We start from the raw sequence: 144179 nt of genomic DNA on the forward strand, positions 1-144179 counted from the left end.
AACTATGTTAGACTACTGACTGTTAGAATATTGACTGTATTAATGTACTGATTCTGTTAGAGAAATGACTTTGTTAAGGTACTGACTCTGTTACGGTACTGAAAGTGTTAAGATAGTGACTGTGTTAGGGTACTTACTTAGTTATTTTGGCCTTAACTATCGAAAGGCAGCTGCAGTGACTCTGACAGTGAATCAACTTGTTTATGTGAATTTAGTGACCGTCATTCATGACCTTTTAGACAGTGACGCCTGAGACAGCGACTGTTTGGACCAGAACTGTTGGAACAGTGATTGTTGGAGCAGTGTCTCCTTAGGTAGTGGCTGCTGGTCAATGAATGTTTGAGCAGTGACCTTTCTGGCAGCGACTGATAGGCATTAACTATAAGGGCAGTGACTATTGGGGCAGTGACTGTTAGAACACTGGCCGTTAGGATATTGACATTTTATGAAGCGTCTTGTTCAGATACTGAATCATATTAGTGACTGGAAGGACAGTGACAGTCTTGGGAGAAGCAGTGACTGTAAGTAGTGACCGTTGGGACAGTGATTCAAGAAGCAGTCAGACTGGGTAGACAGTGTCTGACAGCGGTGACTGTGTCAGAACCGTGAGTCTTCTGATGTAGTGAAAGGTATGGTCGGTTGGATGTCTTGGTGGTTGGTTTTAGGCTCATTAAATACCGTGGTCATTAAGGCCGTCGGCGTTAAGTTATAGTCACCAATCGAAGAATCAGAAATACCTTCTTAAGGTGTTCAAGATCATTCAGAGGCTATCAACACTGATTGCCCTTGATGAAGGGTTCAGTGGTTTCCTTCATGTAGGTAACATGCTGAGCCAGTGACTATACGGAAGTAAGTCTGTGAGAATACTTTTGGATGTTGAAAACTCCAGTCACAGACAAATGTCCACATCGAGGTGGGTCCATAACTGAAATATCGTCAGTGTTAAAGAGAGGTGAAAGTAAGGGCAAAGGAGGAAAAAGCCTTTGAAGGACTTTGGAGAAGGTGGAAAATTTGCCTTTTATAAAGGGTCAGGCCGTATTAGTTAGAGAAGACATGAGAGAGGGTAAAGAGCTCCAAAACTTCGCTGTGTAGGGAAGGAAACAGACGTCATAACGATCTACCGATGGGTTTCCGATGACTCTACTGTAATCATAATAGGCAACAATACGCCGAGTATTACGTGGTCCTGCTAACGGCGGGGGCTCACGAGCAGCCAACTTTCGAGAGTAGAAACCAAAGTAATATCTATAGAAGAGAGAAAGTGAACCAACACTGCAGTGCACAGCATGTGAGTCAATGTTCGAGGTCAGCTGGAAAGTTGGATTGCTTTGGACTCGACTCATTTTCGTAAGTCTGTAAAGCTAAAACCTGCTCAGATATGAGAGATGCAATACATACAAGGACGAATCAATCCTTTGTGTAATCATAGCAACTTTTCAGAAGAGAATAAGTTTCTGCATCTGAACAGGACTCCCAGTTTCTTGAAGGCAGACTAATCTGCTGGATAAGTTAGATGTTACGTTGATACCAAATATGTTCATTGTGTTGAGGGATGGGAACGTTGTAAGGGGTTTTAGAATAAGAGATGAGCAGAGAGTGGGCTTTAGAGGTTTAAGAAAATTTATCCCAATGGGAAAGCCTGTTCAAATCTGAGTATATACAGGAGGGTGTAACGAGACGACGTGACACACATCGAACAACAGAGGATGGGGTGGATGTGGAAGAAGTGGAGGAATGCAACAATGAGTTGTCATCGTGTGAGTTTGGTTATCTGACAAAGAAATCTTGATGTTAAGCAGGAAGAGTGTAGGAAACGAGATAGAACCCTGAGGGACACCGCAGTTGGTAGGGAAAGAGGGAGAAGTTGGTCCATCAACATTTCGGAGATATATGGGCCAGAGAGGAACCTAGATATGAGTGAGAGAAGCTGAAGCGAGTGAGCTTGAAGATAAGATGTCAATGCCATACTCTGTCAAGATTTTTGATATACCAAGGGTTACAACACAGGATTGTCTAGTCTCTCGCGGACGATGACCAAACATTAGCAAGATGAGAACGGATATCTCCCGTGGATTTCGCATTGCGAAAACCTTACTAACGATCAGAGGAAAAGAAGACAGACTCACTGTCTGCAAGAAACTGGGAGTTTAGGAGAGACGGAGACTCTGGAAGTAGAAGTCAAAATAACAGGACTGTCTCTGGAAGGGCTTCAGTGATCACACCTCTTTACGGTAAACTGTGTCAGAAGCATTTTTCCGAGAAGATCTGAAATTTTGGTTTTCAAACGAAGACAGAACGACGAACAAGCACACACACAAATTCAGAGGCAAACCTCTTCAAGACAAGAGGATGGAGGTCATGTGATCCAAATGCTGTGCTCATATCCAAAGACAGAAGTGCTTTTCTAACTGCATGAAAGAGGGAATATCCAGAGAGTGAGAGAGTGTTTGTAAGGTCTGATTCCTGTCCACGTCATACACAGAGTACATACACAAACGTGTTCATACGTTAGTTTTTACCTCAGATTATGGCCCGTAAATTTTCATGATTTTTATTTCAATCCGCTTACTGGAACATTGTAAATTTGTAGCAAAGACCCAGCGATCTGCTTCTTATAGAAATGTCATGTGTTAGGAGTCTTGCCGGCTTTGTCTGGCTGTTTACCGTCTTCGTTTAAACGTTAATTTTAAGGGTTGAATTGATTTGGCGATTTGCTCTGTTTACCCAGTGTACTGGTGTTATATGGAAGAAGGAAATTCGAATATGAACTGTCGAGTCATTCTTCAATAGATCTTTGTACACAAAGATGAGACTGCTGGAGTGTAATGGAAGAGAGGTCTGGGTAAGGATGTTTAGGTGCGGAGGACAAATCTAGAGGTCTAAGGGAAGGTGTAGAGTCTTAGGAGACAAGTTCTGTGGACGGTGTAGTTATCTTGGGAAGGATTTAGTGGTCTGGGGGAGGGGTGAAAATCCTAGGAGATGGTGTAGAGATTTAGGATCAGTGTAAGAGTGGGATGTAAAGGCCTAGGGGAAGGGAGCAAAGATCTGGGGAAATAGTGTAGATGTCTGGGGAAAAAGTAAAGGTCTACAGAAGGATGTAGAGATATGGTCGACGGATGTAGGTGTCTGTGGAGGGGTTACAGGTGTGGGAGAGAAATGAGAGGTTTGGGAGAGGGATGAGAGGTTTGTAGAAGGGATTTAGAGCTCTGGGAGAGGGATGTGAGGACTATAGGAGGGATTTAGAGGTCTGAGAGAGGAATGAGAGGTGTGTGGGGGGAATTTAGAGGTCTGAGAGAGGACTGAGAAGTCTCTGGGAGGGTTTCAAGGTCTGATGGAAGGGTATAGCTATATGGGGATGGTGGTAAGGACTGGGGTAGGGTGTAGATACCTTGGGGAAGGTGTAGAGGACTAGAAGAGAGTGTAGAGATATAGTGGAGGGTATAAAGGTTCTAGAGGAAGTTGGACTGGTTTAGAAGAAGGTGTAGAGCTCTTGGGAAGGGTGTAGAGACCATAGGAAGGGTGTAGAGTTTTGGAAGATGTGAGTGGGAAGTAGTGATAACAGGCAAAAAAAATAGTCCATGGCAAGCTTATCCGTTGGAGGACAGTCGAAGTATCCTTCGGTTATAACCTCATGTTGGTAGCATTGGGTTAGTTAAACGGATGGCACAAAAAGTCACAAAGTCTTTTTACAACTTAGAGAAATACAGTAATTTAACTAATGATGAAATTAATATCTGTAAGGGTTTAGTGTATGCCAGTTTGTCAAAACCAGTGGAACCTAATTGCCGTAAAAGAACTATAGGAGGTATCAACACCTTAAAAAAGACAATGATATACATATTACTAAAGCGGATAAGGCTAACACTGTTGTGATTGTGGACAAAAGTAACTATTTATCTAAAATGAATGATCTTATATATATATATATATATATATATATATATATATATATATATATATATATATATATATATATATTTTTTTTTGCTTTGTCGCTGTCTCCCGCGTTTGCGAGGTAGCGCAAGGAAACAGACGAAAGAAATGGCCCAACCCACCCCCATACACATGTATATACATACGTCCACACACGCAAATATACATACCTACACAGCTTTCCATGGTTTACCCCAGACGCTTCACATGCCCTGATTCAATCCACTGACAGCACGTCAACCCCGGTATACCACATCGCTCCAATTCACTCTATTCCTTGCCCTCCTTTCACCCTCCTGCATGTTCAGGCCCCGATCACACAAAATCTTTTTCACTCCATCTTTCCACCTCCAATTTGGTCTCCCTCTTCTCCTCGTTCCCTCCACCTCCGACACATATATCCTCTTGGTCAATCTTTCCTCACTCATTCTCTCCATGTGCCCAAACCATTTCAAAACACCCTCTTCTGCTCTCTCAATCACGCTCTTTTTATTTCCACACATCTCTCTTACCCTTACGTTACTTACTCGATCAAACCACCTCACACCACACATTGTCCTCAAACATCTCATTTCCAGCACATCCATCCTCCTGCGCACAACTCTATCCATAGCCCACGCCTCGCAACCATACAACATTGTTGGAACCACTATTCCTTCAAACATACCCATTTTTGCTTTCCGAGATAATGTTCTCGACTTCCAAACATTCTTCAAGGCTCCCAGAATTTTCGCCCCCTCCCCCATCCTATGATCCACTTCCGCTTCCATGGTTCCATCCGCTGCCAGATCCACTCCCAGATATCTAAAACACTTTACTTCCAGTTTTTCTCCATTCAAACTCACCTCCCAATTGACTTGACCCTCAACCCTACTGTACCTAATAATCTTGCTCTTATTCGCATTTACTCTTAACTTTCTTCTTTCACACACTTTACCAAACTCAGTCACCAGCTTCTGCAGTTTCTCACATGAATCAGCCACCAGCGCTGTATCATCAGCGAATAACAACTGACTCACTTCCCAAGCTCTCTCATCCCCAACAGACTTCATACTTGCCCCTCTTTCCAAAACTCTTGCATTCACCTCCCTAACAACCCCATCCATAAACAAATTAAACAACCATGGAGACATCACACACCCCTGCCGCAAACCTACATTCACTGAGAACCAATCACTTTCCTCTCTTCCTACACGTACACATGCCTTACATCCTCGATAAAAACTTTTCACTGCTTCTAACAACTTGCCTCCCACAGCATATATTCTTAATACCTTCCACAGAGCATCTCTATCAACTCTATCATATGCCTTCTCCAGATCCATAAATGCTACATACAAATCCATTTGCTTTTCTAAGTATTTCTCACATACATTCTTCAAAGCAAACACCTGATCCACACATCCTCTACCACTTCTGAAACCACACTGCTCTTCCCCAATCTGATGCTCTGTACATGCCTTCACCCTCTCAATCAATACCCTCCCATATAATTTACCAGGAATACTCAACAAACTTATACCTCTGTAATTTGAGCACTCACTCTTATCCCCTTTGCCTTTGTACAATATATATATATATATATATATATATATATATATATATATATATATATATATGATCACACTTGTCCGTGATGATAGTATGACGGTGTAATCTTACTTCAATAGGAGTTCATACAATTATATAGGGGATTCTTACTAAGTTTAGAATATGTTGTGTTATAATTTTTTTTTTTTTGTTTTTTTTTGTTTTGTTTTTTTTAATTTTCCAAAAGAAGGAACAGAGAAGGGGGCCAGGTGAGGATATTCCCTCAGAGGCCCAGTCCTCTGTTCTTAACGTTACCTTGCTAACGCGGGAAATGGCGAATAGTTTGAAAGAAGAAAAGATATATATATATATATACATATATATTCGAACAAAGTGCATATGAATGCGCACCTTCATAGAACATACAAACCTCCAACAGCCAGGTTCGAACCCGGGACCCCTGTGCAACAGGCCCAACCCACCTACATTCGCATATATAAACATAAACGTCCACCACACGCACATATACATACCTATACAGTTCAACGTATACATATATATACATACACGGACATATACATATATACACATGTATATAATTCATATTTGCTGCCTTTATTCATTCACATCGCCACCCCGCCACACATGAAATGATAACCCCCTTCTTCCGCACGCGCGCGAGGTAGCGAAAGGAAAAGACAACAAAGGCCACAGTTTTTCGCACGCAGTCTTTAGCTGTCATGTATAATGCACCGAAACCACAGCTCTCTTTCCACATCAAGGTCCCGCAAAACTTCCCATGGTTTACCCCAGACGCTTCACATGCCTTGTTTCAATCCATTGATAGCACGTCGACCCCGGTATACCACATCGTTCCAATTCATTCTACTCTTTGCACGCCTTAAACCCTCCTGCATGTGCAGGCCCCGATCGCTCAAAATCTTTTTCACTCCATCCTTCCACCTCCAATTTGGTCTCCCACGTCTCCTTATTCCCTCCACCTCTGACACGTATATCCTCTTTGTCAATTTTTCCTCACTCATTCTCTCCATGTGACAAAATCATTTCAATACACCGTCTTCTGCTATCTCAACCACACTCTTTTTATTACCACACATCTCGCTTACCCTTTCATTCCTTACTCGATCAAACCACCTCACACCACATATTGTCCTCAAATAACCTCATTTCCAACACATCCACACTCCTCCGCACAACCCTATCTATAGCTCACGTCTCGCAGCTATATAACATTGTTGGAACCACTCTCCTTCAAACACACTCATTTTTGCTTTCCGAGATAATGTGCTCGCTTTCCACACATTTTTCAACGCTCCCAGAACGTTCGCCCCCTCTCCTAACCTGTGATTCACTTCTGCTTCCATGGTTCCATCCGCTGCCAAATCCACTCCCAGATATCTAAAACACTTTACTTCAATTTTTCTCCATTCAAACTTACCTCCCAATTGACTTGTTCCTCAACCCTACTGTACCTAATAACCTTGCTCTTATTCACATTTACTCTCAGCTTTCTCCTTTCACACACTTTACCAAACTCAGTCACCAGCTCCTGCAGTTTCTCACCCGAATCAGCCACCAGCGCTGTATCATCAGCGAACAACAACTGACTCACTTCCCAAGCTCTCTCATGCACAACAGACTGCATATATGTATATATATATATATATATATATATATATATATATATATATATATATGGAAAAAGGTGAGAACAATGGAAGTAAGGGGAGTGGGGGAGGAATGGGATGTATTTAGGGAATCAGTGATGGATTGCGCAAAAGATGCTTGTGGCATGAGAAGAGTGGGAGGTGGGTTGATTAGAAAGGGTAGTGAGTGGTGAGATGAAGAAGTAAGAGTATTAGTGAAAGAGAAGAGAGAGGCATTTGGACGATTTTTGCAGGGAAAAATGCAATTGAGTGGGAGATGTATAAAAGAAAGAGACAGGAGGTCAAGAGAAAGGTGCAAGAGGTGAAAAAAAAGGGCAAATGAGAGTTGGGGTGAGAGAGTATCATTGAATTCTAGGGAGAATAAAAAGATGTTCTGGAAGGAGGTAAATAAAGTGCGTAAGACAAGGGAGCAAATGGGAACTTCAGTGAAGGGCGCAAATGGGGAGGTGATAACAAGTAGTGGTGATGTGAGAAGGAGATGGAGTGAGTATTTTGAAGGTTTGTTGAATGTGTTTGATGATAGAGTGGCAGATATAGGGTGTTTTGGTCGAGGTGGTGTGCAAAGTGAGAGGGTTAGGGAAAATGATTTGGTAAACAGAGAAGAGGTAGTGAAAGCTTTGTGGAAGATGAAAGCCGGCAAGGCAGCAGGTTTGGATGGTATTGCAGTGGAATTCATTGAAAAAGGGGGTGACTGTATTGTTGACTGGTTGGTAAGGTTATTTAATGTATGTATGACTCATGGTGAGGTGCCTGAGGATTGGCGGAATGTGTGCATAGTGCCATTGTACAAAGGCAAAGGGGATAAGAGTGAGTGCTCAAATTACAGAGGTATAAGTTTGTTGAGTATTCCTGGTAAATTATATGGGAGGGTATTGATTGAGAGGGTGAAGGCATGTACAGAGCATCAGATTGGGGAAGAGCAGTGTGGTTTCAGAAGTGGTAGAGGATGTGTGGATCAGGTGTTTGCTTTGAAGAATGTATGTGAGAAATACTTAGAAAAGCAAATGGATTTGTATGTAGCATTTATGGATCTGGAGAAGGCATATGATAGAGTTGATAGAGATGCTCTGTGGAAGGTATTAAGAATATATGGTGTGGGAGGAAAGTTGTTAGAAGCAGTGAAAAGTTTTTATCGAGGATGTAAGGCATGTGTACATGTAGGAAGAGAGGAAAGTGATTGGTTCTCAGTGAATGTAGGTTTGCGGCAGGGGTGTGTGATGTCTCCATGGTTGTTTAATTTGTTTATGGATGGGGTTGTTAGGGAGGTAAATGCAAGAGTTTTGGAAAGAGGGGCAAGTATGAAGTCTGTTGGGGATGAGAGAGCTTGGGAAGTGAGTCAGTTGTTGTTCGCTGATGATACAGCGCTGGTGGCTGATTCATGTGAGAAACTGCAGAAGCTGGTGACTGAGTTTGGTAAAGTGTGTGGAAGAAGAAAGTTAAGAGTAAATGTGAATAAGAGCAAGGTTATTAGGTACAGTAGGGTTGAGGGTCAAGTCAATTGGGAGGTGAGTTTGAATGGAGAAAAACTGGAGGAAGTGAAGTGTTTTAGATATCTTGGAGTGGATCTGGCAGCGGATGGAACCATGTAAGCGGAAGTGGATCATAGGGTGGGGGAGGGGGAGAAAATTCTGGGAGCCTTGAAGAATGTGTGGAAGTCGAGAACATTATCTCGGAAAGCAAAAATGGGTATGTTTGAAGGAATAGTGGTTCCAACAATGTTGTATGGTTGCGAGGCGTGGGCTATGGATAGAGTTGTGCGCAGGAGGATGGATGTGCTGGAAATGAGATGTTTGAGGACAATGTGTGGTGTGAGGTGGTTTGATCGAGTGAGTAACGTAAGGGTAAGAGAGATGTGTGGAAATAAAAAGAGCGTGGTTGAGAGAGCAGAAGAGGGTGTTTTGAAGTGGTTTGGGCACAAGGAGAGGATGAGTGAGGAAAGATTGACCAAGAGGATATATGTGTCGGAGGTGGAGGGAACAAGGAGAAGAGGGAGACCAAATTGGAGGTGGAAAGATGGAGTGAAAAAGATTTTGTGTGATCGGGGCCTGAACATGCAGGAGGGTGAAAGGAGGGCAAGGAATAGAGTGAATTGGAGCGATGTGGTATACCGGGGTTGACGTGCTGTCAGTGGATTGAATCAAGGCATGTGAAGCGTCTGGGGTAAGCCATGGAAAGCTGTGTAGGTATGTATATTTGCGTGTGTGGACGTATGTATATACATGTGTATGGGGGGGGTTGGGCCATTTCTTTCGTCTGTTTCCTTGCGCTACCTCGCAAACGCGGGAGACAGCGACAAAGTATAAAAAAAAAAAATATATATATGATCACACTTGTCCGTGATGATAGTATGAAAGTGTAATCTTACTTCAGTAGGAGTTCATACAATTATATCAAACATGTAATTTTTCTATACATGTGGCACAACATATTACGTGGAGACAATCCACCTCATCAGATGCCAGAACTTAACAAAGTTATTTGAATCTCAACATCACACTTGATTCCCTCCGTACAACACCAATCTTTATAGACCAAGCTCTGTCTGCTTTGTCTGGCAGTAACCGTTGTAAGGGAGTGATCAAAGGGGGTGGGGGGGTCACGTGGCGGGGTTGACCTGGGTAGTTGGTGTGTCTTGTTTTTGTTTTCGAGTTTTGTCAATTCTCTCATAATGATTTAGCTAATGCTAGGATGAGGTTTAAAATTTCCTGGGGACAAATTAAAGTTCTTAGTGTTAGCAATAACGACAGATTCATTGACGTTGAGTGTGGCATAATCAGCAGAGGGGTGTACAATAACGGGATTTTCAAGATCTATGGTGTGATCATTTTCATGGCAGTGTTTAGCGACCGCATTTTTGTGGTCGTCCTTCCGCAGTGAATGTCGGTGCCAATAACATGTCTCTCCGTTACATTTTTACCTGTCTGGGCTACATTTATATATTTACATGCCTTGCATTTGACGGCGTAAACACTCCTAATTGTTGCATGATTTGGTCTATTTTTCATTAAGGTCTTGCTGATGGTGTATTGTACTGGAAAGTATCATTACAAACACTGTTTCTTAGAACATGTCTTAGATTAGATAAGTTGGGAGAATAGGGCAACACTAAACATTTAGACTTATCCTTATTTGTCACATCTTTGTTACAAGAAGCATGAAATGTGTTCCTAGCTTTCCAGTAAGCTTTGTTCACAAACCAATTAGGAGAATATAACTCCCTAAGGATACGTCTTATATGACTACATTCGTCTACCATACCTACGGGATAACATATTCATAGTGCTCTTAAAAACACAGACATAACTACAGACATTTTCACAGAAGGATCATTGGTACTGAAAAATAATGAATATAACTGAGAGTTGGTAGGCTTCCTGTAGATTTTAAAGGACAAATGATCGATCCTCTATTTATAAACACATCCAGAAAGGGCAGTTTGCCTTCTTTTTCCCATTCCATCTTGAATATGATAGCGGGATGGATGTTATTTACTTCATGAAAGAAAACCTCACAATCTTGGGAGGATGGTCACAAGGACCACGTATCTAAACCAGACTTTTGGATGATTATTGGTTGAAGTTAAAATCTGTCTCAAAATATTCCATGAATAAATTACTAAGAATCGGATTACGAGGGTGTCCCGTGGCAAGACCAAATTTCTCTCTATAAAGATTACCTCCATTATCTTGGAAAACATTATAACTAACACAAAGCTCAGCTAAGTCAATGAAATTTTTTTTGGAGCAAGGGCAAGTCAAGGTTGGGATCGGGTAATTTCCTCGTTAGAGATGTGATGGTTTCATTAATGGGTACTTTTCCGCACCTAGGAATACAATCTGTTATTCTTCTTGCAGAATATTTGGTAAAAAATTCGGTAACTATTTCTTTATTCCCTCTAGTAATGGTTGCCATTTTCAATGGGTAAAGGGTTAATAGTATCTTTTGTTTATCCTTTTTCTTGCTTCTCACATAGAGAAAGATTAATCTAATGTTTTTCTTCTCGTTGTAGGAATTTCTTTTTTCAAGTGGAAAGGAATCCACATAGAGGTGTGGCGCAGGGTGTAGAAGCCTGAGGAGAGTGTAGTGGTGTCAGGCAAGGTTGTAGATGTCTGGGTGTAGAGGACTGGGGAAAGTATGTATTTGTCTGGGAATTGGTGCAGAAACCTGAAGGAGGATCTGGATTTCTTTAGGAGCGTGTAAAGGTGTAGGGAGGATGTACAGGTTTTGAAAAGGGTATAGAAGGCTAAGTTTGGTTGTAGAGATCTGAAAAAGATGTGCTGAGGGCTGGGAAGGGTGTAAAGGTCTGGGGGAAGGTGTATAGGTCTGGGGGAGATGGAGAGATGTAGAGGTCTGGAAGAGGATGTAGATGTCTGATGGAGGGAGTAGAGCACTGAGAGAGGATGTAGAGATCTGGGGGGGATTGCCGTGGTTTAGAGGGAGAGTGTAAAATGTTAGGATAAGGAAGAATGTTGTCGTTACTACGAGGTTAACGTGTGTGAGCAGCAGACCCTGAAGTCCTGACATCCTCCGACCAGACCAGACCAGCCGTGTTGTTGACTTCAGTGGCAAGTAAGGATTGTGTGCCCGTGAGGGTGGAGGGGCCACCCACACCTCCCCTTCAGCATTCACTGACCTAAATTACAGAACTAACCTCCCGCCCACCCACCCAACCGCCCACTCACCCACCCAGCCGCTTGCCAGCCCACCTACCCACCACCACCACCACCCCGGCTGGCTCTTACCTCGGCCGTCCAAGTAATTTCGATATATTCCACTGTGAAAATAACTCTATTACGTAGTCAGCGGTTAGGTCCACCGGGTGCCCCCCCTAAACACATTTTTCAACCTTTGTCGTACACAGGAGGGTTCCCCAAATTAACCGACCCCCCCACTGGATTCGCCCTCCGTCACGCCGCGTTGGGCGAAATTGCTTGCCCGAGGCCCCAGGCCTTACGTTACCATTGTTTTCCCTCTTGTACACATGGTACCCCAGGCCTGGCCCAGTTACTGCTGCATCTAGCCTGACCTAACTGATGCTCCCAGCCTGGCCTAACTGATGCTCCCAGTCTGGCCTAACTAACGCTCCCAGCCTGGCCTAACTGATGTTCCCCAAGTCTAACCTGACTGATGCCCCTAACCTAACATAACTGATGTCCCTAACCTGACCTAACTGATGCCCATAGCCTGACCTAACTGATGCTCCCAACCTGGCTTAATTAATGCTCCCAGCCTGACCTAACTGATGTTCCCCAAGTCTAACCTAACTGATGCCCCTAATCTGACCTAACTGATGCCCTCAGCCTGACCTAACTCCCAGCCTGGTCTAACTAATGCTCCCAGCCTGACCTAACTGATGCTCCCAGCCTGACCCAACTGGTGCTCCCAACCTGGCTTAACTCTAATGCTCCCAGCCTGACCTAGCTGATGTTCCCCAAGTCTAACCTGACTGATGCCCCTAGTCTGACCAAACTGCTGCCCCAAGCCTGACCTAAATGATTCTCCCAGCCTGGTCTAACTGATGCTCCCAGCCTGACCTAACTGATTCTCCCAGCCTGGTCTAACTGATGCTCCCAGCCTGACCTAATTGATGCTCCCAGCCTGACCTAACTGATGCTCCCAGCCTGACCTAACTGATGCTCCCAGCCTGGTCTAACTGATGCTCCCAGCCTGGTCTAACTGATGCTCCCAGCCTGACCTAACTGATTCTCCCAGCCTGGTCTAACTGATGCTCCCAGCCTGACCTAACTGATGCTCCCAGCCTGGTCTAACTGATGCTCCCAGCCTGGTCTAACTGAAGCTCCCAGCCTGACCTAACTGATGCTCCCAGCCTGGTCTAACTAATGCTCCCAGTCTGACCTAACTGATTCTCCCAGCCTGGTCTAACTAATGCTCCCAGCCTGACCTAACTGATTCTCCCAGCCTGGGCTGACTAATGCTCCCAGCCTGACCTAACTGATGCTCCCAGCCTGACATAACTGATGCTCCCAACCTGGCTTAACTAATGCTCCCAGCCTGACATAACTGATGCTCCTGGCCTGACCTAACTAATGCTCCCAACCTGACATAACTGATACCCCCCCATCCTGACCTTACTGATGCCCCAGCCTGACCTAACTGATGCCCCTAACCTCTCACACAGTTTCCAGACTCAGTCACCAACATCTCACTTGAATCTGCCACTAGTACTGTGTCATCAGCAAACGACGACAGACTCACTTCCCAGGCCCCTTCCTCAAAAACTCTTGCGATCACTTTCCTCACCAAACCATCCATAAACAAACAACCATGGTCACATCACACGCCCATACCGCAGACGAATCTTCACTGGAAACCACTCTCTCTCTCTTCTCTTCTTACTCGTACACACGCTTTACACCATTCATAGAAACTTTTCACTGCGTCTAACAGCTTTCCTCTTACACAAAATATTCTTAGAACCTTCCACAGAAGGTATCTCTACCAACCCTGTCATGTGCTTTCTTCAGATCCATAAACGTCACATACAGATCCTTCTGTTTCTCTAAGTATTTCTCACACACATTCATTAAATCAAACACCTGATCAACACGTCCACTCCCGAAACCACATTGTTTCTCCCCAATCTGATGTTCTGTACATGCCGTCACCCACGCACTCACTTTTCCCATACAACTTACCAGGTAAACTCAATAAACTTATTCTTCTGTAGTTTGAACACTCACCTTTGTCCCCCTTGCTTTTATATAGAGGCACTGTACATGCATTCCGCTAGTCCTTACGCTATTAACCTCCTTTCAAAACATCTTCTCCCTGAGATTTAATGATACTCTCTATCACCAACTCTCATTTACCCCTCTTTTTTTCAACTCCTGCACCTTCCTCTTGACCTTCTTCCACTTTCTCTTAAACATCTCCCAAGCATAACTGTAAGTACCGCCCATATACCTCAATTTCTCTTTCACGAACAGCTCTAAATCATCATCCCACAACTCACTACCTTTCTAATTTGTCCTCCGCCCATCTTACATATGGGCCAGCACTGCTTCCTTAATTACCTTCCAGTCTTCACCCACTCCCCTTTCTTCGTTTACTCTCACCCTTTGACATGCTATACTCATCTATTTTGGCGTTTCTTCACACACGTCACTTTTCCAAGCTCACTCTCACCACTCTCTTCTCACCGATAACGTTTCCTCTTTTCCGAAAATCACTCCTAAACTTCACCCCCATTCTCCACTTCACCCCCCCTCCTCCTCCCCCTTCCACCGTCCACAAAGTAATGGCCATACATCCCGCCAGCTGCCCCTCTCAGCACAATCGCACCCACAAGCCTATCGTCTGCCCGGGTATCAGTTACTATGTAATCCAGTAATGCCCCATAACTGTCTTTCCTACTCACTTGTCCCTTTTCTTATACCAGGTATTCCCATTCACCAGCTCTTGTTCAACACACAACTCTACAAGCTGTCCACCATTTTCATGCACATTACTGAATACCCCATGCCTCTTAGTTGTACCTTCAACTGCCACATTACCCACCTTCGCACTCAAATCCCCCATCACTAATACCCAGTCTCGTGCATCAAAACTGCTAACACTCAGCTGCTTTCAAAACACATGCTTCTTATGATCTTTCTACTCATGACCAGGTGCATGTATGTATATGTGTGTAGGTTTATATGTAAGTGGCATTTATAGATCTGGAGAAAGGACTGATTAAGACGTTTAGTAGAAGGTGTTACGAATACACAGTGTAGGAGGAGAGCTAATGAAAGCAAAGATGAATTTTTATCAAAAGAATAGGGCGTGCGTGCTAGTGGATAGAGCGGAGGGTGAGTGGTTCCAGGTGAAGGTGGGTTTGTGGCAGGGGTGTGTGATGGTACCAGGGCTGTATGATCCGTTTATGGATGGGGTGGTGAGGGAGGTAAATGCAGGAGTCTTGGAGAGAGGGGCAGGTATGCAGTCTGTAGGAATAAGCGGCCTGAAAAGTCAGTCATTTGTTGTTTGCTGACGACGCGTCACAAATGACATATTTGAGTGAGAAATTGCAGCACCATCTGTGTTTGGAAAATTTTGTGAAAGGAGAAAGTTGAGAGCAAATGCGAATAAAAGCAAAGTTTAGCAGAGTAGGTGTGAGTTTGAGTGGAAAAAAACGTGGAGGCGAAGTATTTTAGAATGGAACCATGGAAGCTAAGGCGAGTTATAGAGTAAGTAAGGAGACGATGGTTCTGGGAGCACTGAGGGATATGTGCAAAGGTCACTATTTAGGATGCAAGTGTGGTGGTAAGATGAGTGTATTTGAGAGCGCTGAAGAGGGTATGCTGAGATGGTTTGGACATATGGAGAGAATGAATGAGGAAAGGTTGACAAAGAGGATATATGTGTCAGAGGGTGGAGGGGACAAGGAGAACAGGGAGATCAAATTGGAGGTGGAAGGATGGAGTGAGAAGGATGCTGATTATCCGAGGCCTGAAAATGCAGGAGAATGAAAGGAGTGCATGAGATAGAGTAAGATTAAGTGATGTACATACAAGGGGTGACGGTCTATCAGTGGTCTGAAGTAAGGTATATGAAGGCTCGAACAGCCTATGACTGAGCTATTTCCAGTAGCAGGGAGTTGTTCACTCCTTTGGAGTGATAAGTTCTTTGACGAAACTGTATTCCCAGTGATACAGACTCGCCAAAAGGAAGGCTTCACTTACGATGTAACGTCTAGCGGGAGGGGGAGGTGGGCCTGTAACATATATATATATATATATATATATATATATATATATATATATATATATATATATATATATATATATATATGTATATGTGTGTGTGTGTGTGTATGTGTGTGTGTGTGTGTGTGTGTGTGTGGGTGTGTGTGTGTATTTATCATACTTTGTCGCTGTTTGCGTTAGTGAGGTAGCGCAAGGAAACAGACGAAAGAATGGCCCAACCCACCCACATACACATGTATATACATACACGCCCACACACGCACATATACATACCTATACATTTCAATGTATACATACATATTCATACACAAACAAATAAACATATACACATGTAAATTTTCATACTTACTGCCCTCAGCCATTCCCGTCGCCACCCCGCCACACATGAAATGGCAACGCTCTTCCCCTGCACGCGCACGAGGTAGCGCTAGAAAAAGACAACAAAGGCCACATTCGTTCACACTCAGTCTCTAGCTGTCATGTATAATGCGCCGAAACCACAGCTCCCTTTCCACATCCAGGCCCCACAAAACTTTCCATGGTTTACCCCGAGACGCTTCACATGCCCTGGTTCAATCCATTGACAGCACGTCGACCCTGATATACCACATCGTTCCAATTCACTCTATTCCTTGCACGCCTTTCACCCTCCTGCATGTTAAGGCCCCGATCGCTCAAAATCTTTTTGATTCCATCCTTCCACCTCCAATTTGGTCTCCCACTTCTCGTTCCCTCCACCTCTGACACATGTATCCTCTTTGTCAATCTTTCCTCACTCATTCTCTCCATGTAACCAAACTATTTCAATACACCCTCTTCTGCTTTCTCAACCACACTCTTTTTATTGTCACACATCTCTCTTACTTTTTCATTACTTACTCGATCAAACCACCTGACACCACATATTGTCCTCAAACATCTCATTTCCAATACATCCAGCCTCCTCCGCACAACCCTGTCTATAGCCCACGCCTCGCAGCAATATAACATTGTTGGAACCACTATTCCTTCAAACATACCCATTTTTGCTTTCCGAGATAACATTCTCGACTTTCACACATTCTTCAACGCTCCCAGAACCTCCCCCCCCCCCACCCTGTGACTCACATCCGCTTCCATGGTTCCATCCGCTGTTAATTCCACTCTCAGATATCTGAAACACCTCACTTCCTCCAGTTTTTCTCCATTCAAACTTACCTCCCAATTGACTTGTCCCTCAACCCTACTGTACCTAATAACCTTGCTCTTATTCACATTTACTCTCAGCTTTCTTCTTTCACACACTTTATCAAACTCAGTCACCAGCTTCTGCAGTTTCTCATCCGAATCAGCCACCAGCGCTGTATCATCAGCGAACAACAACTGACTCACTTATCAAGACCTCTCATCCACAACAGACTGTATACTTGCCACTCTCCAAAACTCTTGCATTCACCTCCTAACAACCCCATCCACAAATAAATTAAGCAACCATGGAGACATCACGCACCCCTGCCGCAAACCGACATTCACTAGGAACCAATCACTTTCCTCACTTCCTTCTCGTACATATGCCTTACATCCTCGATAAAAGGTTTCCACTGCTTCTAGCAGCTTACCTCCCACACCATATATTCTTAATACCTTCCACAGAGCATCTCTATCAACTCTGTCATATGCCTTCTCCAGATCCATCGATGCTACAACAAATCCTTTTGCTTTTCTATTTCTCGCATACATTCTTCAAAGCAAACACCTGATCCATACATCCTTTACCACTTCTGAAACTACACTGCTCTTCCCCAATCTGATGCTCTGTACATGTCTTCACCCTCTCAATCAATACCTTCCCATATAATTTCCCTAGGATTTATACCTCTGTAATTTGAACACTCACCTTTATCCCCTTTGCCTTGGTACAATGGCACTATGCAAGCATTCCCCCAGTCCTCAGGTACTTTACCATGAGCCATACATGCACCGAATATCCTCACCAACCAGTCAACAACACAGTCACGCCTGCTTTTAATAAATTCCACTGCAATACCATCCAAACCCGCCGCCTTGCCGGCCTTCATCCTCTGCAAAGCTTCACTACCCCTTCTACTAAACCATTCTCCCTGACCCTCTCACTTCGCACACAACCTCGACCAAAACACCCTATATCTGCCACTCTATCATGTAACATATTCAACAAACCTTCAAAATACTCACTCCATCTCCTTCTCACATCACCACTACTTGTTATTACCTCCCCATTAGCCCCCCTTCACCGATGTTCCAATTTATTCTCTTGTCTTACGCACTTTATTTACCTCCTTCCAAGACATCTTTTTATTCTCCCTGAAATCTAATGACACTCTCTCACCCCAACTTTCATTTACCCGCTTTTTCACCTCTTGCACCTTTCTCTTGACCTCCTGCCTCTTTCTTTTATACATCTCCCAGTCATTTGCACTATTTTCCTGCAAAGATCGAGGAAATGCCTCTCTTTTCTCCTTCACTAGTAATCTTACTTCTTCATCCCACTGCTCACTACCCTTTCTAATCAGCCCACCTCCCACGCTTCTCATGCCACAAGCATGTTTTGCACAAGCCATCACTGCTTCCCTAAATACATCCCATTCCTCCTCAACTCCCCTTACGTCCTTTGCTCTCATCTTCTTCCATTCTGCACTCGGTCTCTCCTGGCCCTTCCTCACACGTGTCTCCTTTCCAAGCTCACTTACTCTCACCACTCTCTTCTCCCAACATTCTCTCTTCTCTTCTGAAAACCTCTGTAAATCTTCACTTTCGCCTCCACTAGAAAATGATCAGACATCCTCCAGTTGCCCCTCTCAGCACATTAACATCCAAAATTCTCTCTTTCACGCGCCTATCAATTAACACGTAATCCAATAACGCTCTCTGGCCATCTCTCCTACTTACATACTTACACTTATGTATATCTCTCTTTTAAACCTGGTATTCCCAATCACCAGTCCTTTTTCAGCACACAGATCTACAAGCTCTTCACCATTTCCATCTACATCACTGAACACCCCATGTACACCAATTATTCCCTCAACTCCCACATTACTCACCTTTGCATTAAAATCACCCATCACTATAACCTGGTCTCATGCATCAAAACTGCTAACACACTCACTCAGCTGCTCCCAGATCACTTGCCTCTCACGATCCTTCTTCTCATGCCCAGGTGCATAGGCACCAATAATCACCCACCTCTCTCCATTCGCTTTCAGTTTTACCCATATCAATCTAGAGTTTGCTTTCTTATATTCTGTCCCGTATTCCCACAACTCCTGTTTCAGGAGTAGCGCTATTCCTTCCCTTGCTCTTGTCCTCCCACCAACCCCTGACTTTACTCCTAAACATTCCCAAACCATTCTCCCCTTTACCCTTGAGCTTCGTTTCACTGAGAGCCAAAACATCCAGGTTTCTTTCCTCAAACATTAGTACCTATCTATCCTTTTTTCTCATCATGGTTACATCCACACACATTTAGACACCCCAGTCTGAGCCTTCGAGGAGGCTATGCGCTCCCCGCATGACTCCTTGGTGTTGTAGTGATGGTAGTGGTAAAGTCATGGTACCGATTTCAACGGGTGTTAGCGGATGTGGTAAAACAATGACCGTTAATGGTGAGTGTTGTAGTGTGATGATGGTGGTGATAGTGATAGGATCGTGGTTATAGTGGTCCCGGTGTTGATAGTAGTAACGGAGATGGTGGTAATGGTGTCGAGTGAAGTGATAAGTAAGATTGAAGATGATGTTCAATGATAATGATGGCTTTGATGGTGATGGAGACGGCTGTGGTTAAGATAATGATGGCGATAGTAACGAAGGTGATGGTGGCTGTTATATCAGTGAGGCTGATGATGATGATGGTGATGATGATTATCCTGATGGTGTTGGTGACTGTGTCTGTGATGGTGAAGGTGGTTTTCGTGATAACTTTAATAGTGATGGTGATTTTGGGTGAAAGTGACGAAGGTGGTAGAAGTGGTTGTGATGATAGTGTTAATGGTGATGATAACGGTGACAATGATGGTGTTGATGGTAGTGGTAGTGAATGGCGATGGTAATGATAACAGTGGAGGTGATAGTGTTGGAGATGTTAGTAACAAAGGTGTTGGTGCTGGTAATGATGACGGTGGAGGTGATAGTGTTGGAGATGTTAGTAACAAAGGTGTTGGTGCTGGTAACGTTACAGTGATGATGATGGTGATGGTTGTGATGATGTTAGTGATGGTTGTGGTGGCAATAGTGATAATGGTGGTGGTGGTGATGGTGGCAATAGTGGTAGTAGTGGTGTGGTGATTGTGGCAAAAGTGGTAATAGTGGTGGTGGTGATAGTAGCAATAGTGGTAGTGGTGGTGGTGGTGACAGTAGTGGTAGTAGTGGTGGTGGTGGCAGTAGTGGTAGTAGTGGTGATAGTAGCAATAGTGGTAGTGGTGGTGGTGGTGATGTTGACAGTAGTGGTAGTAGTGGTGGTGGTGGCAGTAGTGGTAGTGGTGGTGGTGGTGTGTGGCGAAAGTGGCCCTGTGGGGCTGCACAATGGCCCGGAGGGCCGCCTGGTGGGCCAGACAAAGCCTGGGGTCAGAGGGGGGGCCGCGCACCCCCAGGGGTGACCGCCTGGGGCCTCGCCTTACACAGTGATCTTATTTTTATATTCCCGGGACGACGAATTTATTATGTACCCCCCCACCACCCACCACCAGACCTCCCTTATGACCTGCTGCAGCTATCAGACCCTACCACAGCTGCACTCAGCCACATTCCACCACAGCTGTATGAATACAAAACCCACCACAGCTGCACTCAGCCACATTCCACCACAGCTGTATGAATACAAAACCCACCACACCTGCACCCAGCCACATTCCACCACAGCTGTATGAATACAAAACCCATCACAGCTGCACTCAGCCACATTCCACCACAGCTGTATGAATACAAAACCCACCACAGCTGTATGAATACAAAACCCATCACAGCTGCACTCAGCCACATTCCACCACAGCTGTATGAATACAAAACCCACCACACCTGCACCCAGCCACATTCCACCACAGCTGTATGAATACAAAACCCATCACAGCTGCACCCAGCCACATTCCACCAGAGCTGTATGAATACAGAACCCACCACAACTGTATCCAACCAGTTCCCACTACAGCTGTATGAATACAGAACCCACTAAAACTGTATCCAGCCAGTTCTCACCACAGCTGTACCCAGCACAGCACTACCACAGATGTATGTACCAAGCCCAAACCAGCACCAAGAACCTACACCCATCCCAACACCACCACAGCTGTACCCAGCCAGATCCCACCACAGCCGTACCCAGCCAGATCCCACCACAGCCGTACCCAGCCAGATCCCACCACAGCTGTACCCAGCTAGATCCCACCACAGCAGTACCCAGCCAGATCCCACCACAGCTGTACCTAGCTAGATCCCACCACAGCCGTACCCAGCCAGATCCCACCACAGCTGTACCCAGCTAGATCCCACCACAGCTGTACCCAGCCAGATCCCACCACAGCCGTACCCAGCCAGATCCCACCACAGCTGTACCCAGCTAGATCCCACCACAGCTGTACCCAGCTAGATCCCACCACATCCGTACCCAGGCAGATCCCACCACAGCTGTACCCAGCCAGATCCCACCACAGCTGTACCCAGCCAAATCCCACCACAGCTGTACCCAGCCAGATCCAACCACAGCTGTACCCAGCCAGATCCCACCACAGCTGTACCCAGCCAGATCCCACCACAGCTGTACCCAGCCAGATCCCATCACAGCTGTACCCAGCCAGATCCCACCACAGCTGTACCCAGGAGCACCACCACCACAGCTGTACCCAGGAGCACCACCACCACAGCTGTACCCAGGAGCACCATCACCACAGTTGTACCCAGGAGCACCACCACCACAGCTGTACCCAGGAGCACCACCACCACAGCTGTACCCAGGAGTACCACCACCACAGCTGTACCCAGGAGCACCATCACCACAGCTGTACCCAGGAGCACCACCACCACAGCCGTACCCAGGAGCACCACCACCACAGCTGCACTCAACACATATACGAAAAGATACAAAGAAATTGAAACTATTAAACCATCGGGTTGTCTCGAGTCTGTTTATGTTGGTGGTATCTCAGAGCTTCCCAGATTAGTGTGGTGGGATTGATCTGGCCGACAGATGCATCGCGAGGAAAACCCACAAACTGTTCATGTGGCCAAAGAGTCGCAAACAACGTCAGTCATGAACGTGTGGCGAAACATTGATCAGCTCTGTTCTTCCATGTGTCTGTGTGGCACTGGTTCCTCAGGTAAGTAGATCATTCCTTATGTTAAGTAACCTGGTGATAACTAGTATTGTTTCATACACAATAAAACGTTTACTGTTTCTTTTTCTTGTTAACTGAGATAACACTGGCAGCTGAAGCTCTAACTGGGGCCTTATCATTAACGCTCTCTCTCTCTCTCTCTCTCTCTCTCTCTCTCTCTCTCTCTCTCTCTCTCTCTCTCTCTCTCTCTCTCTCTCTCACTCTCTCTCTCTCTCTCTCTCTCTCTCTCTCTCTCTCTCTCTCTCTCTCTCTCTCTCTCTCTCTCTCTCTCTCTCTCTCTCTCACTCTCTCTCTCTCTCTCTCTCTCTCTCTCTCTCTCTCTCTCTATATATATATATATATATATATATATATATATATGTGTGTGTGTGTGTGTGTGTGTCACCTAACTTAAGCCAGTTAACCAATATAACTACCAACACCTAAGGGTGGATGAACGACTAAATTCACTGAGGATCGACTGCCACAACCAGGATTCGAACCTATGCGGTCGATCCTGGGCGGCCCCGTTAACGCGTCAGGGTCAAGAACGCCAACTGCTACATCACGAAGGTCCATTACTGCAAGTGAAATCGGACGGATCTAACCTTATCATGTTAGATCAAGAGCAGCGAGACTCCATGTTGCATACGTGTGTTAGATTAGCTCTTAACTTTCTCATTCAAAGCTAAATATATTTAAGTCGTTTAGTTGGATCTTACACGATTTGTTTCTCACCCCAGGTATCATACTGCTAGCTCGACGCTGTACTTTCTTCATAATTTTTTTCCCCTCAAGTAAGATGACTCAAATTAAGCACAGATATTTAAGACAGGAACGTCCCAGTGAGGAGGATTTTTTTCTAAGTATAGATTCGAATTTTGCTCAACTTTCTGCTATTTCAGCGCACTGATAACTTGGCTTTGGGTTGCCAAAGATCATTACTCCCACGTTTTATCTCATTTGCTTTTGTAACTCAACAGAATTCACCCTGTATTTTGCCTTCTCGTTTTCACTACCAATGTGTTAAACTTTGCATTTATCTATATTAAAATCTGATTGCCATCTATGAACCCAATCCATCAGTCTGAAGGTCCAGACGTTCAATATCAGTTATAAATATACTTCACCATTCAATATTGCCTGAGAATTTAGGTAATTAAAGATATAGTTTACTATCAATATCATTGATATATATAAGAAAGAGAGCCGGTACCAGATACGATCCCTGAGGCACACCACTTGTTACGTCTAACCATTGATAATGCTGATCATTAATTGATAATTCTTCACAGTCAGTCAATCGATTTCCCAAACACCGATATACACCCCCATCTGTACCGTGTGACTTGACATTTGTTAGTAACCTCTGATGCGGAATTTTATCGAATGCCTCTTGAAAACCTGATTTGATGACATTAGCTGTTTTCCTATCATCATGCATGTTCATTATGTTAGAATGATATCAAGCAGATTTGTCAGACATGTGTGATTTCGGTAAAACCCATACTGAGAATCGTTTGTTAAATGGTGATCCTCTAAAAGGTTCATAACTTTGTCCCTTGTGATGCTTTCCATAAGTTTTCCAACATTAAACCTTAATGGAATTGGTCGATGATTTTTGGGTAATGACTTCCATTCCTTTGGAAGTTACCCTGTAGCAAGTGACCCACGATTTGTGAAAGGCTTCATTTTCTCATTATTTGGTTCTTTCGTTGCATTCGGATAAAGCTTGGTTGGCCCGGCCGTTATATTTCATTTCATTCCCATTATTGCAGATGTATATCTTCATGTTTGGTGTTTATATGATGTAGAATGTTATCATCTCTTAAAAGTGGATCTGGATTCGGGACATGAGATATATCTTCGATGGTTAATGCAGATGCAAAGAAATAATTAAAGATATTTGCCATGGTTTCATTGTCTTGATCTAGTTCACCGTTTTCTGTGAGCATTAGACCAGATGATTATTTAATGATCCTCTTGCCTCTAACGTATCTATGAAACCCTTCAGGGCTTCGTTTACTATTTCTAGCAATATTCACTTCACACTCACGTTTACTTTGACGGATAAGCCTCTTTGCTGCTCTTCATAAAGCTACATAATTTGCTATATCATTTTGGTTATCGGCCATCTTTGAGTACAACTTCCTTACATTAGCACTTTTTCATTTCATCTTTCCACCATTTTGGTTTCGTTTCAGAGAATTATCGTTTATAATCAAATGAACACGTATGTTTCTTCCACTGCTTTGAGAGTTATACTGAAGCTTTTCTAAGCTATGTCCTAATTGCTTTCATTAACGATATTATCCCAGATTTCCTCATCTCGAGCAATGCGAAGATCTTTAAGATTATATCTGAAATCTGGTATCTTTCACGACTTTCTTACTGACTGACATTACATACAACGTTAAGGATTATTGCAAAAGTGATTTGTCGGATCTCTAACACCAAAATTCTTCACCAACCTCAACATTATGAACGAGATCCTCGCTCGTAGCTAGAACTAAATCTAACTTGGTCTCGTCTTGTGTAGGTTTCTCGAGTACTTGTATCAGGGACACTATCGAGCACATTTAGGCAGTCCGAGCCTGGGGCTACTGGTAAAGGATTCTCCCATTCAGATACCAAAATGTTAAAATCCTCCAAAATGATCGATTCTTGTCCATTACGAATTTCTGGTAATTGGTCATAAAGTCCTTCATCTACCTCTGGTGCCTGTGTGGGGACCTATAAACTACTATTGTTTCCTTACGAAACCTAAATGAAGTCAGGATCATCAATAGCTACAAAGTTTTTCCTCACAGAATTGAGATAAACTTTGATAAATAGTAAGACACCAACACCGACTGTATTTCCCATATTTCTCTTGAGTAGAGTGCACTCCAGAATTGCGCGTTCGGCGAGGGAATCTCTATATTTCATATCTAACAAAGATTCGGAAATACCAATCATATTATAATGTTTCCCAGTGCAGTTATCTCTAGCACTGAAAGTACATCACATACACTATGTATATCAACATAAAATTTTGTAATATGTGACCGAGACTTTTTTTTCTAATTTTTACGGACGGAGATGGGTCATCTCCAGATGAGCTGCATTTTTTTAGCAAAACGCATATGTAGACTCACTAAATAGACAATCAAAATGTATAGCTCTCAGTGAATTCAGGTGTAGTCTGTCCTTTGTTGAAATACCAGAAAGCATGTAGAAATACTGCCACAAACTTACGAATTCAACTCGCTCGTAGAAACAAAGGTTCACTGATCTATTATTGAGACTGACGCCTCACTGAGGAAGGTGTTCCTGATGACGATCCTGGGCTGTACTCCTGAAATTATAATGTTATTAACTTTGTTTCGAAAACGTCCAATAAACTTGCGATTATTTTCCAACTGCTCCTCTGGTCATTCCCTCAGTATGTTGTCGGTAACTACAAGACAAATGAAAAGTATTTTTATCGTTAGCACCACCATAGACATCCTCAACATCATCTACCCTGGCAAGTGTAAAGAAAAATGTCTTAAGATGTGAAAGGTTCCTAGTACAGAACTCTGCCAACTGACCTTAGATAATGGTCATTGACCAGCCTTACATTGTGTTTGTTGTCCTCAATATCATCTCAAGCCTGAAGCATATCTTCCCTACCGTTATGAGCAATAAAGACATCTGTTTAAGGGGTTTAGTTTAGCACATCGTCACGCTGTTTGGATGGGACAGTTTTCTAGGTCAAGGAAGAAGGATTACTATGGGATGTCTCCACGCCCACAACGCTGTTTGCCAACTCCCAGAGTCACTCCGTGGTGCATTCAGCATCCCACAGGACATCTGTATTGTGTGTTGTGGGTAAGATCAGTTATCAACAGCTACAATAACCTTTTCCTCCAGGATCCGTCTCTTTAAGCAAAATTTACAAGTTAAAGCCTCGCAAGATTACTGTAGAACTGGACGCCAAATATCCAACAGTACACAGAGCACTGCTGACCTACTGACAGTCCCGCAATAGTACATTTCTGTGTTAAGTGAGATAAGACATATCAAGTCTGAACTGTAGGTCACACACATAATAAGCACTAACCAAAGTTCGTTATGCTTCAGGCAGTTACACTGTGTTTCTTCAGCCCAAGTGACCAGAAGGCGTATTTCTCATTTCATTTTACGTCCTAATTTACTCAGTTTTCAGCAACAAGGTATGAAAAGTAGCGACAAAATCCTTTGAAAGACAAAAATTCCTCATGAAACGATTTAGTGATAACTCACAGACTAAACATGACGATGTTCCTTGAGCTTCTCAGAGTGTCCCGCTTTACCTTAAATCCTCGGAGCGTTGCCTTACTACACGCAGCCCAAAAGTATTTCTTTTACGACACAATCTATGGCACGTTTCACTCCTGCAACATGAAACACTACTGGCTAAAGTTTTGCAAACACACAAAAAAGCTCTGCTTGAGTAGATGCAGTGGTAAGTACCGTAATATCACCACAAATTGAGCATTAAGTCCAGTCTAGAAGACCGTCTTTCAGAAGCTTACTCAGGTATGGCTCCGGACCACAACTGTGCCCAGTTCATCACTACCACAGCTATAGCCAGACCAGCATCATTACAGCTATAACTAGCCTAGCAGTTCCACAGCTGTGCTCACCTTTAACCATCACAGGTGTACACAACCAAGCCACAGCTGTACCCAACACCACCACTGTTGTACCTTCCTATCAGTACTCATCTCAACACTACCATAGATATACCTAGCCCAGCCACAGTCGTGCCCAGCAACACCACCTGTACTCAGCTCAGCACCTCCACAGCTGAGCCGAGCTCATTTCTACCACAGATATAACCAGATCAGCTCCACCACAGATTATAAGCACTCAGTGAGTGTAAAATATGTGATATTCATCTAGATTACTACCAGGATCAAATTTAATGATGCGCAAGATAATATCATTGGTGGCAACACGATAATATCATGACTACCTCGGTTCAGTTAACAAGTAAACAAAGGCTATAGGTTTATCTCCGGATTTTTAAGTAACACTTTTTCAAATAGTTTAATAAGACTTTAAAGTAATTAGGTAATATTAGCTTTTTCGGCCGACCTGCATAGTCCATCTTCACGACACCATCACCTTCACTACAGTATATCTTTACTACACCCTCACCTACAGTACACTACATCTTCACTACACGCTAACTTTCACTACACCCATAACGTCATTCGCCTTGGGTTGAACCTTATGGGTGAGGTCACTGGCCAACCTCATCGAGCCCTCCTATTCATCACATCCTTGATTCAATTGGCTTTTGATCTGACCCTTACAGGCCCTTGACATGATTCATAACGGTCAAAGACCTTCATCCTCAGCGTAAGATGTCATTGACCTGAACCTCATAATGGCTCAAGTCAAACTATGTTAAAAGATGTGCACTTCAATTGATGAGGAATTAATCATTATGATTGTGTGGTGAGACGAGTTGATAGTGTGAGAAGGTGGTAGAGGAAGGAGATGAAAGTGTGAGGAGGTGGTAGTGTGAGTTAAGTTGGTAGTGTGAGTTGCTGGTAACGTGAGGAGGCAGCCATATGAGTTGGTAGTAGTATGAGGATGTGGTAGTATGGTAAAATTATAGTGTGTGTTATTTATAGTGTGTGTTATCAAAATTATAGGATGTGTTAAAGCAACACCGGGTTTGTTGCAGGACAAGGTAGGATGAGGAGGTGTCGTGTGAGAAGGTTAATATTATTATAAGAGGAAGTGTCATGTCGTGTGAATATCAAGCCCTCACAATAGTTCGACCAGTATATACTTCGAGGCATTCAAGTCTTGGAGGCACTCATGTCTTGGAGGCGGTAAAGTCTTAGAGCTAAGATAGTATTGGAGGTAGTAGAATTCTCTGAGGCACTAAAGTCTTGGAGGGATTAAAGTATTAGAGCCACTGAAAGTCTTTGATGCCCTGAAAGTCTCGGAAACACAAAAGTCTTACAAGCACTCAAGTCTTGGAGGCGCTATGATGTTACAAGCACTAAAGTCTTAGAGGCGCTGGAGTTTCACAGGCACTGAAGTCTTGGAAATACTAAGATTCTTGGAGGTAATAAAGTGTTGAAAGCATTGTAGTCTTTGAGGCACTTAAGTCGTGGAGGCTCTTAAGTCTTGGGGTCCTAAAATCTTGTAGGCGCTAAAGTCATGGAGCTACTAAAGTCTTGGAGGACCCTGCGTCTACGTATGTACTCATACTAGCCCAAGCCAGGTACCCATCCAGTGACCAGCCGTGGTGGGAGGATGAACTGCTAGAATTGGCTGTAGGCTGACTGGCCTGACCATAGGAGCTAAACCCTGGGCGGGCCAGTAAGAGAGGGCGAGAGAGAGACTTGCTTATTAATGAATGTGTGCGTGTGTGAGAGAGAGAGAGAGAGAGAGAGAGAGAGAGAGAGAGAGAGAGAGAGAGAGAGAGAGAGAGAGAGAGAGAGTGGATGGAGGAAAGAGTGGAGAAAGAGTGAGTTTACCAAGGCTCGCGGGGCTCGGATGAAATGTTGATGGGCCGTGGTAACAGCGCCACGAATATTAGCAGTTTGAAGGCTACATTATTCACCCTTACACACCCAGACTTGTCTGCCGCCTCTCAAGTGTTTACGGCGGTGGTGTTGGGGCTCCTGGGTTATGCATGGCCGTCGTGGGCTGGACGGCGGGATTATCCTGGCCCGTCGCACTCTGAGACGTCATTACTGAAGACTCGTCCAAGCTACTGTGTGTGATTATTACCTGCGTTACGGAGAGAGTTTACACTTGTGTTGCCCCATCTTGACCTTGTATATATATAACATGTCTTTACTCCTATGTGTACACACACACACACACACACACACACAAACACACACACACACACACACACACACACACACACACACAGCCTAAGCCAGGTATCCATTTATCGACCAGCCCTGAGGGAAGGATGAACATGTGGGGTGGATGTAGGCCGACACCCACCTCCAGGGTTTCATGTGGGCCGTGCGTGAAACATGGTCAACACGGGATGTAGTATAGGTCTTCAGTGAGTTCATTATTCAACACGTATTGGTAGATCGATGTTCTCCAGAACGCGCGAGTTCTTATTATACCTCGGTCAGTAAGGTGAATGTGTGCTGGTGTTCAGATGAACACCTCACAGGATATATCATCATAACGTGTTCGAAATGGTCATTTTTGGTGAAACTGACCATAATTGAACCTGGAGAAACTGGGCACGATATAGCCTGATGAAACTGACTATGATCCAGCTTGGTAAAAGAGACCAATGTCGTTTGGTGAAACTGTGTATTAACTAATCTAGTGAAACTGGCCATGATTAAGCTTCGTGAAACTGGCAATGATTTAGCCTAATGAAACAGACTGTGTTCAAGCTTGATTAATCTAACCATGATCACTCCTGGTAAAATTGCTTATGATCAAGTCTGATGAAAAGGACCATATTCAAAGCATGGTAAAACTGAATATGTTCAAGTCTGATGAAACTGACATGACAAAGCCTGGTGAAACTGACCATGATAAAGCCTGGTGAAACTGACCATGATAAAGCCTGGTGAAACTGACCATGTTCTAATCTGGTGAAAGTGATCATGATAAGCCTGGTGAAACCGACCATGATCAAGCCTTATGAAACTGTGATCAGAACTGATGAAACTATGATCGGGCCTGGTAAAACTGACCATGATAAAACCTAGTAAAACTGTCTTTGATCTATCTTGGTCAAACCGACCATGCTGTATCCTGGTGAAGCTTACAATGATGACGCCTGATGAAAGTGCCCTTGTGTATATGTACACTCAATCAAAAAAGTACCTTAACGATTTTGTGTTTAACAATATAACACAACAGACGATGGCATATGACAAATGATCTAGGGTCTGGCACGGCGTACAACGGTAGCCTTGCTTCTCTGACATGGTGAGATATGGATTACTAGTGACATTCCCAATCATTTATCATAACATATGTTTCTTTTGGATGATATATGAACTATCACGTTACATGCAGATGAAAACGATGGATTGTAATGATAGATTATCCAAGTGTGAGTATATACTGAGAACAATATGAAACGCAGTTGTCAATGTTGGAGACATATATGTGTGTGTGTGTGTGTGTGTGTGTGTGTGTGCTTAACGTGACTGTGTATCAGCACCGTCACGTATTCTTGACTGTCATTCTTTTTATCAAATAAGAAATCGTTGTAGAATATCGGCGACTCATGAAACCAAATGCCAAATGTTGCAGGGTGATTACACAGACATGAAATGAAATGGAAATAAACGAACTGAAATGAATATTTCAGGGAGGGACGTTAAAGTTGTGCATGGTTGCCAGATAATGCAGACTAGATCTACTGTCGTTGCAGTGAATGTATGCAATAGTATGTTGACAGAAAAACCAAGTTCTATCACTTATGAATCACACATTTATTGCATATATGGATATATCTATTTCGTTATTGTAAAGTAGATGATAGTGGGGTATTATCTTTATCATATCAACATTTGGTGTAACCAGCCCGTGTCTACGTCTACGATAGCTCTAGGCTTAGACTGTGACGTTATCATGGTGACTGAAATGACCACGACAGAAGATAACAATATCGCGTCTGATAATTCACTATACTCATACCGAAATGGGTAACAACTCTTTATCTGAGAATCCGCAAATATCGACCGTTTGATATGCATAAGTAAGGGTGTTATGCAGATTCAAATACGTGCATTTTACAGACTGTGAAGCTCATCACGAGTTTGGAGACCTGAATGGTATATTGCGAACAAGAAGGAAAAGAAAAATTTCACAGACTGTTTCAGGATCCGAGGTGGGCAGCAGTTGTATTACATGAATATAACGATATAACGATTAGAATAATTCAGGATATTCGTATGCTGTCTGATACATCCTCATTTCCTTTAATTTCTTCTATACATTTTTTTTAATAATGATGAAGGCTCAAGACATGGACAAAAGTCCACATTGAGGCTGGTCCTTGACTGAAATACAGAGAGAATAATGAAACGGAAAAAGAAAAGACAAAGGAAAGTATTTACGAATCCTTGAGAAAGTGAAAAACGTGTCTATTGAAATGTGCCAGGTCATAGTTGTTGGGAAAGACATAAGAAGGTTGAGAGTTCCAAAGCTTCGACGTGTAGGGAAGGAAGCAGGTATCAAAACCGCCCACCCTAAAGTTGCTGATGACCTATGATGGCACCTCATCCCTTGATGTCCATATCATAGTACCCTTTAAGTGGCAAACATTAAATGGTATGTTGAATATACAAAGTTTTCACAATAATATTTATTTTACATTTTGCAGGTTATCGATATAGATCGGAGCTACCGTAATCATTAAGAAATACGCCTCCCGACCACGCTTACCAACCCTACCCGAGACAACAGGAGTCGTATTGTTCATTTTGACACTCATCGGACTCATCCATAAGGATACTTTTCTGATTGTGTGTACCATGACTTTACTCCTGTTGTACACACACACACACACACACACACACACACACACACACATACACACACTTACACGCACTAGCCTAAGCCAAGTACCCATTTATCGACCAGTCTCAAGAAGAGGATGTGGTTGGGTGTAGGCCAACTGCTGCGCCCAGGATTTTGAACGCTGCCGCACTCCACTGGTGACCTCAAGAAATCTTGGGAAGGCTCCCCTGACATGCGACGCGTTCTATATTTCCATCCACTGTGATGATATCTTCACCGAAGGCGCCTCCCTCTCATTCCTAGCTGGTGCTCCAGCTTCTTAATCAGCCTCGCATGCGGTGCAGTGTCAAAAGCATTCTGGTAGTCTAGATACAGAGACCACACACCCTTCTCTTTTCCAGAACTGAGTTCAGTCTCATAGAAATCTCACAGATTCGTTACACATGACCTCCCTTCCCTGGGACCTTGTTGATTCTGACTTAGGTAATTATTTTTTCTTTAGAAAGTCATCATTTACTTCCTGATTGTCTTTTCCACTACCTTCTAGACCATAATCGTCATCGCAACTTCCCAGTTTCCTTTCTTATAGACATTTGCTCTTTTCCACTTCCTTGGTACATTGTCTTCCTCCAGCGATAACTGAAACAATATTTCAATACTAAATCTCCTGTGTATTATGAACCTTGTGTAAGTCAGGATCTTTTAGTATTTTGTTAATGTCTTTTCCGGATATCTCAGTGCCTTCTACGAGCTCCTCCTCATTCATCTCACTGGGGCTTGCGCTTTCGTCTCTTTCACTGTGAAAACACTTTTGAACTTGACATTCATTTCCTCATGTATCCTTACATCGTTCACTTCCTCACGTATCCGTACATCATTCACTTCCTCACGTAACCTTACGTCGTTCACTTCCTCACGTATCCGTGCATCGTTCACTTTCTCATATATCCTTACGCTCACTTCCTCATGTATCCTTACATCGTTCACTTCCTCACGTATCCGTACATCGTTCACTTCCTCAAGTATCCTTACATCGTTCACTTCCTCGTGTATCCTTACATCGTTCACTTCCTCACGCAATCTTACATCGTTCACTTCCTCATGTATCCTTACATCGTTCACTTCCTCACGCAATCTTACATCGTTCACTTCCTCATGTATCCTTACATCGTTCACTTCCTCATGTAACCTTACATCGTTCACTTTCTCATGCATCTTTATATCGTTCACTTCCTCATGTATCCTTACATCGTTCACTTCCTCACGTAATCTAACATCGTTCACTTCCTCACGTACCCATCCATCGTTCACTTCCTCACATTTCCTTACATCGTTCACTTCCTTACTTTTCCATCGTTCACTTCCTCATGTATCCTTACATCATTCACTTCCTTATGAATCCTTACATCGTTCACTTCCTCTCGTAACCTTACATCGTTCACTTCCTCACGTATCCTTACATCGTTCACTTCCTCATGTATCCTTACATCGTTCATTTCCTCATGTATCCTTACATCGTTCACTTCCTCACGTAATCATACATCGTTCACTTCCTCACGTATCCTTACATTGTTCACTTCCTCATGTAATCTAACATCGTTCACTTCCTCATGTATCCTTACATCGTTCACTTCCTCACATAATCATACATCGTTCACTTCCTCACGTATCCGTACATCGTTCACTTCCTCACGTATCCGTACATCGTTCACTTCCTCAAGTATCTTTACATCGTTCACTTCCTCATGTATCCTTACATCGTTCACTTCCTCACGCAATCTTACATCGTTCACTTCCTCACGTATCTTACATCGTTCACTTCCTCATGTAACCTTACATCGTTCACTTTCTCATGCATCCTTATATCGTTCACTTCCTCATGTAGCCTTACATCGATCACTTCCTCACGTAATCTTTCATCGTTCACTTCCTCATGTAATCTAACATCGTTCACTTCCTCATGCATCCTTACATCGTTCTCTTCCTCACGTATCCTTACATCCTTCACTTCCTCATGCATCCTTACATCGTTCACTTCCTCATGTATCCTTACATCATTCACTTCCTCATGTATCCTTACATCGTTCACTTCCTCATGTATCCTTACATCATTCACTTCCTCATGTATCCTTACATCATTCACTTCCTCATGTATCCTTACATCATTCACTTCCTCATGTAACCTTACATCGTTCACTTCCTCATGTATCCTTACATCATTCACTTCCTCATGTATCCTTACATCGTTCACTTCCTCACGTAATCATACATCGTTCTCCTCACGTATCCTTACATCCTTCACTTCCTCATGTATCCTTACATCCTTCACTTCCTCATGTATCCTTACATCCTTCACTTCCTCATGTATCCTTACATCATCCTCTAAAACTCTTCCCTCGGAATCCCCTGGCCTGATTAGATGCTCTTTAACAGAACAAAAATTTACTCTGGATGAATTTAAGGAAACGCTTTCAATTTTCTGACTTTACCTCATTTTCAGCATATGCTTTCCTTCACTCTTATCTTGTTCTACTCTTTCCTTATTCTCTTGTACCTTGCAAATGACGTATGGCTGGAGCGCCGTCTGCATCATGTTGGCTGGCTGGAGCGCCGTCTGCATCATGTTGGCTGGCTGGAGCGCCGTCTGCATCATGTTGGCTGGCTGGAGCGCCGTCTGCATCATGGTTGCTGCTGCAGCGCCGTCTGCATCATGTTGGCTGGCTGCAGCGCCGTCTGCCTCATGTTGGCTCGCTGGCGCGCTGTCTGGCATACATGCTGGCTGGCTGGAGCGCCGTCAGCATTAAGTTGGCTGGCTGGCTTTGGGAGCCCGTCTGATCATGTTGGCTGGCTGGAGCGCCGTCTGCATCATGTTGGCTGGCTGGAGGCCGTCTGGCCTCATGGTTGGCTGGCTGGGCGCCGTCTGCATCAGTTGCTGGTGGAGCGCCGTCTGCATCATGTTGGCTGGCTGGAGCGCCGTCTGCATCATGTTGGCTGGCTGGAGCGCCGTCTGCATCATGTTGGCTGGCTGGAGCGCCGTCTGCATCATGTTGGCTGGCTGGAGCGCCGTCTGCATTATGTTGGCTGGCTGGAGCGCCGTCTGCATCAACTGGCTGGCTGAAGAGACGTCTATATCTTTACCACAACACATCTCGAAGCTCCCTTGGTTTTCAACACCTCTATTGAACATTTCCTTCCTCTTTCTTGATTCTTCTGTGTATCTGAGGCTGGAGGTACGGACGTACTCATGTTCCTACTCAATGTAAATTTCACAGAACTGTTTACAACAATGTCCAGGTTGCTGGCTGCTGTATTTCATATCCAGGTTTATGTTGCCATAGACAATGGTGAATCTGGTGTAGTTTTCACGATTATATTTCTTCTTTAAGTTGATAGATGATACAAATAAACAAATAAAGGAAGGTATATTGCATTCAGGCAACCACTCGGCTAGAAATATACAGATGAGAGATTACAGTACTTAGGTGGATCATGATAGTAGCTACCTAATGAATCACTAAAACGCTTTAGATCAAGATAAGGCCGGATACTTCTACGTCTTAGATAAGCACATGATTGAGGTATGTTTACTTTGTACAAGAAGTTTCTTCAAGGCAGATTATGTAGTTTGCTCATTATGAATTTGGTGGTTATTAGTGGAGCATTAAGCGATGAAAAATTGCACACTGTTTGAATAGCAGTAATATTGTGGTGGCCACACATTATGTATCTAATAGTAAACTATAAGAGATGAATAATTTCGTTGGTTGTTACGTAATATAGTTGCTGACTTCACATATAATTCGTAAAACTCTGTCTTGTCTCTTCTTATTTCCCTTTCTTTATCATCATATTGCAATTAAGAAAAGAAAGATATGTGGGGGAAGCTAAGCTATATGCTTGCTTGGCTGTGCACTCGTTAATAAATTGTTTATGACATTTACAATATCAGGTATAGGATTCTTTCTGTATGAATGTGTCTGTACCATCACTGGTTGGTAAAAAGTGATTGTGGTGACGGACGTCAATCAATGGAGGTTGGTGAGGGAGGAGGTCTCAGCGCTGGTGCTGGTGCCTACCAGCGTCATGGTGCATACGGTGGGCGAGCGCACCTCTGGCCCTCGACACCCTCGAGAAGATTCTCAGTGAGTCGCTGGTTGGCAGATCGGAGCCTCGAAGCATATGTCGATGTCATGGTAATTATACGAGGTGACCGCAGATGCGACACAGGTCCCCCTCGAGAAACTCACATTGTCACTGGGTCACTAGGTGATATCATCTGATATGTATGCATATATATATATATATATATATATATATATATATATATATATATATATATATATATATATATATATATATATATATATATATATATATATATATATATATATATATATATATATATATATATATATATATATATATATTTTTTTTTTTTTCTTCTTTTTTTTTGCTTTGTCGCTGTCTCCCGCGTTTGCGAGGTAGCGCAAGGAAACAGACGAAAGAAATGGCCCAACCCACCCCCATACACATGTATATACATACGTCCACACACGCAAATATACATACCTACACAGCTTTCCATGGTTTACCCCAGACGCTTCATATGCCCCGATTCAATCCACTAACAGCACGTCAACCCCGGTATACCACATCGCTCCAATTCACTCTATTCCTTGCCGTCCTTTCACCCTCCTGCATGTTCAGGCCCCGATCACACAAAATCTTTTTCACTCCATCTTTCCACCTCCAATTTGGTCTCGATCTTCTCCTCGTTCCCTCCACCTCCGACACATATATCCTCTTGGTCAATCTTTCCTCACTCATTCTCTCCATGTGCCCAAACCATTTCAAAACACCCTCTTCTGCTCTCTCAACCACGCTCTTTTTATTTCCACACATCTCTCTTACCCTTACGTTACTTACCCGATCAAACCACCTCACACCACACATTGTCCTCAAACATCTCATTTCCAGCACATCCATCCTCCTGCGCACAACTCTATCCATAGCCCACGCCTCGCAACCATACAACATTGTTGGAACCACTATTCCTTCAAACATACCCATTTTTGCTTTCCGAGATAATGTTGTCGACTTCCACACATTCTTCAAGGCTCCCAGAATTTTCGCCCCCTCCCCCACCATATGATCCACTTCCGCTTCCATGGTTCCATCCGCTGCCAGATCCACTCCCAGATATCTAAAACACTTCACTTCCTCCAGTTTTATATATATATATATATATATATATATATATATATATATATATATATATATATATATATATATATATATATATATATATATATATATATATATATATGTACATATATATGAGAAGCGTGGGAGGTGGATTGATTAGAAAGGGTAGTGAGTGGTGGGATGAAGAAGCAAGATTATTAGTGAAAGAGAAGAGAGAGGCATTTGGTCGATTTTAGCAGAGAAAAAATGCAAATGAGTGGAAGATGTATTAAAGAAAGAGACAGGATGTCAAGAGAAAGGTGCAAGAGATGAAAAAGAGGGCAAATGAGAGTTGGGGTGAGAGAGTATCATTAAATTTTAGGGAGAATAAAAAGATGTTCTGGAAGGAGGTAAATAAAGTGCGTAAGACAAGGGAGCAAATGGGAACTTCAGTGAAGGGGGCTAATGGGGAGGTGATAACAAGTAGTGGTGATGTGAGAAGGAGATGGAGTGAGTATTTTGAAGGTTTGTTGAATGTGTTTGATGATAGAGTGGCAGATATAGGGTGTTTTGGTCGAGGTGGTGTGCAACGTGAGAGGGTTGGGGAAAATGATTTGGTAAACTGAGAATAGGTAGTAAAAGCTTTACGGAAGATGAAAGCCGGCAAGGTAGCAGGTTTGGATGGTATTGCAGTGGAATTTATTAAAAAAGGGGGTGACTGTATTGTTGACTGGTTGGTAAGGTTATTTAATGTATGCATGATTCATGGTGAGGTGCCCGAGGATTGGCGGAATGCGTGCATAGTGCCATTGTACAAAGGCAAAGGGGATAAGAGTGAGTGCTCAAATTACAGAGGTATAAGTTTGTTGAGTATTCCTGGTAAATTATATGGGAGGGTATTGATTGAGAGGGTGAAGGCATGTGCAGAGCATCAGATTGGGGAAGAGCAGTGTGGTTTCAGAAGTGGTAGAGGATGTGTGGATCAGGTGTTTGCTTTGAAGAATGTATGTGAGAAATACTTAGAGAAGCAAATGGATTTGTATGTAGCATTTATGGATCTGGAGAAGGCGTATGATAGAGTTGATAGAGATGCTCTGTGGAAGGTATTAAGAATATATGGTGTAGGAGGCAAGTTGTTAGAAGCAGTGAAAAGTTTTTATCGAGGATGTAAGGCATGTGCACGTGTAGGAAGAGAGGAAAGTGATTGGTTCTCAGTGAATGTAGGTTTGCGGCAGGGGTGTATGATGTCTCCATGGTTGTTTAATTTGTTTATGGATGGGGTTGTTAGGGAGGTGAATGCAAGAGTTTTGGAAAGAGGGGCAAGTATGAAGTCTGTTGGGGATGAGAGAGCTTGGGAAGTGAGTCAGTTGTTGTTCGCTGATGATACAGCGCTGGTGGCTGATTCATGTGAGAAACTGCAGAAGCTGGTGACTGAGTTTGGTAAAGTGTATGAAAGAAGAAAGTTAAGTGTAAATGTGAATAAGAGCAAGGTAATTAGGTACAGTAGGGTTGAGGGTCAAGTTAATTGGGAGGTAAGTATGAATGAAGAAAAACTGGAGGAAGTAAAGTGTTTTAGATATCTGGGAGTGGATCTGGCAGCGTATGGAACCATGGAAGCGGAAGTGAATCATAGGGTGAGGGAGGGGGCGAAAATCCTGGGAGCCTTGAAGAATGTGTGGAAGTCGAGAACATTATCTCGGAAAGCAAAAATGGGTATGTTTGAAGGAGTAGTGATTCCAACAATGTTGTATGGTTGCGAGGCGTGGGCTATGGATAGAGTTGTGCGCAGGAGGGTGGATGTGCTGGAAATGAGATGTTTGAGGACAATGTGGTGTGAGGTGGTTTGATCGAGTAAGTGATGTAAGGGTAAGAGAGATGTGTGGAAATAAAAAGAGCGTGGTTGAGAGAGCAGAAGAGGGTATTTTGAAATGGTTTGGGCACATGGAGAGAATGAGTGAGGAAAGATTGACCAAGAGGATATATGTATCGTAGGTGGAGGGAACGAGGAGAAGTGGGAGACCAAATTGGAGGCGGAAAGATGGAGTGAAAAAGATTTTGAGTGATCGGGTCCTGAACATGCAGGAGGGTGAAAGGCGGGCAAGGAATAAAGTGAATTGGATCGATGTGGTATACCGGGGTCGACGTGATGTCAATGGATTGAATCAGGGCTTGTGAAGCGTCTTGGGTAAACCATGGAAAGTTGTGTGGGGCCTGGATGTGGAAAGGGAGCTGTGGTTTCGGGCATTATTGCATGACAGGTAGAGACTGAGTGTGAACGAATGGCGCCTTTGTTGTCTTTTCCTAGCGCTACCTCGCACACATGAGGGGGGAGGGGGATGTTATTCCATGTGTGGCGAGGTGGCGATGGGAATGAATAAAGGTAGACAGTGTGAATTGTGTGCATGTGTATATATGAATGTGTCTGTGTGTGTATATGTATGTGTACATTGAGATGTATGGGTATGTTTATTTACATGTGTGGACGTGTATGTATATACATGTGTCTGGGGGTAGGTTGGGCCATTTCTGTCGTCTGTTTCATTGCGCTACCTCGCAAACGCGGGAGACAGCGACAGAGCAAAATGATTATAGATAAATGAAAAATATATATATATATATATATATATATATATATATATATATATATATATATATATATATATATATATATATATATATATATATATATATATATATATATATATACATATATATGTATGTATATATATATATATATATATATATATATATATATATATATATATATATATATATATATATATATATATATATATATAAGTATATATATAAGTATATATATATATATATATATATATATATATATATATATATATATATATATATATATATATATATATATATATATATATATATATATATATATATATATATATATATATATATATATTTATATATAAGTATACGTATGTGAGTAGGAGACATGGTCAAAGGGCATGATTGGATTACGTATCATTTGACAGGCGTGTAAAAGAGAGACTTTTGGATGTTAATGTGCTGAGGGAGGCAGTTGGATGGAATGTGTCATCACTATCTTGTGGAGGCGAAGGTGAAGATATGTAGAGGTTTCCAAAAATGAAAGAGAATGTTGGGGAGAAGTGAGTGGTGAGAGTAAGTGAGACTTGTTTGAGGAAGTATCAGGAGAGATTGGGTGTAGAATGGCAAAAAGCGAGAGCAAATGACGTGAGAGGAGTTTGTGAGGAATGTATTTAGGAAAGGGATGGCTTGTGCAAAAGATGCATGTGGCATGAGATGGTGGGAGGTGGGCAGATTAGAAAGGGTAGTGAGTGGTGGGATGAGGAACTAACATTGCTAGTGAAGGAGAAAAGAGAGGCGTTTGGACGATACTTGTAGAGAAGTAGTAAAAATAACTGGAAGATGCATAAAAAAAGCGGCAGGAGGTCAAGAGAAAGGTGCATGGGTTGAAAAAGAAGGTAAATGAGAGTTGGGTTGAGAGAGTATCATTGAAATTTACCGGAGAATAAAAGATGTTTTGGAGGGAGGTAAATAACGTGCGTAAGGCAAGAGAACAAATGGGAACATAGGGTGAAGGGGGCAAGTGGGGAGGTAATAAGAGCTAGTGATGAAGTGAGGAGATGGAGTGAGCATTTTGAAGACTTGTTGATTGTGTTTGATAACAGTGAAAGATATAGGGTGTTTTGGTCGGGATGGTGTGCGAAGTGAGAGGGTCAGGGAGAATGGTTTGGTAAACAGAGAAGAAGTAGTGAAAGCTTTGCGGAAGATGAAATCAGGCAAGGCAGGCGGGTTTGGATGGTGTTGCAGTGAAATTCATTAAAAAAGAGAGTGACTGTGTTGCTGACTTGTTGACATGGATATTCAATGTATGTATAGACCATGAGGAAAAATATGAGGATTGCCAGAACACATGCAGAGTGCCATCGATCGTACAAAGGCAAAGAGGATAAGCGTGAGTGTTCAAACTACAGAGGTATAGCTTTGTTTAGTATTCCTAGGAAATTATATGGGAGGGTATTGATTGAGAGGGTGAAGGCATGTACAGAGCATCAGAATGAGGAAAAGCAGTGTGGTTTCAGAAGTAGTAAAGGATGTATGGATCAGGTGTTTCCTTTGAAGAATGTATGTGAGAAATACTTAGAAAAAACAGATGGATTTGTATGTAGCATTTTTGAATCTGGAGAAGGCATATGATAGGGTGGATAGAGATGCTTTGTAGAAAGGTTTTAAGAGTGTATGGTGTGGGAGGTAAGTTGCTAGAAGCAGTGAAATGTTTTCACCAATGATGTAAGTCATGTGTACGAGTAGGGAAAAGAGGAAAGTGATTTGGTTACATGTGTTTGACGGTTTGCGGTAGGGGTGTGTGATCTCCCCATGGTTGTTTGATTTGTTTATGTATGGAGTGGTTAGGGAGGCAAATGCAAGAATTTTGGAGAGAGGGGCGAGTGTGCACCCTGTTTGGGATGAGAGGCCCTAGGAAGTGAGTCATTTGTTTTTCGCCGACGATACAGTTCTAGTGGCTGATTCGTGTTAGAAATTGCAGAAGTTGGTGACTGAGTTTGGAACAGTGTGTGAAAGGGGAAAGTTGAGAGTAAATGTATATATGAGCAAGGTTATTAGGCTCAGTAGGGTTGAGGGAAACTTGTTTGGAATGTAAGTTTGAATGGAGAAAAATTGGAGGAAGCGTTTTAGATATCTGGGAGTGGACTTAGCAGCGGATGGAACCATGGAAGCGGAGGTGAGTCAGAGGGTGGAGATGGGGACGAAGGTGCTGGGAGTGATGAAGAATGTGTGGAAGGAGAGAACGTTATCTCGGAGAGCAAAAATGGGTATGTTCGAAGGTTCGAACAATGTTGTAAGGCATTGGCTGCAGATATGGTTGTACGGAGGAGGGGGGATGTGTTGCAAATAAAATGTTTGAGGAGAATATGTGGTGTGAGGTGGTTTGATCAAGCAAGTAATGAACGAGTAGGAGAGATGAGTGGAAATAGGTAGAGTATGGATGAAGGAGCAGTAGAGGGTGTGTTGAAATGGTTTGGACATATAGAGTGAATGAGTGAAGAAAGATTGACAAAAAGGATATATATATGTCAGAAGTGGAAGGAACAAAGAGAAGCGGGAGAACAAATTGGAGGTGGAGGGATGGAGTGAAAAAGATTTTGGGCGATCGGGGCCTGAACACACAGGAGGGTGAGAGGCATACAAGAAATAGAATGAATTGGAACGATGTGGGCTACTGGGGTCGACGTGCTGTCAATGGACTGAACCATGGAGTGTGAAGCGTCTGGGGTAAACCATGGAAAGGTCTGTGAGGCCTGGATGTATGAAGGGAGCTGTGGTTTCGGTGCATTACACATGACAGCTAGAGACTGAGTGTGAACGAATGTGGCCTTTTTTTGTCTGTTTTCCTGGCGCTACCTCGCTGAAGCTAGTGGTAGCAATGCTGCTTCCTGTGGAGCGGGATACCGACAGGCATGGATGAAGGCAGCATGTATGAATATGTACATGTATATATATATTCCAACAATGTTATATGGTTGCGAGGCGTGGGCTATAGATAGGGTTGTGCGGAGGAGGGTGGATTTGTTGGAAATGAGATGTTTGAGGGCAATATATGGTGTGAGGTGGTTTGATCGAGTATGTAATGAAAGGGTAAGAGAGATGTGTGGTAATAAAAAGAGTGTGGTTGAGAGAGCAGAATGTGTATTGAAATGGTTTGGTTACATGGAGAGAATGAGTGAGGAAAGATTGACAAAGAGGATATATGTGTCAGAGATGAAGGGAACGAGGAGAAGTGGGAGACCAAATTGGAGGTGGAAGGATGGAGTGAAAAAGATTTTGAGCGATCGGGTCCTGAACATGCAGGAGGGTGAAAGGCGTGTAAGGAACAGAGTGAACTGGAACGATGTGGTATACCGGGGTCGACGTGCTGTCAGTGGATTGAACCAGGGCATGTGAAGCGTCTGGGGTAAACCATGGAAAGTTTTGTGGGGCCTGGATGTGGAAAGGGAGCTGTGGTTTCGGTGCATTATACATGACAGCTAGAGACTGAGTATGAACGAATGTGGCCTTTGTTGTCTTTTCCTAGCGCTACCTCATGCGCGAGCGGGGGTAGGGGGTTGTCATTTCATGTGTGGCACGGTGGCGACGGGAATGAATAAAGGCAGCAAGTATGAATGATGTACATGTGTATATATGTATATGTCTGTGTAGGTATATATATGTATACGTTGAAATGTATAGGTAAGTATATGCGCGTGTGTGGACGTGTATGTATATACATGTGTATGTGGGTTGGTTGGGCCATTCTTTCGTCTCTTTTTCTTGTGCTACCTCGCTAACGCAGGAGACAGCGACAATGGATAATAGAAAAAAAAAAACGTATATGTATATATATATATATGTATATATATATATATATATATACATATATATATATATATATATATATATATATATATGTATATATATATATATATACTGATGAGTGACTGGAGCTTTTCTCGGGGCTACTGTGGCTTGGGGGAAGCAAGGTGTGTTTCATGTGTTATTGTCGTCGTTTGTTTAGGTCCCCTTGTAAGTTAATGCAGTCCTCCTCGCTTTTCACTTCGCCCATGACCTTTCAGGCATCTGAAAATAAACACATTAATGTAGGAGGCCACACCGTGATGTATGTCATCTACAGGGATCAAGAATGTGTCACGTTATTCTTTACTTCTCCGTTTTCTTCTAGTTTGTCATAACCTTTGTTCTCCTTCCTTTCAACATGTAGCGGTGAATTCTTGCCTCTGTGGAAGGTGCCTGGAACCTATACCGTCTGGCCTCGCACGCCCTTCTTGGCTGCCCTGGGGAATCTCCTCCGCGCTCCCCAGATGACTTTGGGGTAGATGAATTAAAAACTTGGATGTTGCTCTTGAAATATCTAACTTTTCTTATGGAATACTCAAGCGGTTCATCTCCCCAGTGCCCCTAAACAAAACGCGACTCATAGAAAATGAGATCTTTGGTGTGTGGGTGTGTGGGTGTTTGTTGGGGGGGAATGCTGCTGTGGTGGCCACAGTGGTGTGTGATGATGGTATTGTGGAAGCGACGGTATTGTGGTGATAATGGTAGTGTGGTGGCAATAGTGGTGTGGTGGTCATGGTAGTGTGGTGACGATGGTGACGCTCGTAGTGTGGTGATGATGAGAGTGTGGTGATGATGGTAGTGTAGTGACGTTGGTAGTGTGATGACGATGGTAGTGTAGTGATGATGATAGTGTTGTGACGAAGGTAGTGTGGTGACGGTGATGGTGTGGTGATGATGATAGTGTGGTGACGGTGATAGTGTGGTGATGACAGTGTGGTGACGATGGTAGTGTGGTGGTGATGGTAGTGTGGTGACGGTGATGGTGTGGTGATGATGATAGTGTGGTGACGGTGATAGTGTGGTGATGATGAAAGTGTGGTGACGATGGTAGTGTGGTGACGGTGATGGTGTGGTGATGATAAGATTGTGGTGATATGAAAGTGTGGTGATAGTGATGGTGTAGCATCAGTTTAGTGGTGGTGATGTGATGGTGTCCGCATTTTTAATGTGATGAAGATTGCGTGGCAGCATTGCTTTTAACGACTGGAGTACTACGTTACGATCCTTGATCACGACGGTACGATCCTTGATCACGACGGTACGATCCTTGATCACGACGGTGCGTCCCATGAGCACGACGGTACGATCCTTGATCACGACAGCACGATCCTTGTTCACGACAGCACGACCCTTGATCACGACGGTGCGTCACATGAGCACGACGGTACGATCCTTGATCACGAGGGTACGATCCTTGAACACGACAGCAAGATCCTTGATCACGACAGCTAGATCCTTGATCACGATGGTGCGTCCCATGAGCACGACGGTGCGACCCTTGATCTCGAAAATACGACCCATGAGCACGACAGAACGACCATTGAACACGACAGTATCACCTTTGAACACGACAGTACGACTCTTGATCATGATGGTACGACTCATGGGCACGACGGTACGTCCCATGAGCACGACGGTACGATCCTTGAGCACGACGATACGACCCACGACTACGACAGTACGACTCTTGTACCGTCGCGCTTGAGGGTCGTACCATATTACTCCAAGGTTATATCGTCATGACTAAAGGGCTTAGACAGGTATGGTGGTGTGATAGCCTTGTTACTGTTGTTGTTGTTGTTGTTGTTGTTGTGGTGGTGGTGGTGGTGGTGGTGGTGGTGGTGTGGTGTTAGGTTTATTATATGTGGCTCTTGGTTGTGGTAGTGCAGCTGGAGGTGGTGGCGATGATGTGGTGATGGTGATGACGATAGTGGAGGTGATGGTGGTTGGTGGGGGTGGTTGTTAGTGGTGATTGTGGTTGGTTGGGTTGGCTCATTGTGCTGGAGCTGTAGTTTTCGTGGCGATTGCTGTTGTGTTGTCATGGTCTTGTGGTTATATCTGTGTGGTATTGTGGGTGTGGTATTAGTTGTATTTGTGTACTGTGGTTGTGGTACTGGTTGTGTTTGTGTGTTACTGTCGTTGAGGTATTGGCATAATCTGTGTGGTATTGTGGTTGTGGTACTGGTTGTGGTACTGGTTGTGTCTGTGTGGTACTGTGGCTGTGGTATGGATTATGTATGTGTGACACTATGTTTGTGGTACTGGTTGTGTCTGTGTGATATTGTGGTAGTGTTACTGGTTGTGGTAATGGTTAGGATGGTGGTGTTAACGGTAGAATATGTGAATGATGAGTGGATAAGCTGAGGGGACGTTAGTGTTGAAGGTTCCATTTTGGTGGTGGCTCTGTGGTGGTTGGTGATAAACTATTATTCATTATTTATGTTAGCAAAGACCGCACGGGCAACTGAGGCCCTAATCAAGGGGCGAGTATTCAGTCTGTTGGAGATGAGAGTCCCTAGGTTGTGAGTCAGCTGTTCTTCACCGATGATCCAGCTCTAGTGGCTGATTCGAGTGAGAAACTGCAGAAGTTGGTGACTGAGTTTAGAAAAGTGTGAATAGAGAAAGTTGATAGTAAATGTGAATAAAAGGAAGGTTATCAGGTTCAGTAGGGTTGAGGGGCAGGTTAACTGGGATGTAAGTTTGAATGGAGAAAAATTGAAGGAAATGAAGTGTTTTAGATATCTTGGAGTGGACTTAGCAGCTAATGGAACCATGGAAGCTGAAGTGAGTCACAAGCTGGGCGAGTAGGCGAAGGTTCTAGGAGCGATGAAGAATGTGTGGAGAAGAGACTGTTATCTCGGAGAACAAAAATGAGTATGTTAGAAGGAACAGTAGTTCCAAAAATGTTATATGATTGCAAGGCGTGGGCTATAGATAAGGTTGTGCGGAGGAGGGTGGACATGTTGGAAATGAAATGTTTGAGGACAGGTGTGGTGTGAGGTGATTTGATCGAGTAAGTAATGAAAGGGTAAGAGAGATGTGTGGTAATAAAAAGAGTGTGGTTGAGAGAGCAGAAGAAGGTGTGTTGAAATGGTTTGGACATATGGAGAAAATGAGTGAGGAAAGATTGACAAAGACAATATATGTGTCACAGGTGGAGGGCACAAAGAGAAGTGGGAGAGCAAATTGGAGGGGGAAGGAGGGAGAGAAAAGGATTTTGAGTGACTGGGGCCTAAACATACAGGAGGGTGACGGGCGTGCAAGGAGTAGAGTGAATTGGAACGATGTGGTATACCGGGGTCGACGTGCTGTCAAAGGAATGAACCATGGCATGTGAAACGTCTGGGGTAAAACATGGAAAGGTGTGTGGTGCCTTGATGTGGATAGGGAGCTGTGGTTTCGGTACATTACACATGACAGCTAGTGACTGAGCGTGAACGAATATGGCCTTCTTTTTTTTCCTGGCGCTACTTTGCTGAAGCTGGTGGTAGCGATGCTGTTTCCTGTTGGGCGGGGTGGCGTTGTGAATGGATGAAGGCAGCGGGGGGCTGGAAATCCTCCCCTCTCTTTTTTTTTTTTTTTTTTTTTTTTTTTTTTCCAAAAGAAGGAACAGAGAAGAGGTCCAGGTGAGGATATTCCCTCAAAGGCCCAGTCCTCTGTTCTTAACGCTACCCCGCTATCGCGGGAAATAGCGAATGGTATGAAAAAAAAAAAAAAAATATATATATATATATATATATATATATATATATATATATATATATATATATATATATATATATATATATATATATATATATATATATATATATTCTTTCTTTCTTTCAAACTATTCGCCATTTCCCGCATTAGCGAGGTAGCATTAAGAACAGAGGACTGGGCCTTTGAGGGAATACCCTCACCTGGCCGAATTCTCTGTTCCTTCTTTTGGAAAATTAAAAAAAAAACGAGAGGGGAGGATTTCCAGCCCCCCGCTCCCTCCCCTTTTAGTCGCCTTCTACGACACGCAGGGAATACGTGGGAAGTATTCTTTCTCCCCTATCCCCAGGGAATATATATATATATATATATATATATATATATATATATATATATATATATATATATATATATATATATATATATATATATATATATATATATATATATATATATATTTCTATTATTTTGCTTTGTCGCTGTCTCCCGCGTTTGCGAGGTAGCGCAAGGAAACAGACGAAAGAAATGGCCCAACCCACCCCCATACACAATGTATATACATACACGTCCACACACGCAAATATACATACCTATACATCTCAATGTACACATATATATACACACACACACACATACATATATACCCATGCACACAATTCACACTGTCTCGCCTTTATTCATTCCCATCGCCACCTCGCCACACATGGAATACCATCCCCCTCCCGCCTCATGTGTGCGAGGTAGCACTAGGAAAAGACAACAAAGGCCCAATTCGTTCACATTCAGTCTCTAGCTGTCATGCAATAATGCCCGAAACCATAGCTCCCTTTCCACATCCAGGCCCCACACAACTTTCCATGGTTTACCCCAGACGCTTCACATGCCCTGATTCAATCCACTGACAGCACGTCAACCCCGGTATACCACATCGATCCAATTCACTCTATTCCTTGCCCTCCTTTCACCCTCCTGCATGTTCAGGCCCCGATCACACAAGATCTTTTTCACTCCATCTTTCCACCTCCAATTTGGTCTCCCTCTTCTCCTCGTTCCCTCCACCTCCGACACATATATCCTCTTGGTCAATTTTTCCTCATTCATCCTCTCCATGTGCCCAAACCATTTCAAAACACCCTCTTCTGCTCTCTCAACCACGCTCTTTTTATTTTCACACATCTCTCTTACCCTTACATTACTTACTCGATCAAACCACCTCACACCACACATTGTCCTCAAACATCTCATTTCCAGCACATCCACCCTCCTGCGCACAACTCTATCCATAGCCCACGCCTCGCAACCATACAACATTGTTGGAACCACTATTCCTTCAAACATACCCATCTTTGCTTTCCGAGATAATGTTCTCGACTTCCACACATTCTTCAAGGTTCCCAGGATTTTCGTCCCCTCCCTCACCCTATGATTCACTTCCGCTTCCATGGTTCCATCCGCTGCCAGATCCACTCCCAGATATCTAAAACACTTTACTTCCTCCAGATTTTCTCCATTCAAACTTACCTCCCAATGGACTTGACCCTCAACCCTACTGTACCTAATAACCTTGCTCTTATTCACATTTACTCTTAACTTTCTTCTTCCACACACTTTACCAAACTCAGTCACCAGCTTCTGCAGTTTCTCACATGAATCAGCCACCAGCGCTGTATCATCAGCGAACAACAACTGACTCACTTCCCAAGCTCTCTCATTCACAACAGACTTCATACTTGCCCCTCTTTCCAAAACTCTTGCATTCACCTCCCTAACAACCCCATCCATAAACAAATTAAACAACCATGGAGACATCACACACCCCTGCCGCAAACCTACATTCACTGAGAACCAATCACTTTCCTCTCTTCCTACACGTACACATGCCTTACATCCTCGATAAAAACTTTTCACTGCTTCTAACAACTTGCCTCCCACACCATATATTCTTAATACCTTCCACAGAGCATCTCTATCAACTCTATCATATGCCTTCTCCAGATCCATAAATGCTAAATACAAATCCATTTGCTTCTCTAAGTATTTCTCACATACATTCTTCAAAGCAAACACCTGATCCACACATCCTCTACCACTTCTGAAACCACACTGCTCTTCCCCAATCTGATGCTCTGTACATGCCTTCACCCTCTCAATCAATACCCTCCCATATAATTTACCAGGAATACTCAACAAACTTATACCTCTGTAATTTGAGCACTCACTCTTATCCCCTTTGCCTTTGTACAATGGCACTATGCACGCATTCCGCCAATCCTCAGGCACCTCACCATGAGTCATACATACATTAAATAACCTTACCAACCAGTCAACAATACAGTCACCCCCTTTTTTAATAAATTCCACTGCAATACCATCCAAACCTGCTGCCTTGCCGGCTTTCATCTTCCGCAAAGCTTTTACTACACCTTCTCTGTTTACCAAATCATTTTCCCTAACCCTCTCACTTTGCACACCACCTCGACCAAAACACCCTATATCTGCCACTCTATCATCAAACACATTCAACAAACCTTCAAAATACTCACTCCATCTCCTTCTCACATCACCACTACTTGTTATCACCTCCCATTTGCGCCCTTCACTGAAGTTCCCATTTGCTCCCTTGTCTTACGCACTTTATTTACCTCCTTCCAGAACATCTTTTTATTCTCCCTAAAATTTAATGATACTCTCTCACCCCAACTCTCATTTGCCCTCTTTTTCACCTCTTGCACCTTTCTCTTGACCTCCTGTCTCTTTCTTTTATACATCTCCCACTCAATTTCATTTTTTCCCTGCAAAAATCGTCCAAATGCCTCTCTCTTCTCTTTCACTAATAATCTTACTTCTTCATCCCACCACTCACTACCCTTTCTAATCAACCCACCTCCCACTCTTCTCATGCCACAAGCATCTTTTGCGCAATCCATCACTGATTCCCTAAATACATCCCATTCCTCCCCCACTCCCCTTACTTCCATTGTTCTCACCTTTTTCCATTCTGTACTCAGTCTCTCCTGGTACTTCCTCACACAAGTCTCCTTCCCAAGCTCACTTACTCTCACCACCCTCTTCACCCCAACATTCACTCTTCTTTTCTGAAAACCCATACAAATCTTCACCTTAGCCTCCACAAGATAATGATCAGACATCCCTCCAGTTGCACCTCTCAGCACATTAACATCCAAAAGTCTCTCTTTCGCGCGCCTGTCAATTAACACGTAATCCAATAACGCTCTCTGGCCATCTCTCCTACTTACATACGTATACTTATGTATATCTCGCTTTTTAAACCAGGTATTCCCAATCACCAGTCCTTTTTCAGCACATAAATCTACAAGCTCTTCACCATTTCCATTTACAACACTGAACACCCCATGTATACCAATTATTCCCTCAACTGCCACATTACTCACCTTTGCATTCAAATCACCCATCACTATAACCCGGTCTCGTGCATCAAAACCACTAACACACTCATTCAGCTGCTCCCAAAACACTTGCCTCTCATGATCTTTCTTCTCATGCCCAGGTGCATATGCACCAATAATCACCCATCTCTCTCCATCAACTTTCAGTTTTACCCATATTAATCGAGAATTTACTTTCTTACATTCTATCACATACTCCCACAACTCCTGTTTCAGGAGTACTGCTACTCCTTCCCTGCTACTCCTTCCCATGAATACACCACGGTCAGGATCTTTAACCGCTACACCACGTGTGGTTGGTGTTATACTGATATGATGATGGTGGTGGCTCTGTGGTGGTTGGTGTTGGTGATGATGGTGGTGGCTCTGTGGTGGTTGGTGTTGGTGATGATGGTGGTGGCTCTCTGGTGGTTGGTGTTGGTGGTGATGGTGGTGGCTCTGTGGTGGTTGGTGTTGGTGATGATGGTGGTGGCTCTGTGGTGGTTGGTGTTGGTGGTGATGGTGGTGGCTCTGTGGTGGTTGGTGTTGGTGATGATGGTGGTGGCTCTGTGGTGGTTGGTGTTGGTGATGATGGTGGTGGCTCTATGGTGGTTGGTGTTGGTGATGATGGTGGTGGCTCTCTGGTGGTTGGTGTTGGTGGTGATGGTGGTGGCTCTGTGGTGGTTGGTGTTGGTGATGATGGTGGTGGCTCTGTGGTGGTTGGTGTTGGTGATGATGGTGGTGGCTCTGTGGTGGTTGGTGTTGGTGGTGATGGTGGTGGCTCTGTGGTGGTTGGTGTTGGTGATGATGGTGGTGGCTCTGTGGTGGTTGGTGTTGGTGGTGATGGTGGTGGCTCTGTGGTGGTTGGTGTTGGTGGTGATGGTGGTGGCTCTGTGGTGGTTGGTGTTGGTGGTGATGGTGGTAGGTTTGGTGATGTTGTGGTAGTTGTTCATAATGTTTGGTGGTGATGGGGGTGGTGGTGGCAGTGATGGTGACTGCCGTGATGACTCCGGGGGTGCGAACACTTTACATTAATGGCCATCATAAGTTGGACAGCTTCTGTTTGCTGAACGTGTTTTTACTCAACTACCCTGGTAGTCCCTGACCAGCGAGAGACCACATGGTCACTCTGATATGTTGCTGTGGTGGACAGTGTGTGGTTGCGGTGGAGGATGGTAGCAGCAGGGAGGAGGGGGGTGTGACATGGTCCTGGGTTAAGGTGTAGCTCTAGGCTTCTGGTTATGGGGGGGGCTGTCACAATTGGTGCAAACTCTGGAATGCAGGATATAGCTTTGAATTAGTCTTGTTATATATAAAATTTATATTATTAAAATATATATTATATATATATATATATATATATAAATATAATATATATAAAATATATATAAAAATATATTATATATATTTTCTTTCTTTCAACTATTCGCCATTTCCCCCCATTAGCGAGGTAGCGTTAAAACAGAGGACTGTGCCTTTGAGGAATACCCTCACCTGGCCCAATTCTCGTTTCCCTTTTTGGAAAAAAAGAAAAAAAAAAAAAAAAACCCAGAGGGAGGATTTTCCAGCCCCCCGCTCCCTCCCTTTTAGTCGCCTTCTACGACACGCAGGGAATACGTGGGAAGTATTTCTTTAATCCCCTATCCCCAGGGATAATATATATATATATGTATATATATATAAATATAATATATATATATATATATATTATATATATATATATATATATATAAATTAATATATATAAAAATATATATATATATATTTTTCTTTTCTTCTTTCAAACTATTCGCCAATTCCCGCATTAGCGAGGTAGCGTTAAGAACGAGGACTGGGCCTTTGAGGGAATACCCTCACCTGGCGCAATTCTTGTTCCCTCTTTTGAAAATTAAAAAAAAACGAGAGGGGAGGATTTCCAGCCCCCCGCTCCCTCCCCCTTTTTGTCGCCTTCTACGACACGCAGGGAATACGTGGGAAGTATTCTTTCTCCCCTATCCCCAGGGAAAATATATATATATAAATATATATATATATAATATATTATTTTTTTTTTTTTTTCTTTTTTTGCCGCTGTCTCCCACGTTTTCGAGGTAGCGCTAGGAAAAAGACGAAAGAAATGGCCAACCCTCCCCCATACACATGTATAAAACATACGTCCACAACGCAAATATACATACCTACACAGCTTTCCATAGTTTACCCAAGACGCTTCACATCCCTCATTCAATCTACTGACAGCACGTCAACCCGGTATGCCACTCGATCCAATTCACTCTATTCCTTGCCTCCTTTCACCCTCCTGCATGTTCAGGCCCCGATCACACAAAATCTTTTTCACTCCATCTTTCCACCTCCAATTTGGTCTCCCCCTTCTCGTTCCCTCCACCTCCGACACATATATCCTCTTGGTCAATCTTTCCTCATTCATCCTCTCCATGTGCCCAAACCATTTCAAAACACCCTCTTCTGCTCTCTCAACCACGCTCTTTTATTTTCACACATCTCTCTTACCCTTACAGTTACTTACTCGATCAAACCACCTCACACCACACATTGTCCTCAAACATCTCATTTCCAGCACATCCACCCTCCTGCGCACAACTCTATCCATAGCCCACGCCTCGCAACCATACAACATTGTTGGAACCACTATTCCTTCAAACATACCCATTTTTGCTTTCCGAGATAATGTTCTCGACTTCCACACATTCTTCAAGGCTCCCAGGATTTTCGTCCCCTCCCCCACCCTATGATCCACTTCCGCTTCCATGGTTCCATCCGCTGCCAGATCCACTCCCAGATATCTAAAACACTTTACTTCCTCCAGTTTTTCTCCATTCAAACTTACCTCCCAATTGACTTGACCCTCAACCCTACTGTACCTAATAACCTTGCTCTTATTCACATTTACTCTTAACTTTCTTCTTTCACACACTTTACCAAACTCAGTCACCAGCTTCTGCAGTTTCTCACATGAATCAGCCACCAGCGCTGTATCATCAGCGAACAACAACTGACTCACTTCCCAAGCTCTCTCATTCACAACAGACTTCATACTTGCCCCTCTTTCCAAAACTCTTGCATTCACCTCCCTAACAACCCCATCCATAAACAAATTAAACAACCATGGAGACATCACACACCCCTGCCGCAAACCTACATTCACTGAGAACCAATCACTTTCCTCTCTTCCTACACGTACACATGCCTTACATCCTCGATAAAAACTTTTCACTGCTTCTAACAACTTGCCTCCCACACCATATATTCTTAATACCTTCCACAGAGCATCTCTATCAACTCTATCATATGCCTTCTCCAGATTCATAAATGCTAAATACAAATCCATTTGCTTTCTAAGTATTTCTCACATACATTCTTCAAAGCAAACACCTGATCCACACATCCTCTACCACTTCTGAAACCACACTGCTCTTCCCCAATCTGATGCTCTGTACATGCCTTCACCCTCTCAATCAATACCCTCCCATATAATTTACCAGGAATACTCAACAAACTTATACCTCTGTAATTTGAGCACTCACTCTTATCCCCTTTGCCTTTGTACAATGGCACTATGCACGCATTCCGCCAATCCTCAGGCACCTCACCATGAGTCATACATACATTAAATAACCTTACCAACCAGTCAACAATACAGTCACCCCCTTTTTTAATAAATTCCACTGCAATACCATCCAAACCTGCTGCCTTGCCGGCTTTCATCTTCCGCAAAGCTTTTACTACCTCTTCTCTGTTTACCAAATCATTTTCCCTAACCCTCTCACTTTGCACACCACCTCGACCAAAACACCCTATATCTGCCACTCTATCATCAAACACATTCAACAAACCTTCAAAATACTCACTCCATCTCCTTCTCACATCACCACTACTTGTTATCACCTCCCCATTTGCGCCCTTCACTGAAGTTCCTCATTTGCTCCCTTGTCTTACGCACTTTATTTACCTCCTTCCAGAACATCTTTTTATTCTCCCTAAAATTTAATGATACTCTCTCACCCCAACTCTCATTTGCCCTCTTTTTCACCTCTTGCACCTTTTTCTTGACCTCCTGTCTCTTTCTTTTATACATCTCCCACTCAATTTCATGTTTTCCCTGCAAAAATCGTCCAAATGCTTCTCTCTTCTCTTTCACTAATAATCTTACTTCTTCATCCCACCACTCACTACCCTTTCTAATCAACCCACCTCCCACTCTTCTCATGCCACAAGCATCTTTTGCGCAATCCATCACTGATTCCCTAAATACATCCCATTCCTCCCCCACTCCCCTTACTTCCATTGTTCTCACCTTTTTCCATTCTGTACTCAGTCTCTCCTGGTACTTCCTCACACAAGTCTCCTTCCCAAGCTCACTTACTCTCACCACCCTCTTCACCCCAACATTCACTCTTCTTTTCTGAGAATCCATACAAATCTTCACCTTAGCCTCCACAAGATAATGATCAGACATCCCTCCAGTTGCACCTCTCAGCACATTAACATCCAAAAGTATCTCTTTCTCGCGCCTGTCAATTAACACGTAATCCAATAACGCTCTCTGTCTATCTCTCCTACTTACATATGTATACTTATGTATATCTCGCTTTTTAAACCAGGTATTCCCAATCACCAGTCCTGTTTCAGCACATAAATCTACAAGCTCTTCACCATTTCCATTTACAACACTGAACACCCCATGTATACCAATTATTCCCTCAACTGCCACATTACTCACCTTTGCATTCAAATCACCCATCACTATAACCCGGTCTCGTGCATCAAAACCACTAACAAACTCATTCAGCTGCTCCCAAAACACTTGCCTCTCATAATCTTTCTTCTCATGCCCAGGTGCATATGCACCAATAATCACCCATCTCTCTCCATCAACTTTCAGTTTTACCCATATTAATCGAGAATTTACTTTCTTACATTCTATTACATACTCCCACAAATCCTGTTTCAGGAGTACTGCTACTCCTTCCCTGCTACTCCTTCCCATGAATACACCACGGTCAGGATCTTTAACCGCTACACCACGTGTGGTTGGTGTTATACTGATATGATGATGGTGGTGGCTCTGTGGTGGTTGGTGTTGGTGATGATGGTGGTGGCTCTGTGGTGGTTGGTGTTGGTGATGATGGTGGTGGCTCTCTGGTGGTTGGTGTTGGTGGTGATGGTGGTGGCTCTGTGGTGGTTGGTGTTGGTGATGATGGTGGTGGCTCTGTGGTGGTTGGTGTTGGTGGTGATGGTGGTGGCTCTGTGGTGGTTGGTGTTGGTGATGATGGTGGTGGCTCTGTGGTGGTTGGTGTTGGTGATGATGGTGGTGGCTCTATGGTGGTTGGTGTTGGTGATGATGGTGGTGGCTCTCTGGTGGTTGGTGTTGGTGGTGATGGTGGTGGCTCTGTGGTGGTTGGTGTTGGTGATGATGGTGGTGGCTCTGTGGTGGTTGGTGTTGGTGATGATGGTGGTGGCTCTGTGGTGGTTGGTGTTGGTGGTGATGGTGGTGGCTCTGTGGTGGTTGGTGTTGGTGATGATGGTGGTGGCTCTGTGGTGGTTGGTGTTGGTGGTGATGGTGGTGGCTCTGTGGTGGTTGGTGTTGGTGGTGATGGTGGTGGCTCTGTGGTGGTTGGTGTTGGTGGTGATGGTGGTAGGTTTGGTGATGTTGTGGTAGTTGTTCATAATGTTTGGTGGTGATGGTGGTGGTGGTGGCAGTGATGGTGACTGCCGTGATGACTCCGGTGGTGCGAACACTTTACATTAATGGCCATCATAAGTCTGGACAGCTTCTGTTTGCTGAACGTGTTTTACTCAACTATCCCTGGTAGTCCCTGACCAGCGAGAGACCACATGGTCACTCTGATATGATGCTGTGGTGGACAGTGTGTGGTTGCGGTGGAGGATGGTAGCAGCAGGGAGGAGGGTGGTGTGACATGGTCCTGGGTTAAGGTGTAGCTCTAGGCTTCTGGTTATGGTGGAGGGCTGTCACAATTGGTGCATCTCTGGAATGCAGGATATGGCTTTGAATTAGTCATTGTTATATATATATATATATATATATATATATATATATATATATATATATATATATTCTTTCTTTCATACTATTCGCCATTTCCCGCATTAGCGAGGTAGCGTTAAGAACAGAGGACTGGGCCTTTGAGGGAATATCCTCACCTGGCCCCCCTTCTCTGTTCCTTCTTTTGGGGAAAAAAAAAAAAAAAAAAAAAAACGAGAGGGGAGGATTTCCAGCCACCCGCTCCCTCCCCTTTTAGTCGCCTTCTACGACACGCAGGGAATACGTGGGAAGTATTCTTTCTCCCCTATCCCCAGGGATAAAATATATATATATATATATATATATATATATATATATATATATATATTTTCTTTTCTTCTTTCAAACTATTCGCCATTTCCCGCATTAGCGAGGTAGCGTTAAGAACAGAGGACTGGGCCTTTGAGGGAATACCCTCACCTGGCGCAATTCTCTGTTCCCTCTTTTGGAAAATTAAAAAAAAACGAGAGGGGAGGATTTCCAGCCCCCCGCTCCCTCCCCTTTTAGTCGCCTTCTACGACACGCAGGGAATACGTGGGAAGTATTCTTTCTCCCCTATCCCCAGGGAAAATATATATATATATATATATATATATATATATATATATTTTTTTTTTTTTTTTCTTTTTTTTGCCGCTGTCTCCCACGTTTGCGAGGTAGCGCTAGGAAACAGACGAAAGAAATGGCCCAACCCTCCCCCATACACATGTATATACATACGTCCACACACGCAAATATACATACCTACACAGCTTTCCATAGTTTACCCAAGACGCTTCACATGCCCTCATTCAATCTACTGACAGCACGTCAACCCCGGTATGCCACATCGATCCAATTCACTCTATTCCTTGCCCTCCTTTCACCCTCCTGCATGTTCAGGCCCCGATCACACAAAATCTTTTTCACTCCATCTTTCCACCTCCAATTTGGTCTCCCACTTCTCCTCGTTCCCTCCACCTCCGACATATATATCCTCTTGGTCAATCTTTCCTCACTCATTCTCTCCATGTGCCCAAACCATTTCAAAACACCCTCTTCTGCTCTCTCAACCACGCTCTTTCCATTTCCACACATCTCTCTTACCCTTAAGTTACTTACTCGATCAAACCACCTCACACCACACATTGTCCTCAAACATCTCATTTCCAGCACATCCACCCTCCTGCGCACAACTCTATCCATAGCCCACGCCTCGCAACCATACAACATCGTTGGAACCACTATTCCTTCAAACATATCCATTTTTGCTTTCCGAGATAATGTTCTCGACTTCCACACATTCTTCAAGGCTCCCAGGATTTTCGTCCCCTCCCCCACCCTATGATCCACTTCCGCTTCCATGGTTCCATCCGCTGCCAGATCCACTCCCAGATATCTAAAACACTTTACTTCCTCCAGTTTTTCTCCATTCAAACTTACCTCCCAATTGACTTGACCCTCAACCCTACTGTACCTAATAACCTTGCTCTTATTCACATTTACTCTTAACTTTCTTCTTTCACACACTTTACCAAACTCAGTCACCAGCTTCTGCAGTTTCTCACATGAATCAGCCACCAGCGCTGTATCATCAGCGAACAACAACTGACTCACTTCCCAAGCTCTCTCATTCACAACAGACTTCATACTTGCCCCTCTTTCCAAAACTCTTGCATTCACCTCCCTAACAACCCCATCCATAAACAAATTAAACAACCATGGAGACATCACACACCCCTGCCGCAAACCTACATTCACTGAGAACCAATCACTTTCCTCTCTTCCTACACGTACACATGCCTTACATCCTCGATAAAAACTTTTCACTGCTTTTAACAACTTGCCCCCCACACCATATATTCTTAATACCTTCCACAGAGCATCTCTATCAACTCTATCATATGCCTTCTCCAGATACATAAATGTATTCCCTAAATACAAATCCATTTGCTTTTCTAAGTATTTCTCACATACATTTTTCAAAGCAAACATCTGATCCACACATCCTCTACCACTTCTGAAACCACACTGCACTTCCCCAAGCTGATGCTCTGTACATGCCTTCACCCTCTCAATCAATACCCTCCCATATAATTTACCAGGAATACTCAACAAACTTATACCTCTGTAATTTGAGCACTCACTCTTATCCCCTTTGCCTTTGTACAATGGCACTATGCACGCATTCCGCCAATCCTCAGGCACCTCACCATGAGTCATACATATATTAAATAACCTTACCAACCAGTCAATAATACATTCACCCCCCTTTTTAATAGATTCCACTGCAATACCATCCAAACCTGCTGCCTTGCCGGCTTTCATCTTCCGCAAAGCTTTCACTACCTCTTCTCTGTTTACCAAATCATTTTCCCTAACCCTCTCACTTTGCACACCACCTCGACCAAAACACCCTATATCTGCCACTCTATCATCAAACACATTCAACAAACCTTCAAAATACTCACTCCATCTCCTTCTCACATCACTACTACTTGTTATCACCTCCCCATTTGCGCCCTTCACTGAAGTTCTCATTTGCTCCCTTGTCTTACGCACTTTATTTACCTCCTTCCAGAACATCTTTTTATTCTCCCTAAAATTTAATGATACACTCTCACCCCAACTCTCATTTGCCCTCTTTTTCACCTCTTGCACCTTTCTCTTGACCTCCTGTCTCTTTTTTTTATACATCTCCCACTCAATTGCATTTTTTCCCTGCAAAAATCGTCCAAATGCCTCTCTCTTCTCTTTCACTAATAATCTTACTTCTTCATCCCACCACTCACTACCCTTTTTAATCAACCCACCTCCCACTCTTCTCATGCCACAAGCATCTTTTGCGCAATCCATCACTGATTCCCTAAATACATCCCATATATATATATATATATATATATATATATATATATATATATATATATATATATATATATATATATATATATATATATATATATATATATATATATATATATATATATATATATATATATATATATATATATATATATATATATATATATATATATATATATATATATATATTTCCTAAGCGTCCACGTGGGAAAATGAAAGACGATAGGTTCACAAGTGCACTTTGGTGTAATAATCACATCATCAGGGGAGACACAAGAGATAAATATAACAGTCGGTTGATATGCAAGACTCATAGGAATATCTTGATCACGCGCAAAATTGTGATCCTTTCCAATATATATATATATATATATATATATATATATATATATATATATATATATATATATATATATATATATATATATATATATATATATATATATATATATATATGGGAGAGAGGGGGGATATACTACATGTATGCCAGCTTGCGGTAGGTAGGGTAGCCCCCTGAACCTGCGTCATAGACACTGAATCGACCTGTGTTCTCTGCATCAAGTTTTATTACCTGGGTTTCTTCTCTTCATACCTTTGACTCGTGACGACACTTGTGATGTTGGTGCGTCCTACCGTGGCGGCGGCTGAGGCCATCAACCACCGACTGCTACAATAAATCTGAGATGCTGGAGCAGGAGGCTGTGTGCCGTGGGTTGACGAGGTGTCGTAAAGACTAGTATTATTGTTGCCCGGAAGGCCGGTCCCCATGGTGGCCCTCTGGTGTTGGCTCTGGTGTCAGTATCATCTGGGAACACTGCCGCCTACTGCTGTGTATACTGAGTGCTGCAGTATTCTCTGTGTGGTACAGAGGAATAACCCAGTGTGTGACTGACTCACTGTGGTGCACCTGACGTTCGTGTGGTAATGTAATTTTTTATTAGATTTTGTATATGTGTATCATATATATATATATATATATATATATATATATATATATATATATATATATATATATATATATATATATATATATATATATATATATATATATATTTGCATTTATATGAACTTTAGTGGTGTAGCGTTTAGCGTTTCTTACCTAGACGTGTTTACGGGCGGCCCAGGGTCGAATCCTGGTTGCGGCAGTCGGTTCGCAGTCAGCCTAGCTATTCATTCACCTCAAGAGGTTGGTTGATAAAATGGGTTCCTAGGTCAAGCTACAGTGTATATATATATATATATATATATATATATATATATATATATATATATATATATATATATATATATATATATATATATATATATATTAAAAATCATTCTTCGTATACTGTGTAGCGAGGTAGTCCCAGGAGCTAGTCAAGAATGGTCTCGTTCTATCACATCCACTTCCTAACTGTCACGAATGATGCACGGGAACCAGAGCCTCCTATCCACATCCAAACCCCACGGACCTTTCTCTAGTTCCTCCTGACCATGTCATAACCCATGATCAGCCCACTGTATACTGTATACACTATGTACATCGGTCCAATTCGGTCTGTTCTACACACTCCTGATATCCTCGATTACAGAAAGCTTCCTTCAATCTCATCCTCAGTCCTGACCTCTTTCTTGTTATCTGTATTTATAATGAATTGAATACTTTCTTGGTCACACTCTCTTCACTCGATTTCTCCTTATCTCCAATTCATTTTCGTACACCTTCTTCAGCTCTTTCAACCACACTCTTCTTATCGCCACACACATCTTTTACCCTATTATTTCCCATTCGATCAACCATCCTCACACTACATATTGTCGTAAACTATTTCATTTCCAAAATGTCCACCCTCCTCCATGCTTTATAATGTAAGGCCCACGCCTTGCACCAACATTACATCACCAGGACAACTGAAACATCAAATCTACACAATCTTGGTCTCCTAGACGGTCAGTGACCTCTGTCCACACACTCGTCAGTGCACTCATGACCTGAGGACCCTTACCCACTCTGTGACTTGCTTCAGGTTCCATGGTTCCATCCGCTTCCATATCTACTCTCAGATTTCTAAAACACTCCACTTCTTCCGCGTTTTAGCTGTTCAAACTCGCGCTCCAACCTACTTTTCTCTCACTCCTGTTAAATTGAATATCCTTACTTATATTCACATTAACTCAACTTCTTCCCGTCACACTCTCCCAAACTCTGATTGTGCAGTTTTTTGGTCGAATTTACCACCAGTGACGTGTCATCAGCCATTGATATACCTTACAGGCCCCTTCCCCTCCCCAAAAGACAGTAAACCCCCCCTCATCCTTTACTCCAAGTTCTTCCCTCCTTCGCCATCCCTTCCACAAACTGATCGAACAGCTCTAGTAGCACCACATATCCTTATTGCAGACCAACCTTTACCGGGAACAACTCTCTTCCCGTTTCCTGCGAACGACCTCGGGTGGCCCGTGAACGCGTCATGGTCAGCAATACTAACCACCACTACACCACGGAGGTCCGCAAATGGTTCGAACATTTGGAGAGGATGAGTGAGGACCGAATGAGTAAACGTATGTACGTGTCAGAGGTGGAGGGAAGTAGCAATGGGAAAGGGGGGAACGGTGTGTGGGGCTTGGCTAAGACAGGAGAAGATCTGGTTTCAGTGTATTATACATGGCAACTACAGACAGAATGTAAGCAAATGATGGCATTCCTTGTTTGTTCCAGGTGCTGCCTTGCCACGCAGGGAACGGCCAAGCAGTATAAAAAAAAAAATATATATATATATATATATATATATATATATATATATATATATATATATATATATATATATATATATATATATATATATATATATATATATATATATGTATATCATATTATTATTTTACTTTGTCGCTGTCTCCCGCGTTTGCGAGGTAGCGCAAGGAAACAGACGAAAGAAATGGCCCAACCCACCCCCATACACATGTATATACATACACGTCCACACACGCAAATATACATACCCATAAATCTCAATGTACACATATATATACACACACAGACACATACATATATACTCATGCACACAATTCACACTGTCTGCCTTTCTTCATTCCCATCGCCACCTAACCACACATGGAATAACATCCCCCTCCCCCCTCATGTGTGCGAGGTAGCGCTAGGAAAGGACAACAAAGGCCTCATTCGTTCACACTCAGTCTCTAGCTGTCATGCAAAAATGCACCGAAACCACAGCTCCCTTTCCACATCCAGGCCCCACAGAACATTCCATGGTTTACCCCAGACGCTTCACATGCCCTGATTCAATCCATTGACAGCACGTCGACCCCGGTATACCACATCGATCCAATTCAATCTATTCCTTGCACGCCTTTCATCCTCCTGCATGTTCAGGCCCCGATCACTCAAAATCTTTTTCACTCCATCTTTCCACCTCCAATTTGGTCTTCCACTTCTCGTTCCCTCCACCTTCGACACATACATCCTCTTGGTCAATCTTTCCTCACTCATTCTCTCCATGTGCCCAAACCATTTCAAAACACCCTCTTCTGCTCTCTCAACCACAAACTTTTTATTTCCACACATGTCTCTTACCCTTACAATACTTACTCGGTCAAACCCTCTCACACCACATATTGTCCTCAAACATCTCATTTCCTGCGCACAACTCTAACCATAGCCCACGCCTCGCAACCATACAACATTGTTGCAACCACTATTCCTTCAAACATACCCATTTTTCCTTTCCGAGATAATGCTCTCGACTTCCACACATTCTTCAAGGCTCCCAGGATTTTCGCCCCCTCCCCCACCCTATGATTCACTTCCGCTTCCATGGTTCCATCCGCTGCCAAATCCACTCTCAGATATCTAAAACGCTTTACTTCCTCCAGTTTTTCTCCATTCAAACTTACCTCCCAATTGACTTGACCCTCAACCCTACTGTACCTAATAACCTTGCTCTTATTCACATTTACTCTTAACTTTCTTCTTTCACACACTTTACCAAACTTAGTCACCAGCTTCTGCAGTTTCTCACATGAATCAGCCACCAGCGCTGTATCATCAGCGAACAACAACTGACTCACTTCCCAAGCTCTCTCATCCACAACAGACTGCATACTTGCCCCTCTTTCCAAAACTCTTGCATTCACCTCCCTAACAACCCCATCCATAAACAAATTAAACAACCATGGAGACATCACACACCCCTGCCGCAAACCTACATTCACTGAGAACCAATCACTTTCCTCTCTTCCTACACGTACACATGCCTTACATCCTCGATAAAAACTTTTCACTGCTCCTAACAACTTGCCTCCCATACCATATATTCTTAGTACCTTCCACAGAGGATCTCTATCAACTCTATCATTTGCTTTTCCAGATCCATAAATGCTACATACAAATCCATTTGCTTTTCTAAATATTTCTAACGTACATTCTTCAAAGCAAACACCTGATCCACACATCCTCTACCACTTCTGAAACCACACTGCTCTTCCCCAATGTGATGCTCTGTACATGCCTTCACCCTCTCAATCAATACCCTTCCATATAATTTTCCAGGAATACTCAACAAACTTATACCTCTGTAATTTGAGCACTCACTCTTAGTCCCTTTGCCTTTGTACAATGGCACTATGCATATATATATATATATATATATATATATATATATATATATATATATATATATATATATATATATATATATATATATATATATATATATATATATATATATATATATATATATATATATATATGTATATATATATATATATATATATATATATATATATATATATATATATATATATATATATATATATATATACATATATATATATATATATATATTATTTCCTTTTTATATTCTTATACTTTGTCGCTGTCTCCCGCGTTAGCGAGGTAGTGCAAGGAAACAGACGAAAGAATGGCCCAACCCACCCACACACAGATGTATAAACATACACGCCCACACACGCACATATACATATGTATATATTACAATGTATACATACTTCAAGCTAGAAGTTTCAGTTTTCTAAATTGTTTTGTTACATTTTTCATATGTATATATATGTATGTTTGTGTCTGTGTGTATATGTGCGTATGTGTGTGTGTGTGTGTATGTGTATATGTATATATATATGTATATTATCCCTGGGGATAGGGGTGAAAGAATACTTCCCACGTATTCCTCGCGTGTCGTAGAAAGCGACTAGAGGGGACGGGAGCGGGGGGCCAGAAATCCTCCCCTCCTTGTATTAACTTTCTAAAATGGGAAACAGAAGAAGGAGTCACGCGGGGAGTGCTCATCCTCCTCGAAGGCTCAGAGTGGGGTGCCTAAATGTGTGTGGATGTAACCAAGATGTGAAAAAAGGAGAGATAGGTAGTATGTTTGAGGAAAGGAACCTGGATGTTTTGGCTCTGAGTGAAACGAAGCTCAAGGGTAAAGGGGAAGAGTGGTTTGGGAATGTCTGGGGAGTAAAGTCAGGGGTTAGTGAGAGGACAAGAGCAAGGGAAGGAGTAGCAATACTCCTGAAACAGGGGTTGTGGGAGTATGTGATAGAGTGTAAGAAAGTAAATTCTCGATTAATATGGGTAAAACTGAAAGTTGATGGAGAGAGGTGGGTGATTATTGGTGCATATGCACCTGGGCATGAGAAGAAAGATCAAGAGAGGCAAGTGTTTTGGGAGCAGCTGAGTGAGTGTGTTAGTGGTTTTGATGCACGAGACCGGGTTATAGTGATGGGTGATTTGAATGCAAAGGTGAGTAATGTGGCAGTTGAGGGAATAATTGGTATACATGGGGTGTTCAGTGTTGTAAATGGAAATGGTGAAGAGCTTGTAGATTTATGTGCTGAAAAAGGACTGATGATTGGGAATACCTGGTTTAAAAAGCGAGATATACATAAGTATACTTATGTAAGTAGGAGAGATGGCCAGAGAGCGTTATTGGATTACGTGTTAATTGACAGGCGTGCGAAAGAGAGACTTTTGGATGTTAATGTGCTGAGAGGTGCAACTGGAGGGATGTCTGATCATTATCTTGTGGAGGCTAAGGTGAAGATTTGTATGGGTTTTCAGAAAAGAAGAGTGAATGTTGGGGTGAAGAGGGTGGTGAGAGTAAGTGAGCTTGAGAAGGAGACCTGTGTGAGGAAGTACCAGGAGAGACTGAGTACAGAATGGAAAAAGGTGAGAACAATGGAAGCAAGGGGAGTGGGGGAGGAATGGGATGTATTTAGGGAATCAGTGATGGATTGCGCAAAAGATGCTTGTGGCATGAGAAGAGTGGGAGGTGGGTTGATTAGAAAGGGTAGTGAGTGGTGGGATGAAGAAGTAAGAGTATTAGTGAAAGAGAAGAGAGAGGCATTTGGACGATTTTTGCAGGGAAAAAATGTAATTGAGTGGGAGATGTATAAAAGAAAGAGACAGGAGGTCAAGAGAAAGGTGCAAGAGGTGAAAAAAAGGGCAAATGAGAGTTGGGGTGAGAGAGTATCATTAAATTTTAGGGAGAATAAAAAGATGTTCTGGAAGGAGGTAAATAAAGTGCGTAAGACAAGGGAGCAAATGGGAACTTCAGTGAAGGGCGCAAATGGGGAGGTGATAACAAGTAGTGGTGATGTGAGAAGGAGATGGAGTGAGTATTTTGAAGGTTTGTTGAATGTGTTTGATGATAGAGTGGCAGATATAGGGTGTTTTGGTCGAGGTGGTGTGCAAAGTGAGAGGGTTAGGGAAAATGATTTGGTAAACAGAGAAGAGGTAGTGAAAGATTTGCGGAAGATGAAAGCCGGCAAGGCAGCAGGTTTGGATGGTATTGCAGTGGAATTTATTAAAAAAGGGGGTGACTGTATTGTTGACTGGTTGGTAAGGTTATTTAATGTATGTATGACTCATGGTGAGGTGCCTGAGGATTGGCGGAATGCGTGCATAGTGCCATTGTACAAAGGCAAAGGGGATAAGAGTGAGTGCTCAAATTACAGAGGTATAAGTTTGTTGAGTATTCCTGGGAAATTATATGGGAGGGTATTGATTGAGAGGGTGAAGACATGTACAGAGCATCAGATTGGGGAAGAGCAGTGTGGTTTCAGAAGTGGTAGAGGATGTGTGGATCAGGTGTTTGCTTTGAAGAATGTATGTGAGAAATACTTAGAAAAGCAAATGGATGTGTATGTAGCATTTATGGATCTGGAGAAGGCATATGATAGAGTTGATAGAGATGCTCTGTGGAAGGTATTAAGAATATATGGTGTGGGAGGAAAGTTGTTAGAAGCAGTGAAAAGTTTTTATCGAGGATGTAAGGCATGTGTACGTGTAGGAAGAGAGGAAAGTGATTGGTTCTCAGTGAATGTAGGTTTGCGGCAGGGGTGTGTGATGTCTCCATGGTTGTTTAATTTGTTTATGGATGGGGTTGTTAGGGAGGTAAATGCAAGAGTTTTGGAAAGAGGGGCAAGTATGAAGTCTGTTGGGGATGAGAGAGCTTGGGAAGTGAGTCAGTTGTTGTTCGCTGATGATACAGCGCTGGTGGCTGATTCATGTGAGAAACTGCAGAAGCTGGTGACTGAGTTTGGTAAAGTGTGTGGAAGAAGAAAGTTAAGAGTAAATGTGAATAAGAGCAAGGTTATTAGGTACAGTAGGGTTGAGGGTCAAGTCAATTGGGAGGTGAGTTTGAATGGAGAAAAACTGGAGGAAGTGAAGTGTTTTAGATATCTGGGAGTGGATCTGGCAGCGGATGGAACCATGGAAGCGGAAGTGGATCATAGGGTGGGGGAGGGGGCGAAAATTCTGGGGGCCTTGAAGAATGTGTGGAAGTCGAGAACATTATCTCGGAAAGCAAAAATGGATATGTTTGAAGGAATAGTGGTTCCAACAATGTTGTATGGTTGCGAGGCGTGGGCTATGGATAGAGTTGTGCGCAGGAGGATGGATGTGCTGGAAATGAGATGTTTGAGGACAATGTGTGGTGTGAGGTGGTTTGATCGAGTGAGTAACGTAAGGGTAAGAGAGATGTGTGGAAATAAAAAGAGCGTGGTTGAGAGAGCAGAAGAGGGTGTTTTGAAGTGGTTTGGGCACATGAAGAGGATGAGTGAGGAAAGATTGACCAAGAGGATATATGTGTCGGAGGTGGAGGGAGCAAGGAGAAGAGGGAGACCAAATTGGAGGTGGAAAGATGGAGTGAAAAAGATTTTGTGTGATCGGGGCCTGAACATGCAGGAGGGTGAAAGGAGGGCAAGGAATAGAGTGAATTGGAGCGATGTGGTATACCGGGGTTGACGTGCTGTCAGTGGATTGAATCAAGGCATGTGAAGCGTCTGGGGTAAACCATGGAAAGCTGTGTAGGTATGTATATTTGCGTGTGTGGACGTATGTATATACATGTGTATGGGGGGGGTTGGGCCATTTCTTTCGTCTGTTTCCTTGCGCTACCTCGCAAACGCGGGAGACAGCGACAAAGTATAAAAAAAAAACATACATATACATACACAGACAAATATCTATATACACATGTGCATATTCATACTTGCTGCCCTCAGCCATTCCCGTCGCCACCCTGCCACACATGATATTGCCCCCCCTCCCCCCCGCACGCGCGCGAGTTAGCCCTAGGAAAAGACAACAAAGGCCACATTCGTTCATACTCAGTCTCTAGCTGTCATGTGTAATGCACCGAAACCACAGTTCTCTTTCCGCATCTTAGCCGCACAAAACTTTCCATGGTTTACCCCAGACACTTCACATACCCTGGTTCAATCCATTGACACCACGTCGACCCCGGTATACCACATCGTTCCAATTCACTCTATTCCTTGCCCGCCTTTCACCCTCCTACATGTTCAGGCCCCGATCGCTCAAAATCTGTTTCACTCCATCCTTCCACCTCCAATTGGTCTCCCACTTCTCCTCGTTCCCTCCACCTCTGACACATATATCCTCTTTGTCGATCTTTCCTCACTTATTCTCTCCATGTAACCAAACCATTTCAAAACACCCTCTTCTGCTCTCTCAACCACACTCTTTTTATTACCATACATCTCTCTTACCCTTTCATTACTTAAACCACCTTCACATCACATATTGTCCTCAAACATCTCATTTCCAACACATACACCCTCCTCTACACAACCCTATGCATAGCCCACGCCTAGCAACCATATAGCATTGTTGGAACCACTTTTCCTTCAAACATACCCATTTTTGCTCTCCGAGATAATGTTCTCGCCTTCCACACATTCTTCAACACTCCCAGGACCTTCGCCCCATCCCCAACCCTGTGACTCACTTCCGCTTCCAAGGTTCCATCCGCTGTTAAATCAACTCCCAGATATCTAAAACACTTCCCTTCCTCCAGTTTTTCTCCATTCAAACTTACCACCCAATTAACTTGTCCCTCAACCCTACTGTACCTAATAACCTTACTCTTATTCACATTTACTCTCAGCTTTCTTCTTTCACACACTTAGGCAAACTCGGTCACCAGCTGCTGTAGTTTCTCACCCGAATCAGCCACCAGCGCTGTATCACCAGCGAACAACTGACTTACTTTCCAAGCCCTCTCATCCACAACAGACTGCACACTTGCCCCTCTCCAAAATTCTTACATTCACCTCCGTAACAGCCCCATCCATAAACAAATTAAACAACAATATATATATATATATATATATATATATATATATATATATATATATATATATATATATATATATATATATATATCATACAAAGCTCCAACAGCCAGGATCGAACCTGGGACCCCTTGTGCAAGAGGCAGACATGCTAACCGCTAGGTGCGCGTTCATATACACTTTATTCGTATGTATATATATATATATATATATATATATATATATATACGTACATGCGTGTGAGCAGGTCGTCAATTTTTGTGGACATGGCAAACAGCAGTTATGATTTATGGAACGACAGGTCTTTATGTGAGGAAGAAAACGTTTCCATGACTAGCCTGTATTTCAGGCTTTCCTGTTGTGTTTACGTGCGCATAACGATCAGTGTATAGCACTGCGTTAGTGATCATACCATGTATATTTACCATGTCTATATACGTGACTGTATGGCACTGTTAGTGATAATTCCATGTGTACATACCATATCTATATACGTGGCTGTATGGCACTGTTAGTGATCATACCATGTGTATATACCATATCTATATACGTGACTGTATGGCACTGTTAGTGATCATACCATGTGTATATACCATGTCTATATACGTGACTGTATGGCACTGTTAGTGATCATACCATGTGTATATACCATGTCTATATACGTGACTGTATGCCAGTGCATGACCACCCGCCTACAGCAGAAGTGACTAACGACGTTTATTACTGTAACTGCTGTGTTCCTCTGTTATTGCTGAAGAGTACAAATGCATGATCATTCCTTGACGTCATAACTCATATAACAATAGAGTATTGTACCTGTTGTATGTAGTGATGGTAATGGAAGTCTTCAGTGGTAGACAACGTGAAATATTTCTTTGTAGAGCCAGGTTACAGACCGTATGTGTGAAGATGTCAGAACATATCTCAGTCCTGTGTCCGAGCTGAGACCAGTTGGTGGCGCTATGGAAGCCGGGTGTGAAGCTGGATGTGGGGCGCATGGAAGGCCAGGTATCAGGGCTGGATGTGTCATGTGCTGTTGGCTAAGTGTCAGACCCGGATTTGCCATGTGCTGGGGGTCAGGTATCAGTTATGGTTGTGTAGCACGCTTGGGGCTAGGTGTTAGGGGTGGATGTGTCATGCGCTGGGGATCAGGTGTTAGGGGTGGATGTGTCATGAGCTGGGGATCAGGTGTCAGGGCTGGATGTGTCATGCGCTGGGGATCAGGTGTCAGAACAGAATGTTTGTTTATCCTTAGCGTCACACGGAGGCCCAGCCCACACAACCAGTTGATGGACAGCCAGTAAACATGAGGAGAGAACGCCATCCACCTCGAAATCATAACTCAGAAAGGAAAGCTTTTGACCAAAGTGTTGGTGGAGTTAATGGTTGTGAGAGTTCTGGGTTATGTTGTGGTGACCAGCCTAGGTGGATCAGTTGATTATGTTGTGGTGACCAAACTGGGTGGATCAGTTGGTTATGTTGTGGTGACCAGCCTGGGTGGATCAGTTGGTTATGTTGTGGTGACCAGCCTGGGTGGATCAGTTGGTTATGTTGTGGTGACCAGCCTGGGTGGATCAGTTGGTTATGTTGTGGTGACCAGCCTGGGTGGATCAGTTGGTTATGTTGTGGTGACCAGCCTGGGTGGATCAGTTGGTTATGTTGTGGTGACCAGCCTGGGTGGATCAGTTGGTTATGTTGTGGTGACCAGCCTGGGTGGATCAGTTGGTTATGTTGTGGTGACCAGCCTGGGTGGATCAGTTGGTTATGTTGTGGTGACCAGCCTGGGTGGATCAGTTGGTTATGTTGTGGTGACCAGCCTGGGTGGATCAGTTGGTTATGTTGTGGTGACCAGCCTGGGTGGATCAGTTGGTTATGTTGTGGTGACCAGCCTGGGTGGATCAGTTGGTTATGTTGTGGTTACCAGCCTGGGTGGATCAGTTGGTTATGTTGTGGTGACCAGCCTGGGTGGATCAGTTGGTTATGTTGTGGTGACCAGCCTGGGTGAATCAGTTGGTTATGTTGTGGTGACCAGCCTGGGTGGATCAGTTGGTTATGTTGTGGTGACCAGCCTGGGTGGATCAGTTGGTTATGTTGTGGTGACCAGCCTGGGTGGATCAGTTGGTTATGTTGTGGTGACCAGCCTGGGTGGATCAGTTGGTTATGTTGTGGTGACCAAACTGGGTGGATCAGTTGGTTATGTTGTGGTGACCAGCCTGGGTGGATCAGTTGGTTATGTTGTGGTGACCAGCCTGGGTGGATCAGTTGGTTATGTTGTGGTGACCAGCCTGGGTGGATCAGTTGGTTATGTTGTGGTGACCAGCCTGGGTGGATCAGTTGGTTATGTTGTAGTGACCAGCCTGGGTGGATCAGTTGGTTATGTTGTAGTGACCAGCCTGGGTGGATCAGTTGGTTATGTTGTGGTGAACAACCTGTAGTCTATGTTTGTCTCGCTATTCTGTATGCTTGTCTTTGTTTGAGTATGTGTGTATGTGTGTGTGTGTGTGTGTGTGTGTGTGTGTGTGTGTGTGTGTGTGTGTGTTAGCTTGAATAATTTTCAGCTTTCAACATTTACCTATTCCAACACACATTGACGCATCATCTTTGTCATATTGTGGGTGAAAGTTGTGCTGGTGGGGAAGGTGCGGTGCAGGACGGAGTATACAGTGGGCACCATGTACACTCAAGGGAGGGCGACAGGTGAGCCCATGACCCCAGAGGATTCCTGTCCCTTCAGGAAAGTGTGGAGAGGGGGGAAGGGGGGGCATGGATAGGCATTGATATAGTACGAAGTCTAACAACATGGGAGGCACACAGGCGTTCGTGTACACGAAGATGCTAACGTTGATAGCAATACGTGCAGAACTGTGTAGGGATCAAACTACGTCACACGTGAGGTACACAGTACACAGAGTGTAGCTGAACTAAAAGTGATGCAGAGGAAGTTCAGGGTATTTATCACGTACAGGATACATGATCTACAGGATATAACAGTGACACATATCGATTGTGAGACAAGTTGAATGGTTCAGGGTATAGCTCAGAGCATAGCAAAGGTTGAGGACATCTTCAAGGAAATCAGGGACATTGTTCATTACAATCTCCAGATTTGAGGTCTGAGACTACTGATCTTAGGGCACTCCACTATGGAATGTTCAGGTGTACGAGTATCAGGTGCGGGGCAGAGCCTGCACGTGGAATGCTCGGGGTCAGAATTTTCTGCGCCTTGCCACACGTACCTCTCGTACTAACGTTTGTCAAGCCTCAAGTGATCCTAATATTCATTACTACATTTGTCAAGTCCTTCATTATCTTCCTGGAGGTGTAAGTCCTCACTGGCTGTTGCGATAAGGAAGGTGCGGACTTTGGCTCTAGTTTAACCAAGTCTAGTTGGAGGGAGGACCTGGGAGCAGACAACCAATTTCAGCCAAGTCATTGACAGGTTCATCCGCTTGTGGCCGACACGTCAGACTACTTAGAAGAAATGGCTATCTGTCAAGACTATTTTCAACAGGTTTCAGTGAACAGGGAGTCCACCCCTTACTCCTGCCTGGTGATCCTGGTTTTCAAATCAACTTCGCATGTGTTACGGTGTCAAATGCTTTCAAACTGTCTAGGTACAAATAATTCATTTCTTTGTCTACAAGACAGCTAACCTTCCCAAAGATATGAACGAGGTTCGTAACACATGACCTCCTTTCCCTGATACCTTGTTATTACTTAAGGTAATTTCCCATTTCCAGCACCTCACAGACCACACTCGTCAAGGATGCTGGTCGGTAGTTCAGCATTTCTTCCCAACCTCCTGCCTTTATAGACAGGTATGGCGTTTGCCCCTTTTTTCATTCCCTTGGTACTTTGCCTTCCTCCAGCGACGTCTGGGGCAATGGTTAATCAAGTGTATTCATACACGTCTTCAGCAAGTATGGTGAAATATCATCAAGACCAAGAGTCACAACTCTAATATCATGTTACGTGTATTCTCGATGGCGTAATGTTCTCCGGGACCATCTCCCCGCTCCATCTCACTTGTGGTGGAGCTGTAATGTCCTACACAGTAAATCACTTTCAAACATATTGTTCAATTCCTCACGTATCCTTACATCATCCTCTACAATTCTCCCCTCTAAATCTCTTACGCTAGATAGCTGTTCCATTACTGACAATTTACTCGTGATAGATTTGTAATAGAGTTTTGGATTATCATCTAACTTGCTCATCTTTTTTATCCTGTTATGTTTGTTCCTTGCTCTCTCATACCTTACAAATGCTGGATAGCAGAAGGGCTGTCTACATTCTCACCATAAATCATTTTAAAGCTCCTTTGCTTTTTGACCTTTCTCATTAAACTGCTTTAGTAATGAAATAATTCAATTGTCTTACACAGTGTTGGAGTTTTACACTCTCGAGGCTCCATCTCTTAGACATTCCCGACTAACATACATCTTAATTCATATATGTTCCTTGCATTAGCAATGTCCTTAGCCATTCTGTTCAATTTATCCACCACTCTTGTACTATAAGAATACTTCTTTACATATTTTCAACAAGTTTCTTACATAATTTCGTTTCATTCATATATGGGGGAGTGGGGGAGGAATGGGATGTATTTAGGGAATCAGTGATGGATTGCGCAAAAGATGCTTGTGGCATGAGAAGAGTGGGAGGTGGGTTGACTAGAAAGGGTAGTGAGTGGTGGGATGAAGAAGTAAGAGTACTAGTGAAAGAGAAGAGAGAGGCATTTGGACGATTTTTGCAGGGAAAAAATGCAATTGAGTGGGAGATGTATAAAAGAAAGAGGCAGGAGGTCAAGAGAAAGGTGCAAGAGGTGAAAAAAAGGGCAAATGAGAGTTGGGGTGAGAGAGTATCATTAAATTTTAGGGAGAATAAAAAGATGTTCTGGAAGGAGGTAAATAAAGTGCGTAAGACAAGGGAGCAAATGGGAACTTCAGTGAAGGGCGCAAATGGGGAGGTGATAACAAGTAGTGGTGATGTGAGAAGGAGATGGAGTGAGTATTTTGAAGGTTTGTTGAATGTGTTTGATGATAGAGTGGCAGATATAGGGTGTTTTGGTCGAGGTGGTGTGCAAAGTGAGAGGGTTAGGGAAAATGATTTGGTAAACAGAGAAGAGGTAGTGAAAGCTTTGCGGAAGATGAAAGCCGGCAAGGCAGCAGGTTTGGATGGTATTGCAGTGGAATTTATTAAAAAAGGGGGTGACTATATTGTTGACTGGTTGGTAAGGTTATTTAATGTATGTATGACTCATGGTGAGGTGCCTGAGGATTGGCGGAATGCGTGCATAGTGCCATTGTACAAAGGCAAAGGGGATAAGAGTGAGTGCTCAAATTACAGAGGTATAAGTTTGTTGAGTATTCCTGGTAAATTATATGGGAGGGTATTGATTGAGAGGGTGAAGGCATGTACAGAGCATCAGATTGGGGAAGAGCAGTGTGGTTTCAAAAGTGGTAGAGGATGTGTGGATCAGGTGTTTGCTTTGAAGAATGTATGTGAGAAATACTTAGAAAAACAAATGGATTTGTATGTAGCATTTATGGATCTGGAGAAGGCATATGATAGAGTTGATAGAGATGCTCTGTGGAAGGTATTAAGAATATATGGTGTGGGAGGAAAGTTGTTAGAAGCAGTGAAAAGTTTTTATCGAGGATGTAAGGCATGTGTACGTGTAGGAAGAGAGGAAAGTGATTGGTTCTCAGTGAATGTAGGTTTGCGGCAGGGGTGTGTGATGTCTCCATGGTTGTTTAATTTGTTTATGGATGGGGTTGTTAGGGAGGTGAATGCAAGAGTTTTGGAAAGAGGGGCAAGTATGAAGTCTGTTGGGGATGAGAGAGCTTGGGAAGTGAGTCAGTTGTTGTTCGCTGATGATACAGCGCTGGTGGCTGATTCATGTGAGAAACTGCAGAAGCTGGTGACTGAGTTTGGTAAAGTGTGTGGAAGAAGAAAGTTAAGAGTAAATGTGAATAAGAGCAAGGTTATCAGGTACAGTAGGGTTGAGGGTCAAGTCAATTGGGAGGTGAGTTTGAATGGAGAAAAACTGGAGGAAGTGAAGTGTTTTAGATATCTGGGAGTGGATCTGGCAGCGGATGGAACCATGGAAGCGGAAGTGGATCATAGGGTGGGGGAGGGGGCGAAAATTCTGGGGGCCTTGAAGAATGTGTGGAAGTCGAAAACATTATCTCGGAAAGCAAAAATGGGTATGTTTGAAGGAATAGTGGTTCCAACAATGTTGTATGGTTGCGAGGCGTGGGCTATGGATAGAGTTGTGCGCAGGAGGATGGATGTGCTGGAAATGAGATGTTTGAGGACAATGTGTGGTGTGAGGTGGTTTGATCGAGTGAGTAACGTAAGGGTAAGAGAGATGTGTGGAAATAAGAAGAGCGTGGTTGAGAGAGCAGAAGAGGGTGTTTTGAAGTGGTTTGGGCACATGGAGAGAATGAGTGAGGAAAGATTGACCAAGAGGATATATGTGTCGGAGGTGGAGGGAACGAGGAGAAGAGGGAGACCAAATTGGAGGTGGAAAGATGGAGTGAAAAAGATTTTGTGTGATCGGGGCCTGAACATGCAGGAGGGTGAAAGGAGGGCAAGGAATAGAGTGAATTGGAGCGATGTGGTATACCGGGGTTGACGTGCTGTCAGTGGAGTGAATCAAGGCATGTGAAGCGTCTGGGGTAAACCATGGAAAGCTGTGTAGGTTTGTATATTTGCGTGTGTGGACGTATGTATATACATGTGTATGGGGGGGGTTGGGCCATTTCTTTCGTCTGTTTCCATGCGCTACCTCGCAAACGCGGGAGACAGCGACAAAGTATAAAAAAAAAAAAAAAAAAATATATATATATATATATATATATATATATATATATATATATATATATATATATATATATATATATATATATATATATATATATATATATATATATATATATATATATATGTACATATATATATATATATATATATGTATATATATATATATATATATATATATATATATATATATATATATATATATATATATATATATATATATATATATATATTTATATTCATTTATTTTGCTTTGTCGCTGTCTCCCGCGTTAGCGAGGTAGCGCAAGGAAACAGACGAAAGAATGGCCCAACCCACCCACATACACATGTATACACATACACGTCCACACACGCAAATATACATACCTATACATCTCAACGTATACATATATATACACACACAGACATATACATATATACATATGTACATAATTCATACTGTCTGCCTTTATTCATTCCCATCGCCACCTCGCCACACATGTAATAACAACCCCCTCCCCCCTCATGTGTGCGAGGTAGTGCTAGAAAAGACAACAAAGGCCACATTCGTTCACACTCAGTCTCAAGGTGTCATGTAATAATGCACCGAAACCAGAGCTCCCTTTCCACATCCAGGCCCCACATAACTTTCCATGGTTTACCCCAGACGCTTCACATGCCCTGGTTCAATCCATTGACAGCACGTCGGCCCCGGTATAATACATCGTTCCAATTCACTCTATTCCTTGCGCGCCTTTCACCCTCCTGTTCAGGCCGCTATCACTCAAAATCTTTTTCACTCCATCTTTCCACCTCCAATTTGGTCTCCCACTTCTCCTCGTTCCCTCCACCTCCGACACATATATCCTCTTGGTCAATCTTTCCTCACTCATTCTCTCCACGTGACCAAACCGTTTCAAAACACCCTCTTCTGCTCTCTCAACCACACTCTTTTTATTACCACACATCTCTCTTACCCTATCATTATTACTCGATCAAACCACCTCACACCACATATTGTCCTCAAACATCTCATTTCCAGCACATCCACCCTCCTCCGCACAACTCTATCCATAGCCCACGCCTAGCAACCATACAACATTGTTGGAACCACTATTCCTTCAAACATACCATTTTTGCTGCCCGAGACAATGTTCTTGACTTCCACACACTCTTCAAGGCTCCCAGAAATTTTGCCCCCTCCCCACCCCATGATTCACTTCCGCTTCCATGGTTCCATCCACTCCCAGATATCTAAAACACTTCACTTTCTCCAGTTTTTCTCCATTCAAACTTACCTCCCAATTGACTTGACCCTCAACCCTACTGTTCCTAATAACCTTGCTCTTATTCACATTTACTCTCAACATTCTTCTTTCACACACTTTACTAAACTCAGTCACCAGCTTCTGCAGTTTCTCACATGAATCAGCCACCAGCGCTGTATCGTGAGCGAACAACAACTGACTCACTTCCCAAGCTCTCTCATCCACAACAGACTGCATACTTGCCCCTCTTTCCAAAACTCTTGCATTCACCTCCCTAACAACCTCATCCACAAACAAATTAAACAACCATGGAGACATCACACACCCCTGCCGCAAACCTACATTCATGGAGAACCAATCACTTTCCTCTCTTCCTACACGTACACATGCCTTACATCCTCGATAAAAACTTTTCACTGCTACTAAACAACTTGCCTCCCACACCATATATTCTTAATACCTTCCACAGAGCATCTCTATCAACTCTGTCATATGCCTTCTCCAGATCCATAAATGCTACATACAAATCCATTTGTTTTTCTAAGTATTTCTCACATACATTCTTCAAAGCAAACACCTGATCCACACATCCTTTACCACTTCAGAAACCACACTGCTCTTTCCCAATCTGATGCTCTGTACATGCCTTCACCCTCTCGATCAATACCCTCCCATATAATTTCCCAGGAATACTCAACAAACTTATACCTCTGTAATTTGAGCACTCACCTTTGTCCCCTTTGCCTTTGTACAATGGCACTATGCAGGCATTCCGCCAATCCTCAGGCACCTCACCATGAGTCATACATACATTAAATAACCTTACCAACCAGTCAACAATACAGTCACCGCCTTTTTTAAAAAATTCCACTGCAATACCATCCAACCCCGCTGCCTTGCCGGCTTTCATCTTCCGCAAAGCTTTTACTACCTCTTCTCTGTTTACTAAATCATTTTCCCTAACCTTCTCACTTTGCACACCATATATATATATATATATATCCCTGGGGATAGGGGAGAAAGAATACTTCCCACGTATTCCCTGCATGTCGTAGAAGGCGACTAAAAGGGAAGGGAGTGGGGAGCTGGAAATCCTCCCCTCTCGTTTTTTTTAAATTTTCCAAAAGAGGGAACAGAGAAAGGGGGCCAGGTGAGGATATTCCCTCAAAGGCCCAGTCCTCTGTTTTAACGCTACTTCGCTATCGCGGGAAATGGCGAATAGTATGGAAGATATATATATATATATATATATATATATATATATATATATATATATATATATATATATATATATATATATATATATATATATATATATATATATATATATATATATATATATATATATATATATATATATATATATATATATATATAATGGCCCCCTTCTCTGTTCCCTCTTTTGGAAAATTAAAAAAAAAAAAAGCAAGAGGGGAGGATTTCCAGCCACCCGCTCCCTCCCCTTTAGTCGCCTTCTACAACATGCAGGGAATACGTGGGAAGTATTCTTTCTCCCCTATCCCCAGGGATAATATATATATATGTATATATATATATATATATATATATATATATATATATATATATATATATATATATATATTTTTTTTATACTTTGTCGCTGTCTCCCGCGTTTGCGAGGTAGCGCAAGGAAACAGACGAAAGAAATGGCCCAACCCACCCCCATACACATGTATATACATACGTCCACACACGCAAATATACATACCTACACAGCTTTCCATGGTTTACCCCAGACGCTTCACATGCCCTGATTCAATCCACTGACAGCACATCAACCCCTGTATACCACATCGCTCCAATTCACTCTATTCCTTGCCCTCCTTTCACCCTCCTGCATGTTCAGGCCCCATATCACACAAAATCTTTTTCACCCCATCTTTCCACCTCCAATTTGGTCTCCCTCTTCTCCTCGTTCCCTCCACCTCCGACACATATATCCTCTTGGTCAATCTTTCCTCACTCATTCTCTCCATGTGCCCAAACCATTTCAAAACACCCTCTTCTGCTCTCTCAACCACGCTCTTTTTATTTCCACACATCTCTCTTACCCTTCCGTTACTTACTCGATCAAACCACCTCACACCACACATTGTCCTCAAATATCTCATTTCCAGCACATCCATCCTCCTGCGCACAACTTTATCCATAGCCCACGCCTCGCAACCATACAACATTGTTGGAACCACTATTCCTTCAAACATACCCATTTTTGCTTTCCGAGATAATGTTCTCGACTTCCACACATTCTTCAAGGCTCCCAGAATTTTCGCCCCCTCCCCCACCCTATGATCCACTTCCGCTTCCATGGTTCCATCCGCTGCCAGATCCACTCCCAGATATCTAAAACACTTCATTTCCTCCAGTTTTTCTCCATTCAAACTCACCTCCCAATTGACTTGACCCTCAACCCTACTGTACCTAATAACCTTGCTCTTATTCACATTTACTCTTAACTTTCTTCTTTCACACACTTTACCAAACTCAGTCACCAGCTTCTGCAGTTTCTCACATGAATCAGCCACCAGCGCTGTATCATCAGCGAACAACAACTGACTCACTTCCCAAGCTCTCTCATCCCCAACAGACTTCATACTTGCCCCTCTTTCCAAAACTCTTGCATTCACCTCGCTAACAACCCCATCCATAAACAAATTAAACAACCATGGAGACATCACACACCCCTGCCGCAAACCTACATTCACTGAGAACCAATCACTTTCCTCTCTTCCTACACGTACACATGCCTTACATCCTCGATAAAAACTTTTCACTGCTTCTAACAACTTGCCTCCCACACCATATATTCTTAATACCTTCCACAGAGCATCTCTATCAACTCTATCATATGCCTTCTCCAGATCCATAAATGCTACATACAAATCCATTTGCTTTTCTAAGTATTTCTCACATACATTCTTCAAAGCAAACACCTGATCCACACATCCTCTACCACTTCTGAAACCACACTGCTCTTCCCCAATCTGATGCTCTGTACATGTCTTCACCCTCTCAATCAATACCCTCTCATATAATTTACCAGGAATACTCAACAAACTTTTTTTTTTTTTTTTTTTTTTTTTTTATACTTTGTCGCTGTCTCCCGCGTTTGCGAGGTAGCGCAAGGAAACAGACGAAAGAAATGGCCCAACCCCCCCCCCCATACACATGTACATACACTCGTCCACACACGCAAATATACATACCTACACAGCTTTCCATGGTTTACCCCAGACGCTTCACATGCCTTGCTTCAATCCACTGACATCACGTCAACCCCTGTATACCACATGACTCCAATTCACTCTATTTCTTGCCCTCCTTTCACCCTCCTGCATGTTCAGGCCCCGATCACACAAAATCTTTTTCACTCCATCTTTCCACCTCCAATTTGGTCTCCCTCTTCTCCTCGTTCCCTCCACCTCCGACACATATATCCTCTTGGTCAATCTCTCCTCACTCATTCTCTCCATGTGCCCAAACCATTTCAAAACACCCTCTTCTGCTCTCTCAACCACGCTCTTTTTATTTCCACACATCTCTCTTACCCTTACGTTACTTACTCGATCAAACCACCTCACACCACACATTGTCCTCAAACATCTCATTTCCAGCACATCCATCCTCCTGCGCACATCTCTATCCATAGCCCACGCCTCGCAACCATACAACATTGTTGGAACCACTATTCCCTCAAACATACCCATTTTTGCTTTCCGAGATAATGTTCTCGACTTCCACACATTTTTCAAGGCTCCCAAAATTTTCGCCCCCTCCCCCACCCTATGATCCACTTCCGCTTCCATGGTTCCATCCGCTGACAGATCCACTCCCAGATATCTAAAACACTTCACTTCCTCCAGTTTTTCTCCATTCAAACTCACCTCCCAATTGACTTGACCCTCACCCCTACTGTACCTAATAACCTTGCTCTTATTCACATTTACTCTCAACTTTCTTCTTCCACACACTTTACCAAACTCAGTCACCAGCTTCTGCAGTTTCTCACATGAATCAGCCACCAGCGCTGTATCATCAGCGAACAACAACTGACTCACTTCCCAAGCTCTCTCATCCCCAACAGACTTCATACTTGCCCCTCTTTCCAGGACTCTTGCATTTACCTCCCTTACAACCCCATCCATAAACAAATTAAACAACCATGGAGACATCACACATCCCTGCCGCAAACCTACATTCACTGAGAACCAATCACTTTCCTCTCTTCCTACACGTACACATGCCTTACATCCTCGATAAAAACTTTTCACTGCTTCTAACAACTTTCCTCCCACACCATATATTCTTAATACCTTCCACAGAGCATCTCTATCAACTCTATCATATGCCTTCTCCAGATCCATAAATGCTACATACAAATCCATTTGCTTTTCTAAGTATTTCTCACATACATTCTTCAAAGCAAACACCTGATCCACACATCCTCTACCACTTCTGAAACCGCACTGCTCTTCCCCAGTCTGATGCTCTGTACATGCCTTCACCCTCTCAATCAATACCCTCCCATATAATTTACCAGGAATACTCAACAAACTTATACCTCTGTAATTTGAGCACTCACTCTTATCCCCTTTGCCTTTGTACAATGGCACTATGCACGCATTCCGCCAATCCTCAGGCACCTCACCATGAGTCATACATACATTAAATAACCTTACCAACCAGTCAACAATACAGTCACCCCCTTTTTTAATAAATTCCACTGCAATACCATCCAAACCTGCTGCCTTGCCGGCTTTCATCTTCCGCAAAGCTTTTACTACCTCTTCTCTGTTTACCAAATCATTTTCCCTAACCCTCTCACTTTGCACACCACCTCGACCAAAACACCCTATATCTGCCACTCTGTCATCAGACACATTCAACAAACCTTCAAAATACTCATTCCATCTCCTTCTCACATCACCGCTACTTGTTATCACCTCCCCATTTACGCCCTTCACTGAAGTTCCCATTTGCTCCCTTGTCTTACGCACCCTATTTACCTCCTTCCAGAACATCTTTTTATTCTCCCTAAAATTTACTGATAGTCTCTCACCCCAACTCTCATTTGCCCTTTTTTTCACCTCTTGCACCTTTCTCTTGACCTCCTGTCTCTTTCTTTTATACATCTCCCACTCAATTGCATTTTTTCCCTGCAAAAATCGTCCAAATGCCTCTCTCTTCTCTTTCACTAATACTCTTACTTCTTCATCCCACCACTCACTACCCTTTCTAAATAAACAAACTTATACCTCTGTAATTTGAGCACTCACTCTTATCCCCTTTGCCTTTGTACAATGGCACTATGCACGCATTCCGCCAATCCTCAGGCACCTCACCGTGAGTCATACATACATTAAATAACCTTACCAACCAGTCAACAATACAGTCACCCCCCTTTTTTAATAAATTCCACTGCAGTACCATCCAAACCTGCTGCCTTGTTTCATTTAATGTGGAGGCCATACGTGAGAGGCATTTTTAGGATTAGACTAATATAGGCAACGAATAATTTGCTGAACATTTTCTCTACCTCGTGAACCATGCAATAAGAATTCCAGTATTAACCAACAAGTGGTAAGTCACCTTTCCTTGTCGCCTGAGGTGGACCTCTGGCAACGGGTCACGTTTAGAGATGACTTTCAGGTCCCTCTCTAGGATAGAATCCCACATGTTATTTGTGGGTAGGTAATTTTCATGCTGAGGTCATCTTTCGCTGTATCCCATCCTAAGTAATGTGCATTTACTTACGTTCAATTTCATCAATCTCCATTCATAAAGACAGACATGATGCTTTCCCTATTACATAAGACTAAATCCTCCTCAAACAACATACTGAACGATACCTTAGTGTATGTGCACACTTCTTCAGGATATATGGAGAATTTTCATCAGATCCTGGAGGCATATATGGGTCTAAGTCCCTCATTTGTCTGAGTATGTCTCGACGCCTTCCTCACCTATCCCATGGCGCTGGTGATGGGCCTATTGGGTCTTCACACACTGTGAAAACGCTTTGAACTTATCCTTCATTTCTTCACATAATCTTACTCTGTCCACGACTTCCCTAGAGTCTCTTAGCCTCCTGATCTGTTACTGTTTAACCGACAATCTACTCCTGATGAATTTATGGAAAGGTTTGGGATTATCTTTTGTCTTGTCCAAAATATTGATTTCGAAGATTCTCTTTTCCTTCATCCATACGTTTCTGCGCTGGTTCCTTGCTGTCTATTGCCTTTCAAATGCTGGCTGCCTCCTGTGCCTCCTGTATCTCCACAGTATGTCCTTAAACTCTTTCCCTTTTTGACGTCTTTTATTAATCCCAATCTTTATCTTCCCTCTCAATTTGCAGATACTAGTACACATTTTCTCATTCCTTCACTGCAAGTTTCGCAGCGCCTCTCTTAGCAGTGATCGACGTAATGGCTACAGAACACAATCTCCCAATATATGTTCTCATGCAAACTGTTAGCATCTGTATAATTTCCATGATGATGTCATCTCTTTAAGTCTGGTTTCCTATCTCATGTCTCATGACCTCATAAATCACGTAATCGAACCCAAGCTTCACTGGATCACCTCTTCCACTCGGTGTATCGTCTGTAATATTCTCATTTTCCCTGCTACTATGTGTGAAGATAAGACCTGCTGGTAATGATGGTGTAGCAGTTCCCTCTGATGCAGGAAATGTTCTTGTATGCACTCTGAAGACTTGTGTCTCCATGAATCACTATCTTCATGGCAATCTAGATTCTCCCATTCTCCTTCTGGATGGTTCCAATCCGTCATCATTACAAGTTTACCATCTCCAAGGAACGCGGGTCTTGCTGCTGTCTTATTCGACCCTGATTGTTCCTATATTTTCATCATTGTTTTCCTTTTTGGAGGAGGAGGATTTATAATCATTACTGGGTTTTTATGCATTATTTTCCATCTGACATTCGCAACACTTAACATCCCTGACCTAACCTAACCTAACCTAACCTAACCTAACCTAACCTAACCTAACCTAACCTAACCTAACCTAACCTAACCTTACCTAACCTAACCTAGCCTAACCTTAACTAACCTAACCTAACCTAATCTAACCTAACCTAACCTAACCTAACCTAACCTAACCTAATCTAACCTAACCTAACCTTACCTAACCTAACCTAACCTAACCTAATCTAACCTAACCTAACCTTACCTAACCTAACCTAACCTAACCTAATCTAACCTAACCTAACCTTAACTAACCTAACCTAACCTAACCTTAACTAACCTAACCTAACCTAACCTAACCTAACCTAACCTAACCTTAACTAACCTAACCTAACCTAACCTAACCTAACCTAACCTAACCTAACCTAACCTCGCTGAGGTCCTGATCAGGCTTTTCCGCTCTCCAGCCACCTGTGATGTCTCCCATTTTTTTGCTTTTTTTACTGTATTCCTCACTACCCTCACTCTCTTCCCATGGTTTATCACTGACAATGAATAATCCCCTGAATTTTTTCTCTTGTGCTCAATTGTCTTGGCCTACCTAAGTACCTCCTGGCTACATAACTCTGTATTGAACGCGTAATCATTGCTGGTCGTCCCATCATTCGTAAATTATATCTACCACATAACGACCAACAGAACACAAACACTCTCAGTCACATACCCACATCAAACACCACCATCATGTTCTCCAGTTATGATCTCAACCCACTCCGTACACTGAACACTCGTGTCATCATCTCTGTACAGTACGGGGTGGCACTTCTACACTCGCAGCCCCTCACCGCTTGAACATGTGTTATTACCTTTTGTGTGTTACGAGAAGAGAGTTTTTTTTTTCTTGTATATATCTAACACGTATTTTCTCCCGTATGTGTATGCACATACACGCACACACAAACACACACACACACACACACACACACTCACACACATGCCCTTACACACACTCTGGGCCAAGCCAGGTTGTGCGTGCGTGTATATCTGTGTGTGTGTGTGTGTGTGTGTGTGTGTGTGTGTGTATGTATGTGTTCGTGTGCGTGCGCGTATATTTGTATGTGTGTGTGTGTGTGTGTGTGTGTGTGTGTGTGTGTGTGTGTGTGTGTGTGTGTTACAGCAATCCTAACTCATTAACATATTTTCCTGGTCAGTGATGATGATGACTCAACACGGCAGCTTAACATCAGAGGTCGTGAGCCCAGTTGGAGGACACTCCCCCCGCCTGCTGGTCCTCTGACCGTGCACACGGTAGTGATGACAGCGGCTACAGGCTCGTCTTGCTCCACCCACCCGGGTGTCTAACATTGGATTTTAAGAGATTAATGACGTGATTATGTGAGTAGAGTGACGTGATTATGTGAGTAGAGTGACGTAATTATGTGAGTAGAGTGACGTGATTATGTGAGTAAAGTGACGTGATTATGTGAGTAGAGTGACGTGATTATGTGAGTAGAGTGACGTAATTATGTGAGTAGAGTGACGTGATTATGTGAGTAGAGTGACGTGATTATGTGAGTAGAGTGACGTGATTATGTGAGTAGAGTGACGTGATTATGTGAGCAGTGACGTGATTATGAGATAAGAGTGACGTGATTATGTGAGTAGAGTGACGTGATAATGTGAGCAGATTGACGTGATTATGAGATGAGTGACGTGTTATGTGAGTAGAGAGACATGATTATGAGAATACTGTGACGGGATTGTAACAGTATAGTGACTTGATTGTGAGAGTACAGTGACTTGATAATGAGTTTCATGCCGTAATTGTGAGTGTACAGTGCCTTGATTATGACAGTATAGTGTCTTGGTTATGAGTGTTTAGTGCCTTGATTATGAGAGTATAGTGACTTGGTTATGAGTGTTTAGTGCCTTGATTATGAGAGTATAGTGACTTGGTTATGAGTGTTTAGTGCCTTGATTATGAGAGTATAGTGACTTGGTTATGAGTGTACAGTGCCTTGATTATGAGAGTATAGTGACTTGGTTATGAGTGTTTAGTGCCTTGATTATGAGAGTATAGTAACTTGGTTATGAGTGTTTAGTGCCTTGATTATGAGAGTATAGTAACTTGGTTATGAGTGTTTAGTGCCTTGATTATGAGAGTATAGTAACTTGATCATTAGAGTATATTGACGTGGTCATTAGAATTTCGTGTCATAATTGTAAGAGTATATCGAACTGCCTATGAGAGTGTGGTGAGGTGCTTATAAGCGTGCAGTGAGGTGACTGTTGGGAGAAGTGATATAATTATGAAGGTACAAAGTCACTATCAGAGTATAGTGACGTGATTATGGGAATACAGTGAGCCGACTGTAAGGGTATAGTGTTCTGATTATGAGAATGAAGTGACCTGGCCATGAAGACAACGACCGGATTTGGTTGAAGGTGAAACAGCGTAGAAGAATAGTGCGTGTAGGGATGGAGGATAGATTGGCTAAGTGTAGTGAACGCTGGTGACAGATGGACTGCTGCAGTAAGAGATGGAGAAATTACTTTATATAACGCTGATTGGATATGATTGTAGGTGCAAGAGACGCTTGTCTATTGCCACCGTAGGAGTAGGGGGTAAAGTGAGAGAGGGAGAGAAAGACAACACCAAAGGAGGAAGTAACAAGGATGATAAGGTTTTTAGAAAATGGTATAGCGGTTAGCGTTGCTGACCATGACGCACGCACGGTTCGCTAGTATAGTTGGCCAGGTTTAGGGTAGGGTAGCGAGTGATCCTGTCTTGATCAGGATGAGGGGAACCCCGGCTGAGTGAGGAACATGGTGGCCTTAGGGACGCAAGAAGGTGTGGAGATCAGAATCTTTTTTGCACTTGAACAATTAATAATTAGAGAGTTTTAGAAGAAAATGTAGAGATGGTATGTAACATACACAGATCTAGAAAAGGCATATGATAAAATGAATAGGAGTGCATTTTAGGAAGATTTTGAATGTCATGAACTCTTGAATATGAAGTAGCGTATGTGTGAGAGTAAGTAAGAGTATGAGTGAGAGGTGTGAAGTGAACATGAGGTTGCGTCGAGATTGTGGCGTCACCAATTGTTATCTAATATCTTTAATGGATGGGGTTTTACGTGAGACGAGAGATTGAGGTGGGGTTTGTTGTGGTGTGATGATCATGAAGAAACAGAATCGATGTTGCCGCAGTTGTTGTATGCAGATGACGCTGTTTTGGTAGAAATAACACAAGAATAGTTGTATAACACAGTGGGCCTGTTGGTTGATGTGTGTAGGAGGTGATGCTGAAGATGAATGTGAATTTGTGAAGTTAAAAACTGGATGTTTTGGATGAATTTAAACACTTTAGAATAAAGTTTAATTAGGATGACAGTGGGAAAGTTGAGGACGGGAGTAGAGTCACGCCAGGCGTTGAGGATGTATTGAAAGCTATGATGTGTGGGAAGGATCTAACCTAAGATTATTACAATAGGCTCATATGAAGTACATGTCCCAACGCTGATGTACGGCTGTAGAACACAGGTGTACGTAGGCCAACGTAAGTTGAAAAGAAAGTCAGAGCAATAGAGATGGATGATTTGAGTAGTATGAGTGGAATAAGAGGGGACTCAAGGACAAAGGATGTGACAAGGTTTCATGGTGTGAGTAAACTATGAAAAACACACATGGGTAAAAGTCCTTTAGGATGATGTGGTCCTGTAGAACGTATGGCAGATGATAGAGCTGGTCATGAAGATATGTAACAGTGCTGTAGATGGTATCAGAAGCGGAAGCAGACAGCGCAAAGGGTGGGTACATGTAGTATTAATAGCAGCAGTAGTAGTAGTCAGAATGAACTTAACAGATATATTTCTTCAACTCACGACTTACATTATTTACGCCTCCTTAGTCACGTCGACAGTATACGTGTTGTTCCCTCTGAAACATATGTATACCTTCCAGGTATCACCACACTAATCTCTGACTTCGTCATATCTTCCACCATCACAATCAGCCTCGAAGAGGCCCAGTGGTCAGTTACTGTATGGATATCCTATGTATTCCTTTGTAGTGAGAAAGTTAACGAAGGGTATGGATAGTTTATACAAAGATAAGAAAGGAATGACAAGGGAGCGGATGCAGTAGAGGCAACTCTGTGTACGGAGTTGGCATGAAGCGAAATACTGGTTACGCTGGACGAATCAGCTTCGTCTGCTGTAAAACGAAAGTGTAAGAGTCACTTGTATAAGTATGGAAGATCACGGTTCACTTTACTACTCTGGACTTAGCCTAAGGCTGTGCACGGGTGATGTTTGCAGGGTAATTAGCCACCTTAAGATTTGTTATGGGGTAATGATGATAGACATGCGCTACACCTGTTATCCACCTGGTGCTCCTTGTGGCACAGAGACGTCTCACTTCTCTGAAGCCCCCCATTGGCATAGAGACATGCTCTGCGTTTCACCCACTTGGTGCCTCCTTTAGCACATTCTTCACTTGTCTAGCGTCTTTAGTGGCAAAGAGATATGCTTCACTTGTCAACCATCTGGTGCCCTCTGTGGCTCAGAGACACGTTAGACTCGTCAACCAGTGGGTGTGTTCTGCGGTAGAGATCGTACGAGCTGGGATTCTGATCGGCATGTTCCTAGTAGTGTGTGGAGAGTGAGCCACAGCCTCTCAGGAGAAAAGATTTCATCAGAGATGGTGAGTATGATCGGCAGAATCAATTTTCCTTTACCATTTTGATCTGAATGTGAAAACAGAGGCAACTGTAGAGGAATGGTCGAGTGACAAAGACGGATGTGTATCTGGATTATTTCAGAGCAGTTTGTTGTGAGGTGTGACCTCAGAAGCCAAGATAGATGAAGTGGTAAGTGACGAGGTCAGCACGATGATGCGGGGGGGGGGGGGGGGGAATGGAAGGTGGCTAGGGCGAGGAGGGAGGAGGCTGTGTCTAGGGCAAATGGGGTAGGCTGTGTCTGGGGCAAGGGTGAAGAGGCTGTGTCTTGGGTGATGGGAGAGGCTGCAACTGGCGCGAGGGAGGAAGACCATGACTGGGGTGAGGGGAAGATTGTGGCTGGGGCGAGGGAAGACGTGCGGTTGGGGCGAGGAGGAAGGAGACTGTGGCTGGGGCGTGGAAGCGTAGAAGCGATTGCTAGGGCGCCACCCATGGCATACCTCACCATCCAGGGGCGGCGCACCACATCCCGGACGCCCTCTCCACCGTCAGACATTATATACCATTATATATTTATCTCCTGCTGGCGGGATTGCTGGGTACGTCAGCCCTGCTCTCCCTCAACCTGCTCCCTCAGCCGCCACCTGTGGCCGGCCGCCTCACACTCGACCGGGTCTTTACCAGTAACACATGTCCTGCATGACCGTCAGCAGGGAGACTCCCATGTTAAGTATGTGGCCCCGTGCAGCAGTACCCTCCTGCATGGTACGGGCAGCTGTGGCCCCGTGCAGCAGTACCCTCCTGCATGGTACGGGCACCTGTCGCCCTGTGCAGCAGTACCCTCTTGCATGGTACGGGCAGCTGTGGCCTCGTGCAGCAGTACCCTCCTGTATGGTACGGGCAGCTGTGGCCTCGTGCAGCAGTACCCTCCTGCATGGTACGGGCAGCTGTGGCCTCGTGCAGCAGTACCCTCCTGCATGGTACGGGCAGCTGTGGCCTCGTGCAGCAGTACCCTCCTGCATGGTACGGGCAGCTGTGGCCACGTGCAGCAGTACCCTCCTGCATGGTACGGGCAGCTGTGGCCTCGTGCAGCAGTACCCTCCTGCATGGTACGAGCAGCTGTGGCCTCGTGCAGCAGTACCCTCCTGCATGGTACGGGCAGCTGTGGCCACGTGCAGCAGTACCCTCCTGCATGGTACGGGCAGCTGTGGCCTCGTGCAGCAGTACCCTCCTGCATGGTACGGGCAGCTGTGGCCACGTGCAGCAGTACCCTCCTGCATGGTACGGGCAGCTGTGGCCTCGTGCAGCAGTACCCTCCTGCATGGTACGAGCAGCTGTGGCCTCGTGCAGCAGTACCCTCCTGCATGGTACGGGCAGCTGTGGCCACGTGCAGCAGTACCCTCCTGCATGGTACGGGCAGCTGTGGCCTCGTGCAGCAGTACCCTCCTGCATGGTACGGGCAGCTGTGGCCTCGTGCAGCAGTACCCTCCTGCATGGTACGGGCAGCTGTGGCCTCGTGCAGCAGTACCCTCCTGCATGGTACGGGCAGCTGTGGCCACGTGCAGCAGTACCCTCCTGCATGGTACGGGCAGCTGTGGCCTCGTGCAGCAGTACCCTCCTGCATGGTACGAGCAGCTGTGGCCTCGTGCAGCAGTACCCTCCTGCATGGTACGGGCAGCTGTGGCCACGTGCAGCAGTACCCTCCTGCATGGTACGGGCAGCTGTGGCCTCGTGCAGCAGTACCCTCCTGCATGGTACGGGCAGCTGTGGCCTCGTACAGCAGTACCCTCCTGCATGGCTGGTGGCCGTCTGCTCACTCTGACATGTGAGGATAATACGAGCGTCAGCGTAGGCTGTAGCAGCACCCTGCTGTGTTGGCCTCTGCCAGCATCATCATCATCACACATGCCCACCAGTGTTGCCAAGCTGTCAATCCTGCATCTCCCTCCTCTTTTGGAGGCTAGGGCGGGGGTGGGTCGTGTGTGTGTGTGTGTGTGTGGTTAGTGAAGTGAGTTGTGGACAGTTCGAACCTTAGGCTTCGTGAGGGCACCTGTGCTCACCGAGTAGCCAGGGAAATTTTGAAGATTTGTCAGGGAATGCTTCGCCACCCATGAAATTTTTTGAGAAATTTTTAGTATTTTCTTAAGGCGAAATTGAGTCGAAAGGCAGAAGTAGCGCGTAGCGGTCACCGCCAGAGAAATTTAATCTACGAAAAAGGAATCACGTGCGTTGTCAAGTGTTGTATTTCTGATGGCGATATTGTATGTTTCTTGACTGAATGCCACCAACCCACGTGAGGCTCATGCAGAAAGGAAAGACGGCAACGTGAACCAAAGGAGTGAATTTGGACAGCCACAGTTCACTGTGCCGCCGTCGTGAACCCTCCTAATACCCAGGCGGGTAGTACCAGTAGTATGCCTCCGTGGTCGGTGGCTGCCGACCACTTACGAGAGAGAGAGAGAGAGAGAGAGAGAGAGAGAGAGAGAGAGAGAGAGAGAGAGAGAGAGAGAGAGAGAGAGAGAGAGAGAGGTGTCTGCTTGTAGACGGAGTCACTGTAAATGCCACTGACTAATTTAATGGGAGTAGTGACCGATTTTTTTCATCTTTTTACTGGAAAAGTAAGATTGTTAGTGAAAGAGAAGAGAGAGGCATTTGAACGAGTCTTGCAGGGAAATAGTACAAATGAGTGGGAGATGTATAAAAGAAAGAGGCAGGAAGTCAAGAGAAAGGTGCAAGAGGTGAAAAAGAGGGCAATGAGTTGGGGTGAGAGAGTAGCATCAAATTCTAGGGAGGATGAAAAGATGTTTTGGAAGGAAGTGAATAAACTGCGTAAGACAATAGAACAAATGGGGACATCGGTGAAGGGAGGAAATGGGGAGGTAATAACAAGTAGTGGTGAAGTGACAGGGAGATGGAGTGAGTATTTTGAAGATTTCTTAGATGTGTTTGATGATAGAGTGACAGATATAGGGTGTTTTGGTCGAGGTGGTGAGCGAAGTGAGAGAGTCAGGGAGAATGATTTGGTAAACAGAGAAGAGGTAGTGAAAGCTCTGCGGAGGATGAAAGCCAGCAAGGCGGCGGGCTTGAATTGTATTGCTTTGGAATTTATTAAAAAAGGGGGTGACTGTGTTGTTGACTGGTTGGTGAGGATATTCAATATATGTATGGTTCATGGTGAAGTGCCAGTGGATTGGCGGAATGCATGTATAGTGCCATTGTACAAAGGCAAAGAGGTTAAAGGTGAGTGCTCAAATTACAGAGGTATAAGTCTGTTGAGTATCCCTGGGAAATTATATTTGAGGGTATTGATTGAGAGGGCCAAGGCATAGGACAGAGCATCAAATTGGGGATGAGCACTGTGGTTTCAGAAGTGATAGAGGATATGTGGATCAGGTGTTTGCTTTGAAGAATGAATGTGAAAAATACTTCAAAAAGTAGATTGATTTGTATGTAGCATTTATGGATCTGGAGAAGGCATATGATAAAGTTAATAGAGATGCAGAGTCTATGGAAGGTATTAAGAGTACATGGTGTGGCAGGCAAGTTGCTAGAAGCAGTGAAAAGCTTTTACCAAGGATGTAAGGCATGCTTACGAGGAGGAAGAGAGAAAAGTGATTGGTTCCCAGTGAATGTCGATTTGCGGCAGGGGTGCGTGATGTTTCCATGGTTGTTTAATTTGTTTATGGATGGGGTTGTTAAGGAGGTGAATGCAAGAGTTTTGGAAAGAGGGGCAAGTATACAGTCTGTTGTGGATGAGAGGGCTTGGGAAGTGAGTCAGTTGTTGTTCGCTGATGATACAGCGCAGGTAGCTGATTCGGGCGAGACACTGCAGAAGTTGGTGACTGAGATTGGTAAAGTGTGTGAAAGAAGAAAACTGAGAGTAGATGTGAATAAGAGCAAGATTATTAGGTTCAGTGAAGTTGAGGGGCAAGTCAACTGGAAGGTAATTTTGAATAGAGAAAAACTGGAGGAAGTGAAGTGTTTTAGATATGTGGGAGTGGATTTGGCAGCGGATGGAACCATGGAAGCGTAAGTGAGATGCGCGAAGGTTCTGGGAGCGTTGAAGAATGTGTGGAAGGCGACAACGTTATCTCGGAAAGAAAAATGGGTATGTTTGAAGGAATATTGATTCCAACAATGTTATATGGTTGTGAGGCATGGGCGATACATAGGGTTGTACGGAGTAGGGTGGATGTGCTGGAAATGAGATGTTATAGGACAATATGTGATGTGAGGTGGTTTGATCAAGTAAGTAATGTAAGGGTAAGAGAGATGTGTGATAATAGAAAGAGTGTGATTGAGATAGAGAGAAGACGGTGTATTGAAATGGTTTGGTCACATGGAGAGAATGAGTGAGGAAAGATTGACAAAGAGGATACATGGGTCAGAGGTGGAGGGAACGAGGATAAGTGGGAAACCAAACTGGAGGTGGAAGGATGGAGTGAAAAAGATTTGGAGCAATCGGGCCTGAACATTCGGGAGGGTGAAAAGCGTGCAAAGAATAGAGTGAATTGGAACGATGTGGTATACCGGGGTTGATGTGTCAATGAATTGAACAAGGACGTGCTGTCAATTAATTGAACAAGGGCATGTGAGGCATCTGGGGTAAACCACGGAAAGTTTTTTGAGTCCTGGATGTGGAAAGGGAGCTGTTGTTTCGGTGCATTGCAAATGACAGCTTGAATCTGAGTGTGGACGAATGTGGCTTTTGTTGTCCTTTCCTAGCGCTACGTCGCGCGCACGCGGGGGGTGGGGGTGTCATTTCATGTGTGGCGGGGTGGCGGCGGAAATGGATGAAGGCAGCATGCATGAATATGTGCACGTGTATGTATATGTATTTGTCTGTGTATGTATATGTATGTATGCGTTGAAATGTATAGATATGTATATGTGCTTGTGTGGGCGTTTATGCATATTCATGTGTATGTGGGTGGGTTGGGCCATTCTTTCGCCTGTTTGCTTGCGCTACCTCGCTAACGCGGGAGACTGCGTCAAAGTATAATAAATGAATAAATGAATAAATGAATATATATATATATATATATATATATATATATATATATATATATATATATATATATATATATATATATATATATATATATAAATCAGTGTCATACATGCATAGATGTTCAGGCTGATGATTTTCATTGATTTCTGATTGTCTTACGTGTACACTATTTACATATTTTTTCCAGGATCATTAGTGTCTGTCTCTGTTCTCTTCCCTGTATGTTGTTGTTCCTCCCGTTCTTTATTGAGCTGCTCGTGAAAACACTCTCCCCAGTGGCTCACGCACACCATTCTTTCCTCACGGTTCCTCAGCCTCCTTTTCCATCTCAAGCTATTCCTCCGCCCATTGCCTCCTTTTCACTCTATTTTGTATCACTGCCATCCTCTGCCTTCTCCCCCTCCCCCTATGCCTCCTTCTCTTCCTCCTACTCCTCCTCCTCCTCCTCCTCCTCCTCCTCCTCCTCCTCCTCCTCCTCTACCTCCTTCTTGATCCTCGTAGAGGTACCTACTCGGCCTAGGGTCCCTTGGGAGTCTTGCCTTCTACGTGTTCCTCGGCGAGGCGCCCATGGGGTTACAGTCCACCTTCGGAAGAGGATTTGGCCGCCCAGGGGAATCTCAAAGCAAAATTGCCACTGCGGTCGTCTGAGGCTTTGGTGGCGGATTTGCTGAGGGCTTTACTTGATGGTGGCCGACGGCTAATGTTTATATTTGCTTGAGAGCTGTTACTGGTGCCGAGAGGCTTGGTAGGGCGGGGTTGTCGGCACCAGGGGAGGCTCGGAGCTGGGGCTGGAAGTGCCACAGGGAACGCTGGAGGAAGAGAGTGAGTGGAGGATGAAGAGCAGGGAAGGAGCACATGATGGTACGGTGTGGAATACGAGAGTCAGGTTAAGTAGGTATTGGTGAGAGGCAGTCACGAGAGAGGGGAGGCCACAGTAGAACCCTAAGGAACAGTAGATATGAAGCAAGATTAATGTTGAATTATATGATAGGGGAAGAACCAGGGGAACAGGTATTGAAGAAAAATAACGAGATTGGAAAGAGGGAAATGGCAGACAAACGGAGCTCTGTCAGTTATAAGGAAGGTTTTGGAGTATGGAAAGCTCATAGGAAGGATGAAATGAAAAAGAGAGAAAATATGGAATGAATATATTGTATACGATGGCAAAGGAATGAGAAGAGAATTAGCAGAGAATATAGCGGAAAATCAAGAAATACGTAGAGGCAATATAGTGAATATAGTGATACCATCGTTAGTAATGTAAAGAGACAACAGTAGTTCAAAATTGTAGGAGACATTGAATGGAGAAGGAAAAGACGAGTGGAGGAACTATAAAGATGATCAGAAACATGGAAACCACTGCAGGTGATGTGATCACGGCTGCTGTACATGTAAAATAAAATCATCCTGCACGATAACTGGTATCATAAAGTGAACTGGAAAGAAGAATGCCAGACGCTGCATGAAGGAGACGATGGGTTTTAATACGTTGGGGGAGGCCGTGTTGGGGAGGTAATGTGATATAGTTCTGGGTGAATATCAATACTGGTAAAGGTCCCGGTGGTGTCTTCAGAGTCGCCTGCTTGACGCCTGGTAAGGTTTATGCTGTAACTGAGGCACGACTCCCACCCACAGCGCCTGGTTCTTTATTGCTGCCTTCCTGCCACCCCAGCCGGGCTCACTACCTCTTGACTGGCCCTCTCGCCACCTTAACTGGACCCCTTACATTTTAAAAGCCTCAGCCACTTTTGTAAGGCTTCTATCAAGTCTTCTGGGCCCTCATCACCCCAGACTAGGCTCTCACCACTTCTACTGTATATCCTCCAACTTCTGATGGAGCCTTGCATCCCTTCCCATCTTCGTTGGCCTCCCAGCATCTCTACTAAGCCCCACCACCACTCTTAAGGTTGCACCATCTCCTCGATCCTTACAACCGCTGCCGCATCACTTCTGAGAGGATCCCACCACTTCTGCTGGATCTCCATCATCTCCTACGGCTCCCACATTACCTTCATCTGGCCACCTACATATTCTAAAGGTCTTCACCACTGTTTCCAGGCTCCCACTACCGCTAAGACCTACACAGCCTTTCATGGGCTGTTATGATTTCTATCAGAACCCCACGTTTCCTCTGACCGATTTCCCGCTTCCACCAGGCGTCACATCTCTATCAGTCTCACAGCACTACTGACGAGGCCCTACCACACTTGTAGTAGCACCTACCACAGTTCATGGATCTCAACCACCTTTAATGGGCGGCTGTTCTATACAACCCCAGTTGTCTCTCCACAATCCCCACTATCAATGCTAAGCTGGTACTGTCTCTGCTGCGTCCCCAGCAATCTGTCGTGCCCTCATCGTCTCTGCTGCATCCCCACTGTCTCTGTCGTGTCTCTACCGTCTCTGCTGCGTCCCCACTATCTCTGTCGTTTCCCCACCGTCTCTGCTGCATCCCCACTGTCTCCGTCGCGTCTCTACCGTCTCTGCTGCGTCCCCACTATCTCTGTCGTTTCCCCACCGTCTCCGCTGCATCCCTACTGTCTGTCGTGCCATCACCGTCCTCGCTGCGTTCCCACTCTCTCGGTTGAGCCTCCATCCCTCTGCTGAGCCTCCACCGTGTCTGCTGAGCTCCTACCGTATATGACGCACCCCCACTGTCTCTGCTGCGTCGCTACCGAGCCCTCACTGCCTTTGGTGAGCACCAACTATATCTGATGGTCTCCAGCAAAGCTGTCGAGCCACTCTTAGATCAGACAGTTCTCTGTCACCTCTAATGGAGCTATATAGCCTGTGACGCGCCCTCTGTGAGGCCACGACCACCGCTGATGGGCACTCATTGTCAGTGTCAGGCATAAACCACCAATTCTAAAGTGTGTCCAAGACCTTTACCATGACTTCGACACATCTGCCAGATCCTTCCTGCTTTTGTCAAGTCCTTACTAATTCTAATGGCGTTAGTCGAATCTCAGGGCTTCCTCAAGCTCCCCTGGGCCCCAGTACTTTTGCCTTATTCTCTCCATGTCTGCGTAGACCACGAGCGTCTAGGGTGCGCCTTGCTTGAGATTTCGAGCAATAAATTATTTTCACCATAATTAGATCATACACATGAAATGATAGGGCAGTAGGACCCAACCACCTGACCACCGGTACCGCTGCGTAACCGACTGCCGCTTAGTGTCATTGTAACAAGCTTGGATCACTTTGTAATCGTAATTGAAGATGAGTGTAATTTATTACAAGATTTTAAGCAGTTCATATCTAATTCCACTACAGTTACTAGGCGTTATGGAGGATTACTGACAAAAGAATAACAAGTATGAGCCAAGCCTTTATAGGCACTTGACTCTCACATATGGATCTCTGATGAGGTGATATAAAACTGACAAATATATTTGGACACCCCCGGCCAAGAGCAAATCATCAATGCCTCCATTATGAAGTTGATGACTTTAGTAACATCATAGAGACTTCAAGCGCCGGGGGAGAGGATGATGCCACTTCGATTGTGGTTGAGGTTCTAAGAGCCTGACAGATAAGACAGCATCAAGGATAACTTAGATTCAGGAACTTGTCCGAGGGGAGACGGCAGCTGCATAGATCCTAAGATGCAGGGAGTTGTCAGCCATACACACCAGCAACCATGGGCGAGGAGGAGAGTCTTGCATGAACCACACGATGGTACAGTGATGGTACAGTGTGCACCGTTCGTACCCCAGCTTACCAACACCAACCCGCTCTGGGAATTTCAGTGGAGATTTTATCTCTGTAGATTTTTTTTCTATCCCCAGTTCAGTGTGGGAAATGAGCACGATGTTTAATTTCATGCCTAAAGAGACTCTGTACGAGTGATTAAACACCAGGGTAATTACTGAGTCTGGATGTTGTTGTTATGAGCTAATTACTTCCAGAGCTCAGCCCTTAACCCTTTCATTAGGACAACACAGCCCTTGGGCACGACCGGACGACCCTTAAGCACGACAGAACGGCCCTTAAGCACGACAGAACGACCCTTGAGCATGACGGTACGACCCTTGAGCATGTCGGAACGACCCTTGAGCACGATGACCCGACCCTTGAGAACAACGGTACGACCCTTGAGCATGACGGAACGACCCTTGAGCACGACGGTACGACCCTTGAGCACGACGGAACGGCCCTTGAGCATGTCGGCACGACCCTTAAGCACGACGGAACGACCCTTGAGCACGACGGCCAGACCCTTGAGCACGACGGTACGACCCTAGAGAACGTCGGTACGACCGTTGAGCATGACGGAACGATCCTTAAGCACGACGGAACGGCCGACTCTTGAGCACGACGGTACGACCCTTGAGCACAACTTTACTATCCTTGAAAACGAAATAGTGAATCCTCATCTTGATGATACGACCCTTGAGCACGACGATACGACCCTTGAACACAACGCTACCACCCTTGAGCACGACGATACGACCCTTGAGCACGATCGTACGGCCATGGAGTACGACTGTCGTTTATTGAGCACGACGGTACCATTCTTAAGCAGGACGATAAGACCCTTGAGCACGACTGTTTCTACCCTTAAACTCGACATAACGACCATTCAGCACAATGGTGTGACCCTTGAGCGCGGCTGTACGACCCCTCTGAACTGGCCAGGAACCTGGGAGGAAGGAGGAGTGCGGAACCTCTGCATCGAAGTCGTCCACTTTACTTCTTTCCTCCCATGAAGGCTTTCTCGCAGACGACTGTCAACAAACAAGAGGAGAACGAAGTCTTGACAATGAAATCTGACACATTTCTTTTTTCTTCTTCTTTCCTTCTTTATCTTTATTCTGTAATCCTTCCATTACCTTCTTCTTTCCTTCTTTATCTTTATTCTGTAATCCTTCCATTACCTTCCTCTTTCCTTCTTTATCTTTATTCTGTAATCCTTCCATTACCTTCTTCCTTCCTTCTTTATCTTTATTCTGTAATCCTTCCATTACCTTCTTCCTTCCTTCTTTATCTTTATTCTGTAATCCTTCCATTACCTTCTTCTTTCCTTCTTTATCTTTATTCTGTAATCCTTCCATTGCCTTCCTCTTTCCTTCTTTATCTTTATTCTGTAATCCTTCCATTACCTTCTTCCTTCCTTCTTTATCTTTATTCTGTAATCCTTCCATTACCTTCTTCTTTCCTTCTTTATCTTTATTCTGTAATCCTTCCATTACCTTCTTCTTTCCTTCTTTATCTTTATTCTGTAATCCATCCATTATTCTCCTCTTCTTCATTCTTTTTCTCTTCTTTACGAGGCTTAGGTCAGAGGACATACTATCCACACTCAAGAGTCGTACTCGAGGGATCGTACCATCGTACTCGAGGGGTTGTACCGGCAAGTTCGAGGGGTCGTACCGTCGGGCTCGAGGTATCGTACCGTTGTACTCAAAGGGTCGTGCCGTCGTGCTCCAGAGGTCGTACCGAGTAGTTCGAGGGGTCGTGAAGTCGTTCTCATGAGGCGAGATATGATGCACTGAGTCTATATCACGGGTGATGCGTTACCGACTGAGAGACATCTGTGTTCAGAAGACACCGAGAGCTGATATCATAACCCCCCGACACCTGTGTCCTCCTTACTGCTGACCACCTCGGGTGAGACCATTGCACCGTGCTGGGTTAACATCATTACTCTCGGTTATGTAAAAATTTCCTGGATGTATCCACCTCATCATTACTGTATGTTGTGTGGTCAACATCCCTTGTTAGCTGATGGCATGTGGTGGTTTGGGGGTTCACGTGACGTGTCTGTGACGTAATTCTGTAACAGAAGCCTCTGTCTCGTATTCGTTATGCCAGTTTCCGGCAAGGTCTGTCACAGGCCATTTGTTATAACGAGGCGAGAGAGGAACAGGCCTTAGGCCAGCAGACACACGGGAGACGTGGCCTGCCTCACATGACGACCGCCTCACCCGCCCACTCCTCTGTCTCTCCAGACGTGAAGAAAACCTCATATGTTAGCATCAGGAGCCGAGATGATATCTCTCCTTTCTCTCATCTATAGATATCTATCTGTTCTTGTTGTCATGATCTACATGCATTTCTAGAAGGCTTTAGCTCCAGTTCGAGACACAGGAAAAAAAGAAATGCGTCTCGTTTGATGATAAACGCCAGGCAGAAGAGCTGGTCGTCCTCAGGTGCGCTGTGTCTGCCGCTCTACAACCCTCGCCTCTGGGAGTTTGTTCGTCTTCTTATAATTTGTTTAGCAGGAAACATCTTCACAGAAATAAGCAGCGTTGTACCGCGGTCCAAGTTTTGCTCCTGACGATGTATTGACCATCTGGCTTTTTACCTATTGGCAAGAGCAGATGACCAGCTGTTGTTGAGGGTTCACTTGCTGCACCAGCTGGGCCATATGAGGTCAGCAGTTGATGACCAGCTGTGTGGAAGGTTGGGTTGCAGCACCAGCTGGAAATATATGAGGTCACCAGGTGGTGACGACCAGTTTTGTGAACCGGTTGCTTTCCTGTATCAGCTGGTTCTGTGAGATCACCTGGAGCTGATGACCAGCTGTGTGCAGGGTTGAGTTGCTGTAGCAGCTGGTTATAGGACATTAGCCAGGAACATATTATGGCACCCGAGTGTTTGATACATTCAGTTCTCACCTCAGTGTCGAAGGCTGTCTGCTGATAACATCCCAGAGGATCACAGCACCACTGCCACGCCCCAACCTGAATCATGCCAGATGGGACGACCACTGCCTTGTTTATCCCAGTGTTCAGGGTCAGGTAGATCAGCACTCTACTTAACAAAGATGATAACAAGTTACGTATATAAGTAAAGCAATGAAACACACTCATTAGATAACAAACCTCAAATATGTAAGAAATAACCAGCGTGCTTTGAATGCATAAACATCATATGGTGACAACACTTGGTCTGTTGGGTAGCTGAGGCCGAATGAGTCTTCACACACACACACACACACACACACACACACACACACACACACACACACACACACACACACCAGCCTAAAGCCATTCATCAACCTGCCCCGAGAGAAGGATGAATACCTAGGTTGGGTGTGAGCCGACTAATACGACCACGATACGAACCCATGCGGGTTCAGCCCCAGGTTGGCCCGTGCGTGTGAGTAATTACGTATCTGTATTGTATGAGGAAGGCGCTCTACCCTCGTGGTGGCCCATCTGAATTTTCTACGCCATAAAGTAGCCTTTTAAACCTTTATAAACGGCCATGATTTACTGCCTTCCTGCTGTTTATGAGGCGCTAACGCCGGACACACGACCGTATGTGTGAGAGCGAAGAAAGATACGGACTGGGTGTAGGGGGTGAGGTATGTACCACTGGAGAACCCTAAGGATTGAGTGTAGGGAGTGTGGTATGTATCACTGGCAAACCATACGGACTGGGTGTAGGAAGTGTGGTTTATACCACTCGTGAACCATTAACCACTAAGTTCTAAAAGTAACCAGCTTGTAGTAGCAGGGGTTTCCCTCAAGATCATGACAGACATTCGCAGTGGGTACCTTCAGTGGCATAGCAGCTTCTGGCAGGGAGCCCCCTTCCTTATCAAACTAGTCAGTGACATGGACCCCTTCAGTGTCATGGCAACCACTGACTGAGGGTTCCCTTCAATGTCATGCCAACAGTGATGGGTTTCTTTCTGTGTCATGGTAGTCAGTAACAGGGGAACTCCTTCAGTATGCTGGCAGCCACTGGCAGGGGACTCCTTCCGTGTCATGAGAGCCAGTGGCAGGGAGTTCCCTTCTGTATCATGGCAGCTAGTGGCAGGGGAGGGCCTCTTCCGTGTCATGAGAGCCAGTGGCAGGGGACACACCCATGCGCGGCGTCCCTCACAATGTTTTTAAAGTAGTGAAGATTTGTCAGAGGCTGGCGTGGCTGGGTCGACCACTTGGCCGTCCCGCTGGTGTGTCGGGTCTGTAATTCATGGACAACAGCCGCCACCACCAGGGCTGGCAAGGTGTGCCGGCCTGCGCTGTAGGTCTTGGCCTGGTGTGTGTTGATGCCCCGTCCCCCACACCGAGTGCCGGCACCTCTCTGGTCTGCCCTGAGTGCCACGGTTCCTGCAGTGCCTCTCGTATGACCCTCTCACATTAGTTATCTCGTTAACCACTGACGCTTCCCAACACAGGCCTGACCAGCTCGCAGCTCTCGTCACAGCTGAAGCAGCGGGAGAGCAGGAGCAGCCACTGGGTGGGGGAGAGGGTGGGAGGAACAGTTGCATGACGAGGCTGGCGTTGCCTGAGGAAGGTCCTCAACACAGCAACTGGGAACGGCGAACACTGTCACAGGTTGAGGTGTGGCTCGGGGATGAAGGATCAGCAGTAACGTTCTGTCGTAAGAATGAATCACGTTGTCAGTAGGCGTCACGTCTGTCAGCATGCATCACGACTGTCAGCATGCATCACGACTGTCAGCAGGTGTCACGGCTGTCAGCGGACGTCACGTTTGCCAACAGACTTTACCAGCGACGGCCCTGTACACCCAACGTTACCGCCAACCATAACTCGGCCAGCGGGAGAGAGGAACACCGACCAATATTGTGTAAAATACAGTTCAAGTGGAGCAGGAAAAGCCATTTCCCCGGGAGCCCGGGAGGCAGGAGAGATGGACCAGGCGCAGCACGGGGACTTAATCGCCAGAATCAGGGTCGGCCCCGTCAGCCGGGGTATGTGGCCCTGGGGTGCCCTATGTCACGCCCTGGCGATTGGCACTGTCGACTGGGGACAACCAGGGGACGGGATGGGGATGTGTCAGCGACCTGAACTGGGGTAACTGGTGCTGCTTGTGGTGCAAGTGACCTGAGGTGGTGCTCGGTGAGGTACAAGTGACCTGAGGTGATGCTGAGAGGTACTAGTGACCTGAGGTGATGCTGGGTGAGGTACTAGTGACTTGAGGTGGTGCTCGGTGAGGTACAAGTGACCTGAGATGATGCTGGGGGAGGTACTAGTGACCTGAGGTGATACTGGTTGAGGTACTAGTGACCTGAGGTGATGCTGGGTGAGGTACTAGTGACTTGAGGTGGTGCTCGGTGAGGTACAAGTGACCTGAGATAATGCTGGGGGAGGTACTAGTGACCTGAGGTGATACTGGATGAGGTACTAGTGACCTGAGATGATACTGGGTGAGGAACTAGTGACTTGAGGTGATGCTGAGTGAGATACTAGTGACTTGAGGTGATACTGGGTGAGGTACTGGTGACCTAAGGTGATGCTGGTTGAGGTACAAGTGACCTGAGGTGGTGCTAGGCAATTGACAAGTGACCCAAGATGATGCTGAGTGAGTTACTAGTGACCTGAGGTGGTGCTGGGTGAGGTGCAAGTGACCTGAGGTGGTTTTGATTAACGTACCAATGATCTGAAGTGATGCTGGGCGAGGAACAAGTGATCTGAGGTGATACTTAGGTGCGACCACGTGAATTAGAGTTTCCCTGAATTAGAGAAGGTGTGGCTAAGTGGAACACAAGTGACTTCAGGTGGGGCTGGGTGAACTGACATGATCTAAGGTGGGGACGGTGGTGTTGCTGACATAGAGGACTCAGATTGGGTCTAGATGGACAGATATGAGTTGTGCTGTGTTATTTGCGGATCATCTGGATGGTTAAGGTTTACACTGTGTGGTATACGTACAAAATTAAAGCTGGAAGCTGTCAGTTAAATCACTGGAGGCGGTGACCTTGGGAGACCAGGATATAAGACAGTGTATAATGCAAGTGTTGTTTCGCCACCACCACTACGGTACACTTCGACAGTCTTGCTGTCCAGCTGTTAGACGGTGTCATCTTTCAACAATCGTGCCAAAAATCATATGGACTTTAGGGGGTTATCTTCTCGAGTGTGTTGTCCAAGTCGCTGGATGTCCGTCAAAAGGGCCCTGGGAACCATCCAGACCTCCTTGACCGGTGGTGCCTGTTGTGATCAAGCATTGGAGAATCTGGAGGCAGTAGTGCTCCCACGATATATTTTTCTTTTAGCACAAGGAAGGAAAATTAAACATGGACCCTAAAAAGGTATCTTCACGGAGGTGTAGCCATGAACTTTGGGGGGGTATCTTCAATAGGGTGTTAGCCATGGACACTAGGAAGGTAACTTCGCGAGGGTGTAGAGTCATGGACCTTGGGAGAGTAATATCACGAAGGTGTAGCGTGTTCCTCGTTTTTTTTACGAGCAAAACAAACATTATGACTTCAGAAATGCTGCACAGGATCGGCATCGGGAACGCCTTTTTCAGTGAGGCGTTCAGTGTCAATAATAAATTAGTGGGAGCTGAGTTTGTAAACATGAGGCAGCAATTTTATATGTGGCTTGAAATGTTTACGAAGATCGGCCTACACCTGAACGATTTGGATGCTGAACATTTTGGCAAGATTCTAAGTGAACCTCAACTGCGTTTTGGTCAAAACCTTTGCAATAATTCTCAGTCATTCATTAGAATGTCCTGTGCAAACGTACACAGTGTACGGAAAAAAAAGATTCAAAGTTATGGACATTTGTATTAGGGTGAAAGTTACTGTCTGATGTGACTGGTGTTTGTGAAACTTATACAGGTATCAGAAATAGAGATGTTGCAGAATATGCAAGTTCAGGCGTACACTTTTTATTAGCCATGTGCTGAGAAACGTAGCTGTTCATAGTATCGACTCCATTTCTTTTTAACTGAAGACAAACAACGTAAGAAAATTACAGTAGGATTAGTTACAGGTCCCCTTGACAAAAACTAGAGATATAGAAATGTTTTGTGAACAGATTACAGATATTTATAATGAACACGTGATTCGGTTATAATCTGATGTTTCAACACATTAGTATGAAAGAGGAGGAAAAAGTACTTTGCGGCTGCTTCGGTCGTGGGCTTTGACTGAATTTGTTTGACAGTCTCATGATGTTATGCAGTGAGAAACCTACTCGTGACGTGAACATATTCGAGACTTGGTTCTACCATCACATGAGGATCTTGTGTATAGTAATGTGGGTGAAGAATACCTCGGTACGTCATTACCCTTTGGTTACTTTTAAAGACAAGCAACATTGTAATGCTGCGTAGCATGACTCGTTGTGATAGAAATACGGATTCTAATGTTGTTCCCATATTGATCGTCATGGGAAAAGCGGCGATGAAATCATCGATGGAAACAATGTGGAGGTAGCCTGGTAGCTGTGCGTTAAGACACAGAAGACTCACTTTCCAGAGCTGAGCCACAATGGTAGATGTGTGAAACAAACTGCTTACTGTCTTGGAAAACATTAGAAAAGAACAGCAACCAAGGTGTTTATTAATCAGTTACGTAAATTTACATAGGAGAAAAGATATAGTAAACGTCAATATGTAACGTATATTGCTGAAAATAGCAAAGGAAAGTTATTTCAAACGCAAGGGAATCATTACCAAGTTGATTGGTCAAATAACTACAGAAAAGGGTGACGGTTCAAGACACTAAAACTGTGGCTATGTATTTTTTCATCTATACTTATCTTTGAATACACATCTCATATCCTAAATCCACTCCCATTGCTAGAAGAAAACATTCTGCAACATACCGATATAAATGTTCAAAATATACTATCAGCAAGTAATGGAATGAGAGTAATTAAAACGGCAGAACTTGATAAACTTTACCCAACGAAAATAAGATAAATTGAAAATGAGATTCTTAAGCCTTCATTGTTCTCTTCAGAAAGTCACTTGTTAAAGGGAAAGTTCCAGAGGACTGAAAGTGTGTGCCACGGTAACACCAATACACGTCCTTGCCCGGATATCATCGTCAACCTAATCTAAATTCTGTCGTTCTTTAAATTGAGGAAACCCATATTCGAACCAGGAATGTGAATCATTTGAAGGATTATCATGGCTATCAAAGAAACTGTCCATATTTGACAAATCTGTTACATTTATTTTATCTTAAAAGTAAAGCTGATGATGTTATCTGTTTGGGATGGATAGACGTAACAAGTGGTGTGCCACAAGGAGCAGTCATTGCACGGGCTCTCTTTCTCATACATACATATATATATATATATATATATATATATATATATATATATATATATATATATATATATATATATATATATATATATATATATATATATATATATATATATATATATATATATATATATATGTATGTATGTATTAATCACGTTGATAGTAGACTGCGCTGTAAGATATCTAATTTCACAAACAATGGTAAGCTAGGAAACAAGTTACAGCAGAAAGTGTATGTCTCCAGCCGCAAGCTGACGGAGGCAAACTGAAGGACTTCGCTCACGGATGACAATTGAATTCTAATTGAAAACTGGAAGGCAAGCGACTGTATGAGTTCTCTTGAGTTACAGAAGGTAAATGAGGAAGAAGACTTAATTGAATTTAATCTCCTGGGGGGGGATTGGTGGGCGTAGATGGCCGACACGAGGATACGGTCTCTTGGAGGACGGGCTGAAAATGGCAGACACGGGGACTAGGAGAGGGGGCTGGGGGGAATATGGCTAACGCAAGGCCACCACCTGCTGGGGCAGGTCTAGGGATCAAGATGGTAGACGCTAGGCCAGCATCTGCTAGTGCGGGGGGCGGGGGATCAAGATGGCCAACACTTGGCACCTGTCTACGAGGGGGACAAGGGGTGAAGGTGGCCGACGCAGTGTTTACATCGGAGCTACTAGCTGGAACTGAATACGTTGGTGTAGGAGACTTTGTGACGTAATCTGACGTCAGAAGTTGTTAAGATGAAGAAGGGTGAGATGTAGAGGTGGCAGGAGACGAGACTTAGTGGCGTGTAGTGGTTAGTGGCTGTGGGGTTAAAGAGAACAGAATGATAATGGGTGGGAGTGGGTGGGAGTTCCTGACAGCCAGCAGCCCACGCGTGGGTGAGGCAGAAAGAAAAGACAACTACATAGGCCAAAGGAATGACACTTGACAGCTACTGAAGTGTTCTCTCTTACTGAGAAGTCGTCACTAACCTCTCGATACCCAGGCGGATAGTACCAGTAGTGTACCTCCCTGGTCGGTGGCTGCCTGCCAACTACTGCCTACCAGAGAGAGAGAGAGAGAGAGAGAGAGAGAGAGAGAGAGAGAGAGAGAGAGAGAGAGAGAGAGAGAGAGAGAGAGAGAGAGAGAGAGAGAAGGAGAGAGAGGAGTGAGGGGGGGAAGGATGGAGTTAAAGAGAAGTAGAAGGCTGCGGGGGGGTGGGGGATGATCCGAAGAGAAGAGAGAGGAGTTGGTGGAGTGATCTACCAGTGAGGTGGGGGAGGTATGTTTGGCGAGACTTGACAGAGATGTTTGATGTAGAGGGAGATGAAGATCAATAATGACTGAGGGGAGTAAGGTAGGAATATATGCAAGGATGAATATTAGATAATGAATGAATAAGTAGAGAAAGAATATCATAAATGACGAATAAAAGAAAAAGCTGAATAAACATATTCTAAAACAATTTAGACGTAATTATAGACATTCCACATACGATGTACCTCTGACCGTTGGAATTTATATGATATTCTTAATAGATCATGTGAGGTTTGTATTACTGAGACGGAATGTAGCGCCTGAAGCACCTGGTATCGACCGTTTGATGTAGGTGTTGTGGTGTGGTGGTCCAGAGGTGACGGGGTCATAACGGAGTTCCGAACTCGCCAGCATCCCTCAGGTACAACTCATGCCTCAGGTGTCAGGAGTTGTGGACGGCCCTCCGGGTGATGGCTCGGCCAGGAGCAGAGGGTGTTGGGTCCCGTGATCAGGTGAGGAGGGGGAAGTGAGCAGAGGGAGACCTGGGGAAGGATACGCCATTGTAATGATGACGAAAGGAAGTTGTTGTGGAATGACATGAAGTTGTGAGGTGATCAGAAGTTGTGGGGTGAATGACCAGAGGATGCTATTGTGGATGACTATACGAAGTTGCTGTACATAACATGAGGAAGTGGATGACACGTGGAAGTTGTTGTGGATGACTTGAAAGTTATAAATGATCTGAGGAAGTAGATTTACCAAAAGTTGTTGTGGTTGATTGGAGGAAGTTATTGTAAATGACCAGAGGAAGTTGTGGATGAGCAGAGTAAGTTATTGTGGGATGGCTAGGTGAAGGATGGTGTGGGATGGTCAGGTAAGGATGCTTCAGGATGGTCAGCTGTAGGATGATGTGATCTGATGAGGATTTAGTTTCCTAAGAAAGAAAGTTGTGATGGAATGACTCTGAAGGATATGACGACATTACAACCAATCAGTGAGGCATCATAACGTAGCTCTTACAACATCCGACAGGCAACATGCCGAGGGTTGCTGACCCATCCTGTACACTACCTGTAATGTTTTACCCACACTGTAGCGTGTGGGGTCGAATGCCTGTAATGTCTTTGCCCACACTACAGCATGTAAGGTCGAGTGAATGTAATGTTTTGCCCACACTATAGCATGTGAGGTCGAATGATTTTAATGTCTCACCTACACTATAGCAAGTGAATGTAATGTCTTGCTCACATTATGGTCTGTAGGATCGAATGTCTGTAATGTTTTTGCCAGGCTCTAGTATGTGTGTCGAATGCCTATATTGTCTTGCTTTCCTCATAGTTTGAGGTTTGGCAAATACGTGATTGTGTTGACAGAAGGACCTGGAAACATCATGTATAACGGGACCTGGAGAGGGCGCGACTAAGTCGTCCTGGAAAGAGAATGTTAGACACTACGTGACATAGAACTTATGAGACGACCTGGAGGGAGCATGCATTAGACGACCCGGAGGGAGCATGCATGAGACGACCTGGAGGGTGCATGCAGATGACGACCTGAAGGGAGCATGCATGAGACGACCTGGAGGGTGCATGCAGATGACGATCTGAAGGGAGCATGCATGAGACGACCTGGAGGGAGCATGCATGAGACGACCTGGAGGGAGAATGGATGAGACGACCTGGAGGGAGCATGCATGAGACGACCTGGAGGGAGCATGCATGAGACGACCTGGAGGGTGCATGCAGATGACGATCTGAAGGGAGCATGCATGAGACGACCTGGAGGGAACATGCATGAGACGACCTGGAGGGAGAATGGATGAGACGACCTGGAGGGAGCATGCATGAGACGACCTGGAGGGTGCATGCAGATGACGACCTGAAGGGAGCATGCATGAGACGACCTGGAGGGTGCATGCAGATGACGACCTGAAGGGAGCATGCATGAGACGACCTGGAGGGAGCATGCATGAGACGACCTGGAGGGAGAATGGATGAGACGACCTGGAGGGAGCATGCAGGTGACGACCTGAAGGGAGCATGCATGAGACGACCTGGAGTGTGCATGCAGATGACGACCTGAAGGGAGCATGCATGAGACGACCTGGAGGGAGCATGGATGAGACGACCTGGAGGGTGCATGCAGGTGACGACCTGAAGGGAGCATGCATGAGACGATCTGGAGGGAGCATGGATGAGACGACCTGGAGGGTGCATGCAGGTGACGACCTGAAGGGAGCATGCATGAGACGATCTGGAGGGAGCATGGATGAGACGACCTGGAGGGTGCATGCAGGTGACGACCTGAAGGGAGCATGCATGAGACGATCTGGAGGGAGCATGCATGAGACGATCTGGAGGGAGCATGCATAAGACGACCTGGAGGGAGCATGGATGAGACGACCTGGAGGGAGCATAGATGAGACGACCTGGAGGGAGCATGCATGAGACGACCTGGAGGGAGCATGGATGAGACGACCTGGAGGGAGCATGGATGAGACGACCTGGAGGGAGCATGCATGAGACGACCTGGAGGGAGCATGGATGAGACGACCTGGAGGGAGCATGCATGAGACGACCTGGAGAGAGCATGCATGAGACGACCTGGAGGGAGCATGTATACAAAGATCTGGAGGTAGTAATGAAAGGGCGACCTGAAGATAAAGAAGTTGGCCTGACCAGGAGATCTGAGGGTCTTCGATTTGGTCTCGAAAATAAGTAACAAAGTATTTTGAGATGGGAGACATGTGGACGGGTGGAGGTGCGTGATGGTTTGTTGATATTAGGGGAGGGGGAAGGATGGTTGTGGGTGGAGTCATCGGTGGCTGTAGGAAGAGGCATCGGTGGCTATGGAAGGAGGCATCGGTGGCTGTAGGAGGAGGTATTGGTGGCTGTAGGAGGGGGCATCGGAGGTTGTAGGGAAGGCATCGGTGGCTGCAGGAGGAGGTACTGGTGGCTGTAGGAAGAGCATCGGAGGTTGTAGGGGAAGCATCGGTGGCTGTAGGAGGAGCCATCGATGGTTGTAGGACGAGGTATTGACGGCTGTAGAAGGACACATCGGTGATTGTAGGGAAGGCATCGGCTGTTATAGGGGAGCCATCAGTGTTTGTATGGGTAGGAATCGGTGGTTGCAAAGGGAGGCACCCGTACTTTTTGGGGAAGGTTCTGCTGGTTGTAGAAGGAGGCAATTGTAGATGTAAGGGGAGGCGTCAGTGGTTTTAAGGGAAGACATCCGTGATTGTAGGGAGAGACATCGTTGGTTCCAGAGTGAGCAACTGTTGTTGTAAGGGAAGGCATTGGTCGTTTGAAGGGTTGCATCGGTGGTTTTGGGGGGAAGGCATCAGTGGTCATATCGGAAAGTATCAGTGGTTATAGGAGAAGGGCATCTGTGGGTATAAGGGAAGGCATCGGTGTTTGTAGGGAGAACCTCGGTGGATGTATAGGGAGGCATCGATGATTCTAAGGAAAGGCATTGGTGGTTGTAGTGGGTGGCATCGGTGGTTGCAGAGGGAAGGCATCTAAGGTTGTAGGAAGAGTCATCGATGGCTGTAAGGGGAGGCATCAGTTGTTGTAAGGGGAGGTATTGGTGGTTGTAGGGGGAAGGCGTCTAAGGTTGTAAGGGGTGGCATCGGTATTTGTAGAGGTAGAGGAGGGATTGGTGGTTGTAGTAGTGAGGGATGCACTGGACGAGACTAACTTGAGGAAGTTCAACAAAGCTACAGTTCAGCCGAGGGTGCTCCCGTCATAATGACGCCTCTTACATGATGTTAGTGAGTATTGCTTGGTCAGTGTGAGACGGTGGAGCACCGTGACAGATACACAGATGGGGGGACCTACAGAATCACAGGTGGGGGGACCTACGGATACGCAGGTGGGGAGACCTACGGATATACAGGTAGGGGGACCTACGGAGACACAGGTGGGGCGACCTACAGATACACAGATGGGAGACCTACAGATACACAGGTGGGGGGACCTCCAGATACACAGATGGGGGACCTACAGATACACAGATGGAGGACCTACAGATAAACATGAGGGGGACCTACAAATACACAGGTGGAGGACCTACAGATACACAGGTGGGGGACCTATAGATACACAGATAGAGAACCTACAGATACACAGGTGGGGGACCTACAGATACACAGGTGGAGGACCTACAGATACACAGGTGGGGGACCTACACATATACAGGTGGGGGACCTTGAGTTGCACAGATGAAGGACCCATATACACACACACACACACACATATATATATATATATATATATATATATATATATATATATATATATATATATATATCATACAAAGCTCCATCAGCCAGGATCGAACCTGGGACCCCTTGTGCAAGAGGCAGGCATGCTAACCGCTAGGCTAAGGGACTGTATAATAGGAAACAACTATTCGAAATACTAAGTACTCGAATACCCTTCGTCTCACTATGGTGAGCAACGGGGTCTATCGGTTGTTTCCGAACAGAACACATAGCCAGCTGAAAGCGTTTTACCGAACCTGACTGTACAACGCGGAGTTATATGAATACGAATAAAGTGTATATGAACGCGCACCTTCATAGTGAGACGAAGGGTATTCGAGTACTTAGTATTTCGAATAGTTGTTTCCTATTATACAGTCCCTTAGCTTAGCGGTTAGCATGCCTGCCTCTTGCACAAGGGGTCCCAGGTTCGATCCTGGCTGATGGAGCTTCGTATGTTCTATGAAGGTGCGCGTTCATATACACTTTATTCGTATATATATGTATATATATATATATATATATATATATATATATTCTTTTTTTTTTTTGCTTTGTCGCTGTCTCCCGCGTTTGCGAGGTAGCGCAAGGAACACAGACGAAAGAAATGGCCCAACCCACCCCCATGCACATGTATATACATACGTCCACACACGCAAATATACATACCTACACAGCTTTCCATGGTTTACCCCAGACGCTTCACATGCCCTGATTCAATCCACTGACAGCACGTCAACCCCGGTATACCACATCGATCCAATTCACTCTATTCCTTGCACGCCTTTCACCCTCCTGCATGTTCAGGCCCCGATCACTCAAAATCTTTTTCACTCCATCTTTCCACCTCCAATTTGGTCTCCCTCTTCTCGTTCCCTCCACCTCTGACACATATATCCTCTTGGTCAGTCTTTCCTTACGCATTCTCTCCATGTGACCAAACCATTTCAAAACACCCTCTTCTGCTCTCTCAACCACACTCTTTTTATTACCACACATCTCTCTTACCCTTAAATTGTGTGTGTGTGTTTTCAATGCATCTTGTAACAACTGTAACAACAGGCACAAATACTTTTCTCTGTATGATGAAGATTCCAAAGCTGTTGAGTTGGTTATACTCCTCACAGATCTTGTGGTAAGGTTAGGTCAGAGTGTTTGAAGTAGCAGTTGTGAGTGGGAGACTGTCGCCAGGGATGCACAGATGAGGAGTGCGGAGAGAAAAGGAATTCTTGAGAGATGTTTCTGTCCAGTGAAGATCCTCGCTGAGGATTCTGGCACCTTGGTAACCAGCTGCCTGCCACCCAGTGCCACTCATACCTCATACGGTTTTTGGTGGTGGCAGTTGCGTGGTGCTAGTGGTGGTAGTAATGATAATAGTAATAATCCACGGAGGCGTGATAGTAATGGTGGTAGCAGTAGAAGTGGTGACAGTATTGGTAATGGTGGTAGGAGTGGTGACGGTAGTGGTGGTAGTGGTGGTCGTAGTGGTGATGGTAGTGGTGACGGTGGTAGTGGTGGTGGTAGTGGTGGTGGTAGTGGTGGTAGGAGTGATGACGGTGGTATGGTGGTGGTAGTGGTGGTTGTAGTGGTGGTAGGAGTGGTGACGGTGGTAGTGGTGGTGGTAGTGGTGGTGGTAGTGGTGGTGGTGGTTGCTACAGGCCGTCCTGGCCAGCCTCAGCTGCCATTGTTTCTATGGTCCCAGGCAAGGGCCGCGCCCCCCGGGGGAACTGAGGGGACACAGCAAATGGGGAATTACTGAGGGGAGTCTGCAAATAGGGAAGAAATTAGGAGAGACAGGAAATTGGCAATAATTTGGAGAGAGGAGAGTGGGGATGGCAAAAGACAAACTGAAAATAGGGAGTAAAAGAGCAAGAGTACAATTGAGAAATGGACGATGGTAGAAATCAAATGGGAAATAAAGTTTGGGAGACGGCGAGCAGGAAATGAAGGAGGAAATCCTGCAAATAAGGGATAAATAGGAACTGAACGTAGACTGGAAATAAGGAGGACCACACAATGGGAATAACTAGGGCGAGAGAAGCGAGAAATATTGAAGAAGTTATGAAAAATTGATAATAATGTGGATGATAACTTAGGAATAACTAATCGTAGACGGGAAGTGGGAAATAAATGAGACAGATGTCGGGAGGGGGGGAGGGGGGGAGGGGGGGGGGGGGACTTACCGACAGGATACGCGGAAAAGAGCATATGGGAAGGACGGATAGGGGGGACACGGACCTGGTGATCCATGACGAGGTTATCTACATGAAGGACAGTACATGGGAAGGACGGATAACACGAGACATGATAGTGCAAGACAAGGTGATCTGATGTTCTGGTAGATACAGGATATCAACGCACCTCCCCGTCTACCTTTCCCTCCAGCTCAACTGCCGACAGAAAAAAGAAAATGAGAAGCAGCACCAAATAGTGTGGCGAGGACAAACTGCCGTGAAAATCTATAAGAAAGTGTGACGGGAGTGTGACCGATGTTGCAAACAGCTGCCCTGCAGTTGGCCTCGTAAGGCCGGATTAGGCAGTGTTAACAGATATCACTGAAGTATTGGTTTAGCCTCGTTCACAAGGTAGGTAGGGAGAGTCTTGTGCATTTATCGTATTTAAAAGCATTTTACTCAAACGTTCCACCTCCCGGAAAAGCCTTTGCTCCCGTGTTGCACCACATCACAACTTTCTTTAAAATTCTTGCCGTTATGTTTGGTTACTTAACCTGTCTAGTGTGGAGAATTTTCCAATGTTATCAAAATGATTTATTAATCTGAATATTTCTGTTATCTCCCCTCGGAGTCTGCGTATCTTGAGAGACAATAACCTGAGGTGTCTGAGTCATTCCTTATCTGAGTCATTCTTTGTATGGTTTATTTCTGAGTGACGAGATCAGTTCGGTTGCTCTTCTTTGCCTACGTTTTAATCTACCTTCATCCTTAACCTGATCTGGTGGCCAGAGTTGAACTGCCTACGACAAGTCAGGTTTGACGAGGGCTCCATAGCGAGTGATCGTTTTATTCATTGTCTGATAATCAAGGAACGACTACATGTGGGGACTGGCTGAGCAGAGTCACCATGTGAGGAATAACTGGAGGGAGACTGCACGTGGGGACTGGCTGAGTGGAGTCACCACGTGAGGAATAACTGAGGGGAGGCGGCTAAAGGAGGGAACAGATGGCGAGGGACGGAAACTGATGGTTGAAGTGGGAACTTTGGCAACTGATGAATGACTGGACGGGGGCTCGTCTGTGAGGAACGGGTGAGGAAAGTGATGAGTATGTCTGGTACATAAACATGATGGGTGATGAGTGATTAAGGCAAGACAGCTAATTACGAACTAATTAATAAGCAAAGGTAAGGAACGACTCACTGACAAAGGCAAAGAGTTAAGTAACTGAAGAGAGAGGGAGAGCAACTGAGGAGGGCAGGGCTAACGCGTAGCGTTCACCGCAGGAAGATACAGAGTTAGGAAGAAGGAGTCTCGAGAATTATGTGTTGCCAAGTGTTATGTGTGAGATGGAAATACTGTATGTGTGTGGACTGGATGCATGTAGCCAGAGAGAGAGAGAGAGAGAGAGAGAGAGAGAGAGAGAGAGAGAGAGAGAGAGAGAGAGAGAGAGAGAGAGAGATGTGAGCAGGAAAGGGCTCCTGGACCCGGGAAAGAAAACTGCAGGAAAAATAAGAGAACTGTGATTAATAACAAGGGGAGAGCCGTAAGGGAGAGTGGTGAGAGGTCAGTATATATAAGATGAGGAAAGGGTAAGGTTTTAAGGGGGAGTAGTGAGAGGTGTGTGCACATAGGGAGAGTAAACGGGTAGAAATGTGAGAGTAGTGAGAGGTCAGTATACAAAGGGAGAGTAAAAGGTAAAGGGAGAGATAAAGGCAGGATGTAAGGGAGAGTAGTGGGAGGTACCTACCTACCTACCTATCACCTACAAACTAACAAGTACATACGACAATATCTTGTCATAATATCATGACTAGCGCGTTGCGTTCACCGCACGTCTTGCTTCATGATCACCTGTTCATCTGGGACTGATTTCAACCACATACCAAGTTTTCTTTTACATGTTTCAGCAGTTGTTCCAGACGTGTTTCTTATGTCTTGTGTTAGTGTATGAAGCAGCCGTTGTAGCTTCCTGGTTGGCCTATCATATATTCTTCATGTGATTTATTCTTGGTATCTTCCATGGTATTTATAACTCCTTACGTTGAGATTCTCCAATCAAGTATATTTTCCTTCATGCTTTCAATTTGATACTAAGCTCAGATTATCCTGTATCTTTCTGTTCATCTTGCTTGGCTCTGTAGGTCCAGTTCTGTCAGACTCTCATGGTAGTTCATGCCTTCCATCTCCTCAGTTTTGCTCGTGAAGTGTGTCTGATCTCTCTCTCTGATTCATTCATTTCTATTCTCAGATGTGTTATTTGCGACGGCACCGGCAGCTAGATGTCTTAATCAAAGCCATCTTCATAAATCATATTTTTTTACATCTATCTATTATACATAATCGCTCTTTCTCGCGTCAGCGAGGTAGCGCCAGGAAACAGACGAAGAATGGCCCATCCACTCATATACGCATGTATACATACATAAACGCCCACATACGAACATATACATACATATACATATCAACATATACATACACATACGTAGACATTACAAACATACACATGCACGTATTCATATTTGCTTGCCTTCATCAGTTCCTCTCGCTACACCGCCCCTCAGGAAAACAGCATCGCTATCCCGCACTTCAGTAAGAGTTCATGCGATTCCATTTAACATGTGATATTTCTCTACATGTGGCATGTCATGTTTCGTAGGGACAGTCCACCTCATTAGGTGCCGGTACTTAATACAATTATTTAAATCCCAACATCACACTTGAGTACCACCGTCCAGCACCAATCAGTACAGACCAACCACTGTCCGCTTTGTCTGGCAGTAACCGTTGAAAGGGAGAGTGAGTATATATATTATATCCTAGCTTCAGCCAGATACTCATTTGATCGAACTACCTCAGAGGGAGGGTAAACATCTGGAGTGACTGTAGACCGGCTGCCGCAGTCAGGATTCGAACCTATGCGCTTGACACCGAGAGGTCCATGAAAGCGTAATGGTCAGCAACGTTAACTTCTATACTACGGAGGTTTGCTTGGTAACCATACGACGCAGATTTCTTTCTCTTTCTTATGGAACTTCTCAAAACCATACCACTCATCACTGGACTGGATGGTGATATCACCTCACTATGTTCTCCGAATTCCATTTTCTCATTGATGATGACATCCACCGCAAGGGGGAATGATGGAAGGTGATCACGGTACAGAAGTGGATCAAAAGGTAGGAATGTAAGGGAGAGTGTTGAGGTCTGTACACAGTGGAAGAGTATAGGGTAAGAAGGTGAGGGAGAGTGGTAAGAGGTTATTGTATAAAGGGAGAGGTAAGGGCAGATGAATAGATGTAAGGAGACTATTGGATGAGAGAAAGGGGAGAACTTATAGTAGAGCACATAGACAGGGTATAAGGTGGCAAGACTATCAACAAGGGATAGATAGCCAAGTTATGGGTAGAAAGACTGTAAGGAAGGAGAGGATAGCAAAGTTATTGGGGTGGAAGGAATGAAAACAAGGGGAAAATAGTCAATATATAGGGTGGAAAGACTATAGCAAGGGGAGGATAGCCGAGCTAAGGGGTGGAAAGACAATAACAATGGGAGGATAGACAAGTTATGGAAGGACTACAACCTAGGGAGAATAGGCAAGTTAGGAGGTGGAAGGACTGTAGAGAAGGAAAGTAGGTAAGTGAGGGAGAATGATGGGATGACAAATAAAGGGCAGGGTGAGGATGACTGACCTGGCTGGTGGATAGCGTAAGAGGATAGTGGAGAGGATGATTGGTGGCGACGGGGGAATGAGGTAAGCTAAACACGGCAGGGGAGAGATATGGCACGTGAGGTAGATCAATGATCAGAGAGAGAGAGAGAGAGAGAGAGAGAGAGAGAGAGAGAGAGAGAGAGAGAGAGAGAGAGAGAGAGAGAGAGAGAGAGAGAGAGAGAGAGGACATACGAGGAAAGACAAGAAAAATCTGGAAAGATTCAAGATCGGAACGATTGAAAGGTGTGTGTGTGTGTGTGTGTGTGTGTGTGTGTGTGTGTGTGAGGAGGGAGAGAGCAGTAAGTAAACGCAGGGGGTAAATGAGGAGGGAATATATGCTTCGGACGGCAAAACAACCAGGGTGTCATATATACAAGCAAGTGGCTGGCTGAACCTGTGATTAAAAGGGAGATTTATGTAATCATACGTGATTAATTGTACAGACGAGTAATTAGGGGAATAAGGATCTATGATCACGGAGAAGAGATTGAGTTTAGGGAAAGAGGTAAACACGTCAATGTAAGAAGGAAAATTAAAGAAAACGAGAAACGTAATTAAGGTAAGATCAATAAAAGACAGAAGAGAGAAGAGTGATGTTGTGGAAGGAGAGTAATATTGATTATCAGGAAGGATCTGAGGGATTAATACTTAATCAAGGAGGATGATTTAAAGGTCCATGACAATAAGAAAGTCACAAGATCCTTAAAGAGGAGAGCCACATAATCTAGGTGATAAATGGTCAATAAAGGGGAGAGACAGATAAAGGTAGAAATAATCAAAGGGAGGGAAGTAATCGCGAGAAGATATAAATAATCAAGGGAGGGGAAAATAATCAAGAGGGCGAGGAGGGAGACAGCCAAACCTGCTTGGCAACTTGTACAAAAAGGTTGACACAGGGAATTGGCAAGAGTAAATGAAACTGTGGCAGGGGATGGGAGGCAATGAATTAAGAGCAGGGAGGAACTCTATACCAGGCAGGGAGGAGAGGGAAAGCCAGGGATAGTACGAAAAGTTGCAATGGTTGAGAGAGGGAGATAGCGGGTAGCTAGCCAGGCAGCGAGTGAGTGAGGCCAGCACACCATCATTCTGGCAGGGGACGCAACTGGCTGACAACTACCACAGGAGACAGTATATATATATATATATATATATATATATATATATATATATATATATATATATATATATATATATATATATATATATATCTTTCTTTCTTTCATACTATTCGCCATTTCCCGCATTAGCGAGGTAGCGTTGAGAACAGAGGACTGGGCCCTTGAGGGAATATCCTCACCTGGGCCCCTTCTCTGTTCCCTCTTTTGGAAAATTAAAAAAAAAAAAGTGAGAGGGGAGGATTTCCAGCCTCCCGCTCCCTCCCCTTTTAGTCGCCTTCTACGACACGCAGGGAATACGTGGGAAGTATTCTTTCTCCCCTATCCCCAAAGCTGAGAAGCGAATTTTTAAACTGAACACCATATTCCAAGCTTAACATTATCATGTCATACTCATGTTCACAGAGACGTTTCAGATTCTTCTTCATCCATCATCTGTGAACAGCAGCAGGTGTAAGAAACCTGCCTGAATGAGATGTACATCAGAAACAACACTGATCATTCTTACAGTGAAGTGCAGTAAACAACACATCTGGTTGGCTAATTCGTATGTAAGATGAGGATATTATACACTACAGTGTGTGAACACAAATAGACTGAATACCTAAATATGAATGAAAAAGTGCAGGAGAATTATACGACGCAAAATGGAGTGGGATTACAAGCAGAAAATCCGTAAATCTAGCCAAACCTGATCTCCAGTTCCAGCCGTGGGTTCCAGGCCCGTATTGTTGATAAGGGAGAAGTTAGGGTCGAGGGGAGCCTACGTTAACAAATTACCGTCACTGGAAGTTAACTACTTGCCTTCAAGCTGGTTATCACTACCATATGCACAGACTCCCGTGGTGTGGTGGTCAGCGTTCCTGACCGTGACGCATTCACAGACCGCCCAAGGTCGAACGCATAGGTTCGAATCCTGATTACGGCAATCGGTCCACAGTCAACCCAGCTGTTCATCCGCCCGTAAGGGTTGGTCGATAAAATGGGTACCTGGTGCAAGCTAGGATATATATACTATATATATATATATATATATATATATATATATATATATATATATATATATATATATACATTTCCCCGTGGACTATAGTATATATATATATATACATTTCCCCGTGGACTCATAGGTGTATATATATATATATATATATATATATATATATATATATATATATATATATATACAAACGCCCATATACGCACATATACATACATCTACACAGACATATACATATATACACATGTACATATTCACACTTGCCTACCTTCATCCATACCTGTAGCCGCTCTGCCACACAGGAAATAGCATCGCTACCCCCCGCCTCAGCGAGGTAGCGCCAGAAAAAAGACAAAAATGGCCACAGCTCCCTTTCCACATCCAGGTCCCACAAAACTTTCCATGGTTTACCCCAGACGCTTCACATGCCCTGGTTCAATCCATTGACAGCACGTCGACCCCGGTATACCACATCGTTCCAATTCACTCTATTATTTCCATGTGCATATAGCGTTAATAGGTTGGCCTTGATTAGGCTAATTAACTCCATTAGATGGTACCAGAATTGAGAGAGCTAAGTTACATGGAAAGGCGAGGCTTTAGATTTAGCCATTTTGGAAGAGAGAAGATGTAGGAATAGAACAACCAGAAGACATGACATGAAATTAAGTAACAAACTTGTAAATACGGATGTAACGAAATTTTTTGTGGTAAAGGAATGGTGGATTAATGCAACAGATTGACTTGAGGACATGGTCAGCTGCAGGCAACATACATGGTCATACAAATGGTTTTATGAGAGTAGAGAGTGTTCAGGAGATGGGGCCCCGCGGGTGTACAACTCCCCCTCCTGACAGTACATCGGAATTGTGGAATTCTTATCCTTCTTTCGTCTTTCCCTTCTATAACACCTCCACCCTGTAAGAATCAGGTCCACAAACACCTTTGGAGCTCAGATTAATTTTTAGTATAATCTTTCCTCATGAAATTTGCCTCTCGTCCAAGGTGGACACAGTTGGGGGGTTGGTCTTGGCACTTACCTCGGCTCGTATTTTGTAACGCCACGAGCGACCAAAGTTATCCTCGGCGAAGCTGTGTCATCGTCAGCTGACGATAGGGAGTATAGTCTCGTCTTTCCAAAGGACTCGATCATTTCCCTGCCTGTGACTGCAGGAACCCTCATTAATGGGGTCTTGGGCTTTGGTATGCTGTATAAGGATTCGTCTCCCTCAAGTTCATATCCCAAGAGCATCTTACAACCCTCCGTCCGTTCCACCATTGCACCAGTCAGCATTCTGGGAACCCGTCATGGAACTCAAACCTTTCGGTAACCAAGACTGGTAACAATATCCAGCAATCGCTAACGTGAAAAACCAAGATAATAACAAGATTAGTAATGAGTGTTTACTGTGGGTTGTAGCGATTCTGTTTGATCATCTCATCAACGTCAATGTTGGTGATCTCGTCAGTTGCTGTTTGTGATCTCCCGTTATGATATTCGTCATGCATAACCAGTGTCTACATTACATACGGTGTCACAAGGTGGAATACTTTCTACAGTCAGAAACCCGGTAATTGAACGATGTTTTAACTGCACTAACACTGTGGTGTCACCTTCCGCCATGTTGGCTGACGTAGCTGTGAGACCTCTGGTGGCACAACCATGAAACCTCACAGAAATGAGCGGGAAGAACTAATTTCCAGGCAACACTTCAGCTCATCCAACTACGTGAATCTATTTTCGTGACTACGAAAAAGGAGGCATTACTTTTCAGTGTGTGTGTGTGTGTGTGTGTGTGTGTGTGTGTGTGTCTGTGTGTAATTACCTCGGTATAATTATGTAATTGTACGGGACGAGTAAGGAGCTTTACACACGTAGTGCCCCATCTCTTGAACATTCTCCACTGTCATTCATCCTCTTAAATTAATGTATGGTGTCTGCATTAACCATAGCCGTTCATCCTCCTCTCTTATGCTACAAAAGTATTTTTTACATCTTCTTTAACGAGTTTCTTACATGATCTCATGTCATGTTGTTCTATCCCTACATCTTTAGCAGAACTTGTCACTCTCCATCCCTGCGATCTGCTAAGAAAATGTAAAGTTTGTGATCAGGTCATCCCTCACTCTTCTTTCTTCCAGGGTGGGCAAATTTGAAGCTTCCATCCTTCCTCTGTAACTTCTGTCTCTTGATTCTGGTTCCATCTTTGCTTGCCCTCCTCTGGACTTTCCTTATTAGCTCGTTGCAGTGACCAAAACTGTGAAACATGTTTTAGTTTGGCCATATTTAGGATGAGAACAACTTGCTAGATATTTCGTTATTCATATACCTGAAAAACTATTCTGATGTTTACTAGCAGACAGTTTGTCACCTTTACTATTGTTATAAAGTGAGACTCTGGCTCCAGGTTAGGCAAAATGTTGACTCCTCAGTTCCTCTAACACAGAGAATTTTGTAGCTTATTTTCCACTAAGTCATAAACATATTGAGGCCATCTCTCGGTTTGTTCCATCTTCATTACTTTTCATTTACTCAGACTGAAGTTCATCAACCATATACCAGACCAACTCTGAAGTATGTAAGTTCATGCAATCCTTCTCGTTTTTCAGTTCCCTCATGACCTCAGCATTACATACAAGCATATTCAGTAGGGTTACCTTCTGGCACGTAATTTATGTAGATCAAGAAGAGTAATGGTCCCAGAACAGAACCCTGTGACACTCCACTGGTGACCTCAACCTATCTGGGAAAGGCTTCTCTGACATGCGTCTTTTTCTTTCTTCCTCTGAGAAAATCATTCATCCATCGAAGGAGTCTTCCCCTCACTCCTGCCTGGTGATCCAGGTTCTTAATCAGCCTTCCGTCCAATAGCGTCAAATGCTTTCTAGCAGACCAGATACAAACAGTCCACCCAGCCTTCCCTTTTGTCTAGGAGTGAGCTCACTCTCTCGTAGAACTCCAAGTGGCTTGTTACGTATGACTTCCTTTCCTCAAACCCATGCTGTCACCTCATAGGCCACACTCGTTAGTGATATCGGTCTGTAGTTCAGCGCCTGTTCCCGGTCCTTTTCTTATATACAGGTATGATGTTTGTCCTTTTCTATTCACTTGGCACTCTGCCTCTCTCCAACGACATCTTGAACTTCATCTCAAATGGTGAGATTTCATCAGGACCAAGAGCCTCGAATGTGTCAGTTCCGTTTAGTGTTCTGTAAATATCGTTTCTAGATATTTCAATGATTGTGTGTGTGTGGTGTGTGTGTGTGTGTGTGTGTGTGTGTGTGTGTGTGGTGTGTGTGTATGTAAGTGTAAGTGTGTGTGTGTTTGTGTGTGTGTGTGTGTGTGTGTGTGTGTATGTAAGTGTGCGTGTGTGTGTGTGTGTGTATGTGTGTGTGTGTGTGTTTGTGTGTGTGTGTGTATTTGCACGCGTGTGGTGTGTGTGTGTGTGTGTGTGTGTGTGTGTGTGTGTGTGTGTGTGTATGTAAGGTGAGCGTGTGTGTGTGTGTGTAGGTGAGTGTGTGTGTGTTTGTGTGTGTGTGTGTATTTTGAGTGGTGTGTGTGTGTGTGTGTGTGGTGTGTGTGTGTGTGTGGTATTGTGTGTGTGGTGTGTGTTGTTGCGTGGTGTGTGTGTGTGTGTGTGGTGTGTGTGTATGTGTGTGTGTGTGTGTGTGTGTGTGTGTGTGTTTGCGTGTGTGTGTGTGTGTGTGTGTGTGTGTATGTGTGTGTGTGTGTGTGTGTGTGTGTGTGTGTGTGTGTGTGTGTGTGTGTGTATGTGTGTGTGTGTGTGTGTGTGTGTGTGTGTGTGTGTGTGTGTGTGTGTGTGTGTGTGTTACTTGTCACTTAATGTTGCACGTGAATGATGTTCCTAACAAGATCAGCAATACTGCGGTTGGCCACACTGCAGGGAGACCCAGCAGCCAGGGAGGCCGACTGCCAGAGAGAGAACAGAGCCACGCTAGGCAGGGATGAAGCTTAGCTGTCAAGCAAATAAGGTAGGCCGGGAGGCTGGCATTTCAGCTTATCTGGTGTGTAAACTGGCTCACTGGCGGCTAGGTCAGGAGGCAAGCAGGCAGGCAAGCAGGCGGGTGAGCAGACAGACAGACAGACAGACAGACAGACAGGCAGGCAGACAGACAGGCATATTAGCTAGCATACATATAGACAGGCGGGTGAACAGACAAACAGACAGGCAGGCTGACTGGTTGGCAGGCAGCTTACCTGTCATGCATGCAGGTAAGTTACCAGATAAGCAGGCAGGCAGATTTCCTGACATTCAGGCAGGTGGGCAATCAAGCAGACAGGAAAGCAGGCAGGTGGGGAAGCAGGTTAAGATGCAATATAGCAGGCAGGGAGACAGCGATGCAGACGGGCAGTCAAGCGGTGAAGCAGACAGGGAGGCGGTAAAGCATGTAGGGAGACTAACAGGGAGGGAGGTATGAAGCTAGGCAAGCAGGAAGACAGGTAGAGGTGGGGTGTTAGGCAGGGAGGGAGGGAGGGAGGCTATAAAGCAGGGAGGTAGAAGATCAGGCAGGCAGGGAATCAGACAGACAAGGAGGGAGGGTAGCAGGCAGGCAGGGAGGCAGGTAGGATAGAAGGTAGTAAAGGAGGCAGGGAGATAGGGGGTCAGGTAAACAGGTCAGGAGGCAGGCACGCAGGTTAGAATCCAGTAAGGCAGACAGGGAGAAAGACAGGGAGGTAGTGAGGCAAACAGACAGGTGGACATGTAGGCAGAAAAAGCAAACAGACAGAGAGGCAAGCAGGTAGGCAGGGAAGGAGGCAGACAGGTTGGCAGGCAAAGCAGCAGGCAAGGAGATGGTGTGTCAAGCAGGCAGGCAAGCAGGCAGGCAGGGAAGAAGACAGGGAGGGTGGCAGGCAGGAAGGTAGTCAGGGAGATAGAAAATCAGGGAGACAGCCAGTTACGTAGGGAGGTAGGCAGGGTAGGAGGCAGTAAAGCAAGTAGGGAGGCAAAAAGGGAGGCGAGTGGTGGGTAAATCAGGGTGTTGAGGGCGAGGCAGCGGCTGCGAGCAGGGCGCCCCGGGGGTGCCACACGTCAGGCCCACAGTATTGGCACTCCTGCCCCAGGGGGACGCTGCTGGAGGGAAGGGGCGGCCACCCTCACCACACCAGCAGCTGGGGAGGGAAGGGGCGGCCACCCTCACCACACCAGCAGCTGGAGAGCGAAGGGGCGGCCACCCTCACCACTACAGCAGCTGGAGAGCGAAGGGGCGGCCACCCTCACCACTACAGCAGCTGGAGAGCGAAGGGGCGGCCACCCTCACCACACCAGCAGCTGGGGAGGGAATGAGCGGCCACCCTCACCACTACAGTAGCTGGGGAGGGAAGGAGCGACCACCCTCACGACATCAGCAGCTGGGGAGGGAAGGAGCGACCACCCTCACGACATCAGCAGCTGGGGAGGGAAGGAGCGGCCACCCTCACTACTACAGCAGCTGGGGAGAGAAGATGTGGCCGTCCTCACCACACCAGCAGCTGGGGAGGGAAGGTGTGGCTATCCTCACTACACCAGCAGCTGGGGAGGGCCGGTGCCTGGCACTTTGCAAGTGTACCATGGAAGGGTGAAGGGAGAGTAGGAGGCACCGGTGGAAGAGGGTGAAACATGAAGGTTAGAGATGGAAGGGGACCGTTTGAAAAGGGAAAGGTACCACTTCATGTGAGGGGATGATAACGTGTTGTAGGTGCAGCAGTTACAGCAGCAGCAGGAGGCTCATCCTGCACTGGGTCAGGATGAGGGAGGAGGAGGAGGAGGAGGAGGAGGTGCCCTGGGTGGAGCAGAGATGTGAGGTGTGTAGTTGAAGGGTTAGGTCCTGTTGTGTGTGTCCTTACTTCAGGAGGGTCACTGTAGCTGACGTCTGTTGGTGTTTACCCTTACCTAGACGATCATTATTGGTGTTTACTCTTAGCTGGAGGGACACTGTAACTGGCGACCGGTGATCACGTTTTCTATTTGACCTCATTGAGGAGCTGCTAACGGCCGGCCGGTCGCTGCCTTCTCAAGGCCGAGGGGAGTGATCCTGTGGCTGACACTGCATGGTGTATAGGGCTGACACTACAAGATCTAGGGGAATGATCATGTGGCTGACACTGCATGGTCTAGAGAGTGATCATGTGGCTAATACAACATGATTTAGAGGAGTGACCATGTGGCTGACAGTACATGATCTAGAGGAGTGACCATGTGGCTGACAGTTCATGATCTAGAGGAGTGATCATGTTACTGACGCTACATGACCTTGAGGATTGAACATGTGGCTGACGCTACAAGATCCTAAGGATTGACCATGTGGCTGACAGTATATGATTTAGATGTGTGATGTTATGTGGCTGACGCTACATAATCCCGAGGACTGACCATGTGGCTGACATCATATGTTCCAGAGGGAAGGCCATGTGGCTGATGCAACGTGATCCTGGGAAGTAGTGTTGGCCAGAGGTGATCAGTGTTATGGAGAGAATGTCGTGCTGGTGATTTTGAATTGTCCTGGGCCAGAAGTGAGAACCTAGATGGGCGGGTGAGAGTGTCTGTAGGCGGACGGTGAGAGTGCAGATGGAGAGGTGGAGAGAAGGGTGGAGAGGAGAGTAACGTTTATTATCATCTCTTTCCTGAGATAGACCTTTTCACTAATGCCACATATCAAAGAAGTATTTCTTCTGAAGGTGCTGATTGTCTGTATTTAGTGCATCTGATCTGAACTCATTACACTTTCCTACAACTCTGTTCAGAAAATGAAATTTTTGCCCCCGTTGCTGGTCCTCCTACTTCCCTGTGATCACACTTTGTCATATCTAATAATTGAATATCTATCTAACAAGAAGATGTTTTGGTATTTTATGATGTCGAAATTCCTTAGTATTCTGAAAATTCTCTTCAATTTCCTCGGAGTCTCCGCCTTTGCAGAGGGAACAACTTTAGTTCCTCAAGTCTATCCTCATAAGCATTATTTCTGAGAGAGGAACTTAGTGTTTTGCACATCTCCCAATTGATCCCTCGTCTTTGATCAAGTTTGCTGACCAGAATTACCCATCTTGTTCCATATATGGTCTGACCAAGGCGTTATAGAGTCAGTATTGTACACTTCATCTCACAGTTAATTTCCGAAGAAATGAAATGTAGCGTCCTGTTGGCTGTATTGCAGGCAGCTTGACACCATGGTCTGTAGTAGGGTTCATCGCTCATAATCACCACAAGATCTTTTTCTTCCTTTAGTTTCAGTAAAGATTTACCGAATATCTATATTATTTAACAATGTTGTCAGAGCCAGAGTACATTATCTTGTCTCCTCATTCACCATACGTCTGTCCATGTCTCTTTCACGGTTACTTAAATCATTCGTTACGTTAGTATGCAACGTGGCACATTGTTGTCAGTACTGCTTCTGAACCTCGAGGGACGCTGTCCCTCTCAGAGGTAAGGATTTTATTCTTGTAGTTATTCTTGTCAAGAGTGTCTGTGTCTCAGATCCTAATCTAATTATCATTGTTGGTGTCGTGACACATTTTGTCGAAGTTCGTTCATGTCGAACTTGTCATCATCATACTGGTGCCTTTGGAAACAAAACTTGTTTACAGTGAAATGGATAATGTCATGATCACTGTCATCTGGCTTTTCACATACCTCATAGACACTAACCAGATACCTGTTTGTGGTCCTCACTAAATGCAAAATGTTGCTCGTTCTCGTTGGGTCTTGGATCATTTGATTTAAAAAGCAGCCGTCACTTACATCAATTAGTCTGTTATGCTTGTGGTCACCTGTCAATAGACCATGTCAAAAAATATAAAACTAAACTTGTTCTTTGCGTGAAGAATAGGATTCATCCTTTACTTTCTTTACTTAGACGATGTTGTCATTAGGAATAATGATACATATGAATGATATAGCGACACATATCTCTACAGAGTCTTTTATATTTTATAGTGTCTTTTATAGTTTTATATGTGCGTATATCAGACTGTTGTATCCACGCCTAGTGCAGGGTATGACAGATCCCTACACCCGGCGTACATAATGACGACTCCCCACTCTTGCTTGAAGCAGAGCATGAGGAGTTCCCACACCTAATGCACAGTATGACGATATCCCACACCTGGCGCGGAATATAACGAGCTCCCACACCTGGCACATGGTATATGAGGAGCCCCTACACCTGATCACAGGCGATAATGGATCTCCACGGAGGATGAGGAGGCCCCCGCTCCAGGCTCTGGCCCTGAGTAGCCCCTACATCTAGCACAGAGTGTGAGAAGTTTTCACACTTAGCACAAGGCGTGAGAGGTCCCAAATCTGGTACAGGCTAATGGAGGTAAAGCTAATGGACCAACTGTCATCCCACACTTTCTACTCTAAGAATATGTGAAGACTTTTATAATGGTAATGTTTAAGATCTTCCCTAATCGGGGCCAATGTTCCTGTGGAATGGTAGAGAGCCACCGAAGTGCCACTTTCCCAAAATGATAAACTACAGACCAGCATCACTGAAGAGCCTGACCTGCAAAGGTATTTGTAAGAAATTAATCAGTACGCAACAGGAGGAGTTTAGGGCTGGTGACAAAATTGTTGGAATTCTAATGACGAATAAGCAACGTACTAGAAAAGAAGAATGTCGGTGTGGAATTTACATTCTTGGTTTGCTAGAAGACCTTTGATCGTCTCCTTCTATAGAACACTGAAGGTGCAGGGGAAGGCTACTCACATGGCACGACTGCTGCCCACCTGGGAGACGACACACATCAGGGAAGGCATCTCTAGCTGGACGAGGGTAACACCTGGGATGCTGTAGGTCTTACTGTTGGGGTCGTTACAATGTCTGATCTGACTAAAAGACTGTGAAATGAAGTGGATTAATGCATGAATATATGAAATAATGAATATATGGAATAATGAAAGAAGTGCGGAAGGAAAAGAAAAGCTAAATACTGCAAATAGGCCTATGGAACTGTTAGCCAAATGGCTTCTGACATTTAAGTGTAAAAATGCCAAGTCACGAGTGTGAGATGTTGAAACAGACCAAATGATGAGGATCATATTGGAGAACTAAATGACCAAGTGTCGGGATGAGAGACCTCCGGTTACACGTAATACTGAACTTATAACCAGATCCTCGTGAGATGGATCGTGAGGGAGACAAATTATGGTTAGGTCAAAGTCAAAATTGTCAGGTAAATGTAGAGGAAGACGATTAGGAATACATCCATTACATGCATTATCTCTAAGCTGGAAGATGCCTCAACAGCCTGGTCTCCATGCTTGGAGAGCCACACAGAACTATTGAAGAGAGTTCAGAGGAATGCATGAAGAAGGGTATCATTCCTAAGGGAAATAAGCTCCAAATGGAAGAAAGTAGCTCTCTATGGATGCTGCCTTTGGGAGGAAAAAACAAAGGAAGACTGGGAACTGCATAGGAATACCAAGAGGCCATGCCAACGTTAAGAAAGGACAGTTATTGAAGTCAGAACAGAATCCAACATAAGAAGACACAGCTGGAAGTTGGACAAGAGGACTATATGAAGAATATGAGAAAGAGTTTCTTCAGCAATACAGCTGTACGCTCGTGGAACAAGTCGCACACAGCGTGGCAGTTTGATCAAGAAGCTATCTTACTAAGCATCAATAAGGGGAAAGCTCCTGCAGGTGGATTAAAGTTTATCTAAGTGGAACAGGAGATACATGTCAGTCAGAGGGGCCGCCTCCAAATGGGTCGAAGGTGACCAGCAATGTCCCACAGGGTACTGTTCTGGGTCCATTACTCTTTTCAATCCGTGTTAATGCCTTGCCAGAAGGTATGGACCCATTCCTGAATATGTTCGCAGACAATGGAGAGGTCATGATGAAAGTGAAAAGAGAACAGGATTGCATTACCTTACAAGAGGAGCTACACAGACTCCAAAGTTGGTCAGATCCATGGTTGATGAAATTCAGTCCGAGCAAATATAAAGTAATGAGGATGGGGCTTAATGAAAGATGGCCTCGACATGATTATTACCTGGCAGGAAATAAGCTCCAGGATTCATTATGTGAGAGGGACTTGGGAGTTGCTATGGTGTCTAATATGTCGCCAGAGTTCCACATTACGAGAATGATAATAAAGACAAACTATTTGTTGGCAAATAGTATAATGGCTTTCATGTATGTGGATAAGGATATATATATATATATATATATAGGAAACTGTTAATATGCTATATAAGGCCAAAACTAGAAAATAGTTCTCAAGTTTGGTCACCTTACCTAAAGAAGCACAAAGGTATGAGAAAGAAGGTCCAGAGGAGAGCAACGAAGATAGTACCAGAGTTGAGGGAGTTATGTTGGAGGGAAAGGCTCAGAAGCCTTAAATTTGCCCAACATAGAAGACAAAGAGTGAAGGATGACCTGATCACAACCTTTAAGTTTTAAAACCAGGATGATGATGTAGACAGTGAGGAGTTCTTCCAAAGATGTAGAGACAGGACAGCCAGAGGACATAGCATGGAATTTCATTAAACAAAAGAATTGAAAAAAAAAAAGTAAACAAATACGTTTTTGATAAACGAGCGGTGGATAACGTAAGACTGAAAGAGGATGTGGTAGATGTGACAATATACATAGGTTTTATAACAGAGAATGTTCAAGTGATGGGGCCTTATGAGTATGAAGCTCCCTTCCCTTAAAATACTGATAGGTTATCAAACACACACACACACACACACACACACACACACACACACACACACACAAACACACACACACACAAACACACACACACACACACACACACACACACACACACACACACACACACACACACACACAGAGGTCTCCCTGGCCAGAAGGGACGATGGGGGAGGGGGGGGGGAGAGCAACCGTCATCTTCTGATAATGAAAAGAGAAGAAATGTCGTGTGTCGAGGATTTGAGTGAGACTTTCATAATGACATACAGGCCCGAGGGCCGGGTCCTTGGCTGGGATGCTGGGAGGGTCGGGTAAGTCACTGAGAGGCGGGAATATTACGGTCAGCTTACCTGAACAAATGAAGTGTGAGAGGAAAGATATGGCCTGGGGTGACGAGTTCCTCTCACTTTATTAGTTGAACTTTAACATAGTTCACCAGGTAGGAATACTGTATCTTGGATACTCTAATTTGACCTCCGTTGTGTATCGGTGAGCGTTCCTGACCGTGATGCATCCTCGGGGCCCCCCGGGGCCAAGCGAATGCGTTCGAACCCTGGTTGCAGTAGTCGGTCCACAGTCAGCCCAGCTGTTCATCCTACCCTTGAAGTTGGTCGATAGATTGGATACCTAGTTATGCAAGGATATATATATATATATATATATATATATATATATATATATATATATATATATATATATATATATATATATATATATATATATATTTCTTTTTTTTTTTTTTTGCTTTGTCGCTGTCACCCGCGTTTGCGAGGTAGCGCAAGGAAACACACGAAAGAAATGGCCCAACCCACCCCCATACACATGTATATACATACACGTCCACACACGCAAATATGCATACCATACATCTCAATGTACACATATATATACACACACAGACATATACATATATACACATGTACATAATTCATACTGTCTACCTTTATTCATTCCCATCGCCACCTCGCCACACATGGAATAACAACCCCCTCCCCCCTCATGTGTGCGAGGTAGCGCTAGGAAAGACGACAAAGGCCCCATTCGTTCACACTCAGTCTCTAGCTGTCATGTAATAAGGCAATGATATATATATATATATATATATATATATATATATATATATATATATATATATATATATATATATATATATAGGGGATAGGGGAGAAAGAATACTTCCCACGTATTCCCTGCGTGTCGTAGGAGGCGACTAAAAGGGAAGGGAGCGGGGGGCTGGAAATCCTCCCCTCTCGTTTTTTTTTTTTTTTTTTTTTCTTTTTTTCCAAAAGAAGGAACAGAGAAGAGGGCCAGGTGAGGATATTCCCTCAAAGGCCCAGTCCTCTGTTCTTAACGCTACCTCGCTATCGCGGGATATAGCGAATAGTATGAAAAAAAAAAGAAAAGAAAAAATATATATATATATATCTTTTCTTTCTTTCAAACTATTCGCCATCTCCCGCATTAGCGAGGTAGCGCCAAGAACAGAGGACTGGGCCTCTGAGGGAATACCCTCACCTGGCCCAATTCTCTGTTCCTTCTTTTGGGAAAAAAAAAAAAAAAAAAAAAAAAAAACGAGAGGGGAGGATTTCCAGCCCCCCGCTCCCTCCCCTTTTAGTCGCCTTCTACGACACGCAGGGAATACGTGGGAAGTATTCTTAATCCCCTATCCCCAGGGATATATATATATATATATATATATATATATATATATATATATATATATATATATATATATATATATATATATATATATATATATATAAATATATATATATATATATATATATATATATATATATATATATATATATATATATATATATATATATATATATATATATATATATATATATATATTCCTGGCAAATTACATGGGAGGGTATTGATTGAGAGGGTGAAGGCATGTACAGAGCATCAGACTGGGGAAGAGCAGTGTGGTTTCAGAAGTGGTAGAGGATGTGTGGATCAGGTGTTTGCTTTGAAGAATGTATGTGAGAAATACTTAGAAAAGCAAATGGATTTGTATGTAGCATTTATGGATCTGGAGAAGGCATATGATAGAGTTGATAGAGATGCTCTGTGGAAGGTATTAAGAATATATGGTGTGGGAGGCAAGTTGTTAGAAGCAGTGAAAAGTTTTTATCGAGGATGTAAGGCATGTGTACGTGTAGGAAGAGAGGAAAGTGATTGGTTCTCAGTGAATGTAGGTTTGCGGCAGGGGTGTGTGATGTCTCCATGGTTGTTTAATTTGTTTATGGATGGGGTTGTTAGGGAGGTGAATGCAAGAGTTTTGGAAAGAGGGGCAAGTATGAAGTCTGTTGGGGATGAGAGATCTTGGGAAGTGAGTCAGTTGTTGTTCGCTGATGATACAGCGCTGGTGGCTGATTCATGTGAGAAACTGCAGAAGCTGGTGACTGAGTTTGGTAAAGTGTGTGAAAGAAGAAAGTTAAGAGTAAATGTGAATAAGAGCAAAGTCATTAGGTACAGTAGGGCTGAGGGTCAATTCAATTGGGAGGTAAGTTTGAATGGAGAAAAACTGGAGGAAGTAAAGTGTTTTAGATATCTGGGAGTGGATCTGGCAGCGGATGGAACCATGGAAGCGGAAGTGGATCATAGGATGGGGGAGGGGGCGAAAATTCTGGGGGCCTTGAAGAATGTGTGGAAGTCGAGAACATTATCTCGGAAAGCAAAAATGGGTATGTTTGAAGGAATAGTGGTTCCAACAATGTTGTATGGTTGCGAGGCGTGGACTATGGATAGAGTTGTGCGCAGGAGGATGGATGTGCTGGAAATGAGATGTTTGAGGACAATGTGTGGTGTGAGGTGGTTTGATCGAGTAAGTAACGTAAGGGTAAGAGAGATGTGTGGAAATAAAAAGAGCGTGGTTGAGAGAGCAGAAGAGGGTATTTTGAAATGGGTTGGTCACATGGAGAGAATGAGTGAGGAAAGATTGACCAAGAGGATATATGTGTCGGAGGTGGAGGGAACGAGGAGAAGAGGGAGACCAAATTGGAGGTGGAAAGATGGAGTGAAAAAGATTTTGTGTGATCGGGCCCTGAACATGCAGGAGGGTGAAAGGAGGGCAAAGAATAGAGTGAATTGGAGCGATGTGGTATACCTGGGTTGACGTGCTGTCAGTGGATTGAATCAAGGCATGTGTATGGGGGTGGGTTGGGCCATTTCTTTCGTCTGTTTCCTTACGCTACCTCGCAAACGCGGGAGACAGCGACAAAGCAAAAAAAAAAAAAAAAAAAAAAAAATATATATATATATATATATATATATATATATATATATATATATATATATATATATATATATATATATATATATTATCATTATTATTTTGCTTTGTCGCTGTCTCCCGCGTTAGCGAGGTAGAGCAAAGGAACAGACGAAAGAATGGCCCAACCCGCCCACATACACATGTATATACATACACGTCCACACACGCAAATATACATACCTATACATCTCAATGTACACATATATATACACACACAGACATATACATATATACACATGTACATAATTCATACTGTCTGCCTTTATTTCTTCCCATCGCCACCTCGCCACACATGGAATAACAACCCCCTCCCCGCTCATGTGTGCGAGGTAGCGCTAGAAAAAGACACCAAAGGCCCCATTCGTTCACACTCAGTCTCTATCTGTCATGTAATAATGCACCGAAACCACAGCTCCCTTTCCACATCCAGGCCCCGCACAACTTTCCATGGTTTACCCCAGACGCTTCACATGCCCTGGTTCAATCCATTGACAGCACGTCGACCCCGGTATACCACATCGTTCCAATTCACTCTAAACCTTGCACGCCTTTCACCCTCCTGCATGTTCAGGCCCCGATCACTCAAAATCTTTTTCACTCCATCTTTCCATCTAAAATTTGGTCTCCCACTTCTCGTTCCCTCCACCTCTGACACATATATCCCCGTGGTCAATCTTTCCTCACTCATTCTCTCCATGTGACCAAACCATTTCAAAACACCCTCTTCTGCTCTCTCAACCACGCTCTTTTTATTTCCACACATCTCTCTTACCCTTACATTACTTACTCGATCAAACCACCTCACACCACACATTGTCCTCAAACATCTCATTTCCAGCACATCCACCCTCCTGCGCACAACTCTATCCATAGCCCATGCCTCGCAACCATACAACATTGTTGGAACCACTATTCCTTCAAACATACCCATTTTTGCTTTCGGAGATAATGTTCTCGACTTCCAAACATTCTTCAAGGCTCCCAGAATTTACGCCCCCTCCCCCACCCTATGATTTACTTCCGCTTCCATGGTTCCATCCGCTGCCAGATCCACTCCCAGATATCTAAAACACTTTACTTCCTCCAGTTTTTCTCCATTCAAACTTACCTCCCAATTGACTTGACCCTCAACCCTACTGTACCTAATAACCTTGCTCTTATTCACATTTACTCTTAACTTTCTTCTTTCACACACTTTACCAAACTCAGTCGCCAGCTTCTGCAGTTTCTCACATGAATCAGCCACCAGCGCTGTATCATCAGCGAACAACAACTGACTCACTTCCCAAGCTCTCTCATCCACAATAGACTGCATACTTGCCCCTCTTTCCAAAACTCTTGCATTCACCTCCCTAACAACCCCATCCATAAACAAATTAAATAACCATGGAGACATCACACACCCCTGCCGCAAACTACATTCACTGAGAACCAATCAATTTCCTCTCTTCCTACACGTACACATGCCTTACATCCTCGATAAAAACTTTTCACTGCTTCTAACAACTTGCCTCCCACACCATATATTCTTAAAACCTTCCACAGAGCATCTCTATCAACTTTATCATATGCCTTTCCAGATCCATAAATGCTACATATAAATCCATTTGTTTCTCTAAGTATTTCTCACATACATTCTTCAAAGCAAACACCTGATCCACACATCCTCTACCACTTCTGAAACCACACTGATGCTCTGTACATGCCTTCACCCTCTCAATCAATACCCTCCCATATAATTTACCAGGAATACTCAACAAACTTATACCTCTGTAATTTCAGCACTCACTCTTATCCCCTTTGCCTTTGTACAATGGCACTATGCAAGCATTCCGCCAATCCTCAGGCACCTCACCATGAATCATACATACATTAGATAACCTTACCAACCAGTCAACAATACAGTCACCCCCTTTTTTAATAAATTCCACTGCAATACCATCCAAACATGCTGCCTTGCCGGCTTTCATCTTCCGTAAAGCTTTTACTACCTCTTCTCTATTTACCAAATCATTTTCCCTAACCCTCTCACTTTGCATACCACCTCGACCAAAACACCCTATATCTGCCACTCTATCATCGCTATCTGTTATCACTTCCCTATTTGACCTCTTCACCGATGTTCCCATCTGTTCTCTTGTTTTTTGCATACTATTAACCTCTTTTCTAAACATCTTATTCTCCCTAAAGTTTGCTTATACTAGCTCACTCCAAATCTCGTTTGCGCTCCTTTTTCATATATTTACCCCGTCGCTTCCACTAACAGCACATCGACCCCTGTATACCAAATCGTTCAAGTTCACTCTATCCCATGCACGCCTCTCACCGTCCTCTTTGCAGCTTATTCCTTGCCGTAGTAGTGGTACTTAGGTCTTTTCTCACTGTCTCAAGTGATCTACTTTTAGCAGAGTTGAATTTCATCAACTGTCAATCAAAGCAACGCTGAAGTTTAAGTACATTTGTAAGATGAGATGATCACCATTATCCTCTAAATCCCTCATGATCATTGCATCATCTGCAAACATATTCAGATCACTTACTCAGATCAAAAAGTACAGTGGTTGTAAAGCAGAGCTGTGCGGCACCCCACTCATGACCCCAACTCAGAGAATGCTTGTCTGACTTATGTGTTTTGTTCCCTTCCACTAAGTTAATCTTTTATCCAGTGAAGACGTCTTACCCATATTCCTACTTGAAGATCCAACTTCCTGTGTGGTATTGGTTTAAACACTCTGTGGCTGTCCGTTAACAAAGTCCAGCCATCCATCTCTTGTCCATAGTAGAGGTCACCTTTTCACACTATTCTGTAAGATTTGTTACATATGATCTACTTTCCCTTAAGTGTCCCTCACTTAGACAGATTTCCGTTCGCAAGTCGGTGGCCATTTGTTATCTGATTACCCATTGTTCTACAGACCGCACCTGTTAGGAAGACTTGTCTGTAGTTCTCGACCTCCCTTCGTAAGGGCATCCATAATGTTTGCCCTCTACCAACCCCTTAACACTGCTTTATGTGTAATACGCTATTTTTACTGTCCGGGGAGGGAGTTTTACACGTGTAGGACCCCATCTAATGAACATTCTCCACTACTGTACGACCTTCCGAGCTTCTGTATGTTGTCCACACTTAGCACATTCCTCTTTCAGTCCACCACATCTATAGAAGTACTCCCTTACATCTCTATCATCAAGTTTCTTGCTTATCATCATGTTATGTCCTCTGGTCGTCCTATCCCTGATTGTGTGATTACTATTTGTGTGTTACCGGAAAAGAGTTATACATACGTGTTGACCTGTTTTTTCATCTCGTATATATGTACCATTTTTGTTACTCTTACACAGACACAGACACAGACACACACACACACACACACACACACACACACACACACACACACACACACACACACACCAACCTAAGCCGTGTGTGGGGGTGTGTGTGTGTGTGTGTGTGTGTTAGATTCCCCAACGCTCATGGAGCCAGCTTGTCGATAGTAATCAGTCACTTCTACAAATATGATAAATTGAAGAAATCTAAAACCTACTGTGAAGGCTTTGCTGAATATAGCGAGATTATGACGTTATCAAGTTAAGCAAATTATCGAGACATTTCCAGTGAACATACATGATATACATCCAGGTAGACGATATAACGGAGTAAAACAAGGAGTGTGTGTTAGTCTAGCCTGAGGTGCAGGGCTGGGGAGGGAATGTCGTGGGGTGTGTGGTGGCGGGCGGCGGGAGGGAGGGAGGGAGTTGCTAATGAGCGGTAACAGGTGAGGCGGGATAGTAACAGCGGCCTTAATAGCCTAGACTAGGGTGGCCTCTCTCCTCCCTCTGCACCATCAGTGCGGGGACTGGGAATAGCCTTTAATTATCTCTGCTTTTACGCACAATACAGAGGTGGCGATTACTGGGACATGACAGGAGGCGGGCGCCGGTGCTCCGCCACGTCTGGGTTGCGAGGAAAGTTTTGTGATATTTTTTTTGTAAGAGTGTGTGAGACATGTTCACTAGCAGGGGATTGGTTTAGCTTCTCTTTTCGAAGGTAAATATGTTTGAGCCGTCGCGGAAGTTATCGGTGTATGCACTGCACTGCACTGTACTGTACTGTACTGTACTGTACTGTACTGTACTGTACTGTGCTGTACTGTACTGTACTGTACTGTACTGTACTGTACCGTACTGTACTGTACTGTACTGTACTGTACTGCGCTGTACTGTACTGTACTGTACTGTACTGTACTGTACTGCGCTGTACTGTACTGCACTGCACTGTACTGTACTGTACTCTACTGTACTGTACTGTACTGTGCCGTACTGTACCGTACTGTACTGTACTGTACTGTACTGTACTGTACTGTACTGTGCCGTACTGTACCGTACTGTACTGTACTGTACTGTACTGTACTGTACTGTACTGTACTGTACTGTACTGTACTGTGCTGTACTGTACCGTACTGTACTGTACTGTACTGTACTGTACTGTACTGTGCTGTACTGTGCTGTACTGTACTGTACTGTACTGTGCTGTACTGTGCTGTACTGTACTGTGCTGTACTGTACTGTACTGTACTGTGCTGTACTGTACTAACAAGCTCACTGACAGTGTCATGGTGGCGGTTATTTCAGAATCATTTAGTTGTCGTGTTGTTGTTGTCTTGGTGGGAGAGTCTCACGTCATGATGACTTCATTCGCTAGTCATCCAAGACCCAGAGGTCACACCTCAAGAGATGACTCCATCCCTGGTGTGGTCGCTGCCACCGGCCCCAGGTGAGGAAGAAGAAAGAAATGGAACTGTAGCCATAGCAGGAAGACCAGTCACTGACGACAGGGTGGAGTGGTCCCAGCCATGTGGGAAGATGGACATTATAGGAGACGATGGGTAGAGCAGCAAGCCTCAACCGACTAAGGAAACACATGGGAGACTGTGGAGAGAGAGAGAGAGAGAGAGAGAGAGAGAGAGAGAGAGAGAGAGAGAGAGAGAGAGAGAGAGAGAGAGAGAGAGAGAGAGAGAGAGAGAGAGTGAGTCCCACAGCAGGTGTTTGTACTACACCTGTACCAGTCCCGTCAGTCCCGTCATTTTCAACCACAGTGTCCACACAATCACATTCACAGTCATAGTCACAGTTGATTAGAAAATGCCTAATTTTCACCCAAGTCACACCAAGGGCAATGCTTTATCTTCGTCCACCCACGTCAGCCTCCTCCCTTCCCATCCCACTCTGCCGTGTGTGGAGGAGGCTCCCGGTGCACGGGTTCCCTCATCACTCCACACTCTCGTGCCTCGTACGTGTCATGATCATGGCCCAGTGATCATCGGAGGTACTCGGGAAGGACTGTGACTGACTGAGTACACACATATCCAACAGGGTGGGTTTTCTAGTTCGCCTTCTCCCACCTGATCCCCTCACAGTGCCAGCAACAAACTTGTGTTGACGTCTTCCCATTCTCTGCCGTCATGCACACGAGTAAAACAGTCATTTAACTAACTTTTTCCTTCTGAGTGTCTTACATCTGTTACACCCTCTCAGAACTTCTCCCCAGCTCAGCTGCTTTCGTGTGGTTGTGAGTACGTCTGTCAATAGATAGTATTGTTTGTGTATCTCAGGTTCAGTGGCCGATGGCTACACCAGGACTGAGCAGTGTATGAATTACCTAATGCGAGAAACAACTCGATTTGCTTCCATCCCTTTCCATTTATTGTCCCATGACAATTCCTTGTACTCCTCTTCATCCTTCTTCCTCATTGTATCCAACGTTTCCATCAATTCAAAGTCATGTTTTCTTCCCGAGGATCTGTCTCTGGTCACGTTATTCGTTCGTCTAACATGTGGGAAATGTATACACACATGGGGAAACATAATATAACACAGTCCACACCTGATCCTGGAGCCACTGGGTTGAGGAGAAAGGGTATGAATGTGGGAGTACATGGGAAGGGCAGATAACAGAAGATCTGATGGTCTTTGACGAGATTATTGACTAGAGGATACAACGCTATCCAACTCTCCTAAACTTTACACTTGGAAGCCTGATCGTAAATTGGAACGCTTCCCCACCTCCAAACTCCCTCACCACAACAGCCGTAGAAATTACTGGAAAGTGTATACTATCACGGAAACTCCATAGGAAAGCATGAATGGAAAATATAGTCCGATCTAATCTTAACCGTCAGAAACTTCAAGATGGACTGACTTTAGCCTTTAATATGAAAACAGAAAAAGATGAAATATATTGCCATCCTTGAACAGCATTATTTACTGATAGCATAATCAAAGCCAGTAGCCTTAACCTTGACGGTATCTGTTGGTAGTTTGTTTTAGTGCCGTGTATTCTTCTTGTGAAAAAAAACGTTCCATCCAATGTATTTTATCCCCCCCCCCACCCGCTCCTTTAAATTCACATCGTTACTTCTCGTCCTTGTATTTCTATTTAGCGTGAAACATTTGTTGTGTCTTATATATGGTCGAGTTTATAAAGTATTTACAAAACTTCTGTCAAGTCTCCTCGGAAGCTGCCTGAAGACAGAAAAAAAAGTTATATTTCTCTAAAGGTTATTTCCGAGCAACGGAATTGGTCTTGTTGCTCCGGTTTGCATTCATTCAAGTTTTACCTTCGTCCTGCAATAAATACATGGTTACCGGACCTGACCAGCGTAGTTCAGGTATGGTCTAACGTGGACGTTTTAAAGGGAAAGTTTTGTGTCGTTCGTGTTGTATCCTTAGCTATGAAACTGAACATTCTTTTTGCTTAATTAAAATCATCGTTTGACTTATTTTTGCTCATTCCAGATAATCACTCTAAAGCCTTTTTATTCTTAACTTGTAATAATGGCATTTGAAGATTTCATATCCGTGTATGGCATCATTATCACCAAAATTCACTGCTTTACGTATGTCTTCATTGCTGCCCATTTGCCGCGTCTCTGACGTGGTGTAGTACACATTCCATGAACCTGTCAGTTGTCAGCCACTTTCAGGTTCTGGTTCTCATATCGACGCCAGATTGAATATCTTAAATCATGTCGTCCCCCAGCGTAACGCATCCATCCCAACAACACCATTCTGGACACAACACAGTCGTGACCCCGTCATCACTGGTTCCACCGGCTTCTCATATAAGGCACATCCACCTACCGGCACAACGGCACACTCCTCACCCTCTACCTCCACATACATGTAACAAGATTCTATAACTTTCCTGTGGAATTTTTGCTCTGGTTCGCGTTCATCATCTTCAATATTCATTCGTTAAGGAAAATTATTTATGCATTGTTACGACGTATTCCCTGCGTGTCGTAGAAGGCGACTAAAAGGGAAGGGAGCGGGGGGCTGGAAATCCTCCCCTCTCAATTTTTTTTTCTTTTTTATTTTCCAAAAGAAGGAACAGAGAAGTGGGCCTGGTGAGGATATTCCCTAAAAGGCCCAGTCCTCTGTTCTTAACGCTACCTCGCTAATGCGGGAAATGGCGAATGGTATGAAAGAAAGAAAAAAGATATATATATATATATATATATATATATATATATATATATATATATATATAGGTACATAGATGGATAGATAGATATAATAAGAACACCAAATGTAAACTGATAATGAACAGTTTACTGTATTAAGTCTACTTGAGCTTCCAGGTCTGGCCAGATTCCTGAGATTTCCTGTTGATAAATAAACTCACAAGTTATAAGAAGCCTGGTCCCCTCCCGACCTCCCTCCCTCCCGACCTCCCGACCTCCCTCCCTCCCGACCTCCCCCTCCCGACCCCACCACCAGTCTTGGACGAGGGGAGGCAGCAGCCGCAGATGGAGGGCGGATATTCGTCCCTCGTGGTTCACTGTAATAATTATTTCCATATGTGTGTGAGTCCCTGGAGAGGCGGGCTAGAACAGCCGAGGTAGCTTAATGTTGCCTGTGTGTGTGTGTGTGTGTGTGTGTGTGTGTGGTTCCAGGTTGTGTCCCTCTGAATATACCGTTTTATTGCTGCACATTGTCTGTTAGCCCTGACACATATTGACAGACAGTATATAAACCTTACACTGAAGAGAGAGGTAGTGTACTGTGTTCGTCTATATACATTTCAAACATCCATGTGCACTATATTGTCCAGATACATGTACGTTTAATTCATTTGTTTACACTTGTGTGCGTTTTTTACGTTGTCGCATGAAGCAAGCTGTTTGTTTTGCTCCGTCAGCCATTCATTTTTTAAAGGCCTCCATTTATTTTAAGCGAACACGTAAACAGAATGAACAAAACAGGGTAAAGGGGGGGGGGTGGATCTCTCAATGTATTTGTTTGCATCCAGAAGGCATGATATATCGAGCGCCTGCTGGCCCTGTGCTTCCACTGGAGGAAACGGAGCGCACAATCCTCCAGGTCAGCATTCGACCTCTTCCCAGTAGGCCCACATACCCAGGAGGCTCCAGGTTTTATATGCAGAAGAATCAGTCGAGCTACAGTCGAGTCACAGAGTCAGTTAGCCAGTGGAAGGCGGAGGAGGAGGAGGAGGAGGGACGTCCAAAACACAGACATTACCCAGGAGGCGACCCTTTATGATGGAGCGTGGTTATGGGCGGATCTCGTGACGGGGCGAGTGTATTGTTCGTGTCTCATGGTTGCAGGAGGGTTCACCTCATACCTCCCCCTGGCTGATTGCTCCTGAGCAAAACGTCCCCCTCACTGCTTCGTCGGACGAGTCGTTGTCACAGAACTGCCCATCAGGCAGTTCGTCGTCACTGGACTCTTCACCGCAGAATAATTTGCCGACGTTTTGACGAAAATAAAAATTGTTTTACGAAAGCTTAAAGCAATATAATGTACGAGTTTCTAATGACTGACTAACATTTTAGAATAACGCTTCTAGAGTATTAGACGGCATTTGGAAGGAGTATTACTATTTAAATGACATAGTCTGACTGAGTGATTATATGAGATGTTTAAAAGTGCAGTTGCGACGATATTCCCTCGAGATCTTGGGTAATGTCTGTATGTATCTCCGCAGTGCTTATGTAACATGAACCCACGAACTGCAGGTAAATGGCAATGTTATTCTGACAACTGCTGAGCGCAAGTGTTCATTGGATACAGTATCAAGATAACCACATGACGGAGACACTGTATGGTAAGATACACGTGTGATAACGAAATGTATCAACAAATAAATGATGATGAGAAGTTTATACTTAACTCTTCGCTCTTGAAGAAAATTTAAGGAAACAACGAAAGCAAAATGCATAAGTTTGAACATTGTAAGGAACAGTTGCCATTTACCATTTATGAAACTCGTTTATCCTCGTCTTATTACGACATTTTTATTTCCTCATACTTACATCATACTGGAATATCATATTGATTTTGTATACTCAGTACTGGGGTTACTGGGGCGGCGGCTATGGGGTGAAAGTAGGCAAGTGTTGCTGCCAAAGTGAAGGTTACCAAATCAGTTCCCAGGCTGACCGCTGCCGACAATGCTTACCAAACATCGTAGTACATTTTCTACGCAGTTAGTGAGGGCAAATGAGACTGCAATGAGAACACCGCCGAGGGAGATGGTGAGGGAGGGTGAGGACCGTGAAACGAACCAGGAGGGATCGAACCTTGAGTCAGAACCGAGTGAGGGGTCATTCCCTCGTCTTTTTAGGAGTGGATAATCAAACCTGAATATTATCTGTTATAAACCTAATAAGCATTTGGTATTAATGACAGTATATGGTATTTGAAAGTACAGTGATAGATCGCGGAGCGTCCGTATTTGTGAAAACAAAACATGAAGCGAGTCGAAGCATCGTGACGTCATCAGGCTTCGTTATGAGGAGTTGGTGATATCATAACATGTGGGAGGTGACACCATCGCTTTAGTCATCATCCATCGTAGTAGTTTCAATCATAATGTTGAAGGCTATTTCAAACCAGTTAACAGAGCAGGTCTTACGAAGCAATGAGGTGGTGTGACCTGGTAACAAAGGTCATGTGGCCCCTGTACATGTCGAAATAGATTGGCTTCCTTATTTATGACCTACCAGTTCGTCATGTGTAAACGTGGACAGAGACTTGTGATATGTACATATGTGTTACTGGTGTCTGAAGACTTCCTCTCAAGTAGTGAAATGCACTGTTAGGTCAAGTCACGCTGTGTGCATGGTTCATAATTAATGTGAAGGCATGGGTCCCCGATCATCACAGTAGGGTAATACAGCAGTTGAAAAACGATGAAAGAAGTAAAACTGATATTGAGAGAGAGAGAGAGAGAGAGAGAGAGAGAGAGAGAGAGAGAGAGAGAGAGAGAGAGAGAGAGAGAGAGAGAGGTATACCCGTAATTCGTTTCAGAACAGAGTGTAAACGCCCGTTTCTGACGCATCTATTTCTCATATATCGTCATTGTATAATAACATACAAATGCAGACTATCATGACAAATGAAGACTGTCATGTTGTAATTACATTATCACACTGATGTTAATATGAGTTAACTCGCAGTGAACGATGCCGTTATGAAATACATAAACATTCATGAAAGCGTTTGAAACTCGGCTCAGTGAGATCACTGTTCAGGGCAAGTTGTGGTCGTCTGTGTAGGGAGTCCAGCTGGTGTACGGGACAGTAACAGCGGCAGCTTCGTGAATAACTTTTACTCTTGAAAAATATGGCGGCGCGGATTCGTATTACGACCCCTACCTGGCCAGCCTCAAGGGTTAAATGTGAGGGTGTTCACTGAACCAGCGACGCTCTGCTCGAAATCCAAGGCGTCAGTTTTACATCAAGGTACACCTTCTGCGAGGACGGAGGAGCACCAGCAGGCACTGGAGGAAGCTGAACTTCCACAAGAATTTCTAGATATAGTAAGATCTCGATTTACCGGACCTCGTTTGAACGGAGTTCGGAAACAACGGACAGTGTCCGCTGATCCCGAGAAAGCGGTCCGTACTGAAATGATTCGGTTCAACGTTTCGCTCATGGGACGACAGGTGGCGTCCTTCTCAAACCCAGTTGACATCAACATGGTCGCCACTGTGCATGTTTTGCCTTCACGTTAGTGTTTCTCCTTGCATGACTAGGATACAAAGTGAACAGATCTAAGCAATCATGGCCCCCGAAGACAGTGGTGTGAAAAGAAAGTGAGTG

This window comes from Panulirus ornatus, chromosome 19 (assembly GCF_036320965.1).
Source record: "Panulirus ornatus isolate Po-2019 chromosome 19, ASM3632096v1, whole genome shotgun sequence".
Lineage (NCBI taxonomy): Eukaryota > Metazoa > Arthropoda > Malacostraca > Decapoda > Palinuridae > Panulirus > Panulirus ornatus.